Source organism: Diadema setosum, chromosome 1 (assembly GCF_964275005.1).
Source record: "Diadema setosum chromosome 1, eeDiaSeto1, whole genome shotgun sequence".
In the NCBI taxonomy this organism is placed as follows: Eukaryota; Metazoa; Echinodermata; class Echinoidea; order Diadematoida; family Diadematidae; genus Diadema; species Diadema setosum.
Genome location: NC_092685.1, coordinates 39,538,675 through 39,670,756, shown reverse-complemented (window position 1 = coordinate 39,670,756; position 132,082 = coordinate 39,538,675). Strand labels below are relative to the sequence as shown.

Sequence of the window (132,082 nt, the reverse complement as noted above, 5' to 3'; positions counted from 1 at the left end):
TGAACATATATTTTGTATGTGTGTGTGTGTGTGTGTTTGTGTGTGTGCTTACCCATTCGTCACCCTCTCATTTTCGTCACCTATTTGTCACACTCTCATCTAATTTGTTTTCTTCAGTATCATTATGGCCCTCCCCTGTCACAAATATATCACAAGTTAGCGCAAGAAATCACAAGCAAATTCAAATTGAAATCACACTTCAACTTCGATAGACTGAAATATTTATTCCTTTGTAATATTATAATCGTTGTGTTAAAAAGTTGACTTAAAACAACATTTGTTAACAGTATTTCAGCGTAGCTGGCAGCATACATTGTTCTTGTGTATGATGACATTACGTGGTAAACGATCGATCGAACAAATTACGAATTCTATCGACTACGAACGAGACAAGCGAGACGACACGTCTAGGCTACAACATCCTTAGAACAGATTTTAAGGGAAGGTAGGTTTGTACAAGGTAAAAAAATGGAAATTTAGTGGAAAATTTGTTGGAAATCAAAATTTCTTACCTGCTTCCTTCTCATGTTGAGCGGTAAGTCAGGTATGTTTATTCCATGGGCGTATCGGCAAATTTTGCGCTTAGTCCTACGCGTAATATCGCTTGCTATACGCAGTTACGCTATGCGCGATCATTAGGTGCCTGCGCGAGACCTAGTACCCTTACTATACTACAGTACACTAGATCTATGACAACCAGGGAGGTGACCAGGGGGGAGGGCGGTGGGGGGGGGGGGGGGGTGTCCTCTCGTCGCCTCACTTGTGACACAAATGTGATCTGTGGTATTGTCATCACCCACGTATATGACGTCGCCTCGATCGATGAGCTATAGTATTACAAACTGTACTTTGTCCAAAGAGGTTAGAACCTCTTTGGCACTTTGGTATACTAGTACTTAGTATTAGTAGTCAGACCATGGACCTCAGATCTGTGGTCAGAAAAAGGAAGTAGGGCCTATCAATACCGCCTCCCGATGGTCAGACGAGTCGTACACCTCGTTCCGGAACAGACCGCGGGACCATCATTCAGTGTTTTCACACGATTAATTGCTAATCTGATGTAAACTCCCATCCCTTCTCCCAGTGACTCGGGCGGTCAACCATATTATAAAATATAAGGCCTACCCATCCAGATTCTTAGAGATACCTCCTTCAAGGATGGAAAGGGGTTCATCCAGTCCAAATATCAGTTAGTCTGATAACAAAAGAGTAAATTCTTACGAGTTCAACGGTTAAAAAAAAGTGACTGAAATCGGATGAAAAATAAGGAAGTTCTGACATTTTGAAGTTTTGCTATATAAATTCTGCAAAACAGTTCTTGTACAGTCGATTTACAGTATGCAAATGAGTAAGCTAGCTAACCATGTCATACCCTCACAATTTTCCACTGATCGTGTAAAAAAAAATACAAAAATTCATGTATGTTTCTGTCATTGAAGTCTGAAACATGATGTTATTCCTGGTTGAATAACTTCAGAATAGTGATCAGTAAGATATACGAGGATTTGAGCCTCGGGCATAATTGCGTATGAATGAAAAACTTAAAATTTCTATATTCTTATGGACAAACTACTAGTATATGGTATAAATGTGAGGGAATGACATGCTTACTTTGCCATTTGCATATTCATATTGACTGTTCAAGAACTGTTTCCCCCCAAAATAGCGAAACTTCAAAATGTCATAACGTCCTTATTTTTCATCCGATTTCAATCAAAATTATACCATTGAACTCGTAATATTTTACTCTTTCTTATCAGACTAACTTATATTTGGTCTGGATTTCCCCTTTAAAGGTATTAGCCCACATTTGTAAACCTGCAGCAATTGGTCTCATAGTTAGCATGGAGTTTGGGTATGATTGCAGTAACACCTGTGCAAAATTTCGTTCCAATTAGTCCATTACTTTCATAAAAATAAATGAAAATGCACCGTATGCATGCGTATAAAAATGCTCGCTAGCTCCGGTCCACGCGCGTACTACATGCATGCGATACATGTGTAAGTTAATTAATGTACAACCGTAGCGACTTTGGGTCGGGTTGACCCGGTTTGAAAATTGATTTTAAAACGATGATTTTCTCTCTTTTATCGAATGGTATAGACAAAGAGCAACAGGTGAGGTATGTTACTGTTATAACTTGTACTTGAAGTCATATTGGACCTGTTTTATGCAGTTTTGATTTTCGTGGGTTTGCAAATGTGGGCTAGTACCTTTAAGATTGTTTTGACTCCCAATCACGGGCTTTTGGAAGGAAAGCCAGCAAAATTACCCCCTATCGGGCTTTTTGGAAGGGAAGTTACCAAGCAGCATGACGTATGTGCAGTAGCCTACATGTAATGTCAGAGAAGTCTGATAGCCCAGCATGCTTTTCAGCAAAACATGCACGTCAGTATACCAAGCACATTCGGGACTCTGGAGATCGGGTAAACACCAAGCCCGCCCCACTACCCCCATCGAGGAATATTTCGGGGGTTTGACACTCAGATCCTATTATTCGGAACCCTATTTCAGGATTACTTGGGAAAGATTTGAAAATTACTCCTAATTAGAAATACTTCTGGAAAAAAAATACTAAAAGACCCCCTATTTCAACGATTTTCCCCAACTTGAGTCCCTAGAATATATCACTTTCCCGAAAAGTCGGGAACGCGCATGGGGGTATACAGATGACCACCTGAGTGGGAGATATATCGTGTATACCTACCACGTATTGCATGACTCTATTGTACAGAATATGTATTGCCATTTTAGGTGTGTGATATAACTCTAGAGGGAAAATATAACTCTTCCCCAGTCATGCCAGTCACTGTCAAGTATATGAGAACAATGGACAAAGCAATATCAATATTGTTATGTTATGTATTATGGTCTACATAAACACACAGCATTTCAATCTAGCCCCGTTTGCAGCCAGTCACTTCTGGAATTACCAAGAAGACATCACTGCTAGATACACGCTGTAAAAAACAAACAAACAAAAAACAAACAAACAAAACAAACAGACAAACAAACAAAACAAACAAACAAAATCGATTGTCACGTGATTGCAGTTTGACCAATCATAGACAAGCATTAATGTAGACAATTCAATATGATTATGTGATTATGATTATGATAGTTATACAGTGTTTTATGTTATATACTTCATTAATTCATTAATACAGAGAGACAGATAATGTTTTGGAGAGGAGTTATCAGAGTTTTCAGGTCACATTAAGTCTATCGACGCAAAAAGAAGTAGTTTAAGTGCTTACAACTTGGAATAATTGATGATGTCAACATGGCTACGGGTCAGTTTTCATGATCGTGGTGTAGGCAGCTCCAGCCAGTCAGCTTCCTATACATAACAAGCAACACACAATGCAACGATGCATGCTTTCTTTTTTTTTTTTTTTTTTTTTGTTGTTGTTGTATTGTATAGGATGAAATCCTAAAAACATTCATGCAAATTATTTGACTTCATTAATATAGGTTTTCCCGTTCATTTTCACTTCATTTCATTCAGTTTAATAGATTTGTAGTTCAATTTCCTCCAGAGAAATCTGGAATAGGCTAATCCTAGTTTCAAATTTGTCTTTTGTCGATCATTACATAAGCTGCAAAACAGAGCTGTTAGAGTAATAACTCATAAGGTCACCATTTCTGTCTCATTCTAGACCATTGTTTATTAGATTGAATATTTTACCAATATATCAACTCTATGAGTATAATCTTGCCATATTTATGTTTTTATATAGCAAAGAATTATTACCAGAGTTATTTAGTTCATTATTTGTAAAGCATATTGATATTCATAATTATAATACAAGATCAAAATTTCATATTCGAGTTCCGTACGGACGAACTAAATTTTCACATTCATTCATAATTTATCAAGGACCACAATTGTGGAATGATTTACCAAGTAGTATAAAAGATTGTTTAACGTTGAATTCATTTAAAAGAAAAATGAAAAAGAACCTGTTGACAAAAATTTCATAGAATCTGTAGAGTTTTCTGTATATGTAATGATATTTTAATTTGTTTGATTTTTCAAGTGTATCCGGTTAAATGACATTTAGATACCCCCTACACACACACACACACACACACACACACACACACACACACTGTAATACTCTCTTTTATTTCTGTACCCTTTGGGGATCTTACTTATAAGTTTTATAGAATCTCCATAATAACTTCTCATGATCCCTCCACAAATCATCCATTATGTTGTTACTTCCTTTCTTTGTAATTCTCTTTGTGTTTGTTGAAACACCTTTTGGTGAATATGGTATCTTATGTGTATTGTTCTTTTAGTTTGTATATTCCAATTGATGTTTATATCACATTTTATGTATCCTTTGTATCTTTTTTAATTATTATGTGGAAATAAAGTTGAATTGAATTGAACTGAATTTTCGAACAAAGTCTATTCAATTTAGTCATTTTGTCACACATTTTCAATATCGGTCCGTCACACTCGCTGCACACACAACAGCAAAAGCAATTTTGTCTTTTAGCGATCATTTTCGTCAAATTTTCCTTAAAATTCGTTTCATATATTTTCTGTTGTGATTTCTTGGTTATTTCCTTTTTCCTGCATGCACCCCTTCACTTATCCACATTTAGGAGTAACGTAAAAGACGTGTACCCCACCTCCGTACACAAAAACACATACACTTTTTTTTTCAATGATATTTTATTGATTTCATTCAAAGCAATCATAAATCAACCCATTCTGGGTGTAACACGAACATAAAAACGGTACAAATGCCATTCAAAAGACAAATCCATTACCAACTTATACTGCCCATCATCTCCCTTCAAACATAACAGCTCGATTATAAATCAATCCTACTGACCATTTCTTCACGAGAAAGTATTGACATGTACAAAAAAAATGTATATATATATATATATATATATATATATGTATCTTTGACTATGGTATACTTATACTGCCAATCATCTCTCTTCAACATAACAACTCGATTATAAATCGAGTATGTAAGGGTATATATATACACCAGGGTTTATACATAAAAAAGCAACAAAAATACGTTATACAAAACTAGAATGAAATCATTTCATTGAAAATCAAATCCCCATCCCCACCAACCCCGATGCACTCAAACCTATCCCACATCCCACCACAACCCCAAACACATACATCCACAACCACCACACACATACACCCCAAACACCAACACACATACACACCAACACCAAAAACGCACATACACCCCACACACAAAACACACCCGAAGCGATACCACCTTCCTTCCTAATAAAAACGACTTTCAAATGTTGATTGATACATACAACATACAAGCGTGTAATGGCCGTATGCAGAAAAGCATCGTCCGCCCGCACCCAAATACCGCTCCAAATACCCATTCAAATTCACCAAACAAAACTCATCAAACTCCTAGCTGCGGACAAAATCCTATAACTTTTACACCACCAAAAACTTATCCCTCCCCGCGCGCGGCCAATGACTCATTATATTGCCTTCACCACTGATAACTACACTGTACTAATAAAATGAAAAAGAAAACAAAACAATACTTAAGCTCTCGTTTCAGAAACATTTTCCCATTTCAGCAAATGTAATCCCAACTTATTTCTTTTTATAGCAATTTCTTTTTCTTCATCCCGAAAACTTATTATTCTTTTACAAATTTCCTCCAAAGTAGGAATTTTTCCCTCCGACCTAGATCTAAAAATGATATATTTCAAAATAAAAATTATTGTATTATAAAATTTTACTTTTGGATCCCTTCCCGTAATACCAAAATGAACGTCTCTCCACTCTTTTATTTGGAAGATCTGCCATCTCAAACCTATCTATCACTTCCTGCCACAAATTCTTAACATACACACAATCCCAAAATAAATGTTTATATGTTTCTACCGATTGCTCACAAAAAGAACACCGGTTATTTGCAACGAAACCAAACTCACACATACACACACACACACACACACACATACACACACACACATACACACACACACACACACACACACACACACACACACACATGCGGCGCACACGTACAAACTCACAAACTTAAAACGGCAAGGAACTTAAGGGTCGTATAGTTTCAGTTAGCCCTATTTTCACGTTTCCAACATTTTTTGGTGAGATAACGAGAAACTCCAATGAAATATGAAAGAGCGTGTAATTCCAAGAGGAAGTCACCGTGTATTATCTTGATGAAAATCTTTTTAAAATGTTAATAAAAGGTGGGACCCATCTTTTATTACGATCGCTTTGTTTAACTTTGTTTTTAGATGTCTCAGCCATTCTAAAACCGATTTTCATCAACTAAACTTTGAATTTCTCTTAGAATGGTATGCTCTGTACTATTTCAAGTGGTTTCTTGGTATCTCACAAAAAGTTAAAAGCCCAATCCTTATCTCCACCAATACTATACTATCTCTTTAATGTCCTTTATTTTTTAACGTTAAAACGGGCTTTACTCCTAAATGTGGAAAAAGTGAGCGGTTGCAGGAAAAATTAACTTCGTAACCAAGAAATCGCAACAGAAAAGATATAATCCGTGACAAATTTGAAGGAAAATTTGACGAAAATGATCGCAAAAAGGCGAAATTGTTCTTTCTGTTAAGTGTGACGGACAAGCAAAATTTGAATTGTAAATGATGAAAATGTGTGACAAATTACTAAACTGAATAGACTTTGTTCGAAAATGATCGACACGTAAGACAAATTTGAAGCTAGGATTGGCATATTCCAGATTTCTATCAAAATGAATGGAAAAGTTTGAAAATAAACAGGAAAACCTACATAACATTTCTCATCTCAGTGGATAAGAACGTATGTATGAGAACTGACATTTGATTTTGTCCTGTTAGGTGCTATCTGATTAGTATATATATATATATTTCATTATTTTTTCGCAGTACCAAAATGGTGAAGTGTTGCCGTCGCTACAAAAGGGCTTGTTTCGCAAGAGACAATACAGCGTTCTGTCAATATGCCCGCATCTATACAAAAAAGAAAAAAAAAGTCTGATGAGAAGTTTCGTTACACCACAAAGCTCTGCACCTGTTTCAGCTTTTATGCAAATTAGTTATCCGGGCAAGTGATCCACTGTTACACTATTTCATTAATGGATTTCGAAGAGCATTGTCAATCATAGGGATACTGCAATACTGGAGATAGCCATACTAGTACCTCATTGGGATAGATGTTCAAACCTGCTCTCCCTATGTCGTGTTGCAGCGCCTTAAACAGCGCCCTCTCTATGTTAGAATTAGAGAATGTCATCTCTTCGACGTGGACCACTGACAGAACAAGACAGTTCTGATTCAGTTTCAGTTCGTTTTATTTCTCCACTTGTATAAAACAAAAATAAGTATGACAATATCAAACATATTCACAAGTTATGGACATATAAACAGGAGTTCTCAGTACATAATCATAATTATGAATAATACATATATTTCGTGACGACATGTGGAGGAGACCGAGTTGTCAATAAGCAAATCGCTTGACTTTTTTTTTTTTTTAAACAGCGTAGAGTTCAGTGATGTGGAGAGCTATAGGCCGAGTCGTATACAACGTCACTATTATATCGACCCATATTGAAGGTCTATGCATGGACCAGTTCCATAACAACGTAATCAAAGTTTTCGATCTGATCACTTCCAGATTCAACAAAAATAATTTCGATAGTAAAGGGATGGTATATTTTTGGTTGAAAGTGGGATTCAGATTTTAGCTTTTTTAGCCTCTAAATTTACATAAAATGTCAAAGAACATACAATTATATAAAATGTCAAAGAACATACAATTCTAGGAGAAGTTTATTTGATGAAAATCTATTTTAAAATGGCTGAGATATCCAATAACTAAGTAAAACAAAGTGGTCCGAATAAAAGATGGGTCCCACTTTTTATTACAATAGGACCTCTTTGTTTTTGGATATCTCAGCAATTTCAAAACCAATTTTCATCAAATAAACTTAAAATTCCTTGTAGAATCATATTGTATGCTTTTTGATATTTCATGAGGTGGTTTCTAATTATCGGGCAAAAAGTTAAAATGTGAATCCCCGTCTCAACTATATAAATCTTTACTAAATCCATACATCCTTTTAAACTTGCTCTGATTTTTCGGTGCATTCATAGGCAATAATCTGTTTTACTAGTAGGTTTGTGTGTGTCATGTGTGTGTGTCTGACACACACACACACACACACACACACACACACACAAGCACACACAAAATAGATATTCAATCAAACAATTGCGGTGTCACGTCAAAATCGGTAAACTATCATTCATGATCAGTATGTTTAGTAAAGTGTTTTTGCTTTGACCTGGTAAAGAATGAAGGCTGGGGGTTAAAGGGCATTATTTACCTTTTTGCCGATGGAAAAACAAAACAGTGTTAGTGCTTCAAAATAATTCTAAATTGTAAGTCAGAGATAGAAACCCACAGATGTTTAATGAAGTATTGTCAATTATCATTTAAAATTAAACAATAGTTTTTGTTTCTAGAATAAACCGTCTTATATGAAGGCGCTAAATTCACATCTGGTCTTTTTGTGTAAATCAATTTTTTTTTAATTTCACACTTTCAGTTCTTCTGCACCTCAAGACCTTTTCAGACAGTATTTGAGTAGTTTTTATTATTATTATTATTATTATTATTATTATTAGTAGTAGTAGTAGTATAGTAGTAGTAGTAGTAGTAGTAGTAGTAGTAGTAGTAGTAGTAGTATCATTATCATTATAATTATTATTGTTATTACTATACTACTGCTACTACTATATAGTATAGTAGAAGTAGTATAGTAGTATCATTATTATTATCATCAAATTAGCACGACTTCCTTCCTCACAATCAGTCTACGTGCAATATATTCGAGATAATTGTGAGGATTATTTCCTAAACAGTCCCCTTCAGCTGAAATACACACACAATGTTAGTGAAGTACATAAAAAATATATCTAATTTGAAGGATGATCTTCTATATACAGTACCTCTTTTTGAAGGAAGGCTCAATAACATTCCGTGTGCGTTAGTCAAAAACGATCTAGTCCTGCTCATTGCAAAAATGTTGGTAAGCATGAGTAGAAAAGATCAACTGTTTGCATTATTATCTAATTCCACTGAGTACAACAATATAAATTGTTCCTTACCGAATATCAGAAACACCACACAATATACGGATGTATGACACAACAGACAAGCAAACTGCATGCATGCGTGCTTATATATTTCGTAAACAGGGCATTATGTGCACCACACAATTATGAACAAAGGAGAAAAAAAAAAACAACTTAAAGTTTCACTGAGAAATCAAGTTGTTTTATGGTGATAGCAAATTATACGGATATATGCAAACATACAATATACCTCTCTTTTATTGTTTTCCCTTTGTTAATACTGTTAGTAAGTAAAGATTCACCAACCCATGTTCCTAAAAGCCGAAGGAAATTCAGATTTATCTGCGATAAATCAAACTTGCCTTTATTTTTTTTATTTTATTTTTTTTTTATTTTTTACTTTGCTGTACATAAAATTGATCTCGTCCACCAGGAAAAAAAAGGCCTACAGGCCTATATTACGTACACTCGATGCGTCAACAGTTCCTCATGTTTGTAACACAGTTCCCTCATGTGTTCTTTAGTGATGAAAATTAGCTTTTGCTCTGATCACAGTGTAATTAAGATTATGTGCCGTCAAGGACAAAGTGGAATGTATTCAACAATCAAGTCAAACATTAAAGTATAGTATTTGAGTGCTATGAGAACTTCTGTCTGTTTTTCTATGAGAAAGAGTTAGGGAGGTAAACAAATGCAGATGAAACGACGATGGACAATATTATTGGCTGGCAAGATAGTCTCGAGATAAACATTACCAAACCAAATAATAGGCCTACAAACTGCAACGATATGGGGGACGCAGTTATCATTTAATTCGCGAGTTCACCATTGTAGGCTTGGATGAAAGCTAGATTCCCCCCCCCCCTCCCCCACCCATCGTCATTGAAATTGTTAAATGCTAATCCACAAATGATCACGGGGTAAGTATACGTAGATGGATTACCAGAAATGATTTATACCATCCTACTCCATCCGACCGCAATTGATTGACCGGCAGAATTTTATACGTTCGCATCACCACCTTAATGACCACGCCCACCTTGCCCAAACCCCAGTTCTCACGGCATCGGGGATAAAGCTGCGCGATATCGATCTTGCCGCAGAAATGAATGGCAAAAAAATGATGATGAAGTTGATGTATACTTGTCTATGCTTTGAAGCCCCAAATTATCGATTCATGCGAATGTCTGTAGGCCTCCACCATTTTTCTCCGGCGAGGTGGACAGCTAGACATACATCGCCACAGTGCTGGATAATAATATGCATATTTCGGACGTGAGTAATAGAGCACTCACACAAAAGGATATTCCTTCCTTTTATTCCCCCCCCCCCCCCCTCTCTCCGTTTGTCGTATCACCTTCGTACGTGCGTTGAGGACTGAAGATCTCATCTGTTGCTACAGCGACGCTCCTACCATCTTCCGCATTGAAGAGAGGGAGCGTTGGTTTGGTTTCTACACGAAATACGGTGGTACGTGTGAAGCGAGAAACTCGCCAACGTGCGGAAGCGAGTGAAGAGGCTAGCCACGACGAACGGTTGGCGAGCGAAAATCAGAGCGGAGGAGCCCGATCGCAAACCTCCGGAGGGCCCCCATTGACATATCGGCGTGCTTTGCCATATCTTTCTGGGCCGCGCCAACACTGTGACAAACTCCAGCAGCTGCACATCACCCCAAAATAAAATGGATGGAGTTTCACACGATTTTCGCTTTGCTAATGGTAGTGGAGGAAGTGGACTAGGTAAGCATGCAATTTCCTTTAGTCACACACGTGCAGTAGCTATGTGCTTATCAATTGTTTCCACATATCTCGTCTTACTCTTATCGAGTACTTCAGTATACGTGATATCCACATGAAGGGCAATGTCATTTGTATGTGTGCGTTTGGTTCGTTTGATGTGATAACACCACTAATCGGTTAACCTCGTAAATGTCATCAAACGTTTTGAGCTTCCTAAAACGTACTATGCATAGTTACCCTCGCTCGACTAAGGGCAAACAGATAAATAGTCGGAAGTGATTAAATTAAAAGTGCACAATAAATGGCGCTAGTTCCAGTCAATGTCTGTCAACTACCTCTCTAAATAATGGTCAATATCTGCATACTGTGTGAGCTGTGCAGCAGTGCGAATCATAACTGTTGCAATATGAATGGATGAATCGCCCCAGGGTACTGCATTGTCACTGGCCAAAAGGTTTATTTCTTTTGTTAGTCTGGATAATGAATGCGTCATGATGCTTCTATTGTGGTGCTGGGGAATGCCCTGTGGTTTATGAAATCCAGTGCTCCCCCTTTTTTCACCATGTCTGATGTCGGGCTGTAATGTGAGATACCGTACTGCACATTGTGCTTGTGCATTTAATTCAGTTTGTTCAGTGCTTTGCTCTGCAAGTAGTTGTGTTTGTTATGCATTTGTGACACATGCTATGTGAATTGTTTACTCACCTCATTAGCTGACTGTTCAATATGTGGTACATTTTAGTTGTTGCTTTTCATGATAGATTATCCGCTGCTGGAGGGCACTTAATTCGTAGATGATAGAAAAGCGTGTAAGACTCTTTTCAGTCTTGATTTGTTTGAAGTCATTGTAGCAAATCTTTGGCTCATAGATAATGTAGAGTTTGTATGTTTGTAGGCCCATTTTATTTCCTTTGCGTAAATGGTGAAGTGTTTCCTTGTGCTCTAGCTGTTGTGGCTACGTACAGTTCCACTGCATGTTAATTGTTATCTAGCTACTGTTGCTACTCCATGATCGAACTCATTTCTTTCAAAGAGAAGATGGACAGTATTCATACAGTCTGATTTAACCTAGTACAGAATGATTACTGTCTGCTTTTTAATACTGTAAAAGTGGAAATTTTCGCGGTGTTGAAATTTTCGCGCATTTCGCGCAACCAGAAACTAGCGCGAAAATAAAAACACGCGAATATTTTTGCTTGCCATACGTTCCTGTGCGTGATGTCTTGATTCCGCGGAATTAAAAACACGCGGAACTCTTCTGACCCGGCCTAGCGCGAAAAATTAGTCGTGCGAAAATATCCACTTTTACAGTCGTCTAAAATTAGTAGAAACTTCAGTTTCAATGTTTTCCCCCACTCTATTTATAATCTGGGGCCTGTTGCATAAAAGTTACTATTATGGTAACTTTACCATCCAATGGTTAGTACCATGGCAACAATACTGAACAGCCAATCAAAATCAAGAATTCCATGGAAGTTACCATTGGTTGGCAAAGTTACCATAATAGTTAAGTAACTTTTATGCAATGGGCTCCTGGGGCCCGTTGCATAAAACTCCAACCGGATTTTTTTCCGGTTGAAATCACAAAATTCCGGTTGGAAGCTCCCAACCAGAGTTTTTATGCAACGGATTTTACATTCTTAGATTAGCAACCTTAAAAAATTCAGGTTGGGCAAATCCCAACCAGAATTTTCTAAGGTTGCAAAAAAAGTTTTATGCAACGGGACCCTGGTGTGGAGTGGTAGACACAGCTATTCCTAATGGCAATGCAGACCCAGTAGCACACATACTGTAAAAGTGGATATTTTCGGGCGACTAAGTTTTCGCGCTCGGCGGGGTAAGAAGAGTTTCACATGTTTTTAATTCCGCGGAATCAAGACATCGACTACTGCAACATATGGCAAGCAAAAATATTCTCGTGCTTTTATTTTCGTGCTAGTTTCGGGTTGGGCAAAATGCGCGAAAATTTCCACTTTTACAGAACTGGTGGTACAAAAATATGTATGGTCATGGAAGCACTCTCATTAGATGTGAATGCTTGCACTAAAACCTCATTTGCGTAGAATAGCATTATGCTAAATCTGTGAGTCTTCTTTGAGGAGCCAAGGTATCATAGTCTGTGTCAGGTTCATGTGTTTTTTGTAGAGCTTATAAATGTAATGTGTCATATTAGGTGCTCGTCATGCAATGAAAAAGGCTTCCCTTCAGTTTCCCTGTTGTTCGACTGTACTTGCACATTCCTGTGTAATGACTGGCTAGATATTCAGTTTGAACATGGCATGCAGAACTAGTAAAAGGAAAATTAACCTGATTAATTATCAGTTTTATGTGTGTATGTGTGTGTTCCTTGCACCTATTAAAGAGTATACTACCCCCTGGGTACTTTAATTTATGTTTCGAGTCTTGGTGTTTGTGCCTCAGTTAAGCTCAGTGTTTATGTCACCAGAATTGCTCTGCATGGTGTATCATGCCATTATAAAGAGTTAGTTTCAGTGAAGGTCTGTGGGATATTAATACTGAAGGATGTCTAGTTGTTAAATACCTAGTTCTGAATGATCCTCATTGTTGCCAGGCAACAATTGAAATAGTCAAACCACATGACGTCCTTCAGTAACCTGCCAGCCATTTTAAAACACAAGATACATATCATCTTTGTATAGCTGTTTCTCACCAATCATCCCCCCCCCCCCCCACCCTGATGACAAGAGTGGATAGTCAGCATTTAAGCCATATGGTGATAACCCTATCAGTATGGATAGCACCCACTTTCTGTGAGTATGATCTATGCAAATGCACAGAATACAAACATGTGATGCAAGCAGGCAAATATACAGAGCCAGAGGTGTGGGTGACAGAGTGCACAGATGCACTGTTTGCAGTAATACAGCTAATTGCAGTCATCAGAAGACAGTATCAATCCTCTTTTGATACCATCTCTGGCATCTCTTATTGTATATCTTTGGATATATTATTATTATTTATTATTTTATTATCCCTTTATGTAATTCTTTTATCTTTTATAAAACCACACCAAGAGTTAAATGCTTTTAGAGATATGGAGGTCTGATAGGATTTTATCATATTTAAATGCTAGGTGTTTGCAAATAAGCTCATGCCAGTATTTGAATAAAGAATTTTCCATCGTGGCATAATAAAAAAAAAAAAAAAAAAAAAAAAAAAAGGATTGTCAGGCCACTCTGTTTTTATGTCAAGTTACTCTCTGGATTTCATAATGTATATTATCCATGGTGATTTTTATATCCCACAGATCATCACATGACATATATAAAAAGGAAAGTATTATCAGATACCTATAAGTCCTTTGCCCAAGTAAAAGGCCCTACCTGTAACTCTTTTAACTTTAATGTCACAAATCACTTAGGTCTGTGTCTAATAGGCCACTGGTGGATTGTCGCATGGATACACGTAATTAGCGTAATCACTCATCCATTATAATTCCTCCCTGAATGTGGTTGTTACAATATCTAGTTTATTACTTTAAATCATGGATATTGTGAGACAGCAATGTAAAGCACAATTATTGAATTGGTCAGGAGACAGATTTTTTTTTCTTCATCTTCCATGACGGCCCAGGTGAAGAATGCTTCCTGAGGTTCTGTAGATGATAGCTCTTTCACTCTGATAATCAATTACTGACTGAAGATCTATGCAATTGCCGCTGGCCGCATTAGGCGTCAAGCGGCTAATGGGCTTCACTTCTTGTCCTTGCGATCTGAAATTGATTGGATTTGGCGCAGGAATGACCATGTTGTATAACTGACGGTGAGCATAGCTTGGTTCTCTCTCTGAGATGTCTGCTGGTTTAAAATCGTTCATTGCGCAGAGGTGTTTCTCGCTATTTCGTCAACCTCTGCTAACTGAAGAAGACAGCCGTTTTCACACACTTGTTCAAGGTTTTATGTTAAACGCATTTTACATACATATATGTACGTCTTCATGTATACTGAGATTCACTTACAGAATAGATTACAGTCAAACCTGCACTAACGGCCACCTGTCTATAGCGGTCACTGAAAAATCCCCCCACGAGAAAAGCCCCGTTAAAGACCCTGTGTATAGCGGTCAGCGGCCACAAATTTTGTTTCCCGTGGAAGATTTTAACCTGTCTATAGTGGCCACAGACCCGATGGAGCCGTAGCCGAGCCGATAATTCAGCATGTTTTTCTGCTTTGTAGCCATGCCAGTCATTCATGGGCAACGTTCAGTGATTGCCACTGCAGCATTCATCACTTATTCAGTCATAATAATGCACTAGTGTTAAAGGGAATGGCTAGTAACTGATCAGTGGGAATCAGTGGGAATGCTGGGGATGATTGTTCCAATTCTTGTGGGATTCATTTAAGAGTACATTATACATCTATTGTTGTGTGAAAATTATTTGCTTCAGAATGGTCTCATATTCAAGTAATGTGCAGTTTAATGTTTCCAGACTAGCTTCACGACTGTACACATGCTACTGTGCAACAATTTGATAAACACAGGCATTGTTCAATGTATGAAACACGCGTGTGCATACGTATCACACATGCATGTACACATACTTACAGATGTATACAACGATGATACATATGTACATGTAGGTAATGCACACAAAAGTTGGATGACCTGTCTATAGTGGCCACCTGTCTATAATGGCCACTCTTTTTGTCTCCCTTGGGTGGCCACTATAGACAGGTTTGACTGTATTACAGAAATAGCACGAACCAGAAACACACACATTACACAGATCCATGAAAGCTGCTGTGGGGATGGGGTTGGGAAGGTTCCTGAGGATTTTAAAAAAACAAACAAACAAAAGGAAACACTCACATAACCTTCGTTTTTACCGTATACCAGTTGACCATAGCACTGTCTGAAAATCAAAGGACAAATTTTCTCTACATGTCTGATCAGACAATTGAATGTTTAAAGACTATTGCCCAAAATAAAAAAAAGTAAAAAAAAAAATAAAAAATCTAAGCTAACAACATCACAGAAATGTACAATCGAGGTACATGTGTACACTAATACATACACTGTATATTTGTAAAAAAAAAAAAAAAAAAGCAATTTACTGAATTCTGATATAGCTCTGATACTGATATCAACATGATATAGGTTTTTGGTCAATATTCTCATGTGGTACTATCTGAGTTCCGTAGTGCATAAATGTAATTGAGCAGTTGCATGGTCATGCTTGTTGAGCCCATATGATATGTACAAAACGGCGCTGCCAAGAAAATATGGCACGTGTGGGTTTCAAACATGCAATGTTTAAAGAAAGTTACAATTTGCCATTTCACTTTGATGCGAGTAGTTATAAATGCAGCTGGACACTGACCACTGGACACAGTAGAAGATTTTGGTGCTATTTTTGCAAGTTTACATCTATTCATGCTTGTACCAACACCTAGGAATTAGGGCTTTGCCCAGATTTGTACGCTGTCATGATTATGAAATTGACATTGCAGAATGGGTAGCTTTAAGTCTGTGTACAAGGCCTTTGTCAGACTTTGATATTGTATGTGGACTGAAATGTGCACATGTTACTAGTCATGTCACAGGAATGCTATTTGTGCCGGCAATGAGCTATCATTTATCAATCTTAGTCTTGATTCCAGACAGTTACACTGCTTTTTTGTACAATTGGTAAGAGAGAGAGAAAAAAAAAAGAAGAAGAAGAAGAAGAAAAATAGTCACACAAAAGCCATTTCTTCCATAGGCAAAAGATATTATCCAAAAATACTTGTGCTTTTGCTTAGTCTCGTCAGATTTGAGTGATGTGAAGCATGCACAAAGATATTTTTCGGTATGAACTGGGAATGAACAATATGTCTCATAAAGTTTAGTACTGAAAGAAGTTACATTGTATGTCCCATTGTATCACAGCTCATTGCTGCCTAGTGGAACAATTAGTTGCCAGCAATGAGAGATCCCCTAAATCTATTGTATCCGATAGGTATTTCTGTAGAGGGGAGCATATTTTCCCACAACTTATGTCATGGCTGTCCTCAGATTATTCAAAAAAGAAGAAGAAAAAAAGAAAAGCACAACCTCTAATTGACAGAAGTTTGAGAACTAGTGATGAATTGCAATTTATTGCAATTGCTAAGAAATGGTTCAAACTGTTCTCAATATTTCATACGAAAAATTGATACATGTACAACTATGGAATCGTAGTTGCTTGTAACGATGGGCTGGATTTCTTGATATGAAAATACTAGTAAACATTTCTTATGATTGATCTTTACATCATGATCTTGTTAAGAATACAGTACTTATGAATTATACTTTTTTTTGTAGTCTGTAGTCTGTTAAAACTAGTGATGAATTGTGTACAGTGTCTGAATTTTGCCTCTTGGGGTTTTTAGTAGGAGATATTAGTCCTTTGTGAGTATGTTTTTGTGTGTATGTGTGTGTGTGTGTGTTAGTGGGGATATTCCTGAGTCAAGAATGGATAGATATCTCCATGGATGGTGGCAATCTGTTAATATTTGCATTTAAAGTCCAAGAGCTGCGAGATTTCAATAGGCCTATAGTAATACATCTGTATGCAGAGAAATATTTGGCATAATGTTTTGTGCAAATTGGAAGCAGGTCCCCCCGTATTTGCATAAAAAAAAAAAAACCCAAATAGAAAAAGAGATACCCACATAGCACATTAATCAGTGATTTGTAACATTTTCAATCCTCATTGTGCATGCATGCACAGTTTACCTGATAAAAGAAGACACATTGTACTGAGACTTTTATTTGTAATATGAAATATTGGAACTACAGTGTGTGCTCTTTTATCAAAAATTTGAAAAATCTGTATTCCTGATGCTTGACAGTGTTTTGGAGAACTGTCAAACTTTTCTTGTTCATTATGCAGGTTAAATTCATAAAGCTACAGTGATAAATTCATGTAGGCCTACATATTACCCAGAGAATGTATGATGATCGTGTCCTCATGGAAATTGTCTGCTGAAAACCAGAAGGACGCTGTTGCATTGGTTGAGTGTAAATAAAAACGAAAACAATCCATTTTAATGAAATAAAAAGTTTGTTTTATAAAAAGTGAGTAGATTTATAACCTTTGCTTCAAATATCTGGTAAGATAGTGCCCTTGTGGTTTTTTGATGTAACATTTTACTGAAAATTGAAATGATTTAAACAGACACCACAATGTCGAGGAGATTGAGTTGTACAATGTGATACCAATAACTCAATACCCTCAAGAATTGTGATACCTCCCCCCGGTTCTCAGCAGATAATATTATCATACAGAAGGTAATCTTCTGATGTACAAAAATATTCAGTTTCACTTTATAAGTACAGACACTATCAGTATGACTCAATATTCTAAATTTTAAAAAAACATCAAATTAAATGACATTTTAAGCAAATAGCAATACTTCATAATCATTCTCTTCCATGACAAAATTTTCACACATTCTACAACTAATCCTTCAGAAGTTATTAACAAATCATATTTACCTATAAAGAAGATCATGAAGTGACATAATTCAATGATTTTTTTTTTGCATGTTTTGTTATTCAGAAGAAATGCCCCCCCCCCCCAAAAAAAAAAAAAATGTTTCAAGATTATACCATTACACTGCACACAGTATGAAGTGAGAGAAAGAAAGGATAGATCGCCATGATGGTGTGCTGTATAGACCTGGAATTTTTGAACAATTGCTTCAAGTCCACAAAGGCAACCCTAAATATCTGAATTGGAGTCTAATTTATCATCAGCCATAGTTCTGGAATCATTGTTGAGCATTTTCAAAGATTGCGTGTAGAATGTTGGAGAAAAGAGAAAATAGGTCACATGGATTGTAATGGTGGCTGGAGGCTGTGGATATCAGATTGTAATTGTACCTGTACTTAAACTTTGCTTTGCTCTACTTATTGAATAACTTTTTTTTTCCCTCTGGAAGTAGATTTGCTGACTCAGATATGAAACACTGATGAATCCTATAGAAAATTATCCGCTTGTCGGGATGCTCACACCATTTTGAAACTCTTTATGGACTCAGCGTGTAAACTTCAAGATCTATTTACAGACACAACATGTCTTTTCAAACATATAAATTGCAAAAGTATCCAGGAGAAAGTTAAATGATCTACAGCTAAATAACACTGATCAATAAAACATACAAATACAAAAAACAAACAAACATTGATTATCTGCAAGGTGTTTGTAACTCCTATTTACAATGTATGTGTCTTTGAGAGATGATAGTATTTTTTATATGTGCATCTGAGTCGAATTTCTGTGTGAAAGTTCATTTCTCCGCTTGTAAGAAGCCAACCACATTCGTAAAACAGGATTGTCTATGTTCTTTGTGTTGAAATGAAGAACCATAGGCACTAGGATACTTTGATTCGTGTAACCAAAACATGGGACGACTGTATGCATCAAGACTGTGATACGATCCATGCACTGTACATTCAGTTGATGTAGGCTGTGCACTCTTCAAGAGATGGTATCGAAGATGAGTGGGGTCAGGAAGACTAATTTACCCTACGTCTTCCTTAGTTTCATGAGCATCCGAGATTGACACATCTTGTGATGCCGTGCCAAGAACTTGTGCCTTGCAAGCAACTTTTCAGTGGGCCCCCAAAAACAGGCGAAAAGAAATTGAGGGAGACGCTGACACTAGGTGTTTCTGTGTGTGGAAGGATATCGCTCACGTTTGAGAGCGGGGCTTGCATTTCTCGTGGGAATGTGTCCCACGACCGACTCTGCCACATCTTCTTGATTACCAAGTTTCGTACCCATGAGCGAATTGTTCTCTCTCCAGAGTGTTTGTGTGTGTTGACTTCCTTGACCCCAACTTGAGCCATGCCTTTGTGTGCTCTTGGTGAAAGTAAAACATTATCATTGGCATTTTTTTTTTAGGGGGGGGGGTGGTGGCAGAGCTCCTGACTTGCCTGTGGTATTGGGAATCAAAATGAGGTCTGACTGATTCTGCCTGGAGTAAAGATTCCATGCTTGGAGAGGCAATGAGAATGCCCCTGCACCAAAAATTAAAATCAATAAGTGTAGACATAACTCGGTTCGTATGATAAGTTGTCATCTTCAATATAGGGATATGCATCCATTTATGAAAAATTATGACTTACTGTCTTACAGTCTTCAGTCAAGGCAGAATGGTTAAACATGAAATTTCAGTGATTGCTCACAGAGTTCAACTGCTCACTCAGTGGAGTGCAGAGCGGGCTTGCTACTTCTTGTACCACCTGTAAACCTATCGACTGCTTCTAATGTACAAGCACTGTCCAACAAGTCTTAGTAGCCACTTCCTTCAAGAGGATCATACCACAATTCTCCAGCTTGCATGTTTCATGCTTTCATTTTTCACACAGAAACAGACTATGAATTTAGGGAATATATACAGCAAATATAAACTGTTACAGATAAAATAATGAAAGCTAGCAGAATTTTTTTTTTTGTAAATTTATTTAATGTAATCATGGCAATTGCTTGGTTTTATCATCATAGTTCACAACAATGAAAGTGAAAATGTTACACATCATAATGTGCATAGTGCAAACTTTACAAACTTTTTTTTTATTCAATAATTGTGCTCTGTTGTGAAGTGACACTGGGAATTGATTCCCTGACTCATTGACTACATATTACTGATAGCCATTATATTTCACAGTGGCTACCCTTCAACACTATAGTTTGACGTCGGTAAATTGAACCCATGTAACTTTCAAGCATGTGTACAAATGTGCAGAGTCCAATTGTGTGACAGTGTCACAGGGGTAGGAAAATTTCAGAGATTGTGTAATATTGCTATTTGTGAAGCACTGCAGAGTTTTACTTTTTTTTTTCTTCTTCTTGTGTCATTGTGCCTTTGTCTGGTCTTCAAAGTGCCTGTCCCCCAATGGCAATAAAAACGTTGACACTCGGTATATTGACTTTGACCCTGGACGAAGAGTGCCGACTGATAGAAATCTATGATTAGGTTTACCCATTTGTCCTGGTCCAAGATGGACCTCTGAAGTGAAGATCGTGGACTTCTTGCACACGTGAACTGCAAGCACTCACCTGAGAAATTGGATTGTAAACAAATAGAAGCGATTGTTGGGTCCCCGCACTGTGTATCCAGCCTTCACAGTTTGCAAATCAAACAGTTTGGCAGGTGAGCGTGAATAACAATGGCACGTGTACTGGGAACCAGTGTTTTGGTCAAAACCAGTGTTTTGGTGGAAGTGAAAACATAGAATTTCACAAAGTGCAGTTTGTTAAGCATCCAAAGTTTGTTGATGTCATTGTGTTGCCAGATAGTTGGCGAATTCATTATGGCAGCATTCACGTACAGGAGTTACAGAGTTACTGTTTATCAGTTTTGGAATTGTGATGTAGAAATTGATTTTATTTGCCACTGTTTACACATGCCCCCCCCCCCCCCCTAAAAAAAAAAGAAAGAAAGAAGGAAAAAAGTCATGTGGCTGCATATGAAGCATTTGAATCTCCAGACTGTGCATGCTGAAATGTCACTTGACCCAGGCACCTGAGTGTGCAGAACTTATGTCTCTAGTTCCATTCAATGGGATCATAAAATTTTAGGGTTTCTCCACATACCACTCAAACACGCCACACAAGGCAACTTATCGTGACAGAAAAGATAACAAGCACAATTGATTTTTGCATCGCTATGTGATGTGAAAGAGTTCAATTTTTTGTGTGTCCACATGAGAATTGATTGTTTATGCATCGTTTTGCAAAAATTGATTTTTAGAAAATATTAATTTGGGGTGTGAGTGAAGTAACTTTCATCTCCCTCGTGCTGTGAGCAATTTGTGGGTGGCAGAGTATTTTGCTGTGCACTGCTGACTGCAGCAGCCTAAATCGAACCAGCAGTTTAAAAAGAAATAAAAAAAAAAAAAAAAGAGAGAGAGAGAAAGGAAGCATGATCTGTACGTCATGTGATGAATGGGCAAAGCTTGACGAAACAAGTTGATAACCATCTCCGAGACAAAATTTGATATTGTGCCAGAGCGCATTGATCTACTTTCTGCAGCCATCTGAGAGTGATCACTTTCAAAAAATTCCAGCTCTACTAATCCAGAATATTCGAAGAAGAGTACATGCTGCAGGAAATGATCCAAGAAAGTGAATTATGCAAAGCGGATGGAAGGCGATCATGTGATATTATTGCCCACAGACTATTTTCAATAGCAGCCTATTCCATGCTTTTATATGCTGTCAGAAATGACAATATATGTGTGCAATGTGAATATAGGCAAGCCCTATGCATAGCACTCTTTCCCAAAGCCAGTTTCATGTTAGACTGTACATGTATTTATCAGCTTTCCCATGTTTGAAACATATTTCAATACCCATTATCAGAACACATACATTGCAAATTATGCCTTTTGGATCACGTTCCTTGAGTTGTTGTGTTTATCAATGCTGCTGTGGTGAGTTGATTGGGAGGCCTTGTCACTGCACGGCTCCATTGCGTGGTTTGAGCCAAGGAACGGAGATGTGTAGGTGGCAGTGATTGGCGTGGGCAGTTCAGAGCTATAAACACATTTCAAAACTACTTTGCATTTATCAACTCTACAGAAATACGTTTCTGGCTCAGATGTGTTTGCGATCACACTTTTTTTTTTTTTTTTTTTCATTTCAGAAATGTGCTTCTATCCCCATAGTCAAAACAATTTTGCATTTATCAACAGCCCAAAACTCCCTGAAAGTTGTTTGGAAACCTAATTCTGCGCGGGGAGTGAGTTGATAATCGCACCCATAGACTGTGAGGGCAGGAATATGATTGATAATACTATCAAGAACAACATTTTATCTGCTAAAATGGTCATGGTCAAATTGTTTGTGACAAAACAAGTTCACACTTTGGGCCAATGCCTGAAGAGATTACATCGACTTTAAAGGACAAGCTCACCCTCATAAATATAAGGATTGAGAAAATGCAGCAATATTAGTAGAACACATTAGTGAAAGTTTGAGGAAAATTGGACAGTCGATGCAAAAGTTATGAATTTTTAGAATTTTTGTGTTGGAACGGATTGTCCGATTTTCCTCAAACTTTCAATGATGTATTCTACAAATATTGCTACATTCTCTCAATCCTTGTCCTTTATAGTCATAATTTACCATTTGCGATGAAACAAAAACCCAGCATTATTGCTTTAAAATAATTCTAAAATGTGAGTTAGGGATAGAAACAACCACTGTAAAAATTTGAATTGGTAAAATTGATGTTAACTATTGTTAACCCATTCCCTCCGGGAACCTGGTTACCTTTGTGTTAAATCTATGGGGATTTAAGAATTCAGTATAGAACGGGTTAAATGTACAAAATGTGAACAATACTTATAATAAAGATGTTTCCAGACTAAACCATCTACAGTTATGGTTTATTGAGAAAAATACAGATATCTCCTTATATTTTAGGCTTTATAGCAAAGATTTTATGATAGGATGTTTTAAATATGCATTAAATGTCATATCTTGAAAATTTTTAACATCACTGTTCCAAAAGGTAAACAGGGTCTTTAAGGAGGTTAATTAGGGTTTAGAATATCTAATTATCCCCTTTTGCTCATATATTTGTTTACTGCAACATCAGATATAGTACTTGATAGCATATGAACTGTTGGATAGCATTAAAGCACATTTTCATTATGTCTTCAAAGTTATAGCATCAAAACTACCACTCTTTGTGAGACGACCACACATATTGTATACTCTGGTACGTCATAACCTTCTCTGGTGTAACAAATTCAGTGTGGTCTTCCGTCGCAGCTTCTTTAGGGCTTCTTCGGGGCTTTCTCCATGTGAAGAGGAAATATATGATATGATTCTTAATCATTATAATGAGATACAAGTGTACTACCACATATTCATGTGTTTCCAATATCCAGTCTATAATGGATAGCCTGTGACTGTCCAGGTCACTGAACTTGCTGAAACTTGTTCTGTCTTTTAACTTGATCCCTGAGGCACTTGTGTCACGCTTCACATCTGATACATGGTGGTATACATTTACACCGTGGGGAACTTGTGCCCCTTTCATACTGAGAAAGTGGAGCGGAGAGCACCATGGTGACACCACTCCTTCGTGATGCTCATCACTTTCGTTTCGCTCCATGAGACTTTGCCATTTGACCAAATCTTGATGTCATATTTACACTGAAGCTGAAAATGTGAGCTTAACCCACTGAGGACGAATTGATTTTGCTATTTAACACACATTTTCCTACTGACACCAGCCCAAGTATACTTGGGACTGGTCGTCAATGGGTCAATGTGCCAAGAAAGGAGAGAATCCTGTCTATACGTGATCCAAGAGCCAATATTTATGTTAAATCTATCATTTGTGCAATACATTGTTAATTACCAAAATGCCAAGTGTAGGATTTTGTTTTGTTTTGTTTATATTGCATAGAAGCTGTTTGTGGTCAGAGATACACTGTGCACGTCTCGCAGAAAACATTCACATTTGACAGCACACTTACACTCAAATTAGTATTGGACTACTTAGAAAGCATCACCTATTGAGTGACCTAATGAAACTTTCTGATGAGTATAAAATCCTGTTTTTAATCAGAAGCATGCATTTCTGATGTGTGAATCAAGGGGCAACATACATATATGACACCGATCTATGCCTTTGCCTTCTTATGCCAGAACTGAGTGAAGGAAAGCAGGGCAAAAACGTAATCCTGCGCTTCCAAAGTCCCCCCCGAGAAGTCACTCACAGACCTTACACACCCATTGTGCTAGACAGGGATTCCACTTTGAAGTATTCCGCCATATCCAGCTTACACCAAAGCATCATATTTGAAAGCACTTTGTATTCCCTGAGCTACCAAAAGTCTCCCTACTTCTGCAGATGACGTCCTGAAAATATCACTATCTCTTCATGTCTGGATTTAAAAGGATGGTATAATTTTAGTTGAGATGGTGGATTGAGATTTTATTGTTTTCAGAGATAATAAGAAATCACTTATATGAAATATTAAAGAGCATACAATTCTCAGAGGAATTCAAAGTTTTTTTGATGAAAATCAGTTTTGAAATAGCTGAAATATTCAGAAACAAAGCAAAACAGAATGGTCCTAATTAAAGGTTGGACCCTTTTAATATATAAATGGTTTTTGATCAGCTCTCAAAAAGTTAAATAAATCACCCATCTCAACCAAAACTATACAATCCCTTTAAGAGAACTCTGTATGAAAAATCTGGAGGTAAATTTGGAGTAGATTCATTCCTATTTACACACAAGCATCTCTGTGATTGCTCCGTGGAGTCTCCCTTATTTTCCTAGAATGTCAGCAGTCTCCCCCTCCCTTTTATTTTGCCCAATATGAAAGGGCCTAATGGGATAGAAAGAAAATTGGAGCAGGATGATTATGGCCCAGGGCCAGGGATAAGATTTACTGTAGAATGAGGAATGTTCACATGCATTTTAATTTCGCGAATTTTGCAAGCGCCAAGATTCGTGAAATTAAAGTGCATGCGAAAGTTCTCGTCTACGCTATATGCATTAAACACCAGTGGTAATTCACAAAAATTTAATGCCACGAAAAAGGCCATTGGCTCCAATTTGCGAAAATTTCATGCCGCGAATACCGGTATACAGTATTCATCGCATAATCGGGACAGGTTGGGAGTAGCAAACACGGCCCCTTTAGGCGGGGTGCCCGATTTCGCGATGAGCACTCACCATACACTAACGGCATACGACATGTACATGTAGTGCACACACACACACACACACACACGCATACTGACGTACTGTACATGTACATGAATACACAATCACGCTACCCCTCGGCGCGACCCTCCAGCTCTCCCTGCATTCTCGCAATGATGTAGAATAATCGCAAACGGGTTCTTTTTCTGTCACCTCTCTAGCACTTTCTTAAACATTCGTAGAATTCTTGGACACGTAGGGCGTTCCGTATAAATACATATCCACAACCATGGGAAATGATTACCCAGAACTGATGTGGGAACATCAATGAAAAGTCCTTCAATCATTCAATCATCACGGCTTGATTGTTTACTTGCCGCGATCACTGCACTGTACATGTGTTGTCAATATGTAGCGATCTAGCTCGCCATATATACACATGTACAGAAAAGCGAAGGCGGGCAGAGAGCTGAAATGTACGTGTACTGGATGGACGGAGATCAAAACACACCAGTCCGAAGCTTGCTTTGTAAGTTCGATATAAATGACAACTGATAGGGAATCTTTGAAATATTGTTGTGGTATTTTGGTAGATTTTTTGTGTAAAATATCAACAAAATCAAAGATCGCTTGAAGAAAAATTGTCCCGTCTATCAGAGGTACCCGCCCGATTATCCAGTGAATATAACGTGCATTGGAAATGTTTCTGGGAAACGTTTGTCATTTAAGCGAGGTTCCCGATTATCAGATGCCCGATTATGCGATGAATACTGTATCATGTTTTACAGTAGTGCACGTGTATAAACCAACTTGTATTACCTTCCAGATGTATGGGTATGTCATGTAATAAAACTTGCTGCATTTCATGCAAAATTCCTATAGTGGGAGTGATAAATGCATCAGCAATTAGCGTTGAAATTGGAGTTAGCAGGATTTCATTCTGGTCCATGAGGCCCATTTTGGATTTTTTTTTTTTTTTTTCATACCAAATCCTGGTCTGCTACAGTCTTGTACATCTGCGATGTGCATAAATGAGCACTTGCTGACGATCGCATCCATTTACCGAGGGCAATCAATACCCAGGCGGCCTGTGTCATTATCTGTTGAGTCCATTTGACCATCTGCTGCAAGAATGAACACGGGAGCAACATGATAGTATGTGGCATGCTTGACCTCACAGAGACAGGCACACATGTGCTAGTCTTACTTCCACACTCTCTTTTTGACTAGTGTGTAATAACATTTTCATTTCCTAAATCAAGATATAATGTAAACAGCTAATCATTTTGAGTCAACTGAGGATTGGTGTCCTCCTGTGTCAACACAGAATGACTGTAGTGTGATTTTAAAATGTATATATCAATGCTGTCATTAATAATATTTTTATCAATTTTATTACTGCTACATCTTTCATTACAGTATTCACTGTAAAACGAGGAATGTTTGCATGCATTTTAATTTTGTGAATTTCACGAGAGCCAAAATTTGTTAAATTGAAATGCATGTGACGCATTGATTGTTAGAGGCAACTTGCGAAAAAATGTCATGCTGCAAAGAAGGCCATTGGCTCCAATTCGCAAAAATTTTATGCTGCAAAAATATTGTGTTTTACAGTAGATGAAATTGAAATAATTTTGTTGTCATCATTGCTATCATCATTTGGACTTCAACAAAAAATCCACAAAATAAGCTGTAACAGATGACTTACTCCATATTGATCTAAGAATGTAGGATGCCTATATTATGCAAAATATTTTGTGAGCATGATATTTTGTGAATTATCAAACTTGCAAAACAGTTTTCATCGCAGGACAAATTTGTGATCAAGAAGCAGAGCTATGGAATGAGAATGGATTATTTCCTCTTTTTATGAAGCATTGTCAGTGTTAAAAAATTGAATTTGAATCTGCATTTGACTTTAGTCAGGACTCAACATAAACTGTGTCCCAGTGGCCCGGGGCCACAGAAAAATTGATATGTTGGGACACCTAGTTTTCAAAAAACAAAATATAGATTATCTTGGAGCACTTAAGTTTCAAAATGGATTGTTATGTTTCTGTTTATTTTGGGCCGCTACATTATGGGGGGGGGGGGGGCCACCAAGGTTTCCGATCTATATAAAAATTTTAGTGGCCCGAATGGGCCGCCAGACAAAAAATGTGGTTTTGAGCCCTACTTCCGTTGTATATGATTAATTCATAAAAAGATATTTAGTACAAAGAGCATAATTGCTAATGAATGGTTAGTGATTTATGTCATTATTGTTCATATTGATTATCATCATTGCAAAAATTGTCATCATTAGTGAAATACTGTACTAATCATTGTCATTCTTATATAAACCACTGTTCCTAAACTGGGTAATGCCAGGGATTAGTCAGTTTGCGTTTCTTTTTGACATACGGGTATATGACTCATATTCTGATCACCTTATGCCAAGCATATTCAAACACCTGGACACCCTCACAAGAATTTCCATGGATTGGCAAGCTAGCTTAGCCTGAGAGAGTTCATGTTGACATACAATAGGAAAGAATGTTTTATCGTCATCTTATAGTTAAAGGCAGAGGCAAATCCCACTCCCTGCTAAATGTGATGTGGCATTATTATAATCTACATATCCCTCAATGTATCGTCAAAATCAGCACAAAAAAAAAAAAGAGAGAAAAATTTAAAATTTCATGAGCTTTCTCAGAAAACTGATATTCATCAAAATTTATGTGTGTACATTGCATTTCAAGGTAATGATGACACTGCTTAATAACTCTCCATGCACTTTAAAGGGGCAGTTTTCCAAATAACACAAGTGGATTGAGTGAATGCAGCAATAGCCTAGAACACATCAGTGAAGTTTGACAATCAGACAATCCATGCAAAAGTTATGAATTTTTGAAGTCATGGTACCACCATCATTGAATAAGATATCACTGCAGAACAATGGTATAAAGAAAATACAATGAGAATTCTGAAAAATATATGATTTTTTTAAATGAAAAATTAATTTGACTTCGTACTGATATATATTTTAAAAGAGTATAATTCTCCCTGCTTTCTGAAAGAGGTATGTAAAGTTAGTTGCACTTTCATTATGTTCCAAGAATGATTTTATGTGCAGATATCTCTTTTATAAAGCCTTAAATATTGTTGTTCTACAGTGATGTCAGAATTTTTGTGCATAGTCACGAAGTGGCAGCTCTGAAACTTTTTGAATGGTTTGTCTGATTTTCCTCAAACTTCACTGATGTGATTTACTAATATTACTGCATTCACTCAATCCACATGTATTTTATATTTGGGGGAAATTCCCATTTAACCTAAGAAATGAAGTGAAGGAAGTGTTTCATTCATAATTCAGCAGCTTTGTCCTCTCTCCCTTGAAGTCATCACATCAGTGTTATTACAAGTGTACAATTATTTTCTGCAAATGAATACTTTTTGAGCTTGCATCTGAAATGAGAAAAGGGAAATTATGTTCACATTTCTGCCAGGACATGGCATCACCTCAATTAATTGGCATGCTGATAACACTGTTTCAAGATATTGCCCAACATTTTTAGATTTCAAAACATTCAGAAAGTATTTTGGAATAAACTGAAGATAAATGTTAACATTTCTTAAACCAGAGTACATTCCCTGAATGACATCTATGTCTACTTGTACGAACACATTTGAAAGGAGAAAGTAAAGAGAAAGTGTATGCTGCAGCTGCTACACATTGCATCTAGTTCTTGAAGGTATTTTATTAATTATTTCGTTTTTCCTCTCTATCTATGAAAGTTGAGTGCTTGGAGGGCATTTCTCGCCTACACAGTCAGGAATGATGACTCTCTGCTGTGTAGATGACCTAGACTTAAATGATTAAACTGCCAGAACATATTGTCATTCAAGTCTAAAATCCTGAATGGAAAATACCAGCTTCTAGCTTCAGTCAGGGATAAGTCAACAAGCAGGTCAATCTAGATGACTCCGTTAAGTAATTGAAGCACTCAAGACCCTTATTTGAAGCCACTTTGATGATAAAAGGATTAGTGTCAGGCATTGTAGCCTGGCTAATCCACAAACAGGATTAGACTTTGACTGACCCTCAAATCTGAAATTCATCCCTATTCAACCCACCTGCTTTACAACTTTACCACACCATTCCCTTGATGGGGGGGGGGGGGGGGGATCAACAGAGGTGCATTCACACACAGAAGTTATCATTGTTTGTGTGCCCATGCAAAGATCACTTAATTGTTCACCACAATTCACACACAACCAAGAAAATTTGAAGAGGCTGCAAATCAGGCGCTTTGAATTTCCAACCTGCATGTGCCTGAACATTGACCAGAGCGTAAAGCTGGGCACCTGAATTTGCAGACCTAGTTTGGCGATTTGCATAATATGATTAAAAAGAATCAATCCTTTCTTTAACTGATATTTACAAGCGCGTACATTGTCACTCATTTTTGTAAACAACTTCAACCGATCGGCTTTGCGTACAACCTCCTGTGACTCATTCACCTTTCACGGAAAATGGTTGCCATTTCCGTGCTAAATTCCAGAATCTGTGTGGACCAAATCTGTTGACGTTCAAGGTGTTGTATAAAACAAATAGTGTATGGTCTTTACTTGTCCAATGGAACAAGATTTCACACTCGGTGAAAGATGAGGTGCACTACTGTAAAACATGATATATTCGCGGCACGAAATTTTTGCGAATCTTGGTGCTCGCAAAATTCGCAAAATTAAAATTCATGTGAACATTCCTCGTTTCACAGTATTCAACTCGGCTTCGCCTCATGGAATAGAGCACTGCTGTCTTTCACCTCGTGCGAAATCTTGTACCATTGCACTCGTGACCATTCACTATTATTTTGTATACAAATGATGCAAATAGGATTCCTCATATTGAAAGGTACTCTGAATGACAAACAGGTAACTAAAGTTTAAAGTCATTGCAAAGTCCTTGGCAGGAAAAAAAAAAATATCCATACATTTGAATACAACAGTATGCTCAAGGTCTACCATGTAAAAGTCATGACACCTGAAGAAGAATTTAACAAGTTGATGATAGAGATTTTGTTTCCATCAGTGCAATGAACTCTCAGATCAGCGTGGCACCATGGTATTTTGTCTATGTCGTGGGAATTCAACACTTTAAATCCGGATTGGTAGACAGTGTCTTTTTAAACGGACAGTCCTTAGCCTCCATTTTGTAGACCACATGTTCAGTGTCCATCATGCAAATAGAGTGTGTAGAAGTCTTAGCAGACAAGCTATACAGTAAATTGTTCCCACCTATGTTACGGATTTGTAGTAAACTAGTAGGTGCTGCTGACTGCTGATAATAGTGTGCTGTGTAAGACTTTCGGTGTAGCCTATGAATGCGCCAGCCAACAGACACGAGACTCTTGCTTCCAGTCTTCCTCGCGTAGCACAACATTGCTCTCCTTACTGGACGTGCTGCACACCTCGTGGGGGATTTCCAGTAGATTATCATTATACTCGTGTATGATCCAGTACGCATAGGAGAGTATTTCCCCCACCGAATCAGGATATGTTCCAACTCAAGTATTTCCTGGCAGCAGCTCTCTCGCAGCGAGACTCAGCACTGTGATGACAGACTGCTATCCAGGAATATCTTCTTTTTTTGTGTCCTAAACTTGCTGTTCCTGCTCGTTAGGGATTGAAGGACGCGAAGCATTACAGGGCTCTGGTGATTGCGTAGTTGCAGTTCTCTCTATTCCGCACCCTTGCAATCTAAAGCCCCCCCCCCCCCCCCTTTGAATAACCCCATCACCCCCAACTTCACTACTTCAGGACTCACTGTACGCTCCCAGTAGCCTCATTATGGGTCAGGCATATTTCCTGTCAGGGGAAACGTGCTGAGGGAGCATCGCTATGCAACAAACAACGATCGCCAACGCTCCGGCCTGTTAAATTTAGTCATGGAAGCAGCCCGCGCTCGACGTGAGGACAAACTTGTTGTGGATCAGCGCGTAAATAAGCGGCCGTGACACGTGGGGCTCTTGTGTGGAGACGAGCCGTGTACACTCCCTGCTGTGGATTCCCTACATTAACTGTGGCTTATCTCGACAAACACAACTGGTAACAAGCAACCCGATACAAGGGATATTTTTCGTTATTCAAATTAGCACTCCCTTTTCTTTCCCCGCTATTATTCATGTGGTGTTGTACCTGTGGATTGTGTTTCTGTGAGCACTGGTTAGCACTTTCATTGTCACATCCATTCACTCAGTGTTGCCACGTAGAGAGATGCCTGTTGTGTTCAATGTGATCTATATTTGTGCCAGTTGTGATGGGATTGTCCTAAGTGTTCGCACCTCGGCGTAAAGTAGATTGTTAACAGTGTCAGACTGAAGCTAACTGCCACATGGCCATGCTCTTGTGTACCTCTTCATCAGAGCGATTCTGACCAAATCATTATCTTGGATGATACCCCTCTCTCCGACGGCGGCGGCGTCTCCCCCCGGCATCGCCATGACGACATCCTCCCATGCAGTGAATAATGCGATGAAGCTGCTGGAAGACACGGCTGAGCTGTTTGAGGTTGATTCTGTGGAGGATGATGTCCACCCAGCCTTTGCACGGCGCAGCAAGTCAACCAACTCTCACCCTATACCCTACAAGATGCAGCACTCGCTGCCTGCTCATATATGGAATAAATATAGCAGTGGCTTGGGTAAATCTATACTTCTTTTGAGCAAATATATTGTTCATATCAATACATATTGATGATCATTATCAACAGAGGGTTCCACTGGGATTTTTTATTTTTTATTTTTTAATTGTAAGCATATAGGAATGGGGTCGCATATGTATGATATAAGCATGTAGCATGATTTTCTTATTCTTATCAAAGCTGAATTACTAATCTGTCCTTTATTCCCAAATCCCAATTGATTAAAATGACTTACTCAATTGATTCTTTATGCATAATGGTTTAAATTGTGTTCTATGAAAGGAATTAAGAAAAAATAATACATTCCTTGTGATATACTGTATACGCTATAATTTTCGCGTACATAAATTTTCGCGAATTGCCACTGTCACACATTTTCGCGATTGGGGGACCAGAGAAAATATGAAGTGGCAAAGAAAGTGTGAATTTTCAACTTACTAGCAAATAAGAATGATACTAGTTATACACTGCATGAAAAAAAGCTTACCAAACTCTGCGAACTAGTAAGTTAGAATTCAACATTTTTGAAGTGGTTAAGTCCATCGCGCTAGATTTCTCACGAGTGGTACGAGGGGTACGAGTAAATTCAGCGGCAACCAGCTGGAGCATACGAAGCCCCGGCCCCTAAAGTTGACATACAGTACTTGTAAAGACGTAGCGGCATGCAAACGCAAGAGCTAGTACTAGTAGTAGTACATGTAATCAAGGGTGACACGCTGCGCGTGTGTAACGTTGTGGCGCAATGAAAAAAACAAAACAAAACAAAAGAAAGTGGAATTTCTCACAGAAATAGTGTTGCGCCGTCTACTGTGCTGTGCGAATGCTACTTACAGCGACTGGGCTGTGTATACTGGTAGTTAGACATGGACATGCTATATGTACGTACACAAGCTTAGCCAGTATGGTCTGTTCGGTAAGCCGTGACATGGTATACTAGAAGTGAAATGTTCGTATCATCAAGGCAAGGGATTCATTTTGGAAGGTAATATTTTCGCGTGTTGTTAATTTCGCGAATAGCTCCCGACTCGCGAAATTCGCGAAAATAAAACCCACGCGAAATGTATAGCGTATACAGTAGTGTGGGTAACTTGTTTACAATGAATCATAGAGTTGTGACTTTTATGGAAGCTTTTATGACTAAATATTCATATTTGTTTTGGGGTTTTTTCACTAGTAAACCTTCCTGGCACTCCTGTAAAAGCACAATCATGATATTGGTTTACCTCACATTGGAAAACTTATGATACCAAAATGCCATCCTGCTTTTGTTCTTTTATTTTATGAATATTAATTTGGATGGAAAAAAAAAATATACAATTTGGATATTTACAGTGAAGGAATAGCAACATGTTTGCTGAAGAAGAATAGAAAATAAAAACCCAACAATCAAGAATTGCAGTAAAGGCTAGATAGCATAATGTAATCCCCTTCTATTGCTAGTCATCGTATTTCATTTGTGTATACACCTCATGGATATATACTTCATATGTTTACAGAATATATGCATATATACATGTATCACTATAGGATATTGCCCATACATGCTGTATCTACTGCATAATGAAGGGATCATTGATCAGGGAATGGTGATTTTGCATACCACAGTATATCACTGCATCATGTTCACAACTTAACTAATATACCCTGTACCCATACTAATTTCAACTTTACTGGTATGCTATATGTACTTTTAATACCTCATGAGATATTAGTCCTGTTTGTTGTTGAAACTGGTATACATGGGCACTGTATCACTACATTTTCAGGGATACATTTATGTTGGTTTATTGTAAACCGACCATACTCATTACCCATGTCATCCAGGACTGTACACTTTCAATGCCTCACAAGACTATTATTGTCTATGGTGGAAGCTAAACCAGACATGCGCATCACATACTATATCCAGTCCAGGGATTTAAAAAAAAAAATCATTCATATTTTTTGCCTACTTTTTTTTTCATACCCATCAGTGTCTTTAATGCCAGCTTGGCGCTAAAGTGATTTGACATGTAGGAAGTGTAGTCATTAAGAAAAACCATGATCTTTCTTAAAAGGGGCACAAACTGTGTAAGGGAGTCCATTCAGTATAATGTAGCACATGCCAGTGGTTGCATTGGGTCCACTGTCAAAACTCTGCCTGAGAACTGCTGTGGTGAGGGCAAACGTACCTGGAGCGTATGTTCTGTGTCATGTGCACAACAGTTTGCACTTGTCATAAGTGATCACTTTTACGAAGCCACCTGTATGTTAAGTACCACTGGCTTGTGATGGAGGAAGGCCCAGCAGAAGTCTCCCATTGACAGGTTTAACCCATCCGGTGCTGGGGATATTTTGGCAAGGAAATCATTATCCTATTATCAAACTGGCAACTCTAAATCTTACTGCGTATCTAAATTATAGTAGAGATAGGCTTGATGGAACTGGTTAAATTCATTGTCCACACAATATCAGAAAGAAACCTGAGAAGGATGCCAATTTGGGAGAAACAGGAGCTTTATTTGTCTAAACTGTGTTGCCAATTGACGGATCAGTTATACATTTAGCAATAAAGGGACTTTTGAAAGTGCTGAAACCAAAATGAACAATGGTATCATAGGCAGTATGGGCTCAAGTGAATAAGGATGCTGTGACTCTTCATGAAGGACCACCAATACATGATTAAAATTTTAAGCAAAAGATACAGCAACAAACTGCAGAATTTAATGTAGTGACACCAGCTCTCATTGTGTATCTGTCTGATAATTGGATATGGTTCATCTACCAACTAGTAACATGTCTGCAACTAATGGATAGTGCATTATCTGCGGAACGTACTATCCAACTGGGTGAGACTGCCTCACATATCGTACCCTGCAGATAGCTTTGTAACTGGCATTGTGTGTAGGAGCTGGTCGATTGCCGGTACTTTGTAGGAGATTATGCAGCCGACTGTCCCTCTAGAAGAAGTAGTGCACATTTGCAGACCTAGCTAACATACAATGTAGAAAAGATGAGTTATTGATTGCCCTGTGCTTGTTCTGAATGTGTCATAGTGCATTCAAGTTTATGCAGGATTGGTCCGGACAAGCAAGCCAGCAATGATTTTTCACTTGTTATAGTTAGTTGTTGGTAGGTTGGGGCAAAACTTCCTTTAGGGTTGTCATGAGTTACCTTTGTTATGGAAATATGCATGAAATTTTAATGAGTTTAGGAAAGGGGTCAACTAAAAAGAAAGAGAGAAGAAGAATATTTGTGCTGATCAAAAATGAATGGCATTACAGATTGAATGTGCTTGTAGCTGTCTATCAAAAGTCAAGTGAAACGTACAGACCTATGATGTACTGTACAAATGTATGTTCCATATAACAGTGAGTCTATCTTCTTCTTTTTTTTTTGCAAATCTGGACTTCCTGAGAATTTCACTAGTGGTTGAATTTGGAATTGTGGAGTACAGCAGTGGACAAATATCACCTGACTCATGAAATTTGTGAAAATAAAAACCCTGTAAAATAGATGCATATTGTATCAGAGCTGCCAAGTCTACATTCACCAACTTTGGGAAGAATGAACCTTTGGAATGATGATTCTTTAGAATAACTTATTTCATTTCAGGATTAATTAATTAAGGAACCATTGGAATAGTGAACTGTGACCTTGAAATGCATGTTACACACATGTTAGATCTCTGGAACCTTCTCTGATTTTGATGTTTGACTGTTGGCAGCTCTGAGATGTGTGCACCATATATTTCATGATGGTCTCGTTTCTTGCAAATTCTGGGAATCAACAGATATTTGCAAACTTGATTTGTATGCCAAAATATTGCCTTATATTTAGTATATTGCCCAATGGCAGGAACTTGCTGACTTTCCTTTTCAAATTCAAATTTATTTCACATGCTAAAAAGAAAACATCATTTTCACAATAAAACAGGGGGAAAACTGATTTCATAACTGTGCTTTTCAAGGCACTTATGCAATATTCTTGAAATATTGTGCTTGCAAGATATGCCCTATACTGTACAGTTCGACCTCGATTATCCGGCCATGTCGGGACCGGCGCTCATTCGGATAAGCGAATTGGCCGGATATGGGAGACACAATGTTAATGTATATAGCTGCAGTCCAAGCTGCCGTCCCAGTGCACTGGCAGCTAGGCAGGTAGTGTACCCCGCAACAGTGGTGTAATGTATGCTAGCCTGCGCAAAATTGTAGTCCCTTCTTCACAAAAATAAAGTATATCTTTATGTGAAAATCATACATGTTTTACCTCATTAGATATTGAGAAACTTATCATGCACATCTTATGAAATTAGTGAAATAGATCCATGAAAGTCACTGTTTTTTCTCAATTTTTGGATGAAAAAAAAAAAGTCCTTCACTGCGTGAACACGTCCGGATAATAGAGATTTCCGAATAAAAGGAGGCCGGATAATCGAGGTCGAACTGTACTTTGAGATATACCCCCCTCCCCATACAGAACATATCAGCAACAATCATTTGATTGATTAAATTTTTGTCTAAGTATTGTTTTCTGTCCAGAAACTTATCAACTCTCACACTATTGGTATCCTAGCTCTTTCTAAGATTTTTGGGAAAAAACAAATCAAAATTCTGGCAGAATTCTGAGAAGAATTTTAGAAACTTCATGCAGGCAGTAAATTGAATGCATAGGATGGAGGCTAGTAGGTCAGAGAAAAAAAAAACACACCAAACAAACAAACAAACAAAACAACAACACACACATACAGTGAAACTGTAGGTTTGCTGTGCAATCCTTCCATCCTTGACACATGAAAGGAAAGGGGATTTTTCATGTGTCATGTGACTATTTATAAAGAATTTCTGTGACCTACAAACAGCATGTCACAGTTTCACTCTTATATCATTTCCTGATGAGAAATGTCTTCAAATAGTGGATGCATGTATTGTCAAAATGAGGAAACTGATAACAAAGACCAAGTTCGTATCATATTGGCATTCCTATAGTCGCGTGGTTATTTTTATTAAATAGAAGAAGCGAACACTCTATTACCAGTGCATCCTACCTATATCAATATTGAAGGATAGAATTTATAAATACATTACATTTTTCATCTAGCTGAGCTTAGCATGTTCCTTGGCACTTTCCATTAGTGTTTGAAGTGGAAGAAGAAAGTATTTTGAGAAATTAACTTATCATCCATTGAGAACTCAACTTACGGAGGTTGCGTGAAAATGGTGATTCATAACTAGATCTCAGTGTTGGTTGTTCTTGTCTTTCCTGTTAACCTTGTTGTATAACATGGAGTGCAAACTGTGTATGTAAAATCCAGAGTTGCCAACTAGTATATTTTCACAATATTTGGCTTTTTTTTTCTTCATCTAAAAATGACAATGTTTATTTTAAATGCCGAATATACAGTCATAGATCTTTTTTCAGAAATTTGAATCAGCACATTTGATATAGTATAATGCAATTTTTCAAACTGAAAATCTAGTCAGGTTTAAGGGTTCCAGAGATGGTATGCATTGAATGGCAAATAAATCCATGATGATAATAAATCAGAAAGGGAAATGTTTACATGATGATAATAATGCATGGTGTTTAATAACCCGTTGAGGATGAGTCCTGAGTACATTCGGGCAGGGGTCTATGGGAAATGCGTGTTGTAGCAAAATCAGTCCATCCTCAACGGGTTAACCTTACTCTGCTTTGTCTGCTGATTAGCATGTCCAGCTGGGTTGCTTTCATCGCTTATCTGCGCAAATGTCAGAAAATTAATTGCTAATAATACAAATTTCCTAATCCATATTGTGACACTATGGTCTTCACACTAGACCAAAGAACATTGTTATGCCTTATTGGACTGAATAACTTACAGTAAAGACAAGTTTGGAGAAATTAACTGAATTAAATTAATGCTGATGACAAAACACATGGCAAGTTACATCTATAGTGTAAGTGCACAGGCACATGAGGGTTAAGAATCGGGTTAAAGTAATGTCACAAATATGACGCCGTGTGGTGTGAACATTGGTAACATTGTCTTAATTATGACTGTCATGGGAAGGAACATTTCAGAATATTCCATCCATTGGGTTTGAAATGCTAAGGCTGAGGAAATAACCTCCACTTAGTGGCATTTCAAACCATTAAAAAAAATGTGAAGTTCTGTGCTTTTAACAAAGTAGTGAAATTGGTCAAAAGAACTCATGCAAACTAGATTAAGTATAAGTACAAGTATAAGTATAAGTATAAGTACAATGAAAGCTTCACGCGTGATCCAATTCCTCACACATTTAGCTTGCATTTCCTGGTGTTTGAATATGTAGGCCTAGAGGCGTTTGAAAGGGTTTTACCAAGTAAATTTTGATTTTCTTTCACCATTGTGTCTGCAAAAGCAGTGCCTCCCAAGTCTTGAAAAGAAAGAGAAAAAAAAAAGCCTAGCTACTGCTTTACAGGCCATTTGCGAGTAAGATAATGATAGCTTTGTCACAGTATTTACATTGTAGCAAAGCTTGGAATTTTCTCTTCAACTTTTCCCAATGCATGTCTGGCATAAGCGTATCTCTAGAAAAGCTACATGGCTTCGAAAAACATGTTTTTCCAAAAGTTGCTGTGCATTGCAGTCTCAGAATAATGTGGCACACAGCGGGTTTACACAGTGGCACACGAACACTAAGAAAAAAAAAAATCTTGTGAAGATTTGTATGCATGCGAGGTTGAGACTTGTGAGAAAATGACAGTTAATATTCCTTGAAATCGTAATGAAATGTCAATGAAACCACCATTAAGGGTGACTTAACTCTGCTTGTGAAAGTGAATTTACACAATGTGTAGCACTTTTATTCTAAAAGGATCCATTGAGAACTACACAATGTAGCTAAATGTGCTCTTACCATGGATTAAACCAGTCATGACCACTGCTCCATGAAGCTACTATATGTGTACATAGAATAGCTGCCTGTGGTAATTATAGAGTTAATCAGAGATCTGTCACTTTCAAAATATTACACTGACCGGCCCGCTGATTCACCCCTTAATAGTTTCCTGGACATGTTTTCGGTACCCTTGATGACTTATTTAAGTCCTGCAGAGGTTATTTGTGATGACGGAGATAAAAAAAGCTTGGGAAAGTTGGATACCATTCAAATATTTTCCAGTCAGTCAAATTTTGTATAAGGTTCATCCAACCAAATAAGAGCAAGGGAGTAGACACAAGTTCTTTTTTAGGAAGCACATGCTAAAATTACCTGTGGGTCATTAAATTTTGATTTAATTTTCCTGATGTTTTCATATCAATTTCTATTAGTGTCGTAATCAACTGAGATCTTCATGAATTATTGAAGCTACTTGCTTGAATAATTCTTATTATTCTTTGATATTGATCCTTTAGCAATAAATGTTAAGCAAAGATTGAGGAATGTATAATGACATTATTATGGGTAAAAGTGATGAAGGAGCCTAGAGGCATGTTTCATTATAGAAATATGACATTAACCCATTGAGGATGGCATTTCCCATAGCACTGATCAAATCAGTGCTTATTTGCGTTGATGTAGGGCAATCTGTCAATCAGTTGCAAAGATATAAGATGTTGCAATAACACAGAACTCTGAAAGATTTGTTGCAGGAATATGGTCTTCGTGGTTTAAAGAAATGCATTAATACTTGGATGAGGTCAAACTTGTTCCTTAAAGGTAGGGGATACCTTTTACAGACCTCCCAAAATGCAGCAAAACATTAAATATGAACCTCAGGGGACTTGTTTAGGCCACTGCTGAGAAATTTTGAAGTTAACAGTTATCTACAATTTGAATAATGCACAAAACTCAACTACTTAGTAGTTCTGTGTGTCAGCCACACTTAAGCCTTTTTGTTGCAGTCTTCTGTATTTTTTTTATCTATAAACACAAATCTAAAAGTATAAGAGCTGATGTAATAACATATAGAGTGTGTGGCAAGAATGTATATAGAAATGTTTGTAAGTTTTGATGAACTTTCTTCACAAAATATACATGATGGACACACATGCAGTGCATGGGTCTGCAAAGGTAGCCTAGTAATATACTGGAATTTACGGTGAGCCCCGAAAAAAATTCAATTCAAAATCTAACGGTCAATAAAAATGTAGTAAATGTTACCTTCCACTTTCAATACTTTATGGGAGTTTCTAAAATGATACTCTCTTCAACATACCACTGTATTTATACAACTCTTCATTTAAGGCATGCAAATGGGACTCCCTACCTTTAACAGAAGTTCCAGAAGGCAATTATTTTGTTGGGATAAAGAAAAGATTGACATTAAACTCAGTAATATGATAGAAAAGTTATGCACACACAATTTTATAAGCATTTGTATGAACTGGTTCTGAGAGCATTCATGGGAAGTAAATGAAAATTATCTTCTGAAGGAAGATAATTTTCATAGGGCCCCATTTTTATAGGGCCCCATTTTTATAGGGCCCCATTTTTCTCTCTCTCTTCTTTCGTTCTTTAAAACAACAACAACAAGGAAATAGAAAATAGATGTGAAAATTGATCAGTTTTCACATCTATTAGAGTTTTCCCCAAACTCCAAACTTCCTTCGTCAAGGAGTTATTTTGGATTGCTCACCATTTCATTGTGAAGATAGATCTGTAAATGGCAGCTCTTCATATTAAATAGAGGCAGTATACTTGAATTTGAGTAGGAATGGTATAGGTACGTTTAGTGTGTGCAATGAGCTATAGGTTATGTTCTGAGCTATGGGTTATGTTCTGAGTAGTTTGCCTCCATAATGCGTATAAGTTTTGGTGTGATTGTTTGTGATCATGTGTGCCAAAGTTTTGTTTGGTTTGTATTATATAATTTTTTTTTTTTTTTTTTGGGGGGGGGGGGAGGAAAAAATCATGACAGGCATGAGATTTGTTTATTTTGTACAGATGACTAGATGTACAAATGTAGCTGCTAATTTCCTTTCATGGAGAGTGAAGATTACATTCATTCGAAAGTAATCCATGTAAGGCAGTATAAACCAGTGAAATTAATTTCTTTTCCATCGCTATGGAAGCACATAAGGTGGATGGGTGAAGAAACCTCCATTTATTTTTAGTCCATTTCCATTCAAGTTCATTCAATATTTTTCATTGAGTCAGTCACTCCACTGATTGCAACAAAGCTATTAAAGGTATTAAAGGTGCCCATGTATTGACAAATACATTCACAAGTATGATTCCCCATGGTATGGCTTGCCATGGTTGTAAAAAAAGAAGAAGAAGGAAGTATGCAATGATATGATATGAATGTAATTGATACATAACTCTCATAGACCTCAGTAATCATTCCATGATTCCATTTATATTGCTCATTCATCTCAAGTCATCATGGTCCTCATAATGTGAAAGTGTCTGATTAGTCATGACTAATACATATTATACCTGCTTATCATTACCAATGGAATAATCATACTCACCAAGAAATGTGGAATCTATCTGTATAGTTATCTAGATATAAGCATGTATTATCCAAATTATGAATATATTCTCCTGTCTCTTATCAACTTTATATCTCTGGCTTTTGCACTATGTAACCATCATGATAATATTTGACTTTTTAAGGTTTAAACAGGCTTAGAATTTTGTAAGGAAAATATATAAGATATATTTGATGTTTTAACTAAATATATAACTTTGAACAGAAATCATTAAATACACCAAATTTAAGTTAGCATTACAGTGTTAATTAGATAAAGTTATAATAGCAGAAGTGTTTGTAATATAATTAATGAAAGTAATACTATTGACTGTTGTTTTTTTATGTCATAAACATGATTATGATGATAATGATTACAGCAAATGCTGCACTTTTAGGAGTGATAGTGAATATAAAACAATGACAAACATAACACACATTTGAAAGGTCCCATCCATCAACTTGGCCATGTATCCATGACATGTTATTTAATCTACAGTCTTCATGTCTTTTGGAATGCAATGCCAGAATACTGAGCCATGTGCTTTGAAGTTATGTGAAAAATGCAAACATTGTAATATTGCCCTTATGCTGTTTTCAAAGGCTGGTGCAAAGACTGGCAACTCTTGTCACTCAGTAGAGCTTTTCAGTTGATTGAGAAGAAATTGATATTGCATGGGTAATGGAATAGATATCTGAGGTCTCTCTCTGAATGGTGATATTAGTGTGGATAAGCAGTTATCACTTAAAGCTTGAATCACTCGAGGTGAACTTCAAGTATATGAGCCACTTATGTTCTAATTGCACGTGATGAAATGTAAGATAGGCACACACACGCATACACACACACACACACACACACACACACTATCCCTAAAAGTGTTTGGATATCAAAGATTTTCTTCAAGTAGGATGAAATCAGTGAATTCTGGCAAGGACTTGTCTTTACAGATAGAAATGAAAAAAGCCGACATCCTTCTCAATATCAGCAGAATTGCCAGATAGATCATTTTTGTCAGTGATTGACGAGAACCCCCCAAAACAAAACAATGTGTTAAAGGGATGGTACAGTTTTGGTGGAGATGAGAATTGGGCTTTTAACTTTTTGCGAGATACCAAGAAAACACTTATGATATAGTACAGAGCATACCATTTTAAGTGGAATGCAAAGTTTATTTGATGAAAATCGGGTTTGGAATGACTGAAACATCCAAAAACAAAGTAAAACAAAGCGATCGCAATAAAGTGTGGGTCCCACACTTTATTAGAATCGCTCTTTTTTTGATATCTCAGCCATTTCAAAACCAATTTTCATCAAATAAACGTTGAATTCCACATAGAATTACATGCTCTTTTATATTTCATAAGAGGTTTTTCATTATCTCACCAAAAAATGTTAGAAACCTGAAATTAGGTCTCAGCCGAAACTGTACGATCCCTTTAACTGTCAATTAAACCAGTTATCATGTGTGAGGCCAAGGGGGTGGAGCAGAAGCAGGGGTGAGGGATTGTCAAGAGCTTACATACATAAGTACTTGTAATTGATGGTCATTGTTAAGTAACAAGAAATGTGTGGAAAATAAGTGTATAAACCACTAATGGGGCTACCCTGTTTAAAGATACTGAATAAATGAATGAATGAATGAATAAATAGATAGATAAATGAATGTCCTTGCCCTGATTATGATATCTCAGAATGAAAAGAGTACCTGAAATCAACAAAAAGATGATATTAGTTACCTGTGCCCTTTATGATAATGATCGTATATAATGAATATCATTGCATGCTTTGCTGAGGGGATATTGCAGGAAGCAAGCTTGCCAGAACTTCTACGGTGAGGAAAAGGAAGCCGTGTCAGTGATTTAGTTTCATTTCTGAAGCAGTAGTTCTGGGTGTGATGCGACATTTGAGACATTTATAACCTACTCATTTTGCCGAACGTGTGCAGCATGCAGGATAGCAAAAATTGGAAAGCGTGAGATTTGTATGAGAAAATTTATTTTAGCATTCTTGGAGACGTGCTGTAAAACAATCATCAGTAGATTCCAAATATCTGTATCCACAAAACAGTGTCAATACTCTTGTTAGACTTTCATAGAACCCATTGTATATGCACGTGGTGGTTCCTGTGCAAAGTTAATGGAAATTTTAGAAGCTGGTGCAAAATTAGCTAATAAGACTGAAATACTTTCAGTGTATGGTATGTATACTTTTCTATGTACACTATATTTGAACTTTTATTTGTGTGATGATACATTTACTGTGGATCAGGGCTAGTATTATAAAGTAACAGCTGTGTGTTTTGTAATAATCCATGAGTAAATGATAGAGGTTTAAAAAAATATGAATGATAATCCATCTTCAGACCTCCCAACCATTCTGAATTTGGAGGAAAGAATCTGAATTCTGACTATTCCTAGCTCATATTTCAGTAGGAGTTTCTAATTTCTCTTGATAATTTTACACACACTCTTATGGAACTGCTCTTTTAATTCTTTCCTATTTTTGAACCAAAGCATCCCTATTTTCAGTCAGAAAGGTTGGGAGGTCTACATCGTCATAGTGCATTCCTTGCAGCAGTATCTACATGTTGCTACCTAAAAAACATAGGGACTATTAAAGTTAGCTGTAGCTTACTATACTAATATCACACTAATTGATTCACCTCATAGGCATAATTCAAATAAAAGCATTCTGTTTTTTTTTTTTTTTTGTGACCAAACTGTGCATGTTGTCAAAACAAACTTGGTACTGCCAGCAACAATAGCGACATAAATCTTTATACCTCTGTATGAAATTCTGCCTATGCCAAGAAAGAGGAGATGGTGCCAGTACTACTGAGTTGATTTCCATACAACAATATAGTCATAGCAGGTGAATTTAATGAAACTTATGAAATACATACATACGGGAGGACTGTTTCATTAATTGGATTTCAGGTATGTGAAAGGCATGTCTCTGTCACTTGTATGCTGTATTTTGGTAAAGCAAGATATATACTTGTACTTTACCTCTCTTGTTCTTTACGATATGTTGTGTGACAAATATAATCATAGTTTTGTATATCCACTTCTTTTAGAATGAAAAAAAAAAAAACGAGGATTAAAAAAGAATATTTTTCATCAGCATGTCATAGAGTGCAGTGCAATGTGAAACTGTGACAAGTTTGTTTTATTACTACATAAAATATTAATAAAAAAAAAAAAGAATCAATTTTAGGTACCCGGTACCTTAATTCTGCTATTTTTTTTAAACTTTAACTTAAGTACTTTATTTTAGTATATGGGCAAGAAATATCCAAATAACCACATCTAAGAGTCATATGTTTACATAATATTAGCCAAGATGAAAACTTAAAATTCCAAAACTGTAATGCCTCTAGTTGTTGTTGTTGAAATATTTTCAGAAAAAAAAAATGATCCTGATTTTGTGTTTGTGTGCATTCTTTGTTTCAGATGAATTTTTAATTCCAAATGAAGACTACAGTCTAGAGTTGAGTGACAGAGTTGCTGCCCTTGAGAGGACGGTAAGAGACCAACAGGATGAGATTACCTGTCTAAAGACTGCCCTCGCTGACGTCGTCAGGAGATTAGCGGCAGTGGAGCACTCGGCCAAAAATAACACGAGAGGTAACGTCTGTGGTCTTTATACAGAGAAACAGAAAATCACCCAAAACAGCACAGTGGCTTATGTAGTGCGGACTGACTTTGGGGGGGGGGGGGGGGTTAGGGTTAGGGTTAGGGTTAGGGGGGGGGGGAGAAGAGGGGTAGGAAATGGATAGAGATTATGATCTTGTTGGCTAAATTGATGTCATAACATAATTTTAAGGCTTTACTGTGTTGTGACTGCAAATCCCAAGTTGGCTGCATTTCACCTAAAAGAGAATTGAGAGAGGAAGCAGTTGACTTCATGCAAAATTTTGTTTGAAATGTTAAAAAAATACACAGTGGAGTGATACTTCATATCAATGTACATCATGTAATATGTATAACGAAGACATCTACATGTATCATGTGAAAAAGGAATGTGGGTTGTGGTATGGCTCTTTATTTTGCATTGGCTAATTTCTTAAACTTATTTGAAAAGCTAAAAGCAGAACAGCTCAAGGAGTTTCATGTGTTCAACACTTATCAAACTCCATGGGGACAGCCATGTCTTCACAATTTGGCTGCCATACTTCTTCCCAGCTATCAAAATTATGCACGTTCAAGACAAAAAAAAAAAGGGGTAGCATGTAGGAAATTTAGACTTGCAATTTTTGTTCAAAATCAGTGAAAACTTGCAGTGGAGTCCCACATAATGTTGTCGCTCACGAAGACAGCAATCTCGGTCAGCTCTGCAGGAAAGCTAATTACTCGTAGGTTTTTCTTTTCAGTATGTGGGGAGGGCTTAAGATTTTCCAAATTGATTTGAAGCCGCAGGATTTACAAACGATCTGACGTGATCGTCTTTCAAAACAGGATGTCGGAGCGTTTTGGATGAAGAAAGTTAGAGAGGGAGAGAGAGAGGTCAAATTATAGAGCTAGCAGTGCGGGAGCCTGACATTATGATACTCTGATGATCGGTCAAAACGCAAGTCAATAATCCTGAAGCCAAGTTTCCATTTTCTGCCTTCAATAAAGCCCCTCCAGTTGACATTTCATATAATCAGACACTGAAGCAAAGGCTCCTTGTTTGTACATTTAGATTTCTTTGTTATTGTTGCAAACCTTTCTTTTGTGTTCCACTTTCTAGTGTATTTCATGTTGCAATTAAAATGATGAGTCTTGCATTTTTTATTGACCTTTTGACATTTTGGCTGCAAACGTTAATGGTATAGCAAAATGTGAGTGGAATTCCCAATCAGTCTGATGTATAAAGCAGTAATATCGGTCTGTGTTGTGTTTAGTCATGTGTTTATATACATTATGTGTATGATATTGCATGTAGCATAACCATCTTGCACTATAACATTCAATGGTTGAACTGTTTGGTTGTGCATGATTGCTAAAATATGCATGTTCACTATTTATGACAACTTTTTTTTTTTATGACTTTGCCTGCCCAAGTGCGAATTTGTTTGAAATTTTGCTAACATTTTGTTTGCAGTTTTGTTTGGAATGGTGACAAAACATGCATGCAGGGTGTGTAAATGCATGTTGACTGATAACAACATATAACTCTGACACTTTTACTGGTAATGAAAAGGGGTCATGCTTTGAATGATTGGTCCTATACAGTCTTAGTAGGGGCATTGAGAGAAACATACTGCATTCCTTCTGTCATTTTGTGATGAATGTATTTTTGCATTTGATATTAATTCCACCTAAGTGGTGATGTGATGTTAGATGTAATAGCCCTGTTTGTGTCTGATGTATGTTGGGATACTGTGTGCAACAGAAAGGGAAATATTCTTTTAGCACAACTAGATGTGTAGCTGTCAGACATTTTTTGGCATGAGCAGTGGATTTGTACGATATATCACAATCAAGATAGCGGTTGCAAGTCTGCATTTACTTTATTTCAAGTGTTGTCTTAAAGACCTAATAAAATGGTTTAGGCATTTTTTTCTCAATGATGTAATAATATTAAATGTTAAATTCTAAGTAATTCTATGATTGTGCGGGGTTTTTTACTGTTCTGAATTTTGTTCTATATTTGTTAACATAATGGATGCAATTTCCTCGGTTTTGGAAAACTTGCTATACTTTCACCGCATGCGGCGCACTATCACTTCTAAATTGTGATGACGTCTAAGAACGGAGTCGTTCACGACCAGTCTCTAGCCGTAGCCAGCGAGCTGGCAAGGCTATGCTAGCGCAGCGCAGCGACAGCCGGCGCGCGGCCGGCGGCTGCACTGGCTAGCGCTGGCGGGGGAGCGAGCTAGCGAGCGCATAGCAGGTGCTGCGCTGCACTATTGTCATTGGCTAAGCCTTTAGACAAAAGAATATTTAATGAACTGTATCGGATTTAATACTGCCAATAATACAGATTACAATTGTGGTACGCTTGGATATCCATTATTTTCGGCAAACTCGTGAAATAGGCCCCACCACTGCGTGTCTGTACTAATAGTAATACTACGGCGACTCGCCTGTTTCAGCCCCACCGTGTGGCGTTCATCTCGGTAGGTAAGCACGGCGGTGGGGCTGCCTTCCACAGTGAATACTCGTGAATGCGGCGAAAATGACTTCATAATATGGCCCTCGGCTCGACTAATTTAACGGCCAATTTAACCATAAATACAACCCTACCTAACCCTAAACCCTAGGAGGACCTACCCTTGCTTGCTATAAACGTGCACGCGTGACTGCGGTGGACGTGGGGCCTATTTCACGATAGCCCCACCACCACTGCGTGTCTGTACTAATACTACGGCGACTCGCCTGCTTTATAGGCCTAGACCTACTCGTGAATCCAGCCCCACCGTGGCATTCATCGGTCACGGCGTTTGGGCTTCCTTCCACAGTATGATTTTCAGCATAAAACAAAAACTACTCGACCAAAATTGACGATCATTATTGGTATCGTTTTTCTTAGAAAATGACGCATCTAAATTACTGATCATTATTGCAGAAACTGACTATGGGAAACTGGTTAACGTGTTAGGCTTCTTTTTTTTTTTTTTTTTTTTTTTTTTTTTTTTTAGCCACGACCCACCCTGTAACAACATATCCCCCTAACCGTTAATCGTTAGAGTGTAGCCTCTGTACTACTACCAAAGATTCTGCTATTACTACTTACTAGTCTACTACACCTAGTGCCGTAGTGGTAATAGTACACTACTAGTAGTAGTACTAGTAGACTACTACTACTAGTAGACTATTATAACTACTAGTAGACTGCTACTAGATCTACTACTAGACTACTACTGGTACCCAGTGGTAGTTTAACTTGTAAGCGCCGGCCGACGGGCCAGGCCACGGCCGGGACGCTCCCGCTTGCTTGCTGCGGCCGGAGTAGCCGCTCACTTTGTGAGCGAGCTGGGCCTGTTCTTCTAATCTACTTACTAGACAGTTACAACTTACAATGTCAGTCATGTAGAATACAGTGTATCCTTTCTAACGTTAAACTATATGGGGGCATACCAGACATACCACTCTGTATTTCCCAGGCGATCGTTTCCGTGAGGTCTATTCTCGGGCTTGGTGCCATGTTCATACGCTCTTGCACTGGCAGCGGGGAGATGCAGCTGGTTCATATCGGTAAGGTGCAGCCCCACGATAACGTTCTGGTTCATCGGCTGCCTCTCCCTCCCCATCTTCCCCTTCAACTTCATGTGCCTCCTCTTCCTCTCCGCTATCGTCAGAGCTGCAGTCTCCATCATCATCATCAATGTCACTGTCGAAGTTTACCCATATAGGGGAAGACATTATGCTCGAGGTACCAGGTATCTGTGCAAGCTAACTTAGTGATAATGTACGTGGTAATGCGTACATGTCGACAGTCAGTGTGTCGACCGGGAGCGCACATCCCGCGGGGCCCGGGCCTGGCCGGGCTAGCTATCGTGTACGCGCGTGTACCAAGCTAGTAATCTGAGTGCTTGTGCTGAGCGGCGTCTGCTAACTGAGCACAACTCCGTGCTTATACGTCATCAATCGGTTCAGGGGTGTTGGTCACGTGACTATCTTTTTCGCAAAAGCTGCAACGGGGTCCTCCAAAAATGTGATATTTGGGGGAGTTTCTAGAAGCAATGAAAACCGGAACGACACTGACAACATATTAACATTGATAATCATGACATATATTTTACATTTCTTTTGCATATTAAAAAATTTTGCAAGCATTTTATTAGGTCTTTAAGGGGCCTATCATGAATGAAGATGTAAATGCATCAGTATTTGATATATTTTTAGTTCATGTTTGAAAGTTAGTTAAAGCTTTTTCATCATGCTGAATGACCTTAGAATATGGCAAAGAAAGATGTGATATATTCCGTAATTTCACAAATGCTTACAGTGTAAACTGAAAGAATGCTGTGAATTAGATCATAAAACATCTAGGAATATATAAATATATCAATTTTTATCTCTTTTATTTTGATGCCTTCACTCTCCAGAGATTAATGATAGTATATTGCTGATCACTTATATCATATTAGTTACTGGACAGTGTGTAGTAGGAATTTATGTGAAAGTATTAACATCCCACATGATGTAAGCACTAAGCATATCCCTCGTAGCACCTACAAGTATGCACACGTCACCCATAATGACCTTCCCAAATCACAGGAGCATTGTAATAGAGTGGAAAAGAGTGATGGGAGTTGTTTTCTTTCAGTTGCTAGCACCTCGTAATCCTCTTCAACTGTGAAAACTTTGCATGTTTTGAATTTTTGTTTGCTGTGTGAACAGCCAATGTGAGAGTTCATTTCTCAAAAAAAAAAAAAAAGGTGGCAAATTTGCTGTAGGCCTATGTGCAGTATCAATGTATATCTACATCTCATTTCCATAGTATGAAAGAAGGGTGATATAATATGCTTGTGCCAATCGTGGTCTGTGGCCCTTCTTCTTCGCTCTGTCCTACTGAAGTTTTGTGAGGATTTTTGCACAATTTGTTGTTTGTTTGTTGTTGTTGTTGTTTTTTTTTTTGCAGTAAGCAGTGGGTCTGTGAATAATTATGTGCTATTGTGTGTTTATCGTAATTTCTCTGTATGATGTGGGATGTGTATCCATATACTGCTTCTATCCCAGTAAACATTTTGCTGTTTCACTTTTTGTTCAAAGAGCTTGTCAGAGCTCGCTCCATTATGCGTTTCATTTGGCAAACGTTCAGTTGAGTGTACGATCACTGTGTGCTATTTCGAGAATAAGTTGCAGACACACTTCTTTGCACTTTACATTGTTAGTATAGTAATGAGAGATGCCTGTTCCTTGGTTTTGGTTCTTACTGGGCAGCTATGTATAATTCCTAATTATACATCTGTATCAGTACCATTTAAAGGGATGGTATTGTTTTGGTTGTGATAGGGATTCAGGTTTTAATTTTTTTATGAGATAATCAGAAACCACAAATATGAAATGTTAAAAGATAATACAAGTCTAAGAGAAATTCCAAGTTTATTTGATGAAAATTTGGTTTGAAAGGGCTGAGAAATCCAAAAAAGTAAAACAAAGTAACCCTCATGAAAAAGTGGGTCTCACCTTTTATTAAGACCTCTTTGTTTTTAGATATCTATATACAACCATTTAAGAACCGATTTTCATCAAATTAACTTTTGATTCCTCTCACAATCTCGCAAAAAGTTAAAATCTGAATCCCCATCTCAACCAAAACTATATCATCCCTTTAAGTAGGCTGAAGACACAGAAGCAGTGAGTGGAGGTTCTTCGGTGTATGAAAAAAAAAAATTATTTCAGATTACTACATGTATAATGCATGGAAAAGTCATGCATGTAATTTAATTTTTACACATGATGATGATGAAGAAAGATCCCCCATCGATCTTGATGTTTATAAGTAATATTCTTAAATCTACAAATTTTCAGTAAAAGGATCACATGTAAAATTTGTGATGAGGTGATGATCATTTCCAAATGCAGTATTTTTAGCTGTAAGAATGAGAATGTCAAGGGTTGCAGCTTTCTCTTCAAAAGATCAAAGATCTTTGGTGTGAAGCAATGGGAGTTGGAAGCTGAGCTTTCTGTCCATCTATTTTAATTTGAATCATTGGTTCAAAGAGGGGCTTTTCTAAAGGATGTGGACTAACTAGTGACTTTGCTTCCCTGACAAAGCTATTTTTCACCATTCTCTTTCATTGCTCTTCCCTTTCCTTAAAAATGATAACTTGCACTTGCTACCCATGGGGAGAAATATAATTGATAAGATCATTATGAGGCTAATCTCATTGAATTTGGTGCTCATGGTGATAGTATCTTCTCCCATTTTGAGGCTTGAGGGTACAGTTGTATCTGAATATGGATTCCGACAGAATAGCCTGCTCCATTTTCATTCTCACTGCTTTCATTCATGTTTCAATGGCAAGTTGGCTCTTCAAAAGAGTGCTGCCGACATTTTGAGGCTGTGGGTTATGATGTGTTTTTCTGCTTTTTTTTTTTTTTTTGTCTAGAGCAGAAGTTGATTTGAAATAGAGTGGAAAGCACAGCAGAGGTGGAATGCATGTGACCATGAGTCATTTCAAAAAGATAGCTAATGAGTCGAGAAATATGAGTAACGAAAGGTTGTGTATTTTGATACATGAACAACAGCCCATCAGACAGCTGACAAACAGCCTACGCACCATGGTATGCATTCAATGTGCTTTTGAAGAATGCCATACTGCCATTTTTGTTTTCCCTCTCTCTACCCCCCCCCCCCCTCTCTTGATCTATCTACTTTTACTGTACCTACCTCTGAATAGTTTTGTAATGTTGTGTCAGTATTGCTCATAAAGTTTATTTTTCATCATTGTAAGGGGGGGGGATCACACTTTTCTCTCTGACAGATTCATATCAAATGTATATCAAGAAGCAGACATTGGTATGATGAAACTTCAAGATGTTATCATAATACATAGTGCTCTCAAGTGCAATTGACTTTCCATAATACTTTGATCTTTTGTGTTATAACAGGCCTTTGTAGCTTCTTCATTTATTTTCTGAATGTGGTGCTATAGGCTGAGATAAAGTGTATCTTTGAACTTTTGTTCAGTGTGATTCCCCAGCTTGCAACTATAAAAAAGATTTTCTGTGAATACGATTTCAATTTTTCAATACAGCGAGTTGCTTTGAGGAAATTACATTTCTTGTAGTGACTGAAACATTCCAGTTCCAGGTAGTCTTTCAACCATTCTAAGATTTAAATATTGGTTGTTTTGTCCATTTCAATTGCCAAACAAAAGTTTGCAATTGTACTGTGCACAAGGTTTACAACAACCTGGAATTAATTAATTCCAATATACTCTTATTATGAAAGCAACCTGAAGAGCTGAAAAGTAGCCACCATTATTCAGTTTCTTCTTGCAGGCATCCCTGTCACTGTCACTTTTTATATTGTTGATGTTGGATGGGGTATTTCCATTTTCTTTCTCCCCCCCCCCAAAAAAAAAACAACAACAACAAACCAACAACAACAACAACAACCAAACCCCCCCCCCCAAAAAAAAAAAAAAAAAAAAAAATACTTGCACTTCATTCCACATTTTGCATTGTGCATGGCTGGAGATTATTGTAGTTTGGGGACAAGATTTGTAGAACTCTTTCATACTACATGCTTTTTACAAAAAAAAAACACAAACAAACTAGAAAAGAGATAAGCAGATTTTCAAAAGCAAGCACTGAGAATGATAATGTGATGTTTCTCATTTGAAGCTGTCAAGCCAAAGCGCACAGGATCGTCAAATGAACGTAAGCACTGTCAACCTTTTTTTTTTTTTGTTTCTAGAATGGCTGCAAAAGACACAATTACTGCTAGGATTTTTAATTGTGATAAAACTGGTGTACAGAATAAATGATGTAATATATGGCTCTCCATCTTAAACCATGAAGTCCCAGAAAGTCTTTTTAAGTTTTGTTTTCTAATCCTTGTTATTTTGATTTTGGTTATCTATTTCCAGCAGTCTATTTGGTGGAGTAATTTTTTAAATGTAAGTTTTGATTCATCCAGGTAAGGTTCAATAAAGGTACAAAATTAAATCAATTCATCTGAACTAACTGTTTCAATTCCAAGAATGGTTTCACTTCCGATCCTGGATGCTTCATCAGCTCTCTGATTTGGCGGTGGGAAAACACCGTTGCCAATTGGCACAGACGCACAACTGACGTTATTGTTTGGAGTCGATCGTCGAGTAGTTCTCTGGATTACAGAGCAGTACACTAGGGAGAGGTTGTGTCATAGTCCCCCACCCTTATTAAGGGTTGGCTACTCGGAGTTAACGCAGACGGCTTCCCGGACCCCCTCTCAAACCACCGAGGCTCCTTGTCTTAAGATGAACATGTCTTTATCTTTGAAGGTGTATTTGAATGTCTTCAGGTGGGAGAAGATGGCTGAATTGTTGCTCAATGTACCTGGTCTTCGATGTTGATATTTATAATTGTTTATGTAGCGGCTCCTGGGTTTCACCAATATGGTTCCCTTGACAACCTTCTCCTCGACAATAAATGGTGTAGACAGCGTTTCCCTTTTCCTTTCGAAGCTTATCCTTTGAAAGAACCAGTATCTGTTTAAGTGTGTAAGGCGCTTGAAGTAAACAGGAATACGGTACCCTGAAAAAATCCATTGGATTGTCTCAGGAAGTCCGCTGACGTAGGTACAGAGATACCTATGCTCCAAGGCTGCTCTGCTGGACATGTTTCGTTGTCCCAATGTTGCCGTTTACCAGGGTGGATAGCTTTCTCGATACTCCATCTGTGGTATAAGCACACACACGAAGTGCTTCCAGGAAATGGCTATGTTCTTTCCTCCTTTGCCTCCTCAGAAGATGAAATGTAGGACGTACTGTGACACAATGTTCTTACCCCTCCTAGTTTGTGAATGAGGGGATGGTGGAAGTCCAACAGGAGGTATTGGTCTGTATGGGTGACTTTCCTGTAGACCGAGGAAAGGAGCGTACCGTCTTCTTTAATGGCGATAAAACAATCTGGGCACTCAAGTTGATTGTCCTTTGCTTTCTCAACCTCGGACTTGGTACACAGGTTGCAGTTATTCATGTGCTTGGAAAGCGTCTAGTTCTGCAGGTGTCATCCACATATCTGAACCAATGAGAAGATGAAAACCCAGAGCCTTTTCTTCAAAATCTTCCATGTATAAGTTGGCAAGAACTTGCGAGATGGGAGAGTCCATGGATAGCACATATCCATGTCTCTGTTTGTAGAAAGTGCTGTCAAAGGTGAAATACTGTAGGTTGTGGATATTCATTCAGAGCAGAGTTCTAACAGTTGACAAATTTGATCAGGATTGAGCTTGGTTCTTGAGCTGAGGCTAGAGTCTTGTTTGTAAACTGTTTCTGTTGCCTTGTGGGGTGGAACGCTTGTTAAAAGGGCAGGCACATCAAAAAGAAACGATACATTCATCATCTTTTACCATGATGTCCCCGCACCTTCTCAATGAAGTCTTTGGTGTGTAATATGTTATGCTCTGATGAGCCTACAAGCTTGTAGGCTCATTGGAGCATAACTAATATCTGACTTTGTATTTGATGACAGAATGTGGCATTTTTTCTTCAGTCTTACAGTAAATTATTGTAGATATACATGTAATTTAAATCTGGTTCATGCATTCAGTTTTACAAGTAACCTCTCTGGATGCCTACAAGTTTAATGATAATATTTATTATTAAGAGTGTCTTTCTCTATAAAACCATTTCTCAGGCAATCTCAGGTAAAGTCTAGGTATTGTAAAAGCTCTATTATTTTGCTCAAGTTTTTAATTTTTTGCGAATTTAGCAAATGACTGTAATGACCTGGTTATACCTGATGACCTGGTTTTAAATTGGCTTTGAATTGGCTTTGAATTTATGGACAGGCATTAATAGTGCATTTACGATAGCCTGGGTATCAGAACGTGAAAGCAACATCTCGCAAAAACGTCTGTGACCTCCTCATTCGCAAAAATATCTGTATGCGAAAATAAAAGCTTTTACAGAACATGATCCACAAACTGCCATTTTGATTTGGGTGCAATGTAAAACAGTATCAGACTATATCTCTATTTTATGTATTTGCTCATTTAGTTTCTGTTGTATATTTTGGTAGAATCTTGCATGAATCAAAGGGAGAGCGGCAGTTGTTTGTGCATTAGGTGCTTTCCTTTGTCAATTTGTACTGCTCTATATTTAATAAAAGTGTATTGTGTTCTGTATATTGTATTATTGAGGTGTAATATTGATTTTGACACCCTGCCCACTTGCCTGCTCTATGTTGAATATATTGCATTCCACTTAACCCAGCATGGTTGCTCGCTGTTATGTTGATGTGTGTGTGTGTGTTTGTATTGTTTGTGATATTGTGCATTGGTTTTGTATACATTGATTCAAAAGGGGAAAAGGGTTTGTAAACCAAGGACCTTAAATATTTTTGGAGGAAAAGCTCTCATTTACTGAGCTTTGCAAAATCTGGATTACATTCATCACCGTCAGATCAAATAACATACAGATAAGGCAGTAAAAGTAGTAATCACTCGTTCAAATCAAGTTTAAATTCAAATGAAGTTGAAACCTGAAAACTTGAAGCAAGAAAACAAGAAGCAAAAATCTAGATCCATTTATCATGCACATGCACTTTTTAAAAACGTGAGGTTTCACAATGAGGCGGCACTATTCTGTATTGTGATCAGAAACAAATGCTTCAAGATACCTCCTAGGTGAGTCAGCGGCTTTCTGCTGCGCTGAGCCTCCAATAAGCTTACATTATGACTATTCTTTACTGATTTGACACAATGTTTCAAAAATGAGTGCTCCCCCCTTCACCATGGGAATGAGAATATATATAAAGTCTCATCAATGCATTATTATATTCATATTTTTATGTTCCATTGCCTGAGATTTGATTTTGTGCATGAATGCATTCAGCACTAATTTTATGCAGGTTTACGCTTCACCACCACAAGTACCTTTTCACTTGACACCTGTGAAGGAGACATGTACATATGCTGCCCTCCCTCTGACTTCGATTTTTGTTCTGCGGCATGCGATAAGTAATGCGCCAGCAGCAGAGAGGTTGGCAATATTAAGATAGATATGCTCAAATTTTGTCAGATATCAAAACATAAACATGGCAAAAAAAAAATTCTTGAAATTTACAGTTTAAACTAGAAACTTTGAATGATTTCACCATATATTTCTCATCCAAAACCTTTATAAAGGAAACAGAGAAAGAAAGAATAAATATTAACAACAACAACCACAACAACAATAAAGGTTGTCAAGACATAGTACAAGACAGAGGGGGAGAGAAGAGAGAGAAATAGAGAGAGATCCAAAGTGATCTGTCATTCTGAATGTGCAATACAAGCTACTAGTTTTGAAAATGTTGTATTACATTTTCCAAAGTTAAAGTCATCTGCCAGTGAGCTCTGTAGTTACTGAAAACCTTGTTCGCTTGAATAAGGGGCATTGTCATGGTATTGCAGTTTCTAAGTTTCTTCACTTACAGAAAGTTGTCCACACTGCATCTCTAATAGGAATCATAAATGAATAGATGAAAGGCCTGACAGATGATGAGATAAATGCATTGAATTAAGCTAATCAGTATATTTCTGAGGTGGGCAATAAAATGGACTTCATGAATACGAATGGTTGTAAACTCAAAAGATACTGTAGAGGAATTTCGCATAGACCTTGACTTTAATATGGAAGAGTAAAATGAATGTTTAATCTCACTGATTTTTAAAGTACAGTTACTCCTAAAATGTTAAAACATAGGAAGCCTTCTAATAGATGGTACTTTGATCTTGGCAGAAAATTCAGCATGAAGGAAGATTTTGGGTGGACCATATTAAATGATGGAAGAACATGAAATTGATGCAAGGTAATGCATAACTAATGAGGCAAGATGATTCATGTTATCGACATTTTGCTAGATCTTGTATGATGGAGGTCATGATGAATATGAGTGAAGGGCAGTGGAAGGTCAAGGGTCAAGGGTCAAGTTCATTCTGCTGTGTAGAAACTCAATTATGAAATATGAATGATTGCAAAAATGAACAAGTGCGTCATGCAGATATCTAGTGAAGTGTCAAAATCTGAAACTATCGGATGAACGGACATGAGGAAGACTAGGTGTGTTGGCTAAAACATGTGCCGTGCTGAAAGAAATAAATGAAATGAAATGAAATGAAATGAAAGAACAAGATTGGAATTAGCTTTGTCCACAGTCAGGAAAATGAATTAGGTTATATCCCAGGATGATTTTCCTGTAGACTGGCTTACATATTCTAGATGTAATTTTCTTAGTCTGGATGCTGAAGAGCTAGTTAAAAAGTGACAGTATTAATCTTCTCTTTGTCAAAGCCCGTCTAGAGTTTTGAGATATGCAGATGTAGTTTTGGACCTTAACCCTATAATGCCAGGCTGGAGATATTAAAGATTAACTTGTTGTCATACACTAGCAACCTGTCCCTAATGTGTATCTGCCATATGAAATTTGTTTAAAAAAAAAAAGTGATGAAAAGTAATGGCAGAAAATCAAACATCATCTTGGGCTTTTCAGTTTCACTACCTCTCTGTCTCTTTCTGTTGGAATTTTTCAGCAAATGTAATTTGGGGATTATTTTAACCACTCAAAGAGTGATTGGTGTCATCGGTAACGTTGCAAAGTATCAAGTTTGGTTCATTGAAATTCAAGGCAGCGTATGTTCAAGTCTCCTTCAAAAATTACAAAGACACATATATCCATAACACAATATGTATATATATATATAAACCATATGAATGAGTTGTCTTATAATGCATCACTTCATAATTAAAAAAGTTACTGAAAGCATGATTTGTACCTATCCAGCTCAACCATTTATCTTTCATACAAAGATATATACATAACACAGTATATAAAAAATGAAACACTGATTTGAGTTGTATTATAATGCATCACTTCACAAATTAAACGTTACTGAAAGCATGACCTTGTGCGTAACCAACCTAATCATTTGATTTCCCATGGCTAACCAAAAGTATCAAAATTGTTCCTTGTAACTTTAACTGGCAGATCATACATTGTCCACAAGATTGATTGCTGTTGTTGATTCAGAAACAGCAGGCTGTCAGATGCCCATACATTTTTGGAAATTGAATGATTATGTGGGAAATAGGGGGAAATTATTTAAATTGTTACCTTAAATAAAAAACCCAAAAAACGTTAACTTTGTGAGAGGTTGAGTGATTTATGTCCTTTTGCTTGTACTTGCATGTGTGCCACATTTTAGAAGTATAGGCATGTCAAGGAGTAGTAGTGCACATGGCTTGAGCGTGTTTTGATGAATGGTGTGTTCTTACCCTCCTCACCCCCTGTAATCCCACCATGCAGGGATACCTCAAGGTCCCTTCAAGGTCAGAGATGTACCAGGTGAGTGAGTCAGTCAGACATTTCTCTGAAACAAAACAAAACAGAACAAAAGCAGAAGCCTACTCTTGTTGCAAATATTTTTATGAAACGAAAAGCCAGATGTCTGCAACAATGATCTTCATTTCGTACTTGCCTAAAAATTATATAATTATATACTGTATATACAGTATTCATCGCATAATCGGGACAGGTTGGGAGTAGCAAACATGGCCCCTTTAAGCGGGGTGCCCGATTTCGCGATGAGCACTCACCATACACTAACGGCATACGACATGTACATTATGTACAGTGCACACACACACACACACACACACACACACACATGCATACTGACGTACTGTACATGTACATGAATACACAACCACGCTACCCCTTGGCGCGACCCTCTAGCTCTCCCTGCATTCTCGCAATGATGCAGTCATCGCAACCGGGTTCTTCTTCTGTCACCTCTCTTCGAACACAAAATATGTGGATTAAAAGCTAGCACTTTCTTAAACATTCGTAGAATTCTTGGACACGTAGGGCGTTCTGTATAAATACATATCCACAACCATGGGAAATGATTACCCAGAACTGATGTGGGAACGTCAATGAAAAGTCCTACAATCATTCAATCATCACGGCTTGATTGTTTACTTGCCGCGATCACTGCACTGTACATGTGTTGTTGTATAGCGATCTAGCTCGCCATATATACACATGTACAGAAAAGCGAAGGCGGGCAGCGAGCTGAAATGTATGTGTACTGGGTGGACGGAGGTCAAAACACACCAGTCCGAAGCTTGCTTTGTAAGTTTGATGTAAACGACAACTGACAGGGAATCTTTGAAATATTGTTGTGGTATTTTGGTAGATTTTTTGTGTAAAATATCAACAAAATCAAAGGTCGCTTGAAGAAAAATTGTCCCGTTTATCAGAGGTCCCCGCCCGATTATCCAGTGAAAATAACGTGCATTGGAAATGTTTCTGGGAAGCGTATGTCATTTAAGCGAGGTTCCCGATTATCAGATGCCCGATTATGCGGTGAATACTGTATATATATATGTATATATATATTTTTTTTTTCTTTTTTTTTTTACTCGGGCTATGATTATAGGTCCATGACAAATTATCATGCGGGATTTCAAGGGGTAAAAAGGAAATCCCTACATCCTTTCTTTAACCACCTTTTATCAAATAGTTTCAGGGTTTCATCGCCCAAACACCTCACGTGTATAACATATACTATCAATATATCAAAGTGTCTGCTTTGTTTTTCCACAAAAACTTTCAATCTTTCTTGTTCCTGCTCAAAGTATGAGCCATCATTGTGTTGTACTGTAGCATAGCACAAGTGCTCGCGAAAGCCCTAAAAATATTCTCTTGCGTATTTTAGTGTCTTTAATGCGCATTGGCCTCTGATGATTGAGGTATCTATCAATGAGTGAAGTTGAAGTATGAACTTGAATGTACGTTTAATGTAAAAATAGAATATATTCAAATAAATGTCATAGAAGTCGATCTTGTGTGTATTTCACTTTTCAACTGTCATGTGCATATCATAGTAGCTGCACAGTATGAATATGTCGTACATCCTGCATTATTTATTCACATTTAGCAAAAACTTTTGATAGTACAAGCAATATCATAGGTTGTAGTTGTGATACAATCCCAGAGATGTAAGCTCACCCACCTAGCTTGTCAGGTATGATTCTGAATGTCCGCTAATCATTCACAAGTTATACTGGTAGTTCAAGGTTGACAGAAGGTGCATCATTAATCTTGTCATTGTTCATAGTGCAAACTTTGTATGTATGTATGTGTGTGTGTGTGTGTACACAATGATAAGCCTGTGGGAAGAATTATCTTTAAATGGAGCAGTATTATGTTAGCACCCACCCCCCCCCCCCCCAGTCTTTAGTAATGTTGTCTTAGCGGTGACTGCTGTGAATAGTCGAGCTTGGCTACGGAGATCACCACACTTCCCACCAGAATGCTTGCCAGAATGCTCGCATGTGCTTGTGGCCACAAGTTGAAGTGTGCCGCCTGTGAGAAGTCAAGGTTACGGCAAAGCACTGAAGAACAAATCTCCCAATGCACCTGTTCCATAAGTCAACTTCACGTCGACAGCATAACTCTTTAAAGGCAACAGCCCCTCAACCATCTTAAGTTTTCAATTTCCATGAGTACCAGTAAATGGCAACAGGCAGGTTAGTCACATGAGTGAAATTTCAAACCCAACTGCTTTTGCAGTATTAAAAAGAGAGGGAAATAATGACAGCATTTCTTCCAACATCTGTTTTGCATATTTGAATGCTGATGTCACTGTCGTATTACATTGTACCTTCAGAGTATATAGTAGCCCTTACATGCACAAATCATATCTGGACTCAAGCAGGAATCAATTCATCATGACTTGGTTTGTTGCATTTGGCTCAGATCAGGTACATATCGCAATATTTATGAGTTTAAAGGGTGTGTACAGTTCTGGTCAAGGTGAGGATTTAGCTTTTAACGTTTTGCGAGATATTCAGAAACCAATCTATGGGATGTCAAAGAGCATGCAGTTCTAAGGGGTATCAAAATTTTATTCGATGAAAATTGGTTTTGAAATGGCTGAGATGTCCAAAAACAAGGTGAAACAAAGAGATCCTAATAAAGTTGTGGCATGTCACCTTTTATCATTAGCACTTTTTTGGATATCTCAGCCATTTAAAAACCAATTTTCATCAAATAAACGTTGAATCCTTCTTAAAATTACATGCTCTTTCATATTTCATAAGAGGCTTTTCATTATCTCACTTAGGAATGTTCAAAACATAAATCCCCACCTCAACCAGTACTGTACAGTCCCTTTAACATAAAATAATAATTCAGGAGGTTGTTTGCTCTGAAAAAGGACCCCTCCCCTTTCATAGTTACAGAGAGAGTCCATGTAGTAATCAAAGAAAATGGGCACAAAACTTTTGTAGTTTTAAATGTAGTTAAGGCCAAGGAATCTCCATGGAAGGTTTCCACTTCAAGTCCCTTGACAGCAGTGGTAGTGCCCTTTGAGGCAAGGCTCTTCATCTTCATTGTCTGGTTCTTTGGGGATGGGGGACTTTAATTTCTACTCATCTGTGTCATACAATTGTACACTTACTAACTTATAAGAATATGACTGTTCTTCAGTGGCCACATCTGAGAAAGGTATGCACAATGCATTTCATTTATCAAAAATATTCTAGAAAGCTGTCATTTCTCAAACGAATGTACAGGAAATTTCTGGAATGTCAATTCTAGTTTGATCTTTAGGTAAAATTCAGGTAAAATATTGGAAGAAAAGGCACAGATGATCTCAGCCTTTAAGGTAAAAGCCACAGTGTTCATGATGCTGCATTGTGACAGGGATTTCTATTTATATAGCATAACATTGTTGGATGGATTTTCCATGAACCCTGAAATTCACAACAAATTTCTGTCTGCAACTGTCAGAATGCTCTGTCTTTAAAGCCTTTGCCTTCATATGAAATGTTAGTCACGTAGGAAATAGTTTGCACCAAAGTAGTTGCAACATATATAGATGAATGAAAATTTGTGAAAATCATCAATTTTGTTTTACATGTAGTACTAGGGAATATGTGATATATCTTAATCTTAATCTTACATCTTAATCTTGTAGAATGTATGAAGTGATGGTGTTCATTGTAGAAATTACATGTAACAGGAAAACAAGGCATATTTTCAATAGCACGTCATGTGGAGATTATGTGAATGTGAATGAAAAAAGTAATAAATACAGTATATTCTGTTTAAGCATCTAAATGCAACCCCCTCACTTACTACAGTATATAATCACCAACCTGGAAATGTGTGACCTGTTAGGTAAAAGAAGCAGTGAAATGTTTTAATAGCATAGCAAAACACCCTTCGTAGTTATGATTGTCAAGTTCAGGGTCCTGTTTCCTGGCAACTACAACCCACAGTGATTGCAGTTGCCATGCCAACAGTAAGGGAAAAACAATCCTGAGTACATCAGCTTTTCCTGTGGTGACCACAAGCTTTTTTTTTTTTTTTTTTTTTTTTTAGTTATCATTTGAAGTTCAGTAATTGCAAATCTTTTCTGTAATATATGGCTTACCATAGAATTGTAGTGATCAGCAAACGTAGGGTCGATCATTTCATGCTGTTTAATATTAGATAACTAGAAAAAAAAGGAATTGAACAAACAGTTGAGTGTGTGAATGAATGAATGAATGAATGAATGAAATAGAATGTATTACTATGTCTGAATAGATGAATGAATGAATGAATAACTGAATGAGTAAGTAAATGAATGAATAAATAAGTAAATAAATAGATAAATAAGTTAAAGCAGATAATAAGTTAACAGTTGCAGAGAAGAAGAAGGGCACCAAGCCCTCGCAATGTGGTTTAACAAGCTGGTCTACCAATGTAGAGAATTTATGGAAATTGTTCCTCCTTGGACCTAGTAACGAGCTTTGTCTATCTTGGTATACTCACAGCAGTACAATACTTGGAGCCAGATTTGTATGTATCTGTTGTTGTTGTCAGTCAAATTTTAAGCATGCTTTCTTGTTGTTAGGAGCTCCGTCTGTGATAAAGTTAATGTATGCTGAAAATTTGAATATATTTAACAGCAAATCAGTCTAGTATTTGCTATACTGGTGGCGATAGCATAATTATGTGGTATGTTTGAAGTATTCTTGACATTGCAGTGTTCTCTGGATTTAGAAGCATGACATCAGTTTTATGTTGCAGGATTGCTGTGAAACTAATCTGAATTTGAAAGCACTGCAGACTGAGAATCCTTCTTGTATGAATCGTTGTGGCCATGCAGAGTTGGAGTTTTTTTTTTTTAAAACCTTGTTATTGAAGTATCCACAGTGTAATGATCGTGTGCTGATTTGCTATCAGCTTGTGAGAGACCCTGTTCTCACAATGTACATAGAGGGCGCTGTGTGAGGAGAATGGAGGAAAACTGAAGCCTGCTGTGGATAGCTGGAGTGCCTTCACTGTAGCGGGTTTCATGGAATTTCACTGGTTGGTCAGGGGCAAAGAGATGGTTATTCTAAAAAAAAATGCAAGAGTGTAAACTGAAGATCATGCATTTACAAAACTAAAGAAAAGAAAAAGGAAAAAACATTGATGTCGCATAAGTTTGTGTGTAATTCACTGAGTGTGTAGTGAGCAGCTGTACCTGTCTAACTTTAAAGCAACGAATGCTTCCTCTCAGCCTTTGATGTGCCCTTCAAGGCCTGTTGTATTATTCCAACTATCACCCCCATAGAACAAAAACTTTGCAAAGGTATGCATCTATTAAGGAGATAATATCACTGTTAATGCCCATCCTCGATGTGTGCTTGCAAACCTCTGTAGGTTTGTTCAATTCGTCACCCCTACCGTCAAGACCGCCTGTTCCTTCGGGGGACAGGCATCGCATAAAGAGACCCTCCACACCAGAGCCAAAGAGGAGAACAGCATCATTTGGCAACTCAGAGAAGGACCGGCTGAAAAGATGGGGGTCAACGGAAAGCGATGGATTCTTTCCAGAGTAAGTTTTTTTCACACATATCACCTTTTTACTAATGCAAATAAATAAATAAATAAATACTAGTAGATAAATAGATAGATGGATAGATAAGAAAGTAAGTAGATAAATAAATAAATAAATAAATGAATCGATAAAAATAAGATAGAAATATGGATTAAAATGCATTCCTTTATTGTTCATCTCCCACCCAAGAAAAATAGGATGTAATTACACATTTTGAACATAATTTCAGTATGTTTAAATTATATCGTTTCAAGTATAATGCTTCAAGCCAATAAAGTTAAAAAAAAAATCTCTAAAGCAGATCTCAATCTAATTATGTGAGCCTTGTTTGTTTTTATGACTTATTAGTCCATTCATTTTAAGCCACATGCTAAACATTCATTTATGATGAAGGTAGTTTTCCTCCAAACCAATGATCCTCTTTAATTAATTCTATTTCAAAATAGGAGTTTCACATCTCAGGCCAGTTGGCAAGGTAGACATAACTATATTCTTCTTCTTCTTGTGAACTTCTGAAAGTTGTAATATCCACTGGTCTTTAGTGTCTGCCATGAGGAGGTGAATACATGAATGTAAAGGACAAACTGTTATACAGAATAACTGAAATATCAGCATAGCTTAAACTTATTCATGCTGCTTTTAAAGAGATTTTACAGAACCACCAACTAAAGATTGTAACAGGAACTCAGTTGACAAAATAGAAGTTGAGGTGTAAATGAAATGATTAAAAAATATGTATATGCACTGAACTTAATAAATGAAGGCATGAATAATTAATAACATTAATGCCCAAATTGACTGAAATTAGAATTAAATTGTAACATTGATTGGTTAAATTGAATGAAATCAAAATTAAATTGTAATTTGATGAAAACATACACTTAATTCTTTTTACTGGAACTACACATTCACAGGTCTTTCAATGAGTATGGCTCACTGTAAGTGATTTTATCTGAGAGCCTTCTAGCTGCTACATTTGTAGAAGCAAATCCTTTATTCTCTCTTATATGTATATGTTGGGATCATGTGGGAATGATATATTATGTATTGATACATGCTTCTTTTTTATCCAATGTCCACATTCGTTTTTTTCACTATCTTTACAAATGAAACATAGTGATGAAACATAGTGATGAACTCTGCCATTCTATGTGTAGACAGTTTGCCTACAGTGTGCTTTTACTTGCTCAATATGTCTGTAATTTATACTTGTGTCAAGATCTTTTCTGTTTTGCTGGACTAGATTTTCGTTATTTTAAATTTTGCATGCCCCAATCTGTGGTATGGTCTGTGACAGTTGCTGTGACTGCAGGACTCTTAATTTGATGGGAAAAAAATATTGAAGTCGGCTGGCACTAATCAAACTTTGCTACTACTTTACACAAATACAAATATACCAGTGATCTTTTGGCTTGTCACACCTTTACTCCATTCTGCTGTATGATAGAGATATAGACCATTTACTCCCAACTTCTACAGATGTAAACTCCGATTGTTTGGCATTTTTCGCAAAAAAGAAGGAATAACAAAACAAGAAAGCAAAACACACAAAAAAATACAAAACAAGCCCTGATAGCCCAACAGTTACTGTTTTATGACTTCGTACATGTGATTGTCATGAAATACAATATATTACTTGTGCATTTCTGAATTTGGTTATTGCACAAGACGTTGTTGTTAGTCTAACATTTTCAGCCATGTATTAAGTAGCTTGCTGTTTATCAGATGTATAAAAACTGAGTGAATGCTTATAATCTCTGAAAAAAAAGAAGAAAAAAAGGTGAAAACAGAATACAGCTAACAAAATGGCAATGCCCATTAAATGCTAGTTTTCATTCAGCTTATTCGTGCTTGACATCTCATTTCCAGTTACACGTGTTAATGATCCATTCCTTTTAAACTGACCATCTCATTTCTATGTCTACATCACAATTGTAAAGATGTATGACAAACATGCTATAATTGTGACGCGTGTCTGCATTAATAGCAACTCTCAGACCATATCATAGAAACTGTCTTTTAATTGTGTGTCATGTTTTATTTCAAACTGTCTCATCTCCATTAATTGTGATTTGCCTTTCTTGATATGAAATTTCTGATCCCTATATAACTGGACTCGTGGTTTTGCATGGCATGGCTAGACCTGACAGTCACCCACACCACCATTGACCGAATGAATGCAAAAGGTATTACGCTCTTTTTCTGTAAGCCAGTGGTTTGAAACCCTAACTTCCGGCATTGTAAACACCAACCTAAACCGCGGAATGATTGTTACCGGATTGTACTTGCCGTGACTTGCACCGTTTGCAGGATGATTTGCCACCGTGATGGTAAACTAACCCCCCTCTCTCCATGGCTGTTGGAATGAAACTTCCTTTTAACTTGTTTCTGTGTATATGCAGTGTATGCATTTTCCTTGTGCCACATTGTACATTTTCAGTGAGTCTTTGCCAACACAGAATGAAGTGGATGGGACTAAGTGAAAAAAAAAAAAAAAAGTTGTGTGGGTATGCGTGTGGGTGTGTTTTGGTACTCTAGTTGCTATGGCAATATGCCAAGACTGTTACTCCCATAATTGCCCTGTCCTACATGATTGGTTTGGATATTTGAGTGAACACCGGAAACTAACCTTGTATCAAGTAGAATGGCATCATGGCCTTTCCATGGAACTAGACGCATTTATTACCAACCACATATGTTCCTTACACAAATGATAGTGATAGATTGGTCACATCATGGTTTCACAAAGTATGAGAAATTGTTACACTGTTTGCCAAGCATTTTTGGGTCGTGAACAGGTAAACTTACAGGCTGTCATAGATAGGATAACAGTGTTAGATTCTTGGTCATGGATTAACACCTACTTGAAAAATTAAGCATTCACATATACGAAGGTTTGTAGTGATGCTGTCAAATAGTCATAGATTATGAAAGAAAATTCCAAAATATCTTACACTTTTAATTGCTATAAAACCAGAAATTTCATGATGCATGGAACTTTCCTGATGAGCCAAAGCTTGCAAAAGTTTTGTCTGCACAATGCATTGAATGCCTATCCCTAATTCACAAAAGTTTCGTGCCACAAAAAAGGCTATCAGCTCCAATTTGCGAAAAGATTGTGCCACGAATGTATCTGGTTTTACAGTAATTGATAATGATAATGATAATGATAATGATAATCAAGCTTCGGTGATTAAGTTTGCCTTTTCCTCCCCTGGCAACCAGCAGCATGCACCTGGAATCACCACAATTTTGATATCATGTAATACGATTTTCTGTTTGTATTTTATGTCCGCTTGTATTGTATGTTGAATTGCCGAATAAATAATAATAATAATAATAATAATAATAATAATAATAATAATAGTAATAACATTTATATAGTGCTTAATACTGATGTTTCTAAGTGAATCAATCCGGAAAAAGAAAAGAAGAAAGTATAACATAAAAGTAAAATACAGCATTATGTACATATTATGATACAACGACAGCAACAACAACAACAGAATTAAGGTTGTGTAAACAGATAAGTTTTCAACAGTGACTTGAACCTATCAACATTTTCGGCATTACAAATATAAAAAGGGAGTTTATTCCAAAGAAGTGGGGAAATAACAGAAAAGGCCCTATCAGTAATCCCTTGCTAGATGTCAAGAGCAATGTATGATTTTATAGGAAATTAAAACTTCCACTCTTGAAGGAGATGACCCTTTAACACAATTACAGTATCTGTGTAGGGGTGAATTGCTCCTTTGTCACCCATACTAAGTGCTGGTTTAGGAACATCCTGTCCAAATATCCCATTAGTGTGATGACATTGTTAAAAAATAAAGTATATTGATTTAAGACTGAGGTAACCCTAGAATTGGTCATACATATTGTTAGGAGATAAGTTTTCTACAGGAAATAGATCAAGTGGTGGTCTATTACAAATTGTTTTCCTCTTGGAATGATTTTGAAAAGGTTATTTTGAAAATTATTAACTCTGATCTAGACATGAATGCAATGTGCACACATACATCCCTCTGTTCATTACTGTATTCCACATTCACAAATTTATCAAACCACTTGTAAAATTGCTAGAAAGTCCTGAGTTGCGGAAAAAACTGGACTCGCTATATGGCATATACAGCTGCATACTGTTACATTATTTTCTTTCTCTAACATGAACAAACATACATTTGTATCATACATACTTTTCTTCAGTGAAGTCTGGAAACAACATATCATTAATGTTAGTTTGAATTTTTTTGGACATTGTTTTATTTGAATAGTAGCTTACACTGTATTTTCAGCTCTTTGAAGTAACAGATATTCTTTTTTTTTAACATCATTGTTTAATAGAGGTAGCATAAGTTAGAAAAGGGCAGTAAGTTTGTATGTGCCCTACTGAAATATTCAGAAACAACATTGACCCTACCTTATATCTCATACATGTGCACTTACAATTTCATTATGTCATTATGTTTTAGCTCTCTCTCTCTCTCTCTCTGCACTTACTACTTAAACCACATAGTATACCATCAAACATTGCACCAGCCATAAACTTGATTTACACTTAGAACTTACATACTCGATATCATATAGATTCCTCTTATCTTACAGATATATTTCAGATCATGATTGGTCCTGTACATATCATGGGCGCTATGACATCGAACTGTTTGTCCTAGTATGTGTTTTCTTGATAGTTGTCATTGAGGAAAGAAAGAAATAAGACCTTAATGCATGTATTTAAGATTGATATGCATCAGAAGTATTGAAAAGAGCTGGGATAAAAAGTCATAAAATAATATCCAAATCAATCAAGTCTTAGTGATAACTCCATGTTCTTTATTCAGCCAGTAATTGACACACTTGATTGCGCTGTATATTTCAGGAAAAGCAGTGAAATAAAAATACTTTTAATTTTTTTCAACAAAAATACTGACAAAATCTAATGGTATATGATATGTTATGGCTTGCAAAAGTCATTTTGTATCATCAGGAATGATCGTGTAATGGAACTTTCATAAAATGTAACTTGTAGAGTGTTTGACCCTTGAAAAAGAATTGTTTTTTTCGGAAAGAAGACAAATGTAATACCAGTATGTCAGATGTAAGTTTGAACAAAAAATTTGACAAATGGAACATTATGACTGGTCAGAGATGGCATTGGTTTCATGCTCTGTGGCACGAACTATCTGCACCTTAAACATTACCAATATCACCCTGTGACCACCATGTTTTTTGTAGGAAGTTGCGTAAGGAGAACATTGTTTCCTGGAGATATTCCCGAGTGGTTTCAAGTGTTATGAAAAGGTGCTGTACAGAACAAAACAAAACAAAATAGCAGTGACACAGACTAGTTGACAGACATTGATGTTTAACCCATTGCTCACAATTATTTGCTCCATCAAGCAGCGATTTCATGGGGAAGTATAAGATATGGGAAGCAAAAGGTTAACGACAAAAAGGATAACATGGCGTCAGGAAGTCTATTCATGGTCATGAGATAAAGAGGGCTATTTTCTAACACCATGAGACCTTTTGTTATAACAATATTAAATCACAATTAAAAGATACAGGAGGTATACCTGGCTGATTTTGCCCCAAGTTTCAACAGTACGTGGCATTATGTGAAGAACTGATTTTCAAGTTGGTTTGTTTTATCTAATGACGTCTGACAGAAGGCAGCATTGAAAGTTTTGAAAAATTGCTTTCATTTTGTGTCATTGTGGTCCAGAATTCTGTATCACTTCCATTCTATACTTGATTTCAAGTGTCAGTTTTACTGTTTTCAATTCAAGAGTTGTTAGTGTGGTTTTATAGGCATTGCCTCCGCTAAAATGATTATATAGTCTTTTGACTCTAGAGGGAGTACTTTATGATCTGGACATGAAGCTAGCTGGACCGAATTAAAGTACGTTACACTTGATTGCTCATACTCTATTGACTAGAGTTTGAAGAGTGTGTGTATGTCTGGAAATGTGTGTGTATGTCTGGAAATGTGTGTGTAATATAATGGAGAATGTACCTCAATGGTAAAATGAAAGGAAGCTTATTTCAGCAGGGGCTTGGTTTATTGTGTGTGTTTAGCCTACCCCAGACGGCTTGTTCGGCTGTGCGTGGGCAGCCTAGTCTGGTGTGTGCTCATCGCTGGCTTTGGTCACATGGTTTCCTTCTAACCAGTCAACTGGCTTGGATAAGCCTGACTGAACACACAAGGCTTGGGTTTGAGAGGGGGTTGGCTCTCTGGTCTTCCTCGCATGTGGGTGCGTGCTTGTGTGGGATCACTGTGGTTGTAGTACTGCTGCAGTGGAGTGTACGTGTGTGAGTTGCTGGAGAGCGAGCAGAGCTGCAGAGTGAGCGGGAAAGGAACAGGCCAGGGTGTGGTGTGGTGCATATAGAAAAGAGGAATCTACTCCTAGCAGGGGAAATACAGGAGCTATCGGACATAGTGTTGCTGGTGGATATCGGATTTGCTGCAAGTTCTGTCGAGTTGATCACTTGTTGGTCGTGAGGAATATACTTGTGGGCAGTCCCTCCTCAACTTTTCTACAGTTTGACAAAGTTGATCACAACTTTTTCAAGTGTCCATATTCTTGGAGTCAGCCGCAGGCTTTGTAATTACCCAAAAGTTTGTGATTGTTTGATTGAAAGTTTTGAGGAGCTGCTCTAGGGGAAAGACATCCATAAAAGCATTATGAGTCGGCCATCGAGTGCTCGCCCCAACAGCGCTAGCCCCAGGCGCCCCATGTCTGCAAGCGGTAGTCGACCATCCAGCGGCCGCCCCACCAGTGGCCGGCCCCGCACTAGCCCGAGAGGGGGGTCCGCAAGCAGCAAGAGGCAAGTATAATCATGAATGAAGAAAGAAAAATGGCTGCCACTAGATTGTGGGCTACCTTTGAATGTCCTGCCACCCAAAGTCTATAAATAGACATATAAAGACAAAGTATATCAACACACATGCACATAATATGGGTTTCAGTGTGTGTTGTAGTGTACTTCGTGGTCTGAGCCATGCCATGCATACCTATCTATCGCTCACTCAGCAGGTGGTATGTGTATGTTGTGGTTATACACTTCAATTTAGGAAATACCTCTTGCATTCCATGCTGTGAAGGTATTAGAGTTGATCATAAGATTTGTGTCAATCAAATATAGCCTCTTTTTTCCCCCAGTGAGATTTTCCTCGGTATGGTAGTATTACAGCATACCTATACACACTCACAAAGTAACCATATTGAGCATTACCTATGCTACGTACAGTGTGGCACTTTGGCAAACTTTGAAGTGTGCACAGTGCAGTGATTTGACACTGACTGCTAGTGTGTATGTTATGATGCACAGCAGAGATTTGGGTTCCAAACACACAACTCAAATTGGAAGTGAGCAGAAGGTTTCATTTCCTGGTGAATGTGAAAGTTGGCACACATGATTAAATATATGTTTTCGCTCATTCAGTATTGTGTTCACAACAAATGTTTAAATTAAAACCTTCATGTGTGCACCCAACAGCCAACTTTCTATTTGGTATGGTAATACTGATTGTTGCCTTCAAGGAAGCCAAAAAACTCATGATATTGGCATGATTTGCAAACAATTTAGACCATAAATCAACCTGAGAATGAGATGAGTATTCTCACCTTCACAGCATTGATTGCATGGGGGGAAAAGTGGGTTAAGTTGTCCCCAAGGGGACGGAAAGTAACATAATAGATGGATGGTGGAAGAATGGGGAACATTAGCACGGTTTCATACTTTGACTCCGCCCCCTCCCACCCTCCCTCTAAATAAAACCCTCACTCTTGACAACAAACTTGGCAATTCTAGCTCGGGATCCTCGAGACGAAGCGCCTCTCTCACGAATCTCTCGGGGAGCCGCAGGGAGAGGAGAGAGAGAGTGTGTGTGTGAGAGAGAGAGAGAGAGAGAGAGAGAGAGGGAGAGAGAGGAGAAGCGGGGGGGGGGGGGGGGGGCGAGAGAAGAAACAGAGGGATGGGAGAAGTGGCGAAGGGGGCGAGAGGTCAGGAGATAGATGATAGGGGTAAGCCTACGTGTAAGAACTGGGGGGGGGGGATGGACTTTCAAACAATTAGATTATTATGACAAGGTAGTTAATCAGGTGGTGCATATTTCTATTTCTATAAATAGATTGAAAAAAAAAGATAGGCAGCTGCTCCTCGACATCCATAGTGAGGGAAATGAGATTCAACAACTAACAAAAGGAATGGAAAGTTATAAAACTATCTCCGCTGTGTTGATACATACTACATGAAACTCGATTGAACGATACTCATTGACACATTCAAAAAAAAAAGACGGAGGTACGACTTGAACGTAAGCTAGACAGCCTTTCTGGTCAAATAACTAGAAGGACATCGGACATTCAGCTCATCTCACTCGGATATGAATATAGCGGAATGCGTTAGCGTGACCTCCCCGCGAGCAGGGTTACTCACTAAATACACGGCCAATACGTCCTATACAAGCCCTGTCTAGCTTACGTTCAAGTCGTACCTCCGTCTTTTTTTTTTGAATGTGTCAATGAGTATCGTTCAATCGAGTTTCATGTAGTATGTATCAACACAGCGGAGATAGTTTTATAACTTTCCATTCCTTTTGTTAGTTGTTGAATCTCATTTCCCTCACTATGGATGTCGAGGAGCAGCTGCCTATCTTTTTTTTTCAATCTATTTATAGAAATAGAAATATGCACCACCTGATTAACTACCTTGTCATAATAATCTAATTGTTTGAAAGTCCATCCCCCCCCCCCCAGTTCTTACACGTAGGCTTACCCCTATCATCTATCTCCTGACCTCTCGCCCCCTTCGCCACTTCTCCCATCCCTCTGTTTCTTCTCTCGCCCCCCCCCCCCCCCCGCTTCTCCTCTCTCTCCCTCTCTCTCTCTCTCTCTCTCTCTCTCTCACACACACACTCTCTCTCTCCTCTCCCTGCGGCTCCCCGAGAGATTCGTGAGAGAGGCGCTTCGTCTCGAGGATCCCGAGCTCATGATATTGGCATGATTTGCAAACAATTTAGACCATAAATCAACCTGAGAATGAGATGAGTATTCTCACCTTCACAGCATTGATTGCATGGGGGGAAAAGTGGGTTAAGTTGTCCCCAAGGGGACGGAAAGTAACATAATAGATGGATGGTGGAAGAATGGGGAACATTAGCACGGTTTCATACTTTGACTCCGCCCCCTCCCACCCTCCCTCTAAATAAAACCCTCACTCTTGACAACAAACTTGGCAATTCTAGCTCGGGATCCTCGAGACGAAGCGCCTCTCTCACGAATCTCTCGGGGAGCCGCAGGGAGAGGAGGGTCTCCTCCGGGTCCAGCTCAGGAGGGTAAGTACGGTCATGTTTTCTCGAAGGACGTAGGTATACGTGGAAGTTACACTCTATATCCAGGTTGAAGTTTTTACCGTATGTCACCTTTGTTTATCAACATATGATGCATTTGTCCATTCCATATCTGTCATGACTGTTTAGATCCAGCTAGCTACCTCCTTTTTTTCTTTTTTCATTTTACTTAGGAGAGCAATGTTTTTCAATGCATCTCAATATCTGGTAATACTCTGTATTATATCTTTTTCCACTGATGTTTAAATAAATGAGTTCTCTCTCTCTTTTTTTTTTTTTTGAATGTTCAAAAGGTCACATACTTCAGCACCACTAAGCTGTTTATTCACTCTGTCAGTCAAGACTTCGTAAACTTACAAACTTCTGGAGGTCTTGGGTTCAAATCCTGATGGAATCCCATTTTCTTTGCTCAATTTTTCAACAAACTTGTTACACTGGTAAGAGAGTGAACTTTTCCATTTTTATCCAGGAACTGCTCTTTAACTAGTTAACTTGTGCTAGTGTAACAATGCTGTCTGTGTATGAAATAGAGTACATTGTGTGTTTGGTTAGGAACTTTACTCGTAGACTGTGTATGGCCTCATTGACCAAAATGCTCAACCCTGATAGCATCGTAATGCCTTGTGGCGGGAGACAGGTGGCGTTAAAGTGTATCCTTCTCAGAATGTGTGTCATCCTTTTATTTTTTAGGTGGGGATGGGGGGAGGGGAATGTAACAAGGAGGGGGATGTTTAGTAATGAAGCGATCAGTCGGGACAATATGTTGGGGCATGTATCATCGCGAGTGGTACATTTGTAGGCACAGACCTATGAGGAGCATTGGCAGGGCCACGGTGCGTGAGGAAACGTGTCAGCTTCCTGATCCGGGGAGGCTGGGCAGGAAGAGAGGGAGAGAGAGAAAAGGAGCAAGCGCTTCCGGCTCAAATTACACAGGGTTGTCAAAACCTTTATTTTTTTCCCCCATTTTTGCCCTTTGCGGCATTGTCACCCTGTACTTGCTCTGATAACAGTGGCCCAATTCTCACACAATGTTGGTGTGCAGCGAGATTTAGAGAGATTAATTCATGTCCTTCATTAGCCTCACATCCAGCCCTTCTATTTCGTTTCCTGTGATTGCTTCATTTCAAGTTTGCGGGGTGTATAAACCGTGCAGTAGGTTTCTTCTTGCACCGGTCTCTGAATTTCATCCAAGGCACCAGGGAACAAAACAACATGTTTGCATTGGGTTTCATTGGCACCCATTATTTCACAAAACTGTGCACTAACTATTACTGTAACCTTTACAACATCAGTACAGAAGGTAATTGAGCACTGACTGGTAAGCAACATACCTGTATCTTGCATGTAAGTGCCATTCATGCAAAGTGTCCTGATTCTTTCATTATATTGTCTTAAATGGAACATCCAGGTCTAGATTATGTAGACTATTACACAGAGTTATGTCGCTTCTGGAAAAATGTCCAAAAAAAAAAGAAAAAAGATGATGAATAGCAAAAGCATAATGTGTATCAATTTGTAGTTGCTACAGCTTTAATCAAAGAAATTTCGTCAAAGAAAACTGTATTGTGTGCTACGGCATTGGTGTAAACTTATGTTTATTGTGAGGACCTTTAAATCATTGATTTTTTTTTTCAGTTTTCGTAGACAGGCATAGTTTGTGAAGTAGTGGTTGATGAGTTCAGGGGGTGTAAATCAATAAATTGAGGGGCCATCATTGTATGCCTGGTCTACATGCACAATGGTGTAATCCGTCATGCAAATGAACAGACGCGCGATGACTCTTTTCCTTTCTATAGTTGACCCAGAAGCTGTGTTTGAAATTGTGTACGCTGAGTCTTCCAAAGTGGCGTCAACATTTCAGTGAAGCATTACATAGCCAATACAATTTACAAAGTAGCCATCCCTGCTTAAAATTTTTAAATGGGAGGACCCCTATGCTGTCATTTATATTTCATGGTTCATCATTATCTGTCCAATAGTGATGAAAAAGGAAATTTAATGTGAAATACCTGGTGGAAAGTGTGCAGAAATGATGTTGCCATGGCTACCGAAATCTTGTGCTCCAAATTCCACCTGTACCCTGGAGAAAAAATATTTTAAAGTGGCTGTAATAGTTTTTGTTTTGTTTCTTTTGAAGAGTAGAAGTACCTCCATCCGAAACCGTCTCCCCTCCCCCATTTTTTGTTCATGCACTAGTTTTTTTTTTGTATGTTGTTGTTGTTGTTGTTTGTTTGTTTGTTTGTTTGTTTGTTTGTTTTTGCATGTGTAGCACAGCAGAAACATATGAGCTCAGATTTAGGTGGATATTCACAGGAAGTAGGCCTAGGCTATAGCATGAGTAGACACTGTGCTTGTGAAGGAGAAGGGGTAGATTCCATTAATAAGAGTTTTAAGACAAAGTTTAAACACAAAGAAAGACTGCAACCGATCGACAAACTCATTTGTTAATCAGTTGCAAGAAAGAGAGCATAGATCTGTGTGTGGCTCCCTCACCACAATCCTGCTGTTTATTATTTTCTTTGTACTTGATAATGTCCACACAGAGTTAAAAAACAAACAAACAAACAAACAAACGCACACCTCATGATTTTCCTAAAGTTGCAACTGCAGATTTGCAGATTTTTGAAAATATATATTGGTTATGGTAATATTCAAATCATGGCAAGAAGTGTGCACAATTTTATCATCCAATGCAGCTCGAAGTTGTTAAGTGACGAAAATATGTAGACAAATAAGTACTGCAATTGTGAGCATTTGTCGTGCTGGATCTGATAAAAGAAATGTATGAAAATAATGTGCGAAGATCTCAAAGTGCAGAGAAGTTTACACAGGAAACTTCAGCAGACAAGCTTGTTGAAGTTATGACTGACGTGGGGAGGAAGGGATATATCGTTTGTCGGCTGAAAACTGTCAAGAAACTTACTGGTATTTGCCGTGCTGTGAATGATTAATCAATGTTTGGAAATGCCGTGTAATGTGCTGTGAGCCGTGCCCCGGAGTGTGGAGGAAGCAGTCTTACATTTCACATATAACATCTATCTGAGATACATTACATGCATATAAAATAACAATGTATTTTTCCTTCTTTCAAGCTATCTAAAGATTCAGGGGATGGTTCAGGGTTTTTTTCAAAATTAACACCAGCATTCTGTTCTTTTGTGCATAGATAAAATATTAGCCTGGAAAGTGCAATGAAACAGCAAAGTGTTTGTTGTCATTTGTATTGTATTTGGAACACAAACCCTTGCCAGATTGCCTTGTTTATGATGCACTTGAGTTCATCAGTGTTTTTCTGTACATAGGGAAATAGGATCAAGAAAAATATCCTGCATGATGGCTCATGATACAACCAGACAGAACTGAAACTGTTGATCAAAAAAAAAAAAGAAAAAAAGTTGATCAAAAAAAAACAAAAAAACGCTGTCCTGTCCATGTGTCTATTGAACGATGGCCTTCAGAAATATCTTATTCTGCACCAGTATGCCATGACATCCTTCCCCTGAAAGAGTGTGACCACAAATAGCACGAGAGCGGAACAGACCATGGCTGGTGGCATTTTTATTCTCGCGATGTTAGGTCGAACCTAGGCCATTTAGCATACAAATTAAGTCAGTGGACATTTCCTTTACAGCCTGATACTCAAAAGTCCACATACTGGAGTTGAAAAAAAAAAACAAAACAAAACAGAAAAGTATTGGGGACGACAAAGGATTTTATATATCTCCTTGTTGTGATTTGGTTTTTGTATGGAATGAGTCCCAGTGATTGAAAGGAATTACTACATGTACCTGAATGACTTGAAAACAAAGGGTGGGGTCCTGTCGGGGGAGGGGTCAGGGCTGTTCTAATGGTGTTGTTTTGTCGTTTTCATATCAGTAATCGACAACAATTTCAGTTCATTCAGTTGTAATGTGTTTCCAGACATATTATATCATCTGAACATCCCTCGCTCAGAATGAAATATCATAGGTAGTGAAAGGGAAAATGTATTTTTCCCCCTAGTATTCAAAATTCAAGCTTAGTCACTCGGTATACGAAACTTATCCGGTATTCTGTTGAACATTTCGACATGAAGTTGTCACATGGATTTGACTGCTATTTTTAACACAAGGCAATATCTTCATTTGTGAAACCCCCGGGATTCCAAGCAAAGGCGAGCTTAATGATACGTCATTTACTGCCACTGCCAACCTGTGTGTGCATTATACCAATGGTATTTTGAGGTCATAGTCTCCAGGGGTTTTAGTCATGGGAAGGGTTCAAAAATCATCTTCCATTTTTGAATTTGTGTGCATTAGATTGAAAAGCTCTTCCAGGAAACATGTCTGGCTCATCGTGATTTGCCTGGATACTGAGTTTTCGTGTGTATTTTGAGATGAAAAGCTCAAGCTAGTTTGGATCGTAATACACAAGTTTCATCCAAAATGAATGATCTAGCAACCTTTCCATTTAATAATGATTAGGTAGAATGTTACATAATGATTACTTTTGCCCTAGCAGTAGTATTTAGCAACAGATGTACATGTGATTTACTCTCACAAGGAAAATTGATGGATGCTGCTATGGCCTGATTTGTAATTGATTTTGAAACATTATGTAGCAGAACTGCGATTGGGTATCCTCCAAGATCACAATACTTTTGTTGTACCTTTTTGGCTAATATTTCACTATTTTTTGGTCATTACCCGACTGAAATTATGTTATCACAACATAATAGCACACATTTCTGTATGCATGTGCATTCTAGAGCAAATGTTGACTGTTTTTTGTAGGCATTTTGAAACTAAATTTGACCTATAACCAGTCATGGGCAGAATGAATGACATCATATTTGCTCAAAATGCAACACCCACCCCCCTGTACTGTGAATTATTGTGAATTGAGTCTACTACAATGTAGAACCTCTTTCAGAAATCTTCTTCCACAAGGGGCGATCAAAGTACTAAGTTGTGTCTCGATGCTGGCTGGCTGGCTGACTGGGTTTGTGGGAGGGAGGGAGAAGGGGGTGGAACTACACATTGTAACACAGACCTCGTTCAAAACTTTTCAAATCTGCAATAAATGCACATTGGCAGATTGAGCGCTTAGACCGCAATTGTGAAGAATCATCGTCAGTCAGACACTTTATATGAATTAGCTTTTGGCTTTTCTGCTTTTTTTGTACAAGGGCTGTCATGCGTAGCATGTGGGGGGTGCGTAGCATGTGGGTTGGGTTCACTTACAAGAGAAGGTTGCATGGGATTGTTCAAGTATTTTACATAAGAGAGGACTTCTCTACCTGTCTTTTTCTATCTCTCCCCCCCTCTTTCTTTTTCTCTTTTTCTATCCGTCTCATAGGCCATAATTCATGAAAGTGGTTTAAACTTAGACCATTGTACATATTTAGACTATAGTCTAAAATGAGCATGAAATAGGCGTACCTTTGACGTGCGCATATCAACGCACGTTTGTTAATGGACGGAACCTGCCAATCATATATTACGTGGAAGGAATTTGCATAAGCCATGGTTTAAATTTAAACGACCTTCGTGAATTTGGGCCTGTCTGTCAATGTGTATGTCTGTCTGTCTGTCTTTCCCTCTCTCTCTCTCTCTCTCAGACTTTCTACCCAACCCTAACTTTTTTTAAATTGCTTTTTCCTTCTGATTTCTTGTTGATCATGAGTTTTATGAGCCCTCATGATGGCATGTTGGCTTGATAAGTGGGTTTGTACCTGGTGCACTGCTGGTGCATACCAGCAGAAAATGTGTAATTATATCTTGTTATTACGTGCCCCAAGCCATGCACAGTACTTCTCATAGAGGAATGTGTGCAGAGGATCCATACCCAATGACAAATGATATTGCATCTGCTATGGGTACACAGTTACTGAAGGCACTGTTATGTGATGCATTCAGGTTCAGCGAATACACCCTGTATGACGAGAGTATGAAGTTGTCAATATTTTCATATTTGTAAGAGTATTTTTAAAAAAAGAAGTGTTTTGGTAGATCCAAAAGATGTGAGAACGTCTGATCGTCTACAAACAAACAACCCCCCCCCCCCCCCCACTGCCAAGTCTCCCTAATTCTGTTGAAGAGTTCCCGAAAAATGTCTATGGGCCTTTGTACACGTTCCAAGTTTGCTTAATTTGAAACACAATTACAAACGCAATTGCAATTACGATTCAAATCATTGTTCATTCTTTCGGCATGAATTAAGGTGTCATAGATTCTATTTTGAATTTCAGAGCAAGGAGGGGAGGTTTGGCTTCTTTCCAAATTTCCATCAATCACTCTTGAGCCATCTTTCCACGGGAGTGATTGGAAGGACACTGTAATCTCCACCCCCTAAAACACGATTGGAGTTCAGTTATGTTCACACGCTAGTTTCATTGCTTAATTCTGGTGAAACGTGATTGAAAAACACTCTCAGACTGTCATTTGAAACACGACTGGAATGAAGTTTCAAATCACCCTCCCCGATTCCAGTTTGCATTCACACCGCATGTTTGCTTTGAAACACGATTCTAGTTTGATTAATAACAATCGTGTTTCAAATTAAGCATTCTTGGTACACATGAATGCCCGGAATGTCTCTTCAGGGGCCCGTTTCAGAAATTTGACATCAGTGACAAGTTGTCATAGATGTGACAAGCTACAGAAATCCTTGCATCTGATGGGCTGAGAGCAAATTTGTCATAAAAATGTGGCAGTTGTCACTGATCGATGACAAGTTTTATGAAACGGGGCCCCAGGTCTGGGTAAGAGAATCCAAAATTTTTTTCAATAAGTCTATAATATGAAAGTTATGTTTGCCCACTGGGATTCATGTAATGTACTAGTATCTCCTATTGCTCTTTGGATCCCTCTGATATTGATGAGTAAATGTTGGCAGCCATGTCCCTCCTTCCCCCCCCCCCCCCCCATTAAAAAGCAAAATACATTTTAAAAAAAGACATAGAAAAAAAAAAGAGAGAACTATTTAAGAATGGAGTTGGAAAGTTATGGCAGATAAGAGAATCCAACAATAAAGAAATTGAAGATATGCTGTTATATCACGTTAATTACTTAATCCTCGCTTAAGTATCTAAGCATGAATTGTAAATTTTTCTTAGTTCTATAGCTCCCCAGATGATGAAGAAACTTATCTCTTCGATCCTGACTGTCCCGTTTTTCTTCTTCTGTTTACATTTTTTACTGTTCAAGCTCCTGTGCGAGCCATGTTCTGTTTACTTTCCCACAATCTCAGTATTTGAATAATCATGCTATGCACACATGAAGCTGTGCGCTAAGAGCTACTTCTAGTGTGTAACATTGATCTTCAGTGTTTTACAAGTATTTGTATTATCACAACCACTATTCACCAGTCATGGTCTAGTACATTGTACTATCATTGTTATTCATAGCATTATAAATTGTACGGAAACAGGTTTGTTTTCAAAGACTCAAGAGAGAGAGAATAATAAAGTATATGGGGAATTTATATATAATTTATTATATCACATGGTGTCATTTCACAAATATTATAAAATGGGCTTTAGAATCTCTGCAGTCTGATTGGTCAATTGTCATGCATTGATTTTTACTGATCCACACTGAGCCATGCGTCCGGTAAAGTCCGAACGCATGGCTCAATTTTTGTACAGTGTTGTAGGTGTACCGGACGCATGATGGGGAAAATGGTGGCATATTATGAATTTACGAGCCCATTTTATAACACAAATGATGCACAGGCCTATTTTGTAGATCAGTGAGAATTGGATGCTCTCGTTTAACTTTGGAACAGTCTAAAACACACTCGCTGCGCTCGTGGGTTTAAACACAAACAGTTCCAAAGTTGAACTCGCGCATCCAATTCTCACCGATCCACTCTGTCCTGTGCATCATTTATATACTATTATCTTCGTTTCTGGTGTATGAAAGAACACTTAAAATGCTTTCATACAGTATACTTTAACAGCACATTATTCAGATGTTATATATACCCTCATTGTGAAGGAGTGAGGTTGAATAAAAGCTGCAATGGATAAGAGCACAAACTAATCTCACTTTTTGTGGTGTGAATTAATCATATGCAATTGTATCTTGAGTGTACAATTAGGTACAAAAAACAACAACTAAACAACCATCAGAGTTTTCAGAGAACAAGAACGGAGATGAGTGGTTGTTTTTGGTGCCCACCATGCCAACACTAAGCAAGAGATCAGGTTGCATGAATCCTTTTTTTTTTTTTTTTTTTTTTTTTTTTTTAGTGCACTAGCTGTTGGTAAACATGCTGAAGGAATGTTTTTCTGATTTTTTTTTCTCATTTACATTTATGAACATCTATTTTAAGAATACACCAGTCTCAGGACAGTCATAAAAGAAAAAATGCAAGAAAATCTTGTCAAATCTTGATTAATTTCTATTATGCCAGTATCAAAAGAGATTTGTGATACTACAAAGTGACCAGGATTTTTGTGAATTTGATACAGATTCATTTCCAGTAATTCAGAGGGTGATATGACATCATCTCATTTGTGACTAAAATGTCAATGATATTATCATCAACATATGTGGCATCATGATTTGCAGTTTTGACCCTTTGCAATTATGCAAATTGCCCAGCTCTTTGTAAATGTAATGTTGCCTTGCCTCGTAAAACTGTGCCTCGATATTGTATTTGTTTGAATTTTTATATAACAAAATTGGCTTTGGAAGCCAAAGTGGATGCAATGAGCATATTGCATGATTTTTTGTCGTTATTTAAATGTTTGATTTTGTCAGACCTGATACCTCTCCAAGAAAAAAAAAAACAATTTGTGTGATGCATTGTCTAACTCCCTACTTTTGCATTAGTCAGTTTATTGAAGGCAACAACGCATGCTCCTGCAATATGTTCAGAAAGACATCGTAACACTTAAGTATACCGTCAGAGAAACCATTCAGTAAGAAATTGTATTTTGATTGGTTTTTTTTTTTCTCTCTCTTTTTTCTCCATCTTTCCTGCTGCTTTCATCATCTACAGATTCCAGAAGGAGCCTCAGTACAATGCTGGTAAGATTTTCTGAGTATGATTGTAATTTTTGGTCACTTTCAATACAAATCGATGCTGCATTTTGATTTTTAAATAAAAGCATATAATATATACATAGCTGTGTAGAGCGTAGATTGCAAAATTTGACCTTGTGCTGGTTATTAAAGCACAGTGAAAGTATGGAATACGATATGTGTTTCTTCATCATTTTGCTTCTGAGATATAAAGTATTATATCGTCGCTGGGGCAACAAGACCTTGTATCTACAAAATGCCAAATGTTCAGGAGAGCAAAAAAAACCCAAACAAACATGGCAGCCAAAGCACTGTGTCAGATGTGAGAGCCTTTCCTTTGACATTTTTGGGGTAAGACAGCTAGGATTTGGACAGGACATCACTTAACTAATTATCTGAAATCAGAAAAAGTCATTTTCACCAAAATTTCAGATGCGAGATCTTGTCACCCCAGAGACGATTTATATTCCTTCATCATTCAGCTCTCCAGATGTGGAATATAGCCAGTATTTGGATGTTGCTGATTTTTTGCTCAGTGTGCTGCTGTCACCATGGGAACAAGAAAGCAAAGATGACAGAAAGTTGCAATGTATGAAAGACTTCAAAATGCTTGGCTTCAATCCATCGTAGGGTCGAACCTGTAGTATCAGTATGAAGAGCTGCCTATTTGGCCGCGGTACGAGAAACCTGCCTGCTTACTGCTGTTCACGGGCAAAATGTGACCTCCGCCTTAGTCAGGGATAGGTCAAACGGGAGTGACACGATTGTTAAGACCTTGTGGCATAATAGTGCAAAATATAGCCCGATTAGTCATCATCTCTTTGCATATACCCCTTCCCTGTCTCCCACTCAAGATATTTAAAGGAGGCCTCTTGAATTTTTGTTTAGACTTTGCATTTGAACAGCAAAATTGGCTATACTGGGTACAGAGGTTGAGAATTTATGGTGATTTGGATGAGGAATAAGAATACTTTCAAATTTCCTATTAACAAATTATAACAAACAAGGATAGTGACATGGCAGCCTCACATAAGAATGCATGGTGTAGGTTAGATGTTCAAAGGAAGCAAAACAAAAGAAGAAAGAGTGCATAAATCAAACACTTGTTAAGCAAGAGATATCATGTATTATGTAAGGGAATTACATTGCTACTATACTGGAATATGTGAGCTTACGATGTCATCATCCTTGTTCAACATCTTGTGTTCTGAGGTTTTCAGAGTGTTGGTTTAACTTCTCAAGGATGACAATAAATCCAACAAATCTACTGATGAATACATGGCACTATTGATTTGGTGTATGTGCCACAAGATATGAAATTGTTTTAAGGACAAGTTCACCTTCATTAACATAAGGATTGAGAGAATGTAGCAATATAGGTAGAACACATCATTGAAAGTTTGAGGAAATTCGGACAATCCGTTCAAAAGTTATGAATTTTTGAAGTTTTTGTGCAGTCACTGCTGGATGAGAAGACTACTGCAGTGTATGATGTCACATGCGTACAACAATATAAGGAAAATATAAAGAGAATTTCACAAAATTTCATCTTTTGAAAAAAGTTCACATTCCCTTGACTCGTTACTGACATAAGTTATGGGTAATATTATTCCCATTGCCTTTAGAAAGAGGCAAGTCAAGTGCTCTTTTATTATGCGAAAAAAGTGAAAATATGTTGAATTTTCTTTACATTCTCCTTATGCTGTTGTACTCATATGACATCACAAGCATTAGTAGTCTCCTCATCCAGCGGTTCCAACACAAAAATTTTACAAATTCATAACTTTTGCATCGATTCTCCGATTTTCCTCCAACTTTCAATTATGTGTTCTGCTAATATTGCTGCATTCTCTCAATCCTTATGTTAATGAAGGTGAACTTGTCCTTTAAATTGTTTGGAATGCCCCTTTAAGATACTCCTGCACTGCCAAAATGTAGTTCCCCCATCCAGAAATACTGTAGGGTCATGATTGCTTGAAAGAAAAGAAAAAAAAATGGGGGAAGAAGAATCGATTAGCCTGGAGCACAAATCGAGGTGTTGGCGACTGAGGTAAAATTGTGATGCAGTTACACATAGTTTTGTGACTTACAGTGGGCTTGCATATTTACCAATATTGTATTGCCTATAGCTACCTGTTCTGTTGTGTAATGCATTGCTCATTGAGAATTGATTTAGGTGCCTCTACAAAACAAGTGGGGAAAAATCATCAAAATTTATAGAATTTATAGAACAGAAATGCTCAAATTCTCAAAACCACAGGCAAAGCACATCCAAAAAAAAAAAAAAAAAAAAATGAATATGTATGCCAGAGGGAATATGTATGTATAACTGTAGAAGAAAAAATTAACCAAAATGGGTTTAGCTGTATCGTATAACTGCATTTCTTAGCATAACTGACAGTTATTCTTAATTGTGAGTAGTTTGTGTTTAAGCTGCATTATATTGTGTTTGTTTATCAAGATTTCTCATCACTGTGTATAAAAACTTATTATCACACTCCACAGGCATTGGCTTGCATTTGCTGTATATTATACAAGCATAGAAATAGACTTGCTGTTTGTTTGTTTTTTCTCTGTCCCTGTTATCATGTGTACCGGTATTAATGGTTGCAATCACTGTTTCTTCTTGTTATTTACCCTTTGCTGCCTGTGCTGTGTTTAAAAAAAAAAAAAAAAAATGTGTTTTGCATTTTCTGAATGCATATATGTTGTGATTTGTTTGTCTTATTGTTCAAACCCTGTCTGTAATCTTGCTTCGCAATGCCTCCTCCCTCCCCTTCCCCTTCCCCCTGTGTGTATCCTCTCCGCCTGCCCGTTTAGCCTCTCATGCTTCGTACAACAGTGGTAAGTCTTGAACCAGCGTCCTGCATGATGATAGCACGGAGGCACCTTTACCACATGTCCATTGCCTCTCTTGCACCTTTACAGAGAGAAAGAGATTTTTTTTTTTCTCATCGTCTCCATGCAAGCATGAGAGGAATGAACTACTAACATGCTATCATGCTATGATTTGTTTAAAGATTAGTTCAGCATGCTTCATTGAACAAATAGTAATTGAAATAATTCTTTATTCAAACAAACAGTAATTTTACTTGCAGCATGATGTCAGATGAGCCACTGTTCCACAATGATGATAAAGGTTAAAAAAAACAACTGATAATGATATAGATGATGGTGATGATAAAGGATAAAAATACATGGTGATAATTATAATATATTGTCAAGAATGCTGATATTAGGATTATGATTAGCTCATGATTATTGTTAAGTAAGTTACGATTACCAATATCAGTATTTTTTATTATCATCTTCATGGTTAGGAGACATGAGTCAAATTTTGTAGATATTTCTCTGACAAATTTTGTAGCCCATTGATAAAAGGAATATAATGATACATGTACCTCTCTACAGGGTGAAGGTTAGAGAATCGGGATTCTAGTGTATTTCCATTGCAAGTTACATGGTGCCTGAATATAGCAAATAATGTTTCTTTGTTTAAAAAAAAAGAGAGAAAAAATAGATAGTATGACCTTATTGGAAGTGCATTTTCAGTTTATCATTTGATCAGATGAGCTTCATGCGTAGAAAAGCTTTACCTCTCTGTAGCGTTGAGATAACATGAATGAATAATTATTAATGAGGAGGGAAATCATCATATCACTCATTCAGACAATAGAGGTGGCATGTGACACGCGGTGCATGTTTTATGACCAGTGCTTCTGCTCTCCCTTGCTGTGGATGAAGTCTTCACAGATTGACACTAATTGGAAAACATAGCTCATCTTCACCATCATTTGGACCATTAACTGGTAGATTTACAGCTGCGTGGAGGGATCTGTACAGTGGAATGAAGCACGCTGTTGTCTCGTCACAGTTGTAGAGCCATAGGATTTTGCAAAATTGTTAACCGCTTTACCAGCACATTACAGATTGCGCGCACACTTTTCACATAGGTGTAGCAAAGTTAGGACTGAATATTGACCCAGAATGGTTGCCCAAAGCTTGCTCCAGACTTGCCCCAAATATCATCAAGAAATGCATGCACACTATTTGAGTATCAGAATGTATTGAAAGCCTGGAATTGATGCAATGAAGAGATATGAGTTGGTCCTCAGAGAAAAAATATCCATAAATTTGCATACATTAGCAGACTGGTCCATTCGGCAGCTCTGATCGTTCTCAACAACATTGCAATCAATAACTCATCAAAATTATCAGCAATGTTAACATATATACTAATAATCATGTTTTAAAGCTAGATGCATGTTGCATGACAATGCGGATAACATTAATATTTCGCACATTACCTGTAATCAAACATTTTGGGGAAGGGATATGATAACCTTAGTTTATCATTTACAGTTGTATTATTTGATAGGATAAGAAAGAACTGATAAATATGCTGCATACGTGGCAAAGAACAAGTGAGAATTTCTTCTTGGTTCTATTTTGTAGGCTTTATTGGAGCGAAAAAGTAACCATGTGAAATTACCTCTGTAATTTGTGCCATTTTTTAAAGTATGTATTTAAATTGTAGAAAGCAGCTAGCCTCAAGCATGTGTACTTGAAAAGAAATGTCCCTGTCAGTCCCCTAGGTACGAGAATATGAATATGCATTTTTATTTAACAGTTTTATTTCTTACCTTGCAACTGCTGGTTTTTTGTTTGATGTAGCTCATCAGATCATTCATCACTTTCCAATCATTAGAATCTCGACTCTTCAAAGTGGACTAGGGCACACATATTGTGTTTTTTTCTTTTAGCACCATGTGTTCCTGTTCGCACCAACACGTGAGGTGCAACTTCCAACATGTTACAGAAAGTCACACCTACATTACTGTATTCGTTCAGTCTGACATAAAGGCAGCTGGCCGATATACCAGCTGATTGCAATTGCAAGATCAGTCATCAGGCTCTTGAGAATGACTACCCCTTTCCCATTCATAAGTTTTGCAGAAACTTGAAAAAGATTTTGTTGTCTACCTCCTGATTATCGAGCACATAATTGTTAATATACCAAAATACATCACGACCTAACGCTACCAACTTAATACAATCTTATTCTGATTCGAAGGGGGAAATATAAAGTAGCATGTAAGAACTCTCTGATACTTCAATATTCGTTGTGTCCTTCGCCACAATTATACGAGGAAGAAATCAGTAAAAGACTCTTCCACCAGAATAGGAAACATTTTGTTTTTCATTTTGTATGAGTCATGTATCAGGTAACATGATCTTCAGGCAGATGTTCCACTTTATTTAGGAAAAGATCAAAACGAAGGAAAATCATGACATTGACAGTCAGAGCACAAGTGCCATCTTGTTAATAGGAGTGCTCCGATCAAGGCGCCGGCTTTAATATTCTCATATTCCAAGGGCTCTGGCAGAACGAATCAGCTCCTTCGTAGTTCCCCCTTGCTTTCTTGAGGTGGTCATTATTCGCTTGAGTAGCAGGTGTGGAAACTACCATCTGGAATGGAGCATAAGATCCCGAGAATGATTAAGATCCCCCTACCCAGGGGAAATGCCCTGAGGAGTCTCTAAATACTGCATCTGTCTTTTTCCGCCATCGGTATAAAGTAAAACAACCCTTCCCCCACCCTGATTATTATGTTTCATGTCCTTTTATTGATGGTTAGTCCATTACTTTAGGATAGATAGTCTTTTTCTCAGGCGTAGCGATTTATTTCTTTACTCGTGATCAACCAGAACACTTAGAAGATATGGGTGTTTATATGAACATCGAAAGAAAATGTCTAGAATACATGCAATTACACTGTAAAAGCACAGTTTCGAATAGTGCTTGTCCTGTTTGGTAGGATGCAAACTAACAAAATGAAAGTTCCTCCTTCAATGCATTATACAAGATATAACGTTTGGTGATGAACTGACAGAGTGTAGTGGCATATTACGTGTATGATATCCAAGTAAAAAAGTAATTAAGTATAGTATTGAGTGACTTTTGTAGGAGAAAAAAGAAGAAGTTGTATTAGGCAAAAAGAGTTTAAAAAGGTAAAAAAAAATGTTGCTGTCCAATTATTATTAACTTCTCATGTGGCATGGAAAAATAAGTATAATGTCCTTGTGATCAGACTAGGGCGATCGATCAATCTGCGATTTAGAGTGTGATTCCTTGAATGTCATGAGTCATGGGGTGTAAGTTCATGGTCCCATAATGCGTTTGTGCCATACTCTTGGACCATCCATCCATACCGTTCGGTTCCCTTTAATATTTCATCTTGTCGCACATTACCAGTCAGCTGTGAAGGAAACTCTTGACATTTCCATTAATTGCAGCGTGGTAGCAAGAGTGCACAGTTCAAAAGGGCAAAGATTTGTTGGTCTGCTGGCCTGAAGCAATGCAGAGAATGCCATTTGTCATTTGTACTATAAAGAGAACAGCAGTGGTCTTATTGTTGAAGTTTGTCGTCACTGGGGCTGATTATTTTATTTTGATTGATATCATCAGATGAAAATATGATACAGCAACAGATAGATGTCTATTCAAATTCAATTAGTCTGTGTAGCTGAGAACTTGTATGGCAGATATTGATTTCACACTACAACAATGTATGTCAGGTGAAAGCCAGAAAGATGTTTATAGCTATATGACACTTTTGCCCTTGTGCTTCTCATCCTGGGATTAGTTGACAACTTTGACATGCATTTGTTCTTCTTTAAATTTCTTTGTTTCATCCTTTTTTTTTGGGGGGGGGAGGGGCGGTTCGGGAGGGGTTGATGCAATGCAATAGGTTATGACCTATGGAAAAGAAAGGTGCTACATGTGTGACGTATGTTACATGTATATTCAATTTTAAAGTTTCACAGGATTATACTTTTTCATCATAGTTTGAACCACCCACAGTTTAATGAAACGTCCCACAATCTTTGCCCAAATCAGTCCAGCAGTTCAGAACGGGGACTCTTTCGACATGTACATTATGTAACCATCTCATTGACTTGATAACAAGGGCATCTTGTAGGTTGGTTTTCCGTTCAGTAATGACCAAAGAAAACACAACATATTTAAAAAAAAAAAAAAAAAAATGGCATCAGCATGCACGAACTAAAGACACTCGAACATTAAGTAGCAGGTGCTCAAAATCACAATCTTCACTCAGAATCGGAGTCTTCACGCTCTCCTTTCGGTGTTTGTTGCGCTGGCAACGGCCCCCGATGAGTGTGCTGATACACAGGAATTGAGTCATTGGCAGAACTTGTCCACTGCTAATTGGATTTGTGTGGAGCAGAGGAACAACAACACATTGCGCCTGCTGTAGTGTGGCATGCACTTAATGTGTGCTTCACAAATGCTCTCACGTCATTCTTCACCGGGTTTTCTCTCCCCTTATTTTTTTCAATGCAAGAAACATGACACATACTGTTCCCATCCAACACCTCCCTGTCATCCTGTTGCACCTACAATACTCACAGAAAAATACACACATTACCGTAACAATTTACACTGAAGATTAACTTCTTATTTTTTATCATACAGTGTGGCTGCCATGAGGTAACTTGCCCACCAACACAAATTGATATATGTGGGACTGAGGTAAACGATTCAATGATTTAAGAAGTTTCAAGGAGCAGAATCATGGAAGTGAATATCATTTTTCACAGTCAATACTACTCTCCAATCATGCATATATTCACCTGAACTTTTTGCTTCCTTAAAGCAGAAAATAAAGTCCTTCTACCACTACTCACTGTAGATGGGTGGGTTTTTTTTTCTTCTGAAGGCATATCACATGCAGTCATTTCACTACAGTCTAATACATGTATGCAATCTATCAATCCATCATACTTGTTACGTAGAGTAAGTGTCACTCATACCTGACTTACATTTAATCTCTTGTCTTGATTTGCAAAGAGCTATAGTTACTATTAATTGGGCCTCTCTGTGAAGACAGTTTGCAGGACTGAAATTTGTTTTTACCTAGATCTTGGTCTGTTAGGCTATAGTTGATGTCATATGAAAGTTTTTGAGGCCAAATGAAGACTACCGCAGTGCACAAAATTTCGCATAAAATCCACATTTCTAACATGATTTCATCACCGAAACATCACTGCATTTTTTGGCGTAACATCATGTATTCATCACTAGTGAGATGGTACATAGAGATGAGCTCCACATTCCAAAGTGATTACTTATTTATTTTCCCCTTTTTGTACTGTTTAAACCCTTTTTATTGATTTTGAGCATGTCATGTTCATTTCCTAACACAGCATGCATTCCCTGAAGACGGCATACTGTATTGTGGCATATTGTCGTGTGATTGATGTTCATGTCCATGTATTTGTTACTGCAAATGCCAATGGTTGGACTGTTCACATTTGGCCATTGTTGTTTCTCCCCCTGTATACCCCTGCCCAATCTGTATATTACCCTGCATGGATGGTATGCCAAATATTGCATAGTTGCTAGTCTGGGAGCATGAAGGAAATACAAATTTATGAGTGCACAAGATTTTGTACCGGTATATGGGAGTTAGCTGTCATCTGCCTTTGCTGCATTTGAGTGAAAATATTTGATTCAAAGAATTAAAACAACTGATGAACAGAAGTCGTCATATGCAGACAGATGGATTTAAAGGGATCGTATAGTTTTGGTTGAGACCTAATTTTAGGTTTCTAGCATTTTTTGGTGAGATAATTATGAGAAACCTCTTATGAAATATGAAAGAGCATGTAATTCTATGAGGTATTCAATGTTTATTTGATGAAAATTGGTTTTGAAATGGCTGAGATATCCAAAAAAAAAAGCGATTCTAATAAAGTGTGGGACCCACACTTTATTACGATCGCTTTGTTTCACTTTGTTTTTGGATGTTTCAGTCATTACAAACCTGATTTTCATCAAATAAACGTTGAATACCTCTTAAAATAGTATGCTCTGTACTATATCATAAGTGTTTTCTCGGTGTCTCGAAAAAAGTGAAAAGCCCAATTCTCATCTCCACCAATACTGTACCATCCCTTTAATAGTTAAGAGCACAATTGACCTGAAGTTACAAAATTGTTTCTTCACATGCCCAAGAGAAAATAGAGACTTCTTTGACAAGTTAGGACAACTAAACAGTTTGGGAGTTATTAATGCACTTGAGGATATTGAATAAGGAAAAGGATGGATTGGAATCGAAAGGATTCATAAATGCAGTGTGTTGTTTATTTTTTTCTCTTTAAGTTAATGATTCATGCTTGTTTTGCTTTTTTTGCTTGTTGTTTGCTTCAATCGGCTCTTATATCAAGAACATTTTTAGTAGTTGTGGGTGGTTTGGGGAGTAGGCCTATAAAGTAATCAAATCCATGGTCAAAAAAGAAATGACATCAACAGGATGTACTTCGAAAGTTATTATGTCAGACGATACGGAAATGTTAACATTGATCATGAAAGTTACAGTTCCAAGAAATGTTTGCCGGCATGCCACTTAATATTCAAGCAACCCTCACTTTTCAGCTTCCTATGGTCTTGTACTTTGTCACAAATTGAAACACCATTGCATTGGCAATGAATGTTAACGTGCCGCCAATTTTCGTTAATTTGCATAGAGGAGGGTTACATCCGCATATACCTGCGAGGGAGACCGGTGACCTCCTACCTCCCGTCCGACATGGAGGAGTACGACCTCAACGCCAAGCACCCCGCCCCGACGGAGAAACTCAAGCTGGACTGGGTGTATCCTTTTGAACAGCACTTAACAAATTTATTGATCATTGGGAGATGTGTCCACATAACATGTTGGCTTATTTGGTATACCATTTAATTGATCGCTTTAAAGGAACCACACTCACTTGAAACAGTTTGTCCCGTGCATATTTGGTACTTGTCTACATGTACATAGAGATACTGACAAACTGATACTTTGAGGAGAAGACAGTTCAGTTCAATGTGAAACCAAAATTGAATTTCCCGGTCGAATTGCTAGTTTACATCAAACAAATGGGGTGAAGCTCTTGCGATGAGAACAGTTGTGGCAAACATAGCATATGGTCCTGGGCCATCACTTTTCAGTGTAGTCATTCGCCACAAGGCCGCAGCGTGGAGGAAAATGAGTTTGTTTCTGGCCTGCTCTTCTGTTTCTGTAACTTATCACTGCGCTTTAGTATTTCTGCATAGGAGCAGGAATAGCATAGTAACTCCTGATTTGTGAGTAACATCCATTGTGTACCGATGTCTTTTAAAATGGACTGAGACTGTGTAGAGTGTGGTCTTCCAAATGTGCAGATATTGTTTGATGATGTAAAGCTACTCATTTTTAAATTCCATCTCTCAGCGCTTTTTTTTTTGCATTATTTTTGTACTATAAATGAGAAGAGAAATGTATGCTAGAAAAAAAAAGTCCAGTCGTTTTCCGTTATGCTGTCTTCTGAGCTTTGAATGATGTACAGTTGGAATCGCATTCTGTTCCTCTAGGATTGATAGCTTTCGATATAGCGACGATTGCTTTTTTTAACAGTTTATCTAAACATGCTCATTGACACATGATCATTATGCCAAGTGGAGATAGAATTCCACATTCAGTGGGACGCTTGGGAGTATGGAGAAAAATTCTTTTTTTTTTTGGAAAAAAAAAGAACAAAAAAAGAACAAAACACGGAAATTGCCTTGAAGAATATTTGCACAGTAAAGAGTAACCATTTCATTTTTCTTTCTTCTGCATTTCAATACAATTTCACACTAATGGAAGTGCACATGAAAAGAATCAATGGGTCGTGCAGGTAAAGTACAGTTAGTGGTGGACCGAAATAATCCCCAGGGCAAATAATAAGACCCGAATTGATCCACATTTCTGACAAGTTTGAACAGCACATGAGTCATAGGACGTCATGTGCGCCTGTCTGTCATTGTATTCAAAACTTTTTAAAGGTGGGGTAAACTTTTTCATCTGTGCCTGCCCAACATGTTTCTGGCTTTGATATCTCTGACTTAATTTTGTTGACGTGGTAGTGGGTCACTTTTGTTTCCATTTATTTTCTTTCAGTTCAGGTAAAACTTTTCCCAGATGCATGTCTATAAAAAAACGTTTAGAATCAAGAACGTTGTGAATGTGGTAAACATGATCGAAAATTAAAGGTTGTGATATGTGTCATTAGAGGAGTTGTGTGCATGTACTCTGAGTTTATATCTGTAGATCATCTACGATGTTTCTCAAATGAGAGTTATCATCTTTGCAGGAAGAAAGACACAAACAAAAAAATCTTACATAAGGGATTCTGGTAATTTCATTCAGTGTTTTTTGGTAGGGGCTAGAGACGGTGATTCTTAACCCGCTGAAGAGTAGTCCCGAGTGTACTCCAGTAGGTGTCTGTAAGAAATATGTGCGTTATGTAGCAAAATTAGCTTGGCCTCAGTGGGTGAATGGTATCAGTGTATTCCTGATTGTCATATAATCAAATCCAAGAGTTGATTGTGGAAAAAGTATGTCAAACATTTACCTTGATCCTTTTCATTGAACATATATACCTTTGAATGGAGTAAATGAACCAGGCATGTTTTGGATTTGTTTGTTTGTTCAAGTATGTTTTGTAATAGGAATTGTCACTTGGGTGCATTTCAGGATTATCCCACACCCATATCATAAGATACTTGGTCAAGGATGGGAACTTATTTCTAGGTAAATTTTGGAGAAAAAAAAAACAACAACAAAAACCCTGGAATTTTCATCCTATCAAATTTGCAGCATCTTGTGTCACATGATTTTGTTTCTGAACAAGACATGCTTCATTCAGAATATAAGTAGTGGATCCAGTTAAGTATCTCTTCAGTCATTCTGCTATAGAATAATGAATATGTTTGATGTGTGTTGTGAGTAGCTTATAGGCCAAAGAGAGGAAATGAAACAGGTCGGACAGAATCCTAGTGTCCCCGGCATCGATACACAGATTTGCTGTGTCTGGGTATGCAGTGGATGTCTGAAGTAAATGGAATTACACGTCTTACATTATACCTAGGTCCTTGAATTACTGGTCTGTGTAATCAGATTACACGGTACACTTAATTCCTCCTCTGTGTAGGTTGCCGAAGGTTGAAGCTTAGTGTCCATAGCGAATGTATGCCAGTATGAATAGTGGTTTTAAAGGGGTATACTCCCCTAGAGAAAATTATTTGAAGGATAGGCAGATAACCCTTTTCAAAAAAAAAAAAAAAGGAGGAAAGAAATGTATTATTGTTGATGCTATGATAATGAAAACGGGTTGCATGATTTTGATTTGAATGCATACCATTGGAAACTTCAGTTGAGACCTTTGTCAATTAGTGAATGTTAGTCATCTCAAAACTGTGAGCTCAATTTCATTTTTGCAAGGACTAAACTGAGTTAAAGTCTTCTCCCAAGAAGTGCTTACTTCTTGACTGTTTTTGATGGGAATGAATGGTTTATGGTAGATTCAGTTGTATATATTTCAATGTAGGACCAGTCTTTGAGGACTGTCCTAGAAAGATTTCAAAGGGAAAGGAGAAGTGATTCTGTATTTTAATTTTTAATTTAGAAACCCAATCATTACAGCATAGCAAATGTGGTAGATTACCCAAACCCTACCAAGCATCAAATATTCTATGGCAAGCAGCTGTGTTCAAAACTGTCCCCTTGTCCAAACTCATTGTCTTTCCTCGTATCTCATTTTTTATTCCACCATTCATTATCATAATAGCCGAACCGGGTGACCGTTCATTAATCTTGCCAGCCACTCCGGCCAGTGTGCCCAGACCCTCCTGACCCATTATGGAGCAATTTACAAGAAGGGTGGGGTGTGGTGGGGTTGCCATATCGTTTGATGGTGCAGGCTAAGGGAGGAGGAGAGGGGGGGGGGGGTGGGGGAGGTGTGGGAGGGGAGAAAAGGGGTAAGAGAGGTATGTGGGGATGGGGGAAGAGATAGGAGGGATTAAAGGTAGAAAGTGGCAGCTAACCTTCGGAAAATGCAGGATAGATTGGCAGGACAGATGAAATATTAATGTCTCCCGGAATTGTTTCGCCTGGTGATTTCAATACGTAGGCCCATACCAGATCCGCGTCCAGATGACACGGCTGGTCTGCCCGATTGGGCGATATTGGCAAGATTATTTCCTCTGCATCGTTGACTTGCTCCTCATTCAACGGAGTAATGAACTCCCATATATTGGTACCGTATGTCATTCAAGACAAATATGAATGGTATAAATAGGTGATATGGTCAGTCTGTCCCTGTCTTCATGGCTTGATATTGGATAATTCTTTGTGATGAAATGCTACCGTTATATTCAATCTTTTTGGTAACAACTAATTATGCCATATTTTCCAACCAGTATTTTGTTGTAAAGATTAGTGTCAATGTAACCGTCACTGAATGAGGGTGTTTCATGGAAATGTCTGGTGTACTTCATGTTTGAATACATGATACAAAAATGTCAGTTGATCCTAGGCATTTCATTTGTTTAGATACATCAGGATAGCAATTAAGAAGATGACAAAACATTATTAGACGAGACATGAAACTCGTCACACTGACGAGTTAGGTGATACGCCTGGGGTCATCAGATGTCGGTCATCTGTGATCGACAAAGAAAAGAATGTGATATAGGCACCTTGAAGTTATATTGAGCGTGCATGCAAAACGGTTTCTCTAACCACTCGGCCACGGGACATCCACGGAAACGGTAAGGCCGAAAAAAAAATGTATAGATATTACAGGGGGAAAAAGTCAATGCCCACTCAACAATTGTGGCCGCGTGAACATGTATTGCATTGCTAGAAGGAAATGCGGCCTTGTAACGACTGAGGTCGCTGTGCCATTTCTGGCAATTTCGGAAAAATACGTCCCGCAGACATAAAACCTATAATCGGCTGATTTTGATACCTTGCCTTTAATCACAATTTTCAGTGTGATGACGTCATCAAAGTACAAAACAATGACATGGACTTGAAAGACAATTGCTCAAAGTACAACACCTCCGTTGTCGTCATTACATACTATTTGACAGAGTCAGGATGCAACATTCTGCAGCAGTCGAAGCAATGTGGTCTCCAACACAAAACAGAGGGATATTGTGTGTGTGTGTGTGTGTGTGTGTATAGGTGCGTTTATATACGAACGTAATTTCTACATGGACGAATGTGTAATACACCATTGAAGAAAAAAAAGTAAAATAGCTAGGTATTTTGTTTCGTGATCTTGTGGGGTTCGAACCCGCACGAGTGCAACCTCACGTCTCTGAGACGGCGCCTTTAACCACTCGGCCATACGTCTCGACGAGAAAATATGAGGAACGTAAACTTATGTATGTGAAAGATGAATCACGAATCGATTCGTCCACATTCCATTCTCATTTTCAGTTTTAAACTGCAAAATTGTCAACCTCATGAGAAGATTTCAAAGAACAAAATGCATGATTACTGCAGCTTATTGTCTCAGCTACAACATACTTAAATTTCAGAGGAAATGAAGCAAAATCAGCTGAGATAAAGGTGCTTAAACGTTGTCAAGTCAATGGATGGTTTTAAAAAAAATCACTTCCCATAGACATAACACGTAAACTTGTCCGATTTTGCATCTTTACTTTTAATCACAATTTAAAGTATGATAACGTCATCAAATTTCAAAACCATGACATGGACTTGAAAGGCAAATGTTAAAAGTACAACATATGTGAATTTGGGATAATATTGAGCTTAAACAACAGAGATACGAGCAAATGAATGTTAGAAACAGTACCTCAAAAAAATTAATTCCACTTTTTTGATTTCAGATGATGATATGATGACGTCATAATGTATTTCGGGAAATATTGATACTTGAAACGTTATTTCCAATTCATATGCTTTTGTAATATGCAAAAAAAACATAGGGTCAACGGACTTTTTAAAGAGCTATTGCGAAATAAACAAAGACATGTTTTTCGCTATATTTCCACATAGACGCGCACACGAAATTTCAACTTTGACGCCAGCGCATTCCTTTGTTATAGGTCAACATCGATCGGAAATCAGTGGATATTGTTACTCAAAGTATCAGGAATCCAAATCAGTCAAAAAAAATTGCATTTTCATGTTGGTTACGCCCTCTGCGCGCGAAATTGCGCGGACGGACGCGCACGCGAGAAAATGTTTGAAACGCTTAAAATTGTCTGAAACTTCGAGATTTCCCATTGGGAAGTCGTTTTGAGCCTTTTAAAATTTTGACGCGCGCGAACGCGCGCGTAATGAAGACCTGGGTAACTAGCGTTAAAAAGTAAGATAGAGCGTGACCTGAACTTTATGTCCACCGAAAATGACGCAGAAATTACATCTAGTTATGAAGTTATGATCGATCATGTGACAAGGTCCGAAAATCACAAAATGGCGCCTAAATGACGTCATAGATATGTTACTGTCATGAAAACCTTATTGTGGCTAGATATTGTTATGAGACATGTTGACTGAAAATTTCATGTCATTCCGTAATGTCATTGTTGAGATATTGACGACACAAAATTGTCCAGAAAGAAAGAAGAATAAAAAAAAATAAAGAGAGATTTTGACAATCACAATAGGTGATACGCTGATAGCGTATCACCTAATTATAACTGTGTAAAGAATCTGATTACCGCCTTAAGACTACTTGAATACAGACAATGATTTATGATAGAAGAAAAGAAAATGAAACAATGAAGACATACAAGAACATTTACCAGTGAAAGAACTTGCTGTGAATTACATGTATACTACAGTTGGAGCAAGTCTATCAGTATGAAATTTAAAATCCACATGTACCAATTTCACTGTTTCAGAACTATTGCTTTTGATTCCTTGTATGTCTGCAAAGATTAACTTAACATCAATAATATAAGCCTTTGTGGGTGTTCAATTGATCATTATTAATGGAATAAAACAAATGGACGCCAGCTAAATTGCCCTGATGGTTTGATATTTTTAATCATCTTCTCCTTATTGCTTTTATCCGCTTAATTTCATTATGGATCCCCTCCCTTTCTACCCCCCCCCCCCCCCCCAGGTGGTAGATGATCTTCAGCATGAACATTATTGCCCAGGGCATCACACTGTATTTCACCAAAGGGAGAGTATGTTGACCTGTACACTCACTTATGCTGGCTGGTGACAGACAATTACTTAATTAGTTTACTGCTGCAAAAGCCTGATGGATGCATATTTTGTTATATGAATATATTTATGAGCTGATATTGAGTGCATGTACATTGGCAGGTTCAGTAAACTGCCCTGCATTGTGGTCGTCTGCCACCTCTCAGGGCTATGTGTGATTGGCTTGCAGTCGTGGTATCCTTGGATCCCATATCTTGCCAGATGTACCCTGATATCATCACCTGAATTCAAAACATAGTTCTTGTATGCCTGCAAAACTGTTGATTATTGCTCCAAAATGTACATGTACTAATAAGAAATGAGTGAAATAACGCTGTAATGATGCGATTCCAGTTTTAGTGTAACAACAAAAATGCGAAATATTAGCCAAAAAGGTTCACTGGAAGTCCACAATCTTGGAGCATACCCAATCAAGGTTGCTACATAATTCAAATTGAATTCAAAACATAGTTCTTGTATGCCTGCAAAACTGTTGATTATTGCTCCAAAATGTACATGTACTAATAAGAAATGAGTGAAATAACGCTGTAATGATGCGATTCCAGTTTTAGTGTAACAACAAAAATGCGAAATATTAGCCAAAAAGGTTCACTTGCTACATAATTCAAAATGAATTCAAAACATAGTTCTTGTATGCCTGCAAAACTGTTGATTATTGCTCCAAAATGTACATGTACTAATAAGAAATGAGTGAAATAACGCTGTAATGATGCGATTCCAGTTTTAGTGTAACAACAAAAATGCGAAATATTAGCCAAAAAGGTTCACTGGAAGTCCACAATCTTGGAGCATACCCAATCAAGGTTGCTACATAATTTTTCATAATCGATTAGACAGATGATCAACAGTATCCATGGATCTTCCGCATTAGCGTGAATTGCATGTAGATTACGATTACGGGGGCATGATCAATCGTCATGTAACTTACTACCTCCCCACAATAATGAACAGGGAGGGCAATTTCATAATTATAAGTCGGTATGCCAACTTCTTTTATTTCACACTTTTAAACTCAAAATACTTCAAAAATAACTCATTATCCCTGCAAATCGGGTCAGCCAAACAACTTTCCTTTGTAGAACTTTCAGATATATTAAAAGCAAGTTCAAATTGCTAAAAGATGAATTCTAATCCCCTGCGGGTACTGCGTTTTAGCTCTACAAGGGAATGAAACCCGATACGTACATAAAAATTATGTGAATTAAGTAAGTGTTGCAATATTAGTAGAACACATTTCAATGAAACTGAGGAAAATTGGACAATCCTTTGAACAGTGAACTTTTGTTACCACAATTAGTGGATAAGAAGACCACATCAATTTGTGATGCCAAAGCGGGACAGTGCTATCATGAAAATAGAAATAAAATTTCACAAAATGTCATATCTTCTGAATGGAGCAAATTCCATCCACTTGTATAGTGACATATGTTTAGGGTAATATTATTCGCTCTGCTGTCTGAAAGAGATACGCAAAGTTCTCTTTTATTTTTATGCATGGAAATTGAAAGTATATTGAATTCTTTTTACATTTTCTCAGTATTGTCCATGAGTGACATCACAAACTATTGTAGTCTTCTCATTGAAAAAAAAAAGAAAAGAAAAGATATGTGTAGCAATAATAGATGGAAAATAACAAGGGCAGCATAGGAAGAAATTAATTATTAGGATTGTAATATTCACAAAGGCTGTCGTGAAATGTTTATTGTTGACTTTCTAAAGACACGATTGCAGTGTTAAATATGAACAACATCTACTTATGACTACATTGTGTCTATCAGAGTATTCCTTTACACATAATCCGTTGACCGTGAACTGGAGCCGACGGCCTTTTTTGCGGCATGAAATTTTCGCGAACTGCCGCTGGCATTCAGTGCATATAGTGTAGACAAGAACTTTTGTGTGGATTTTAATTTCGCGAATCTTGGTGCTCACTATAAAATTTGTAAAATTAAAATGCACATGAACATTCCTGGTTTTACAGTAGTAAAGAATGCATACTTTCATTTCCTTATCTATAGATGAAAATGCATTTTTCATATTTTTATTTGTGGAAATAGAATGTCTATCTCTTTTCACCTATTATCAAGTTGAGAGTTTTCTCTGTTATTTGAGATTCTAACACTTGCATGAAAAGGTAGTTGTGGTTTCCTTGCGGAACACATACATTTTCTGCCACCTCCCCCCACCGCGGTTATTGTGCAAGTGATCTGATAATGTGGTAGTGTAGTAATTCCTCCCGCACCGTTGCTGCTGCGTGAGGAATAAGTAGTTGCAGCGAGGGATGGGTTCCTCCAGAACAAGTGCTTTGTCAGATGTTGGTTGTCTGCTCCTCCAGTTAGGGAGATGATTAGATGCATTAAGTGGTGTATACGTAGCTGATGACACTCCACCACCGCTGGCTCATCGGAAAATTGGATGAGAAAATTGTGGTATTATCTAGAGTAAGCTTTTTTTATAAGAGGACATGATTACATCTAGCAGAATCCGCAGTGAATTTTTTCGGATGATTGGATGATCCATTCAAAAGTTATGCATTTTTAAAAGCATTGCTTAAATCTATGTGCCCTCATCGCTGAATACTGCTAAAACCATTCAGGATGTAGCAGCATTGAAAAGATGTAAAGAAACTATGAAGAGAGTAAATAAACAATAATTTTTTAATGAAAAATATGAATTCCCTTAATATCACTGACATTTGTCAAAGGCAATATTATCCCCCTGCCTTCTGAGGAATTTAAGTCAAGGGCTCTTTCATTATCCTGAAAATGTTGAAGTATTATTATATATTGTATGGGATTTTCTCAATAATGTCTCTGTATTGTGTCACTACTCTATGATCAACAACTCTTGAAGAGGACTGAAAATGTATTTGTTATTCTCAGCTCTGAAGGAATTTGATGAAAGCATTTTATATATACTGGAGAACTCCCACAGTCAATGACCTCTTGCTACACCGTTGCTCTGTGGATGATGTTGTCGCCCAGATCATAAAATGAATCGTTAGCCATGATGTGATCCAGATTAATCCCCACTTGATGGCTTCCTAGACCAGGGATAAATATTAATGATGCATTACTAATCCCTGAAGATGTAATTACACTGTGACAAGGGAGGTGCTGTATCAGGGTAACAGGCATAGTTCTCCCAGCTGTGAATGTGGCCTGCGACATTATACAGATACTGCCTATTTGGAGATGTAATATAACACGTAGCATCCCTTCGGGAGTTATATTTTACCCAAAGTAAGCAGTGCTAAGGGAAAATATGGCCTTGAGGGAAAAAATACAACTCCAAGGGACTGTCAAGTGTTACGTTGCGATGATGAATGTAATGTTTACACCATATGGTCTATATGCACATTTAATTCTAGCCCTGTCAGCAGCCAATAAAATTTTTGAATTATAGGCCTACTTCCTGGCATGATATCACTGCTTGCAATCCAACAATTCTAATCATTGCTACAGTAATCATATGTACATGTATGATAATGTATTTACAATATTCAGTGATCAGGTGAATTTGTGGCTGTCAAATTGGCAACACTGTTGATGTTACACATCTTTACATGGAGCTGGATACCTAAAACAACTTAACCCATGGTTTCTGAAATTTGGCAATTCTCCATAGTTGATCCCAGTTGATGTCTGTTACATCTGCATGAAAAGGGTTAATCTGCTTGAGAAATTTTGCAGCAAATCCATTCCTGCAGTTGCATCTGTTGTTGCTGATTCCCTTCCAGCCCCAAAGGTGCTGGCCAGTAAGAATCCGTCTGATGTGCACATGTCCCCTCTGAGAAGCGCTTTTGTAATTTTATCTGCCTACAAAAAAGAAGACTTGAGATGAGAGTAAGAGACAAGAAACAAATTTTAATAGAATAGGTCAGCTTGAGAAAGAAAGAAGATGATACAGAAACGTCTCACAACAGTAAGAATTTTTATTAAAAATGCAAACAAAGCGAAACTAACAAAGATATATGATGTAAATGTAAGACAGTTGCATTCATGCTCATTTTTCATTATAATTTAGATATTAAAGCATGAAGAAAGAGTGCCTAGCAAGCGTACATAGTTTTTAACCTTTTACGGAATGTATTTGAACCTTAACCAACTGTCGCTCCAGTTATGGTTATAGAGGTCGTGACAGTCGTTGCAACCTGTACCTGCTGCCGACTGGAGAAATTGTGTACTTCATGGCGGCTGTCGTCGTCCTCTACAACGTCGAGGAGCAGCAACAGAGGCACTACCTAGGCCACAACGACGACGTCAAGTGGTGAGTGCACTATTTGTGTGTGTGTGTGTGCGTGTGTGTGTGTGTGTGTGTGTGTAAGATGTGTATTCAAATTTGTGTAAAAATTTGTAAAAAGTTTGTATGTGATTGTGTATGTGATTGCATGCAAGTTAATGTGTGTGTCGTATAATTGTATGCGCTTGTGTATAGTGTCTCTCAGGCTTTCAGAGTGTTTCATCTTGAATGTTAGTGCCCTCATTGATAAACACCCCCTCCCCCTCCCCCAACATACCACTCACACATGTCATTTTTTTTTTTTTTTTTTATGCCTCGTAAATGTTGGGAAAATGAAAGCGCACTTAGTTTCTCTGAGACTTGATCTTGTAATTTCAAGTCAAGAATTTATTTGTACAATTTGAATCGAGTCCCAGGAACCAAATTTTTTATGGTTTGTAAACTGTCATATCTTTTTATAACTTGTAGTATTCACTGTTATTGTCTTATAAGATTAGAAAACATATTGTCTTTCATTTCATCATTTTGCTGTTCATTTAAAGATGCTTTGGTTTCAGAAGTGTCAAATGTCTCTTATTTGCCAAAATTTCTTTAATCTTTCATTTGGCAACACAGTTTAGAAACTCACAGTTTGCATTTCTCAAATGAGCAAGTTTTCATCAATTTCTTTCTGATTTTGTGCAAATGTGATGAATTCAACTTGTTCCATCAAGTCTTTGTCCAATAGGACCCATAAGATATGAAGTGAAATTCTGAGTTATTTGATGATACCAAGATTATATCTGAAGCAAAATTTTCCCAAGACCTTGAAGGATTAGAATGGGGTTTGCCCACTATCAAAACCTTAAAGCAGTTCTTTTCATAAAGCTGTCTGAAATTGCCTGCAAGGTTACAGTGTATAGAGGACGTACAATACACTGTACTGTCAATCCTCTCGTAGATTCTGATTGTGTGTTGAAGCGAGAGATCCACCGAAACCCATCGCTCATCAAACATGCAGCACTTTGTCAAGAGTTGGCTGCCTGAGCATGTTATTCATCACAATCAATTGCGCCAGACTCGAGAATGTTTTGTTGCGGGCGGATAGAGGCTGTGAATGTTCAGACATGGTGTTATTATCCCAGCAATTTTCCTCCGGGGCACGGGAGCAATACGAGACGATAAGTAAGACTGCACCAAAATTAGACTGTGCTGTCTCCTGCAGATCAACAGCCATGTCGTTTCTGTTCTTTTGATGCGCAGAGAAATGATAACTGTAGGCAGTGAATATAAAGATAGCATTTGTCTGAAGATGTGAAAGATCAAGTTTGGCACTTCCATTATTTGCCCCTCCTGGCCAACTGTACATGACATTTTCGACAGTAGGTATTGATTAGAAAGAAAAATTATTATGGAAAGGAAGACGGAAAGAGAGGTGAAAGAATGATGCATGACGAGAGACAGTGGCAGAATTAAGTTTGTACATTTGGTGTCGAGCTATTGAGGTTGATTGATTTGAGATGCTGGAGTTTGATGCAGTGCCTATTCAATGCACAAGATTGGAATGGATCTTCTTTGGAAAGTCTTTATCAAAGAAACCTCATTTTAAAAAGAAAATGTTCAATAGTTGCTGCGATGGCTGCATTAAACTTTTACTCAATACGTGGTACATGTCAATCTATGCCTCTCGATTTCTCCAACAGAGTTGCCATTGACGGTTTTCTTTTATCGTCTTAGCATAGTTTATATGATGTAATGAAAGTTTTTGAAAAATAGTAGGGTAATGTGCAGTGATGTTTATATTTAATACAAGATGCACAATCCTGCTCTGCAGAAAAACAATAATTCAATGCCACCTGTTCAATTTTCTACCAGCACTTTGCTACCAGAAAGGGCAAAGTGGAACATTTTTATGGGTATGATAATGATTTATGTATGATTTTTTTTCTCCGCCAATGTCTCGTGACATGTAAGCGGTATCAGATCCCTGTTTTGTTTTTATTGCATATTTTGTTTCTCGTTTGTTTCTCTTTCCCTAGACTTTGCATCAGATATGATTATTGGTTTATATGTTGATTTTCCTTTTGTTTTGATGTTCCTGCAGCATTGCTGTCCATCCAGATAGTGTTACCATAGCAACAGGCCAAGTTGCGGGTCACGATCCAGATGAAGGAAAGGTACCCAAACTTTTTGTCACTTCTGCTTTTATTTGCCAAGACGTGTCAAGAGAAATGCCAGTAATGACCAACATGCCTGTAATTTTATTACGGAAGACACTGTTCAGTTTATTCCAATTGTTTGTCATGTTACAATTATGTAGTCTCTTGTGGGCCTCTAATGGAACTTTTTGCTTGATTACATAGTGGTCATTAACAATGATTTATGAAAACAAATTTAAGTATCATTAGTTGGCAAATGATATTATCATGACCACTAGAATGGACATGATAACACTGCAACAGACTTGATAGCTTATAAAATGTGTTTGTAAGGTAAATATTTTGATTATTCTCTGTACAGTATCAGGAGAATTGGATGATCTTGTAAAGGAGGATAGGGGAAGGGTTCGTTGTCTTCCATAAATGTAGGATCAAAGATAACAAAATAAGTGTATTTGTCTCTTTGTTTTGTTTTTAATGTTGTCCTTGCAGCCTCATGTGAGAATCTGGAACTCTGTTACCCTGGAGACCATGCATGTCTTGGGCCTGGGCTTCTTCGACAGGGCCGTGTGTAGTCTCAGCTTCTCCAAGCTGGTAAGAAATCAGATGCCACCTGTCAAAAAGTGCAGCAGAATACCATAAAAGCTGTTATTTTTGCGTACAGATATTTTCATGAATGAGGAGGTCACAGGCATTTTCACAAGATTTGTTCTTGTGATTTGACATCAAGGCTATTATAAGTACACTGTGGCCTGTGCATTTTCATGTGTTGTTAATTTCATGGCCAAACAGTACTTTGCAAAATTCTTGAAAATTAAACCGTCACAAAAATAACAGCTTTTACAGGATACACTTACTTGCTTTTTCTCTCGCAGGCCTCTGAAAAAAAAAAAAAAGAGGCATACTGTTCCATGTTTCTGTTCGTTGAAGGTTTAGATAGGTAAGAAGTGATAGAATTCCTTCGGTGGTGTACACAGATTTGTCATTGGGAAAGTAGCTCACTTGCAAAGCATTATGGGAAGTCTGTTAGAGATGGGGTCTAATGGGAACTTTGAAATGGCAACTTGCGAGGAAGGCACCTAGCAACAGTCGGTTACTGTCAAAGAGGATTTCCCCTCACATTAAAGGCATTAGAAGAAGCTACTTGATCATAAGAAGTTCCACCGAATATGTGTTTGTTTGTTTGTTCAAAATTAAACCATGGAAACAACAAAAGAAACCCCACCAAACAGCAAATACAGAAACACTTCACTCTCTCTTAAGCCCACAGGTATGTCTGATTAGAGCAAAGCTGCATTTCTGAAAAAAGAAGAAGAAAGAAACAAATTGAAAAGTGTGGAAATATTCTTGTGGAACTTTAACTTGATCGTAAACCCAATTACAGTTGGGAAATTGCCAAGGCGTGCTGTTGTCATTTGTGGAGTGTGATCACTCAAGGCCACAACAGTAAGGATTTGCTGTGTTCTGCTATGATACATTTCTCTGCCCACAACGTTGCACTGCAGTCAAATTTAGTGCCTGTTTGAGTGTATCAGGGTGCATACACTGCATTGTCCAATCGCATCGCAGAGAACAGAACACTGTACTGTCATAACTATAGGAGAGTGGGGTAAAGTGGTATGAGAGAGTGTAGAGTAAATGGTGGAACGGTGCTGTTAGTTTGGCAGAGCTAGCTTGTTGAGCATGAATTTTCACAAAGGCTGCCACAATAGACATTGGCAGGATGCCCCCAAAAGAAAAGTTTTGTTCTTTTTTTTTTTTTTTTTTTTTTTATTACTGGTATTAAAAGGGAATAAGTAGAGGGAAGATCTGTGTAACATGCCAAGTCCTCCTCATTCTCCAGGGGCTTTCTGAAATATTCTAAATTTCTTCATGACTTGTCAATAAAATATGAGAGCTTCACAGATTTGGGAATGTTGACATGTTTAGCAAAATATATGTATGCACAAGTACATTGTATCTCCATAATCATTCATTAGATCCTTCCTGATTGCAATACGAAAGTGTTGGCAGCCCATAATCGTCACAATAGTCATTCAGACTTTACGCGACATGTTTTTCTGTACGTGATAATTCCTCCCTACTTGTGATTTTAGTTCCCTTTTGAATTTGTGTGATTCTTCAACATAGACTACTTTGCTTTGCTAAACTTGTAGACTGCTGAAGCGTTGTACACAATAAGCACATTATTGTGCTATTGTTTCATCTTGTGTCTTTTTTTATTCCTTGATGCCTTGACTGTGATTTTACAGAATGTTGGACTCCACCTTGCTGCTGTGGATGAATCTAATGAACATGTGCTCTCACTCTGGGACTGGAAGAAAGAGAAGAAACTGAGCGATGTAAAGGTATGTGATTCCTTGAAGGAATGAGACTAGCCCTTTCATGTATGGCACACTCTGTCTGTATAAGGGATACATCGTATAAAGTTTACCAGAAGATACATTCGTGTGTAAAAAACCAAACCAAAACAAAACAAAACTAAAACAAGAGACCCAAGATGTAGTGTTGACTACCAATGGAATCACAAATGCAGTGCAGTCACAACCTTTTAAATGAAGCAAGTGGTGTGGACATTGATAAAGACTTGTTTTTAAATTTCCTCCACACTTACTATTTCATATGAATCCCCAATTCCTATTTTCATTGGAATGATTAAGTCCATACAGGGGAGATCTAAAGACAATTCTGTGCCATCATATGTTGACTAAAATAAATTGCTATAGGGTTATGATATCGTGGAAATTGTCGTTACAATAATCATATATAGCAAGGGAGGAGGTTCATAGAGAAGCCATTATTATCATGTCTGCTGAAATTGTGTCGGGATGTCAGCATGTAATGTGCAAAGATACAATGTGCTATTAATGAATGCTGTGTCATATATTACCCACAATGCCCTTCTGCAGAGTTCCCAGGATCCCGTGCTGGCCTGCGAGTTCCACCCCAACATCGAAGAGCAGGTCATCACCCTGGGCAAGGGGCACATCCACTTCTGGAACTTCAGCACGGGCAAGCTGGTGAAGAAGTCTGGAATCTTTGAGGTAATAACCGCAGCATCGGCGACGTTGACCCCAACTAAAGCACTTCTTTCCACTTGCTCAGAGGACAATTCTGGACCAGTTATTAATGGAACTATGCTATGCAATGTTGGCAATGTCTTTTGTTAATCATATTTCAGTAGTAGTAACAAGGAAACATGCAAGTTATATGCACAGTATATGGAAGTCTGCATTCCAGTGTCTTGTTATAAATCATATTAGTACTTTAGCAATGATTGACAAATGATGTCATTGATGGGATCTTGGTTTAGAAGGTTTTTGCTGGAGCATCCAAGTAATCTGAATAAGAATTAGCTAATCTGTAACATTTCATAACTGAATTCTAATCAGATTTTGATAAATTTTTCATTGCATTATGCTTGCAAATCTTTGACAAATGAATAAAAATCAATTCATTTCTGCCCCAGAATTGTCCTTCAAAGGAACATTTTGGCAAGGCCCCACCAAGCTTGTACAGGAAATGTCTATTAAATCGGAAGTTTCACTTTCAGAGAGCTTTTATTTGTTGCTGGGTACTTTATAATTATTACGCAGTTGTATTTGTGCATTCATATTCTTCAAAATCTACTTTGTGAAGAGTGCAAGCCCACATATGATGCACAGACTTGAGTGGGTCATTTGAATTTGAATTATTCGAATAATTTTAATTTATACACAGGGAATGTGTCATGTGCCAGGAATAAAATGAATGTGGATGCTAAGATGATAAAAGGCTCTGGTATGGCAATCAGACAATCGATTTGCAGAAATGCTGAAACTAATTTGATAGAAAACCAGTACTTTGTGACCAGTTTATTTGATGTGGAGGAATATATGGGGCAAATGTTGCCCAAAATAAAATTGGTAGTAAATTACAGGCAGCATTTAAAAAATATGCCAAAAGATTAAACAAAAACAAAACATGCAAGATGGGGCCTACATTCTTTGATCATGGTACATTAAAGCAGGAACACACACAAAAAAGAAAAACAAAATAGGCAGCAAACTCATACCGGTATTTCTTCCACAGCCCAAACCCAGCACCCCCACACATATACCATTTCTGTCTCCCATGCTTTCTACTTCCTCGCTCACGCCCCTTTAGCCCTTTAGTAATAGGAAAACAGCTCGGCCCATCTTTCTATCGTGTCATGCAACTCTACTGTGCAAACACGATATCACAAGTGGTGGGTGGCCACGCCTCATGGGTTTGCCAACCTTTCAGTGGGATGCCTCTCTGGTCATGCCAGAGGAATTCATACTTTTGTTGTTAGTTTTTTTTTCCAGCTTTGTATTTGCCAAGTCATGCTCGAACATGTGCCAAGGATAATCAGTGGTAGAGAGATATATTATACATTCCTTTCCTGTTTGCAAACAAGAAAAAAAAAAAGAATTGTATTCTGTATTGTCCTCGTGTAGATGAAGGCAAGCATTTCTGTCTATTGCTTTAATATGTCCCCTTTGTTTTTCTTAGGTTATAGATATGTGTGTGTATTTGGTATCTTGTATGTTGATAGTACATTTATGCATTCTTCTTTAAATGTCACTCCTCTGACATTATAGTGTCCTTTCTTTTTTTGGGTATTTGACATCCTTGACACTACAAATATTCATTTTGGTGGAAGTTCTCTTTAAAGGACAAGTCCACCTTCATAAACATACGGATTGAGTGAATGCAGCAATATTAGTAGAACACATCATTGCAAGTTTGAGGAAAATCGGACAATCCGTTCAAAAGTTATGAATTCTTTAAGTATCTGCGCAGTCACTTCTGGATGAGAAGACCACTACAGTGTATGATGTCGCATGCGTACAACGATATAAGGAAAGTAACAAGAGAATTTCACAAAACTTTGCTTTTTTAATAGAGTGCACATGTTTTCGACTTGTTACTGACGTATGTCAAGGGTGATATTATTCCCCCTGCCTTCTGAAAGAGAGAAGTCAAGTGTTCTTTAGTTATGCTAGAAAAATGGAAATATGTTGAATTTTCTTTATTCTTTCTTTGTATCGTTGTACTCATGTGACATCACAAGCTATAGTAGTCTTTTCATCCAGCTGTGACTGAGCAGAAACTTCAAAACTTCATAACTCTTGAACGGATTGTCCGATTTTCCTCATACTCTCACTGATGTGTTCTACTAATATTGCTGCATTCACTCAATCCACATGTCTATGAAGGTGAACTTGTCCTTTAAATTTGATGCAGTGAATTTCAGGAATTTGTTACTGCAGCTATGCTTTATACTCATTTTTGTTGTTTTAACAAAAAAAAAAAAAAATGATACAAGAATAATATCTGATATTGTGATAGTGATGGTGTAAGTTATGTTATGTTTTTGCTCCGTCCCAACCTTGTGTAACGTCATGTAAGTCAAATAGAGATTCTTCAGCAAATTTGAACCACATTTTATTTGTTTAAAGTGTTCATTCACATATGACACTTATCTCATCCCAAGAGGAAGCCTGTGTGCACATGCTAAAGGAAATTTATGTGTCAGCATTTTCAGTCGATGTTGTTTTCTCTTCCACGACATGCATTTGCAGAAATACGACAAGCCAAAGTTCATGCTGAGTTTAGCCTTTGCTCCCAACGGTGATGCCATCACTGGAGACTCCAACGGAAACATCTACATTTGGGGCAAAGGTGAGTCAAACATTAGTCAAACATTAGTCAAATATTAGTCAAACATTAACTTTTGATTTTCAGGCTGCCAGACATGACAGCTCTAAAGACAGACTCAGAGTGTAGGCTTAATTTCCATTGCAAGTTTTGTGTTGATTTTCTAATCGGAGATTGTTATATCGATATTTCATATCTAAGATGAATAAGTTTCATGCCATAAGCTTTTTCCCAGCATGTCAGGAATTCCAAAAATTTGTTTGTAATGTAATTCTGTTTTGCCTCTTAGATTATATTGTGTTTTCATTTTCAGTTGTATATTGGGTTTTATTAATTCATTGTTTATTAATCGTGGTTTGCATTTATTACAGCTAAAAACGTAGTGTTTATCTTAATTGTGGAGAAAGCTTGCCAGTTTCTCCCACAAGCTGAAGGTGAGAAGTTTCATGTGAAGGATTTTTCTTCATGACAAGGAGGATTCTTTTTATGAAAAAAAAAAATACATATATTTTGTTAAGACTGTATCATCACTCCATTTTGTAATTGAACTCTGATGTTTACACTGCATGTAAAGGAACACTACTGTTCAATATCTGGTAAGAGTCGATGTATGGAAAATGCTTTGAAACTTCAGCAGCATTGATATTTAATTCCTGTCTCAATTTACTCCATGTTTTTATCGTTGTTTTCTTTTTTTTTCTTTTTTTTTTTTTGTTGCTCTGTTGGTAGGGAACACCCGCATCAGCCAGGCCATTCTTGGAGCCCACGAGGGCGGCATTTTCTCGCTCTGCGTGTTCAACGACGGCTCGTTCCTGTCTGGAGGCGGGAAAGACAGGAAGATCGTGCTGTGGGATTCAGACTACAAGAGCCAGTCAACCACCCAGGTCAGACAGCTCACCTTTGACCCAGAAATTCCCAGAAGCTACATTTATGTAGTGTTGCTCAATTTCTTTTTATTTTGTATTTAGTGTTAATTGTTTGTATTCCATGAGGTAGAGTAAAAGAATAAATCTCCTATTTTGGATTTGATTTGTATTGTACAATTGTTTGTTTCAGTCAAAGAAATCGCTTATCTATTAGCTAATCTTCAAGGTGGCAACATTTTTTTACACTATGAAAGTTCCCAATCTCTCTCTCAAGTCGAAAGCTGATTGCAAATAAAGTAGTATTGTTTATATTAAAGTGGAAGACCAATATTGAGAAAGATTCTTCATGTAAATTCCATGTTTCATATGCATGTGTAATCCTAGACGTGTTCATCATACCTTTGTTCATGAGAAGTATGAAATGCTTTGACTGTGCATAATGCACTTATAGTGTGTGGTGCCGAGATGCCAGATTTACCATCAGGAGTCTGTTGCATAAAACTTTTTACCTGACAAAAAATTGGGTTGATTTTTAACAGAATTTTTCCTGTGTTAAGAGGACAATGGCAGTATCATACCAACCCAAGTTTTCAGTTCTTACCATAGTTTTTCTCAGGATAAACGTTTTATGCAACAGGCCCCAGGAGTATTCATTCATAACCCTAGTGGTTGCCATAGAGTTTTCAAGAGAAAGAGAAATAAAGAGTGGAAGAGAGGTCCCTTGAGAGAGCACAAAGGGAAAGTGATCTTTCTTAAAGCCGATCATCTCCAAGCTTTGAAGTCCTGGTCATGTTCCAGAGTTTCTGTATCTCTCTCTAACCATTGATTTGTAGATCCCAGAAACGACGGGACCGGTGAGGACCCTGTGCAAGGGCAAAGGTGAGGGCTTCTTTGTAGGAACCACGAGGAATGCTCTGCTCACCGGCGATATGGAAGGAGAGTTCCAGACACTGGTCCAGGTAGTACACAAGCTCTATTTGGGGAAAAAGAAAACAAAAACAAAAACAAAAACAAAGTAAACCTGTATGAACAACTCATCTTCATGGAGGGCTTCAATACTGGAAATTACAATTTTGGATGAACTACGCTGGTCAGAGTCATATCTCAAAAGATACGGTTCAGATGCTGTAACATTCGTTAAAAATTTTCTTCCTCTATGGCTTTCAAATGTGAAGTTTGATGTTGAAGGGGAGCCATTGTATATCATGCCATTTTGAGGACTTGGAAATCATGAGGTGGATATGAAACTTGTGTGTATCAAAAGGTGTTCAGCACTAGCGCAAAATCATTCTAAGAGGACACAGGTGTTTGAAAGCAATCACATTTAAGGCCCCCTTATGTTGTCAGAAGCAGATACTGCCTTCTGGCAGTTATTAACAGTGAGAATCTTTCTTTGTGCAATGTTCAAATGTGATGTCAGATCAAGGATGTGTATTAAATGGATGAGAGAAATCTGTAACTCTACTCAAGACTACTGTAGAAACATAAATTTTCTCATTAATTTTTCACATTCACGTGGATGAGACGAATTTTGCATGCTTTTAATTTTGCAGTATGAAAAGATCAAATGTGACCCACGACAACGGTTTCAGGCAAAAGTCGCAGGAGCAAATTCCCTCCTAGGCGGGGTACAAAGATCTTTACCATTATTTTTGTCGATTTGGGTTTTTTGCAGAAATCGAATCTTTGATATGTTTTCTACATCTACACCAAATTTCAAAGCATAAGACTATGTTTTTCCTATCGAAAATGGAATTTTAAGCACCCTATGTTGGATCGCACTCGTCAGTTTCGAGCTTCTTTCGAACGCCGCGCCAATATCCCCAGCGTTGCTACAGCGCAGGGTCTCGCATGCGATTGGCTGGTGCGTCGCACACATTTACGTAATTCGGCTTTCGGAGACACCAGTTGCAGCGTTTTGGGAATGCTTTCTCCACGCGTGCATGATTACATGCTCCATTGTTCTTGCTATAGTGGTTTATATGCTCGCTTTGTAGTGCGTGCTCTTCGTTTGGCTTTATATCCAAACTATTCTACCGCAGTGTTCGACGGAAGTGAAACAAAAATCATGTAGCACGACATAATCGTGTGAAAAGAAAAAAAAAATAGTCTACTTGTACATGTAGTAAAAATTATGACAGCAGACTGACTCAAGGGAAGGTAGATGAGAGGAAGGGAGAGGTCACATGTAACCAGTTATATTCAAATACTACACATCAAGATCGCACCAAACTAACGAGTCGTTTGTTTTCATAATCACCACCGAACAAGGCAACATATGCACGGCTTGTAAAAGCAAAACAAACAGGAAGCGTGACCCTTGCCAGCACTGGTATTTTTCTGCCTTCAAAAGGTTCGCCAATGATAAAGTCAAATCAACAACAATGAAAACGCGATTTGTAAATGTGTGGATTCGCCACCCGCTCCTATTACATGCACATGGTCATGGCGTGTGGATGCCATTGCGTAATGCGTGTACCATACACATGTGCACTATACGTGCAATTATCGTATCCGCCATCTTGAAAGACGTACTGGTAAAAAACAAGCCCGAGGGAAACGCATTGTTTTTCGGCTCCATACGCTGAGCTCCTAGGAAGGGTACCCGGGAAATTTGACTCTCTCAGTGAGCCAATCAGAAGGCGATATGGTTGCTAGAGGCGGAGCTTAACATCGATTGGCACCATCGTACGGATGGGTGATCCTCGCCTCGCATCGCCGCTCGGACATTGTCTTTGAGAAAGAGGTGAATCTTCAAAGCCCGTTTTCTCGCAATCTTGTCAGGCTAACAACTTAAAAAGTGCATTTTATTTCGCTTTCCATGCCCACTTATGGTGCCGAAGAATACAAGTGTTTTATGTCAATGCAAAGCTTAGGAAATGGGCAATGTGATTCAGTGAAAAAATGAATTTTCAAAATGCCCGACTTTTGCCTGAAACCGTTGTCGCAGGTCACAAATAGTGTTACCGTGTAACAAGCTCAAAATTTGCTTTTATTTTTATACTAGTTTCTTGTTGCGCAAACTGTGAAAATTTCCACACCACCCAAAAAAAAAAAATCACTTTTGACAGCAATGATGAAGCCATGTCTTTATGTGTCTGTATGATTGATAGTGTCTTGATTTCTCCCTTCCACCAGGCCCACACAGAGGAGCTGTGGGGGTTGGCCCTGCACCCCTCTCAGGCCCTCTTCCTCACCTGTGCCTACGACAAGAATGTCTTCCTCTGGGACTTTGAGCAGCACAAGCCCATCTGGAGCAAGACCATGGAGGTATGCCACTATTCAGTTTCTTTGAGAGAGATTGCCCATGTGCTATCTTTGTTTTTAGTTTATTATAAAGATGATTGTGAGTTTTGTATTTGTTTGCTAACTTGTTTTTTTCTTATTTATGTGATTACTTACATGCTTATTTGTAACTCAAGCTTTGTGTGGATTATTCCTGGTATAGGAAGTCATCAAATCTAATATATACCTTACCTATCTAAACTTCATCATTTATGTCAATATGTTATTATATAGAAGTGAAGTGAGGTCAGTTTTGTTTGGTTTTTGCTTGGATTCAGTTTGATCTGAGAGTCTAAAATAGATAGAAAAAGAAATAAAAACTATGGTAGTTTGATTTCCTTAAGTGAAATATGAGCATTTGAATAATCTTAATTTGAATAGAAATGACAAAAACTAAGTGTTGGTATTAAAGTGACGCAGGAACGTTAATCTTCTAAAGTACTGCCAATCAAATATTCAGTGATTAATCTAATGATTAAGAGATAAGAGGGCTAGGGAAATTTTACAGCCAGAACAATGAAATATACTTGAACAGTAGAAGTCTCAATGAATTTTTACTCTTTCTAATGCAACATTAACAGCAATTTTTAGCCATGCGAGGTCACACTACAAAAACAATGTGTAGTTTTGCAAGAAGTGAGAAACTTGCCAAGTGCACGCAGGTTGTTTCACGATAAATTTCGCTGGTAATTCTTGAGAAGTGTGCTGTCACACTGTCCAAACTAGATGAAGCAGAGTACCAGATCGTGAAGCTATGCATAGTTTCATATGGTGTGACCAGGTCTGTTCTTCTTACATACTCTTGTCCTGTAGGAGTCTTGCCAGTCCGCTGGGTTCCACCCGTCAGGCAACGTAGTGGCCATCGGCATGACCAGCGGTAGATGGGTGGCCCTGGACGTCCAGAGCCAGGAACTGATCACTGTCCACACTGATGGAAAGGAGCAGCACGACATCATCAGATACTCTCCAGGTAGGGAGGATGTGAGGAGTGGTGGGGAGGGGGAAAGATAAGGGTGGAGAGGGTGTGAGGAGTGGTGTGAAGGGGAAGGGAAAGGGGTATGGAATGGGTAAGGAGTAATGGGGAGGAGGAGGAGGGAATGTGGTAGGATGGGTATAGGGTGTAAGGAGTGGTTGGATGAGGGAAGTAAAGGGGTATGGATGAGTGTAAGGAGTGTGATGCTGAGGGGGAGAGAAAGGGGTTAGGAAGGTGTTAACCCTAATCAGGCTGGGCTTTTTTGGCTATGCTATATCTGGGGGGCGGCGGATTCCGCCCCCCCCCCCCCCTTCAGATCTCGCCTATGGAACGCGCGATTGCGCCGAAAATCGGCACACGCGACGCCCGCGACGTATTCTATCAAAATGTATGGTTGCTTTCTCCAAAAAAATTTTTCTTATATTTTATATTAATTATTTATAGTAATTTATGCATAAAATCAGTTTTGGGCTCTAAATCACTTATTAATGCTCCAATTAAGCTAATTTCTTTTTAAAAATGTTTCTTGTATCATTCTTCTGAGACATAGGATAAAAAAAAATCTGTATCGAAATTAATTTCTTATGTATTTTATTGTTTTTTGAATTTCTTATGTATTTCTCTGTTTTTTGACCTTTTGTTTTTGTTTGTTTTTTGGCCAAAATTTGTCACAGACATTTTTCAAAGCATTATTATGCTAAAATGAATTAATTTCGGCCATTCTAAGTGAAGATATGAATTTTTATGTGAATTAATTGAAAAAACACAATTTGCATTGGATTTGTACACAAAATCACGTTTTGGAGCAATTTTGGGGTTGACAAATTTTTTTCGAACGGGCGTCGCGTCAAAACGGTATGCGCGGGCGCAACAATTTGGGGCTCAAAAGTTGCGTGATACTTGAAAGAAGAAAGTCATGAAACATCGCGGCGGGAGCTTATCACATTGCGAAGATATTACGCGAAACGTCGAGGGGGGGGGGCCTGATTAGGGTTAAGGGAGTGGTGGGGAGGGGGAGAGAAAGGGGTAGGGAGGGTGTGAGGAGTGGTTGGATGGGGAAGGGCAAAGTGGTATGGAGTGAGTAAGGAGTAATGGGGAGGAGGAGGGAAAGTGGTAGGATGGGTGTAAGGAGTGGTGAGGAAGGGAAGGGGAAGGGGTTGGGAAGGGGTGAGGAGTGGTGAAGAGGGACAGCAAAAGGAATAGTGAAGGGTGTGAAGAATGTGGAGAGAGGGAGAAAGGAGTTGGGAAGGTGTAAGGAGTGGTGGGGAGGGGGAGATAAAGGGGTAGGGAGGGAGAGGGAAAGTGGTAGGAAAGGTATAAGGAGTGGTAAAGAGGGGGATAGAAAGGGCTAGGAAGGTGTAGGTAGTAATGGGGAGAGGGAGAGAAAATGGTAGGAAAGGTATAAGGAATAGTGGAAAGGGGGGGGGGGAGAGAAAGGGGTAGGGAAGGTGTATGGAGTAATGGAGAGGGGTAAGAAGGATGTAGGGGGGAAGAAGTGGTTGAGAACAATGTAGGGAAGAGTAGTTTGAGGGCAAGGAGGGGTGGGGAGGTTGTAGAAAAGGGAAAGGAAAAATGAAATTTCTCCGCATCCTGACAAAGGAATATCACAAGCTCCTTGATTTGAAACTAGTTTTGCCCGTAGAGCTGCATGTTGCACACACACCTCTCCCTCCAAAATCTCTGGAATATCCCTGATTTTGATGAGTGAATGTTGGCAGCCCTTGAATATTTCATTCCTTGTGACATTTTTCTTTTTCTCTCCTCACACTCAGATGGAAACTACCTGGCGGTGGCATCCCACGACAACTTCATCTATATTTATTCCGTGTCGGAGGAGGGGAGGAAGTACTCCAAACTGGGCAAGTGCTCTGTAAGTTGGGGGACTCCCCCTTTCTTGCCATGTGATTTCTTTGTGTGTATGGGATATGGGCCTGCTGTGTGAGGGCACAAATGCTAGATGGTCTCTTGCCCTTTTTCGTCTGGAAGTTTGAAAGTCTTGTAGATTGTTTGTAGCAACTTGATCCAAACCTTTTTATTGCATATATGGCTATGCTTTTCACAGAAGCACAATTTGGTCTCGAATACTTGCCATATTGATGTTTTTTTTTTTTTCTGTCATTATTCATCCCACTTCAAAAATATTATCACACAATATATACTACCATTTTTCAAGAGCAGATTCAAAGTTCACTTTTTGCTCACAGAGAACTAAAATCAGTTGTTTGTAGTTAAAGCAATTACTGTTTGATCATCCAATCTTTTCTTCTTCTTTTTCATGCCAACCACTCAAAGATTCAAATCTGAGTTAAGCAGCTAGAAGATGAAAAAAAAATTATAGTAAAGACACTTTTGTATTTTATTGATGAGGTTCTAATCAATAGGGTTTTAAATCTTTACACAAAAGAGTAAATTTTTAAATACATTTAAGACCAGTTTTCCCATTTGAAAGTATCTGTATGTGTTACTATGTTCTTAGATGATCATTGCATATCTGAAGATTTTACTGTTGATTGCTTGCTCTGTTTTATTTTGCTTTCGATCATTGCGCTTGTGGTTACCAGGGACATTCCAGCTTTGTGACCCACATCGACTGGTCCAGTGACTCCACCAAGCTGCAGTCGAACTCTGGCGACTACGAGCTCCTCTTCTGGGATGCCACCACCTGCAAGCAGATCGTCAACAGCAAGGAGACGAGAGACATCGAGTGGGCCACCTTCACCTGCGTCCTTGGCTACCCGGTCTGCGGTGAGTGGGCTCCTGTTTTGCACCGAGACCAGACTCACCAATTTTTTGGACGAAGGGTTCTCCCTTTACAGGGGTTCATCATGAATAGGGAGAATAGACCAGTTTGGCGTATTCATTTGTTCAACAAATGAATGTATTTGAACCTAGAGTTATCAAATGCTGGATGCAGTGACAATTTATCCAGAATTGATCCCTTTCAGCAACCCTCAAAATATCTAGAAAAAAGCTGGATGTGCATGTCATGTGGCAGAAATAGACCCTCCCATATATTTCATGGGACATCTGGGAGTGAATTGTAGAAATACATTTTACAGATGTGGTCTCTGCTTTATAACAGATTGTGATCTTAAGCTTCTTGATTTTGGCTACTGGTCTCAATGTTACAGCTGTCACCAATTCTCAGTTCTCCCCTTACGGCAGCTTGTTTGATTTAAAAAAAAAAGAAATGATATTGATGGTAATGATAGAATGGTGATGAGGAACACATCTTAGAATTGGCAATACTCTGATCGCTCCTCTCACTATTTAAAAAACAGAGGCAACATGAAATGCAATGATGCAAATACTATTCAATGGATTTCTCCCCCCCCCCCCCATGTACAAATGTGGTATTTTAGTATGAGTAATTCTTTGTGTTTATGGCTTACTGTTTTTCATATACTGAAGTATTTGAGTGGAATTTTCTATTGACTGCTGCACAACTTTTTGCTCCCCAGGAATCTGGCCCGAGGGGAGTGACGGTACAGACGTGAACACTGTGGCACGGTCTACTACAGGCACCTTGCTGGCGACTGGAGACGACTTTGGAAAGGTCAATCTCTTCCGGTACCCAGTAAATCATCCAAAGGTGAGTGCCGTCATCTGAGCTTTTTTCTACCTTGCCAGGTCTGTCTCCCCTCGATCATTCTTTGTTCCCAGTCACAAATGAGCCAGTCAGCATTGTTCTCTACAGGGAATGTTGTCTGCACTTTGGGTATTTGGAAGCGTATCCGGGCAATTACCCCCAAAGGGCAATTACCCTCCCCCCCCCCCCCCCCCCCCCCCCCCCCCCCGGCTAAATACTGGTTAGTGGTAAGCTTAGAGTAAAGATTAGGGTTAGGGTTAGGGTTAGGAGTTTGAGTTAGGGATAGGATTAGGTTCAGGATTAGGATTAGGATTAGGGCCAGGGGAAGGGTGCGGGGTAATTGCCCAGGGGGTAATTGCCCTAGACCCATTTGGAAGTGATGAATATGCACGCATGTCATGAAGTCTTAACAAGGGGGACTAAAAGGCAGGTTTATAAAACATCAAATCATCGTCTGAGGAAACCATTTGGCACTTTGGGCTAGGATTCCTCAATATTATGCAGTCAGAAAATCATGATATTTCAAGTATGACAGTCCACATTTTTTTTTTTTTTTTTTAATATAGGACGAAACAGAAACTTCAGCTGTAAAGCCATAGATTGCGTGTGCATCATATACACAACTTTCATGAATTTTGCGAGAATGCACACAAATTTTTCTTTACTACACAATGCATTAAATGCCAGTGGCAATTCGCAAAAGTTTCATACTGCCAAAAAGGCCTTCGGCTCCAGTATGTGAAAGTTTCATGCTGCCAATGTTTCTGGTTTTACAGTATGACCATATTACTTTGCGTGGTAGTGCACAAAATTCACTGTTTATAGAATTGCAATGCAGTGAATCAGCCATATCTGTATTTGTTATTATTTTGTCGACTTTTTTGTGTCTTTGTTTGTTACTGTCGTTCAGGCTGCGTGTAACTCTTTCAAAGGTCACAGCAGTCACGTGACCAGCGTCATCTTCAACGAGGACTCGACGAAGCTGATCTCAACCGGAGGTCGTGACATGTCGTGCATGCAGTGGACCGTAGTCTAAGAATCGCAACTGTGCTGTGGCAGAAAAAAAAAAAAAATATTGTGGGCAGGAATGGCAAGGAAGTAGTACAAGCATAGGAAAATAAAGAATGAAATGTGAAGTCCCATGCAGAATCATCGTGGCTATTTTGACTCATGTGCTTTCTTTTGAAAGAGAAACCGTGGTCTAGCCAATGTCTTTCACACCATGAAAGTCCTTCCAAGAGTGTTTTGTGAATGTATCACGCAAGGCATGCCAAAAGTTTGGGGCAGAATTTTTTTAGCAAATCTTTGGTACTAAAAAGGATTGAAAAAAAAGGAGCTCTGTCTTGCTGCCACTTTAGGGAACATGTTGATGTTTTTGGTCATACCCTGCAACTGATCAACTGACATAGATTTTCCCAACTGCCAAGCCCTTTGTCTAAACCATTTATTGCCAGAAGTCATAGAAATGTGTGCGGAAAGTAATGTGGAAAGGTGAATTTAGTTTGACCTTGTTTTTGTGAGTGTATACAACAAAGTCCCCATCTGCAAACTGTCTTTACTTTGCTAGAATGATAAGTGTGGTAGACCTTAGTACTGAAACCAAGCTTGAACAAATGGAAGAACCCCAAAGGCAGACACTTTGAGTAATGCTGCGGATTAACAACATTGTCCGTTGCCATGGTTGTGTGTGGAAGAAGATGCAACCCTGAACAGAGCCACATCAGCAAGTGATTGTTGATTGATGTATCATGACATTATCATTTTATAATATTGACAGTCAAATTACCATGGTAATTAGTAATGAACAATGCTGAACCTAGTAGCATATTTTTGTCTATGGAAAAGGGTAAACTGCAATTCTTGCTGATGTTTGGGTATCTGCTTTTCCCTTCACACAGTTACTTTCCTATATGTCTTTGCTCAGATGACTCTTGGTACCTGTGGTGCCAGGGGGGCATTTTTTTTTTTCACTTTTGGTACGTTGTGCATATAATACTCAAAGTAACTGAAAGAGACTCGATGTACAAATGATGAGATAAGAAGGCATTTGAAACAGCATATAGTATTGGTTTGAAGTGATCATGTTTGTATGAAAGATTTTTTTTTTTCCTTTTAAATTGATATGGATTAGTGAGGTGTGTATGGAGTGCAGAATCTTGTTAAAGTATTACATGGGAGGTCCCAGATGTTTTGAAACATTCAGCGAGTGCACCTCGTAGAACTCCACATGTTGAAAATGACAGAATTGTATGGATTAACGTGATGCTAATTCATGCACCAGACATTTTTTGTTATCATTATTAATTGCAAGTAGAAACATTCCTTCCTCTTCTTCTTTCTTTCTTTTTTTTTGTGATTCATCTTACCATTTTTATATTCTTCACTGTAATATGTGAGGGTAATTTTCTATCTTATCAAATCATCTTTTTTTAATATTAAGGATTGAAATAATAATTAAAAAAGAAACCACTTCAAACAAGTGTGGAAGTAGAGCAAATGGCCATGGTAGACTGTCCAAAATTCAATGAAGTTGTTATTCTTTGACTGAACAAAAAATCATTTTGGAGAAATTGGACTCGTGTACAGGAATATCATGAAATAATCTTTATGAAGGCCAGAAAGAAAAAGATTTTGATATTTTCTGGTTAAAAGCAAAGAGAAGGAGAGAGTGAAAATTGAATTGCAAACTTGTGTACCTGTTTCAGAATCATAGAAAAAGACAGTACAGTTAAAAATTTAGAATTTATGTCAGCAGTTACTATAAAGAGCTCTCTTCTACCAAAGAAATTGAAATTGAAATACAATTTAAGGTAGTGTCCTGGAATACTTTCAAGCAAATGTGTTCAATTCCTTCACAATTACTGGAAAATGCAATGTTTGCAATATCTTACAAAGTCAATTATTTCACATTTTAGGTCAGGTGGTTGGGTCAAGAAAATTTTGTCGTTTTCATGATGGCTTCGAAAAGAGGTAGCAACTACCTCAAAAAGGGCAACAGTTCAATGGACTCAGTTCTGCATTTCAGTTGACTGCCTTTCAGGAACAGGAGAGTGTGAAGCCAAGCCACACAGAAGGGTTAGATTTAAGCATGTGGGTTTATAATAGGTCAATGACTGTGATTGAATATATTCATGTCATTCATTGTGCCTCATCAAACAGTGAGCAGGGACAATCAAGTTAATGTGCCTGAAAAACCAAACACACACACGCACACACACACACACACACACACACACACACACACACACTATTAGATAGACAACAAAGAATTGGAGAATAGAATTATATGAACACATTGAACAATGCTAAATATGGACAGACTTCAGTTATTGACCATCAAAACCGGAATAATTGTATGACAGGTATGAATGCATTAAATGGTCAGTTACTCTCCATATCGCAGGTTTGTGGGTGTATCCAGGGAGGTGGGGTCATCTCTTCCCACCTCCTTGGTGTATCGACGTAGGATGCCAGGGTGCGTACTCCACACATATTATGTGCATGTTGTAGATATGTAAATGTTTTATGGGAGAGGATATTCTTGGATGAGGGTGGATTTCTGATGCTGACTGTGTGCCACCACAAAGATTTATACAGATGGAGATACTCTTGGTAACAACATTTTATACCATATACTCCCAAGGAAGGTTTACTGTTAGTACACACAAACCGGAGGTGAGAGATATATTGTTCAAAGAGGGAGATTAAGGGCAGAATATATTGGAAGCATGCACAGGCTATATTTGTGATATCTTTTTTGTGTGTTTGAGGGTGAGATAAAGATTTCCACTCATCCCTTATCATTACATTGCGACTTATAAAAAGTGTCACAAATTTCTAGACGAATGTATAGATTCCAATAAAAGTATTTGTAATGAGATCTAAGTTTCTCATGGAAGATTGAGTTGTGATCTGTCATGGAGTAAACAGATCATGTCGGTGACACATTAAATGATATAACGATTTGATATTGTTTAGTGTATGTGTCTGTATTTTGTTGTTGTTCTTGTTCTTGTAGAATTACTGAAACCTGTTTTTTTTTTTTTTTTTTTTTTTTTTTTTTGAGAGAGAGAGAGTCTCTGAGATATGTGCAGATGTGAGGGAGAAAAACAAATCTGATGCTTGGGGTTTTGAAATTGTGCAGAGGATCAGTCAGGGGCTTGATTCCACAGACAACAGACTATACATCATAATGCATGTATGTATGACACAATAGATTATAGTTTGTTTGTTTTGTTGTTTTTTGGCAACATATCAACATTACAATATACAGTTGACTCTTGTCACATGTCTTAGGACCAATGTGAATACTTTGTTACATTAGATTTTGTGTTCTGGAATAGCAGGGCTTCAAAACCATAGAATACATGTATATACTAGCAAAATTTGAACATTGTCTAACAGAGTGTTTTCATCAATGTCTCATTTAAACGTAGTGTGACTGCTGTATCAGCCTTACATATTAGACTAAGTAGTCACAGTCTGCTGTTTGCAGGAAAAATGTCAAATTTCGTATGACCACCTGATAAACGTCGAAAATGTTTGTCACATGGCCTGTTTCGTGCCAAAACTACACAGAAATCATGGAACATGGCAGGATGAATCTGCCTGTGATGATTGTATTCTGTTTTGATTCTTTAATAAAACATATATATATATATATATATATATATATATATATATATATATATATTATAGATTGAACAGGAAAAGTCGAAGGCAGAAAAAAGAAAAGGCAGGGAGGGGAAAGAAAGAGAGAACATAAAAAAGATGAGAGCATTGAGAGGACATTGGTCAAGATTTAGAAGTACTATACTGCGCCACTCCAATAGGTTTCATAAAATTTATTACAGTGTACTTGCACATGACTTTTTACATAAGCAACTGCATAATCAATATATTGATGGAAAGAGCAAAATACATTGTATTGCAGTTGTACATTGTAAACATGGAATGGAAAATGAAATTGCAGCACAAGGAGAGATACAAAAAATAAACCTTTAAGATGACAATAGAAGTGCAATTCAGTAAAACATTGTAAATGGCACATTGTATCAAAATGAATTTAATTCTAGAATAAATACAGTCAAACTCGGATACCTCGAATTCGTCGGGACTGAAGAAAATGGTTCGACGTACGCGAATTTCGAGGTACGCGTACGTCGAATTTTCTTCGACTTATCCGATGTTTATCGATGTTCAACGTTTATCGATGTTCAACATGTCTGTTATAGTGCCTACTGATTGTTTGCATGCTTGTCAATTTGAATTGAATCAACTTTTATATGAATGAATTGAGTGAAAATCGGAAATGAAATCAAAATTTCAGAAATAAAGATTTTGGTGGCCCGATCGCGCCACCCAAAAAAAAATCAAAAAAAAAAATTGGATGTTTGCCTTTACTTTTGAAAATGAACAGCGGTAACAATCGGCTACGTAAGATGCTAAAATAAATGTCAGGGGTTTGCGTTTAATTGTGGAAATGAATGACGGTAATATTCGACTCGGTATGATACTAAAATAAATGTCGGATGTTTGCTCATACTTTTGGAAATGAATAACGATAAGACTCAGCTCCGTATGGTGCTAAAACTAATGTTAGATATTTGAGTTTGCGTTCGGAAATGAATAAGGATAACATTCGGATCGGGAAGACGCTGAAATAAATGTCGAATTTTTGCTATGACGTTCGGAAATGAAAAACAATAACATTCAACTCCGTACGATGGTTAAATAAATGTCGGATGTTTCCTTATACTTTCGAAAGTAAATAGCAATAGCATTTGGCTCCGGAAGATGCTAAAATAGATGTCAGATGATCGTTTTTATGTTCGGAAGAAAATAGCAGTAATATTCTGCTCCATCATGTCCAAATGATGCTAAAATAACTGTCTGATGTTTGCTTTTAAATTTCGAAATGAATAACAGTAACATTCAGCTGCATTTAATGGTAAAATTAATGTTTGATGTTTGCTTTGACGTTCGGAAAAGAGTAACAATAATATTCAACTCCTGACAATGATGAAATAAATGCTGGATGTTTGCTTTTACGTTCGAAAGTAAATTGCAATAACATTTAGCTCCGGAAGATGCTAAAATAAATGTCGAATGTTTGCTTTGATGTTCTGAAGTGAATAACAATAATATTCAACTCCGTACGCTGATAACTTATGCCGGATGTGTGCTTTTACGTTCGAAAGTAAATGTCAATAGCATTCAGCTCCGGAAGATGCTAAAGATACATGTCGAATGATTGCTTTTACGTTTGGCATGTTTGGAAGTGAACAGCAGTAACATTCTGCCCCATACGATGATAAAAAAATATTGGATATTTGCTACGGTACATTTCGAAATAAATATCAGTAACATTCAGCTATACGTTTCATGGTCCAAAATGTCTGATGTCTGCCTTGACGTTCAAAGATGAAAAACAGTAACATTCGGCTCCGTGCGATGATAAAATAATTGTCAGATGATTCATTTCACTTTCGGAAGTGGACAGCAGTAACATTCGGCTCCGTTCGATAATGAAATAAATGTCGGATGTTTGAAATGAATAACGGTAATATTCTGCTCCGTACGATGCAAAAATAAATAACAGATTGTTGCTTTAACATTTGGAAATGATAAATGGTATTAATCCGCTCAGTTAGATGCTAAAACAAATAGCGGATGTTTGCTTTCACGTTTGGAAATGGATTAGGATAGTATTCAGCTCCGTAAGATTCTAAAATGAATGTCGGTTGTTTGCTTTTACATTTAAAAATGAATAACGGTAACTTTCGGCTTTTTACAATGCTAAAACAAATGTCGGATGCTAACAAATGTCAGCAAATGCTCCCATTTTCTCATTTCAAACGTAAGTTTTTGACCTCCTCAATATAATGGGCATCAACTTTTTAAATAATCTCTACGCCTATTTGTCAAATCTTTAAACACAGAGTAAGATGATTGAATTTTCTATTCATTTGTTTTAGACATGGGCATCTGTATCACTTCAATAATGCTTAATATTAATTTGTCTATGTTTAGTAGGACCGATTTAGTTTTTCTAATGTTTTTCCTGATTTTTTTTGTTTTGTCACCAGATTTTACTTTCGACCACCAGAAAATAAAAATCAATGATATTGGTGGCCCGATAAAACTTAGTGCGGAGCCCTGTGTATTCTATTCTTCATTGTGATCGGCCTATACTTTCAGATTTTCATAATCGCATTGCTGGAAAAAAAAAAGTTTCAGTGCTTGCGTTCTCAGGGAAGTAAACTTCGTGAAAGGCAAAAAAAAAAAAAAGTTTAAAAAAAGGCACTACGAGGGAGATGGATGTTTTTTTACAGTGGAGCGTGATTAATGGCAAAGATATAACTGTCAACGTAAGCAGGTGCGCCCCGACGGCTGAGAAATCTACGCGCACGGTATGACTGTCTCCATCAAACATCACAACACAGTGGTTAAAGAAAAGCAAATGATGGGGCAGCGCGTAGTGCTATCGTAAAGCACTCCATTGGCACGGGTGCTATGTGCATACCATGTACGTGTGTTCGGTAGGTGTTGGGGATTTTCCTTGTCAGCTGTGTATCGGGTATTTCTTCTTGGCCGCGCGATTGTTCTGGTCTCAGAATATTTACAATCGAGTGTGAAAACATTTTGTGACATGTCTTCGCTGTCCACGCGCGCTTAATCGGAGATGCAGAGTGATGTTTGCAATTTCGATTCGAGCAACATACTGGGAAAAACAATAAGTTAGTTAAGATCGGGACATTAGATTTCCCTTCGAGGTAACCGAACTTCGAGTTATCTTATTCGAGCTACGCGAATTTTAATACACGGAAACTCCATCGGGACAATCGGGACTTTCATTTTGCCCCCGAGGTAAGTGATATTCGGCTTATCCGAGTTCGAGGTATCCGAGTTTGACTGTATTGGAAGAAGTTTGCAAACGTGTAACCACACCTGCAACTAATGAATATGTTTCAGTGTCCATCTGTATTTAAAACTATTCGTGAGTTGCAGGATTAATATTGTGAAGATTTTGAAGAAAATAGGTGTTGAAGAAACGCATGTAGACACATCGGAGATCGAGAGAGAAAGCTAGATAGAGGAATTACATTATAAAATACATTGCGCACGTCCATCATCATTTGAATAATTGAAACCTGAACTGGATGACAACATTACTCACGAAGACCAAACGGAAATCGCATACCTTTCTCATGACTTTTATGATGTAGGAAAGAATGTAAATTAAGGCATCCTCTGGTATACCTTTCTAATGATTTTTATGATGTAGAAAAGAATGTAAATTAAGGCATCCTCTGGAATATCCAAGGTTAAGGACATTAATCGACACAAAATGTACACCGAACTAACACGGAATGGTCACCAAAGAGAGCCTTTGTTAAGGCACCATCACTTCGAAAAGGACGGACAGTCTTTGTTTCAAGTGACTTTATACAATTGATATATTAATTCAATGCGTAATTCCGAACGTGCAGCGATCTGTACGTCGGAAGTGTATTTTCTACCAAACACGGCAAATTTTACGAAAAAAAAAAAGGAAATGCGGAGAAGATCACTTGTAAAAGACTGCCGTCAGTTTCTCTGTATTTTTGAAAGACCACCGTAGTGATGGGAATAATAATTGTCTCCACCTTACGTCGTCATAGTGTTTTTGATTATAGATCTGCAATATTTTTTGGATTTTGCTATGTGCTATGGGCACCACATCTTATTTTTCAAACATCATAATCGGTACAAGGAAATCTTCCAGTGATAAGATAAATAGTCAGAAATATTTGAACTGGAGAATTCTATTCGAACCCGAATCTAAATATGCACACAGTATTGTGTACATAAATATTGCTTTCGTTGTCCCTGCTGATTTCACATCAATATAAATAATAAGTATTCTCTTGTGCTCTACTGTGCTCTTATTATAAATATATACAAACCACGCCATATCATAAAAAATATAGTAAAAAAAAAGTACTGATACATTTTAGCTGACTGAAAGAGGAAACAAGTCATCGTTTTTATCACGTGAATTAGGGTTCTGAAACCCTAATCCCACCGGCTTTTGGAGGGACTTGAAACCACGGGGGGGGGGGGGGGGGGGGTATATTGCCCCCCCCCCCCCCCCCTTTAGATCTCGGTCGTGGATCGCGCGATCTTCCCGAAAATTTGCACTAAGGTAGAGGCCAATGTAATCTACAAGATTGTATAGTTAGATTTTTTCAAATATTAATTTGTGTATTTTATACTAAAAACAAAATTATGTTAACTTATGCACTTTTTTGCCTATAAATAAAAAGATACAGTTCCAAGACTTCTAATTTTTGGTTAACATATTCTTTTCAATATCATCAACAATAATATTGAAGCAAAAATTCGGCTTCACAATTATTTCTTATATTAAAGTATTTTAGTGTTTATTGAATTTCTAATGTATTTCTTTGTTTTTTACTTTTTGTTTTTGTTGTTTTTTCGTCAGAATTTGTCGCAGAAACTGTTTAAAGCATAATCAGGCTAAAATAAATCATTGTCAGCCATCGAAAGTAAGAAAATATATTTTTATATGAATTGCAAAAACACAATTTACATTGGATTTGTACACAAAATCATGTGTTTGTGCAATTTCTGAGTAGACGATTTTTTTTTCAAAGGGGCGTGGCTTCAAAATGGCATGCCCGGGAGTGACATATTTGGTTTCAAAAGTTGCGTGATACTTGAAAGAAAAAAAAAATCATAAAATGTCGCGGCGAGAATAATCACGCAAAACGTGGGGGGGGGGGGGGGGGGGGCAAAATGACAACCCCCCCCCCCCCCCCCCGTGGGAATAGGGTTAAGTGTTTTGAAAACAACGTTTTCAAACAAACTCAAATATCATCACTAGTGTGCATGTACAGAATAGCACAGTCAACAAGCTTTATGCCTCTTAACGTGTGCAATGCGATCCCCATTCCAACCCAGTCACCACGAACGTCAAAACTCTGTGCATTCACCTACATACACACACACACACACACACACACACACACATAAATGCTGAACTTCATTGTATATATTGCATACATCTTTTCATATCTGCGGTCCCTAAATCCACCCTTTTATGATCCTGCCGTATAGCTACATGAAAAAAACAAAATGTGGAATAACAAAAGATAAATGTATTATTTGCCACAGAGAGTAATATATACCGTATGATAAAATCTCATAATTTTGGTAAAATGCCTTGTTATTCCAGGTCTTCCAAAGTACACTGATCATCTCTATTTCAGAAGAATTAAAATTGTCATGGCTGTCAATTAGTTATATTACGACAGCAGAGCAGCTGGTTACCATGTACAATCCAAACTCTTCCAAATGCTGATTTAATGAGTGTTGCAGCATCCAATATCAGTGGAACACATCTGTGAAGTTTGAGGAAAATCTGGTTATCCGTTCCAAATAATTGGGTGAGAAGACTAGTACACTTCGTTACATCACGTGACTATGTACATGGACATTAAGACATTGTATCCCGTTCCATGCGGGAACCTGGTGGCATGTTGTGTATTAAATCTATTGGAATTACAGAATGTAGTATGAAACGGGATCCTCTTAAATCATAAAACTTAATTTGTTATGAAAGGGACACGTTTCCTCGACCTGTTACTGACATAGTGGTATGTGAAATGTATATCATTCTCCCTGCTTGCTGAAAGAAATAAGTTTATTGCTCCTATGCTCTAAAAATGAATATATGTTGACATTTTCTTCACAGCGTTCTCCATAAGCAGGGGCGGATCCAGGAATTCCGTAAAGAGGGGGCGCGTTTACAAAATTAAAGGGGGGCGCACGCACCCCTCCCCCAGAGCGGGTTGATAGATCTATCAACCCGCTCTGCCCTCCCCCCCCCCCCATTTTTTTCTTTTTATTTCTTTTGTTTCAACAAAAAGTAGGGGGGGGGGGAGGGCGTGCGCCGGTTGCGGTCCTCCCTGGATCCGCCCCTGCATAAGTGATGTCACAAAGTACTCTAGTCTTCTCATCAAGCGATAGCTGCATTAAAATGTAAAGATTCACATCATTCTTGTGAACCGTTTTCGATTTTCTTCAAACATCGCTGATGATTTCTAATGATATTGCTGCACTTCCTAAATCCACTTTATCATTGTGGGTCTTAAGCCTCTGCTCCCTAACTGTCGTCTTCTCTGTTCTGAAGCAGAATCCCATCAACTAGATCCTTTTCTGTTGGTTTCGGTTGTTGGTGTCCATTAGACTGTGAACGTGTCTGACGTCTAATTCTCCCCTTTTCCTTCCAGAGGTACACACATGCAGCTGTCAATATCGCGACAGAAATGACCAAAATGGCAATGAATATTGTCATCCATCCTCTCGGGTGGAGAGGATTGTCATCCATCCTCTCCTCTTGCGCTAAGGAGGAAAGTTTGAGCACAAAATACATAAATTATGTTAAACGATCAGCCAAGTGTTAATCTGATATAAAATGCATCACAACAAATGAAGTAAAATTTATATCATGTTCAAAAGAAGCCCCAAATTAATGCTCTCTGGAAGAGTCTACCAACTGATATCCTTCTTAGGATGTGTTTGTAGGAACCATTAGTAAGTTTTCACTTTATTTTCCATTGACCGCTATAAAATAATTTATCAATAAAAGTCCTTAATAGTATGTCTTGACAATTTCTCATGCGCATGAACTAATGGCGTTATATAATCTTGCAAATAATGGTGCTTATTTACTGTTAATCGTATAACTGTCATCTGGTATACTACTGATTTTCTACTTATAAATATTCACAGCATTATTGCATGTGTCATTACTTTTTATTCGTCACGGGAAATCAAAATGACGAGATGATAATAACTGAGTAGTAAGTTTTAAAAAAAATTATTCATTTATTGTAACTTTAAGACAACAACACATCCATAGCATTTCAGCAAGGTGATATCTAATAATTAGGCCTACAGTCTTGAACTATGCAAACTTTCATAATCTATATTCCTATATTCCGTACCATACCGACAATTAATGATGTCACTAAATTGACAGCACGTCTGTATAGCATCCAACAGAATGATGAAAAACTTTGATTTGGTGTACATTACAATAGCATATCAGCCACTTGAAACTCGATCGTAATATTAGGCCTATGCCTACCTCTTACTCTCAGATGGGCAGACGCGTTAAACCCTCCCGAAGAAAACGTGCAGACTCGCTCAGCTGGAGTATCAGTACCATTTACCATGACTGTGGACCATGCATTGTACGTTCCATCACTGTTGATGCTTTTCCCTCTTCGTTCATCTTGTTCACCCCATGAAGGATACATCTCTGGATAAACTCTGTCCACCCTACATGTGAAAAGTGCGCTGTTCTCCACAAGGACCCTACGCTCACATACATGACCATCATTACCACAACCGTCAATGTGTGGGAGTGTTGCTGATGACGCTGCTCAGAAAGATCGAGTGAAAAAGAGAGAAAAAAAAAATCATTCGATAAGTATAATTCCTTGCATTCGTAAAGAGCCTTCCAAATTATTCCTAGCTGTCCAAAATGTATAGGGATACAATCCAGTGTTCACAGGTCTGCATTTCACTTCATTTTTTTTTTCTTTTTTTTTTTAAGTCTACGGGAGAGTGACATGTTGAGCTTTGAAAAACTGCATGATTAAAAATAGATCATTCACTAACCCAAGGTTTAGTGACATCCGCAGATGACATTAACGAAATG

The 132,082-nt window shown here is 37.8% G+C and overlaps 1 protein-coding gene across 1 annotated transcript; it reads left to right on the top strand.

Moving 5' to 3' along the window:
- Window positions 1-10,676: 10,676 nt before the first annotated feature.
- On the top strand, window positions 10,677-122,571 carry LOC140236033 (77 kDa echinoderm microtubule-associated protein-like). Its single transcript, XM_072316011.1, has 23 exons — window positions 10,677-10,869; window positions 31,940-32,217; window positions 45,094-45,267; window positions 58,576-58,614; window positions 63,973-64,147; window positions 73,401-73,490; window positions 82,494-82,522; window positions 85,337-85,360; window positions 92,069-92,195; window positions 102,712-102,861; window positions 104,918-104,990; window positions 105,465-105,566; window positions 107,225-107,320; window positions 107,882-108,016; window positions 110,561-110,660; window positions 111,366-111,520; window positions 112,336-112,461; window positions 114,641-114,772; window positions 115,601-115,757; window positions 117,533-117,630; window positions 118,322-118,505; window positions 119,222-119,352; window positions 120,260-122,571. The coding sequence occupies exons 2-23, from the start codon at window positions 31,968-31,970 to the stop codon at window positions 120,383-120,385; spliced, it is 2,673 nt and encodes an 890-aa protein (XP_072172112.1). The 5' UTR covers window positions 10,677-10,869; window positions 31,940-31,967; the 3' UTR covers window positions 120,386-122,571.
- Window positions 122,572-132,082: the final 9,511 nt, after the last annotated feature.

What these genes read in the sequence shown, in the direction of transcription:
- LOC140236033 (XM_072316011.1), top strand. Translation starts at nt 31,968, where the DNA reads ATGATACCCCTCTCTCCGACGGCGGCGGCGTCTCCCCCCGGCATCGCC. An exon ending in CACAACGACGACGTCAAGTG is followed by an intron (nt 102,862 to 104,917) that starts GTGAGTGCACTA and finishes ATGTTCCTGCAG; the next exon opens with CATTGCTGTCCATCCAGATA. An exon ending in ACCCAGTAAATCATCCAAAG is followed by an intron (nt 119,353 to 120,259) that starts GTGAGTGCCGTC and finishes ACTGTCGTTCAG; the next exon opens with GCTGCGTGTAACTCTTTCAA.